The following is a 144,179-nucleotide window of genomic DNA, read 5'->3' as shown; positions in this document are numbered from 1 at the left end:
ACTCGTGGATTCATTGGTTGAAGGTGCATGCAGAAAGCTGTGGAGTATCTATAGATCTTGGATTCCCACATGTGGAAGTGCACTGGCATGGAGTGCATGGAATGAAGTGGTTGGACTTGCTACCTCTCTGTGCAACTTTGAAGATAGAGGAACATCCAGACATAATTGTAATTCATTGTGGAGGGAACAGTTTAGGACATGTGTCTGGAATTTCTTTGCAATTTGCAATGAAAGAAGGACTTCAGAAGATAATGGACATGTTTCCAAACTCTAAAATAATTTTTTCATGGTTTGCGCAGAGACAAGTGTGGCTTTGTTCTTTCTCATGTGGTCCACAAATGGAGAAAGCAAGGCATAATGTTAATAAGGCTGTTTGTGCCTTTCTAAGAGATTTTGGCATGTACTCTTTTAACAATAAAAATATTTTGTTTTGTAGTACATACATTTTTCGCAAAGATGGAGTCCATCTTACTTATGCTGGCAATCAGATTTTTCGGAGAAATCTACAAAATGCATTGCGACCTTTTTTAGAAATACAGCATTCGTTTTGAAGTACGTCTTACGTAGTTAAAATGTTTTACATTCAAACACCTCCCAAAGGCTCTTTTCAGAGCCACCACTTCCTGTTAGAGAAATATGCATTGGTTTCAAAAGGGTAGCAATGCAATTGTTTTTCTGTTCGCGGACCGTTCGCAGACTTTCACAAAATGGAAAAGGCTATGCTTTATGTATCTTCACTTCTATTTTTTAACTGTGAAAGGCGGCTCTGAAAAGAGCCTTATTTTTTTTTTGATTTTTGTTATTTTGTATTTTTTTTGTTCTTTTTTATACACGACACACTAGGAGAGGAGGGAAAGGAGGGTAAAGGGAGGGGGACACCAACCACAGGGATAAGAAAGGGCGAGCTGAGAGAGAAAGATGTAGAGTGGGTTTTATTTGGGTAGTGAGCAGGTCTTCTGGTGCTCTGAGACGATCGTCTCAAAAGCACTCCGAAGTCGTTCCCCCCTGCAGAGTACTGTGTCACAGTACACACATACAACTGTGACCCTCGAAAGGTAAGGGTCATCGGAATTCTGTATGGCCTGTGAGGCAGCTTGAGGAAGACGCTGCCCCACAGAGGTTTTCCTTGTGGTGACAGGATCAGGAACGGAGGATGAAGTAGAGGAAATCAACCTACTACGCTTCTCGCAAGGTACAACCTTGCGAATGGCCCCAGTGTGGAATGAGTGCAGGTGTCGCTTCATGGTAGTGGTCCCAAAGCTATACGAACCATGCTTCCCGCGACTGAGTACCATTTTGCACTCATTACAGGTGACACGGTTCGCATGAGACGTTTCCATGAACGTAAACAATCGCCACACCCAAGATTCACGCCGAGGGCGGGTAGTAGGGATTTCCTCTACCTCATTATCGTCATCCTCTTCTTCCTCCTCTGTATTCTCACTCCTGTTCCCCTCTTCAGGCCCTTGGGGAAATGGTGCTGGTGGAGGGGGTGGGGGTGGTGCTGAGGCAGATGTAGCACCATGTGGTAATAGTCGATCCATGGATGTCATAGGCTTACAGATGGAAATCTCAAAATCTGCAAAGTATGCAGCAAAATGCAGTGTGCTCTGTGGAATAGTCAAAAACACAATGAGAATGTGCTCTAGGGCGTGGTCTTATATCGGGGTGCTTGTGCGCGGGTCGCGGACATGCGCGCCGTCCGCAAGACAGATCGAATATCAAAAAAGGTTCAAAAAGTCACAAAAACCATGTGGAAAGTTAGGATTAGTATGTGGGATTTGTGGTATGGTGATCTTTTAATGAGAAATATTGTGGATTACTTGGAAATGTACTTTTAAACTGGTCGGGGACACAAACAGAGTCCGCATTTAGAGCACGAGATGAGCGTGGGCGCGGTCACATGATTGTTTTGTGAGCATGTTTGCTAAGGTAGCGGTCGTCCGCAGGACACCCAATGTACGGACATTGTTTTGCGCATGCGTGTTGATGTTCTGCGGACAGTGTTCGGGTCCTGAACTAATTAAAAGTGCGCCACATGTAAAACGAACAGTTACGGACAGCCGTTTGTTCTTAGCACAGTTTAATTTATTTGCTAACAATACGGACAGACATAGCGTTTCAAGCACACCTCCATTTTCGTTTATTTACGAACAATTCAGGACACCACGAGTGTTCTTAGAACAGTTTCTGTTTGCTATCGAACTCTACGAATAGGCATAGTGTTCTTAAGGACACCTCCATTTTCGTTTATTTACAAACATTTCAGGACACTACGAGTGTTCTTAGAACATTTTCAACTTGCATGAGAACATTACGGACAAATGTAGTGTCCTCAGGACAGTCACATTTTCGTTTCTTTACGAACATTTCCGAACAACCGCGGTGTCCGTGGACACCTAAATTGGTTTTATCACAAGGAACTGAAAGTAATTACAACACAATATAAGAAAAGTAACTTTATTTCATATATATATACAATTATGACTGGGAAGGTGGGGCAGAAACGAAAACAAAAACAGGAGAATTAGGGATTTCTAGATAACTGGGATCAGGTGAAGAAGGGAAGGAAAGCTCATCGAAATGCGTTGGTCCATAGACAGGGTTTGGGGTTAACTGCGTGGGATAGGGTGAGGGGGGACAAGTGCAGGTTGGACAATGGTGTGCTGTTGGGGGTTTCACATAATTTTCCACAAAGTTTTTCAAATCCATAACATTTTGCATAAGGTCGTCCATTTTTTGATTAATCTGCTGTAGAGTGATATCCTCTGATTGTTGTTGTAAGATGCTTGGAATTTTTGTATGGTCTGTAATAAAAAAAAATGTATATATTAAATGTATACAGAATAATATTTATTAATTGGTTTATATAGTAAAGTGTGTACCATTAGGTGGACTATTTTCTAACATTTCCTCTCATGGGAAATGCTCCTCTAGCCAGTCGAGAGTAGTACACATTTCTGTGAGAAAACAAAAAAGTAATATGTTTTTTTTTTCTAATATAGAAAGTTTATAAATATATGAGTAAAAAGAAGTGCACTTACTATGTCTGGTGAGATATGTAATCAGTAGTGTATACGTCTGGTCTTGCTGTTGGTTGTGGAGCGTCTGTGAGGTAATTATGGTGGAAGCCACTTTATCTTCTTTTGGTATATTCCATTTTAAAACATATTGTATTTACATGAATGGTTAGTGTGTTACATATATGGGTAACATTTTTTAAGTATTACTACATATACTTTGTATGTGTGCTGCTTTGTGAATTTGTTAAATGTTCCTATGTTATGATATAACTATTACACATACCTCCCCAGAGTTTTTAGGTGGTGGTACTGTTGTCCAAACATGTCTGCGGACCGTCAAATTCAGTAGAAAGGGTTCAGTATGTTCCATATTATATGTACATAAAGTCAAAGTTATTATTGTTAAGTTGTGCTACTAAAAAACTATGAAATTCAGTAAAAAAACTTTGTTAAATGGACGTTATGGTTAAGTTGCGCTACTAAAAACCTATGAAATTCAGTAAAAAAACTTTGTTAAAGGGACGTTATGGTTAAGTTGCGCTACTAAAAACCTATGAAATTCAGTGAAAAAACGTTGTTAAAGGGACGTTATGGTTCAAAGCAAAACCGAAAAACCCCTGAAATTCGGCAGTTATGGTAAGATAAGCAACCATAACTCGCGCCGCCACCGTGCACTGCTAACACTAACACCCAGGACATCAAAGATGACATCACAAATGTCATTGGTGACATCACTGATGACATCACATGTGCATTTACCTTTCATGAAAAGTCTGTACAAGGGATTCTTAGTGTAATGTTAATAAAAAAAGTGGCAAAGATTATTGGAATAAATATCAAGTGCTAATCAGTGCATTAAGCTATGCATTGATATAAATAGCATTCTGTTATTAACTTCAATCCAGTATACTAAGGTACTCATGTAGCATACATGATGGAGGTGCAATATTCATAAGCTTGCCATGTTGAATATTGAAATGATAACTGTTTTCATATTAGAGTTTTGCGTACAGTGAAGCTTGTGATAAGTAGGTAATAAAACCCACTTACTACATAATTGCATTATTATACACAAATCACAAAGAGAGAACACCACATACAAATATGAATATATACAAGGGAATTGAAGTAGGAAAAAGAAACAGCAATAGTAGCAGAAAGTGTTTATAACCTAACTGATTACCTTTATGCAGAGAAATGATTGCTCTGTTTCAAAGCTGTTACTTACCCTATCTATATATATCACATGGTGTGTCTGGACCCTAAGGAAAATAGTGTGAGTACAACATATAAAAATATGAGCATATACAGGGAAAGTACAGTAATAAAAAAACATCAAAAGTATCAGAAAGTGCTGATAAATCTACTGATAATTTTAATGCACAAAAAGGATTGCTGTCTTTCAAGGTTATGACTTCTCCTATGTATATGTTTCATATGATATGACTGGACCATAAGGGAATTATTCTAAGAACATACTTGAAGGATAAGTCTACGAATATAGTAATTTACAATTTTTAGTTCCTGACTGTTACTGAAGAAACTCATGTGGCCTAGATATGTCAGGAAAGGAAAAAAGGGGGAGTCAGACATGTGATGTCATCAGTGATGTCATCAATGACATTTGTGATGTCATCTTTGATGTCCTGGGTGTTAGTGTTAGCAGTGCACGGTGGCGGCGTGAGTTATGGTTGCTTATCTTACCATAACTGCCGAATTTCAGGGGTTTTTCGGTTTTACTTTGAACCATAACGTCCCTTTAAAAACATTTTTTTCACTGAATTTCATAGGTTTTTAGTAGCGCAACTTAACCATAACATCCCTTTAACAAAGTTTTTTTACTGAATATATATATATATATATATATATATAAATATATATATATATATATATAAATATATATATATATATATATATATATATATATATATATATATATATATATATTTTTTTTTTTTTTTTTTTTTTTTTGTACATTTTAGCTCCTGGGCTGTGGCCAGTGGAATGAAGCTCTTTGATATTGAAGTGGCTGGAATGCATGGTGAGGCCTTGTAAAAAAAAAAACAAAAAAAAAAACAGGGGGTTCCACAAGTGTAACACTTTGAGCAGTGACCCTAAATAAGAATGAATAGGAATAGCAAACCTTTTGTCTTTCTTCAATTTTATACAATAAGTGCTAGACTCTATTAAAGGGGTGAAAGTTCATGTTCTATCGCTTCCCACAATGTCACTTCGGGTTGGGGTCAAATGACATCACTTCCTGTGATTTCATCAGAGGTCGAGTGTCATGTGAGGTCACTTCCGCTACTTCTGGCATTTAGGTGAAATGACGTCCCTGGATGGCAAGTGAAAAATGCCATGCTAAATAAGAAAGTATATGCAGACTGGAACTACTAGTGTCCATATGCTTTTACTTTTCTTAATGTGGTATGGTATTTGTTACTTGGCATCAAGGGTAAAGAAAACATAAGCGTTGTTGCAAGGGTCGACTGGCCTAGCTTTAATGGACCCTAGTCTATCCACATAATAGCACTTATCATGTTTGCTGTACCCTTGATGTAAATTAACTCTGAATCAAGGGAAAAGCAAACAGGGTTACTGTTGTAATTTGGCTATACTGGCAAAGCACATAACAACACTAATAATGTTTCCTTAGCATTGGTGCACAGTGTATCACAGTGTAACTGTAATCCTTGATGTGCAGTTACTTTGCATCAATGGTAAAGCAAATATGAGCACACGGGATAACTGTTATAACATGATTAAACTGGCCCACATTTAAAATAGGCCAATCTAGCCACATCATAACGCTCCACTTATCATGGTTGCTTGACCCATGATGCACACTTACTGTGCATCAAGGGTAAAGCAATTGTGATAAGTGTTATCATGGGGTTGGATTGGCATACACTCAGTGTAGGCCAATCTATCCCCATAATAGCACTTCACCTATCATGTTTGCTTTACTCCTGATGCACAGTTACTGTGCATCATGGGTAAAGCAATCATGATAAGTACAATTATTTATTTTTGGCATTTGTAGATAGTGTTCTTAAACCTGGGGCAACTAGGCATGGTTATTATCATGTGGCTAGACTGTCTAGCCATGTAATTTAATAACATGTATCATGTTTGTTTTACCCTTGATGCACAATAACTGCCCATCAAGGATAAAACAATTATGAAAAGTATTATTAGGCGTCTAAATTGGCCTACATCAATGGTGCCAGTCTCCACATATGTTCCTACTTTTGCATGGATTGTTTTACTTCGCCTCATGGCAAAGTAAACGTAAGTGTTTTTATGTGGCTAGCCTGGACTATGATGTCAGTTTCCAGGTAGTGTCTTACAGTGGTGACTTTTTACTTGGCTTCAAGGGAAAAGCAAATGTGTGCCATGTTAAGAGTCTAGGCTAGCTTACAATGGTGGCCCCAGTCTGGCTATATATTCTTTGAGTGTCATGTCATTTCTGCACTCTGCATCACAAATATAAGCAAACATAAGTGTGATCACATGGTACACTGGCCTATGTTGGTATAGTCAGCCTCAATGTGCTTTCTTTGTTTCGCATGGCATTTTCTTACTGGCTGGTAGTCCATATATGGTAATACTGCCATATATTGAGGCAACTTGCTTTTACATGTATGACACAACCAGCATGAACATGTTTTCTATACTGGCATATGTGGTGGGCAAAATACATCATGCTAAATGCTTTGCAAAATGATCATGTGCACTGTGAGTGATGTGCATCTACTCATGGGTTTTTTCATGTGTGACCATACAAAACAGATTACAAACTGTGTAGCTTTTTACCCAAGTTCTCATAGAGCATACCGTAAAATTAACGATTTTAACCCATTATTTTACAAATGTTGTCTTGGGGATTCCCACCTTATTTGTGTTGGGCTCTCTCATTGTGTTAGGTCGCGCTTGCATATTATGTGCAGCGATTTACACCCCTCAAGTTCAAAAATTCACCAACTGCTACTGTCCAAGACAATGTTGCATATAGTGTCTTTGTGATTGACAACAGGTATCTCACCTGTGCTATTCCCAAATTTTGCGGTTCAAGTAGTACCTTTGAGATGTTCAGCACACACGCAGAGTGTGCTTTTTTGCCATTGCTGTATTACAGGATGTGCTTGGGTCATTCTCGACAGGCATGTTCACTGTCATATTACCTAATTCTCCGGTAAGTGCAGTGCCTGTAAGGGAATCAATATCCCAGTCTCTGGCACTGTGCTACACAGAGTGACCACATGATTCTCAGCAAGAATGCCTGAACACTGTGATAGTCAAGGGTCCAATGAAGGAAATCTGTAGTTGGTAAAATGTGTTTACACACAATAGATAAATGACTTTTTTCATCTACAGCAGTCAGCAGGGCTGTTCTTCCTTTCCCCTTGCCGTGCTTTCATTCCACCTGATGGGTCCTCATGCCAGTAAACACACAGGGGTAAGCCTACTTGGGCCCACACCACGTAAGTGCAACCATGTGCACATAAAGAAGGCTGCTGCCATTGACGGATGCAAAATACCTCATCTGTGAGCCTGGAGCCCTCCCTACAAACCAATTGGCTGTTTTACATCTTTATTGTCCAGACGAGGGAGCCGGCAAGGCAAAGCCGCCCCCAACTTCATAGAGTTGAATATTATTGGGAACTGGGATCTCTTCTGGAGACCCTGTACTGTTCCCACTCAGTGTAACCAATCCACATTCGGCCACTCCCTGGCCTAGGGGGAAGTCCTCCTATAAGAGGCCCACAATAATGATGGCCTCTTTCACGAGTCCAACATTAACTATGGCTTGCTTGGGTGAGCCCTTGCAAGCAAGATCCCACTTCTTATGGCGCAGCTCCTTACACACAAAATAACCTGTGGGTGGTGAGAATGCAGGTGTCACAGTGTTAGGGGTGCCTGCACTCTTCTTTTGGTGTAAACATTAGAACTAGTGTTTTGGGATTTCTCTTTGTTCGCAGACCTGACTTTGAATAGGATTGGGTTGGACCTTTGTCCTTCCCATCCTTGTTTACTCTTTTGTCTGCCGATTTCTCTTCTGGTGATGGGTGTGCGAGCCTGAGCCTTTTTCTCGACTTGAGTGCTCAAAAACTTGTTGGCAGCCTTTGCAAGCCTTCTAGGGTCTGTGATAGCCTCGTCCACAAGATGATGGTGTAGGTCAGCGTCACAATTTTTCAATGCATACTCACACACAATCAAATTGTACATCCCTTTAAATGTGTCAATTTTGTTACCAGCCACCCACCCACTCAGATATTTTAATAACAAGTATGTGATTGCTACAAATGTCTTCCCACTTTTCATTCCGAGATATCTGAAGCTCTTGAGATACTGTTCTGGGGTTTTCCACTACTTCCTGAGGAGGACTGCCTTCATGATCTCATAAACAGGCCTTTCCTCAGGAGTTAACTGAAGAATCGCATCAGTCCCTGGTGTCGGTAAGCGACTCATCAGGGCTGCACCCCACAGTACCTCATCCACCTCATGTAGTTGGAAACCCAGCTCGATCACTTCAAACCAATCAAATAGTATCTTTCCCCACTTCCTAAGCCTGTACTAAGTCTTTGGGGATGTGCTGTCAGGGCTTATCCCAGTCACTCTTGTTTGAGCCACTACTGCTGCTTTCACTAGCAGTGTATCTGTGGTCCTCCTTCTGCTGTTCAAACGCCAGATTGCCCAGCTCTATTGTGACCTTGTACTGCTTCTTCTGTTCCTCTAGTGCTAGTCTCCTCTTCTTGAGCAGGAACTTTCTAGCCACTACCTCATTAACAGATGGAACAATTACTGGGCCACTTAGAGACTGTGCTGAGGCCTGGCACCTACTGGGTCACGCCATAGCCCCTGTCCTCACTGACACTCTCAAGTGTTAGAAACCACACATGCCCCCCGGTGGGATGATTGGTGACAAACACTGCTCATGCAGTCGTCCTCATCATTTTCCCCCTCCGCAAGGTCTTATCCGTCCAGGTACACAGGGCCTACCCCATCCCCTGGGGTCTTCTCCCCAACCACCCTTGCTTCTACCCAAGCCTGGAGGCTGGTCAGCAACTCAGGTTTATTAAACTTGGTGCTGTGGGGAAGTCCCCTCTCTTGACATAAGACACATAGAACATACTTGGTCATGCCTTTTACAGTCCCTTTACATGTCAAGCTCCAGGACTGTTACTAATATCTAGCAGTGACTAACTTTGCCTGCAACAGTACTTTTATCGTTGGGTGACTAATCTGTGTGCAAGGCTCCAACTGATCCCACAGCTGCCACCAATGTAACAAATCAACCTCCGGGGCACCAGTTGTCCAGGGATGAATATCAGTTTCTAAATCATCAATCAGCCCCACAGCTCTAGTACACCAGAAGGGATCCAAACATATTGGAACACAAGTAAATTGTAAACCTCCTTGTCCAATTTTTGGTAATGAAGATGGAATGGCAGGCTTATCTCTGCAAGGTTGTGTATTGTTGGTTAGTTGCACCACAGCGAAAATACAATTATTACACAATGATAAAAGGTACTAGTCAATGTTGCATAAAAATATCTACTTTACTATTATTACAACAGACAGTTCTAGCACATTACAAAATACAACCCACCCTGTAAATGAACACAGAGGACAGACAGCTTCACAAAAAAAAGGAATATACTCTGGATACTGACAAGAGGCTAATCAGTAAAGCAATCAGTCTTAACTGTTCAAGGTTATTTGGTTTCAGCACCAAGGGAGCAAGGGGTCGTAAATGTCACTAGTGGCCTTCTGAGAAGGACCAGGGGGACAGAATCTCAATGTACATGGTGCTTGAGATGTTCTTGATGCTCAGCAGTGTTGAGTAGGGGAGACAGCTGAGGGTATCAGGTGGCAGGCAGTTCGTCAAGCGAGGCTAGATATATGGATGCGGGCTGGCCTACACAGTGGCTCAGGGTGAAGAATCATTTTCTCTGTGCTGGTTTCTGGATCTGGAATGCTGGCCGAGGCGTCTCGGATGGCTTTAGTGACTGCAGGGTGTCAACAGTCAGTGGTGCATCCTGTCGTGTTTTGAGAGCTCGACTGCCTCCAAAAGGTCCTTAAAAGATGGACGCTGGTTGATGCTTGTATGGCACTCCTAGCTTCTTCGCATAGCTCATGGCGTCCTTCAAGGCGGACGGCCCAAAGCTGAGGAGAGTGCTTGCAGGCAAAAGCCTTGTCCTTTGTTTAGATACTCTCTGGCACTTCTCACATAGGAAGCTTGTTAGCAGATCCAAGCAGGGCACACTGTGTGATGGCTGGTTACCAGTTCTGGAGCTGCTGGATGGGTCCTCTGAGTCTGTATCTCCCTCTGTTCTCAGGGAGATGTTATTGGGAGGAATCTTGCTTCACTCCTGGAAATCAGGGCCTTCCTTCACTGGCGGAAGCTATAAGGTAACCTGTACCTCCAGCCAGGGTCCAAATGAGTCCTTTTTCTTACTCCTTGCAAAGGTGTCAGATGATTTACTAAGTGAGGGGCTCAGACCTCTTTTAAAGCCAAATGAGCCCCAGTGATTGGTGCGGGTTAAGCCTATTTTATAGAACCAATTGGGGTTCCCACTAACAATTTTCTGTTATGCGTGTGGTCAGGACCAGAGTGCTTTGCAACAGGAAAGGTAAGAGGTGACAACATGTACTCCTAAGTCCAACCCATCTTCCTGTCTATTGTAGATCAAAGTGTCTCTCTAGTTAACTGAGCCCTATGTGGCTCTTGATCAAAGCGTAGGTCTACCTTGAAGATTGTGGTGAGACCAGACTTCTGTCGCCTTCAAGTGACATTATTCATCCCGCTGAAAGGGAGTTTGCCTACTGTAAATAGTTTCTCAGACATGACATTCACTGCCATTCGTACAGAGGAGTGTTAGGCAGAAACCTGTGCAGTTCCCTCTGGGACCACTGCAAAAGATTTAGGACTACACGTGTTTGGCAGTAAACCCACTTGGTAGCAGTCTGTACCACACAGATTCACTTGGTAGCTGTGGCTGAGCAGTGAGACTTCCCTCAAGAAAAGTTAGGCAGTATGTGGAGTATACAAGATAGGGCAATTTACACAGTAGAACAAGCAGACACGTAACAGAGCTTCGGTGTAAAGATGTATAATTATTTATTATAAAAACACATCTATGAAAAACACACTGGCAATAATATGGCAAAAAACTTCAATTACAATTACTATAAGTATATCGATCCCCTAACAATATTTCGACAAGTCTAGGTTCAACGGCACCACTTATTTGCAGACAGAGGTGAATGCTTTAACCTAGATGGCACTCTAATATTCGGGAGAGAAAAGGCAGGGTATAAAACCAACTCGGTACCAAAACTTTTATGAAGCAACTGCAAGGCAAGTAGGGCAGGGTCTACTGTAGATCACAAAGTTCAGAGGCCAGGCCCACTCGGAGAGAGGCAAGGCGAGATGTCCCAAAAAGTATCACAGTGGAAATGCACTTCGAGTCTTTGTAGCAAATTGTCACAGAAAGGTTGGACCAGTTTAGAACAAAAAGTTAAGAAGGTCTGGACGCGACCCAATGGAAAGGTAAGGATTTAAGACACCTCACACTAACCGTCACAAGGGAAGCCAGGCGGACACAGTGGGCCTCATTACGACTCAGGCGGTAAGGGGTTTACGCCGGCGTAAACAGCGCCGACCCTTACCGCCTGAGTACGAGGTCCCTTAGCGCCATGGCGGATTTAACACCTGCTTTTAGCAGGTGTTAAAATCCATGGCGCTAAGGGACCATGGAGTTAATTACGCCACCGTAATTTACGGTGGCGTAATTAACGCCTTCCCCACTCCCATTATGCCCTATGGGGCAAAAATGGGAATGGGGAAGGGTAAATGGGGATTGGGGACTTACCGCCCCGCCAAGGTCGCAATGGGGCGGTAAGTCCGCCAACCACCATGGCGTAAACATAGTTTACGCCATGGTGGTAAAGTCACGGCCCAGGCGGTAACTTACCGCCTGGGTCGTAATGAGGCCCAGTACCTTGTAAGTGAAGAGACAGCTCCGGCGGGGGCAGTTGTTACTGGTGGTGGATGCAAGTCGGGGCTTTGCCAAGAGATGAGATGGTCTCGTCGTCGATGGCAAGTTGCAGATTGTTGCACCACCAGGGAAGAGACCAGCCACAGAGTGCTCCGTCACAAGGCACCACCTTTTGGTCGCGGTACGGTCTAGTGGCTATCCGGTTGCCGGGGTGCTCAGCACGGGCAATTCGACCACTACGCCCTGGAAGCGAAGAAAAAGCAAAGGGACTGGTTGTTCCCACCAGTCAGGGGAAGAAGACTCTCCAGCAGGGAGTTCTCCTCTGTCGTTGGGAAGTGGTGAGTCGGTTCAGCAGGGCTCCACCGGAGGTGTCGTCATTGCAGGTCGGCTCAGCTTTACCCTTGTTGGATTCTTAGGTCCTGTGGCGACTTCTCAAGATCCAGTCCCAAAAGCCCTGCTTTTATGCAGAAAACCCCCATTCATTCAGCCTAGCTGTCAATCAAACCACGCTAAGTGGTGAGCGGGGTGGCTCACCGCTTGGGCCAATCACACCAGAGTGCGACTTGAGTTGGCAAGGCAACTCAGTCCAGGGTGCCTAAACCCCATCCCACACCCCCTTTGGTACCCAGACAGAATGGCACCACTTTGGAGGTCTTCTGTGTTGAAGCCCGCCAAAAGTGGAACAAAGGGCTCAACCTTTGGTTTAGGAGTCACAGAGACGAACACAGACGCCATTTTAAAAACCGAGTTCTGGCAGAAAATACCAACCGATAGATTTATTTAAGATAAATAAACCGGTGGTATGTTAGAGACTAACGTGAAAAGGTATTAGCCTCCAACAATGGGAAGAATCCCATAGGAATATATTCGGGGTCGAATATAAAAAGTAGTTTCCACTGCCACCAGCCAAAACTCGACGAGGGGGGACGGGACAGTGCCCCCTCGAACAACAGACCCAGGGGTAATCGAATTACCCCTACCAGTACGTCCACAATAGGATGGTTTGTACGGTTTCTGTTAGTAAATTTAGGTCTAGTAAAACCAATGGTGACTTTACATGCCCTGGGAGACAGTAGTCAGTCCCAGGGTATGGAGTCTATGGTGGGGGTCACCTAGGACACCCCAGTGTTATGGCACGGAGGGTGCTGGGTAACACACATAGCAAAACACATAAGGCCCTATGGAGTAACAGACCCCATAGCCCATCGAACACATTGACATTCAAAGGAATTACCACAAATCATGTCCAAGAGTAGGAGAAAAGAGTCTCACTCTTGGCAGGATGACAAAAACAAACTCCAGGAATCCAGCAAAGCTGCTGGGGGACTCACTAGGTTAGGGAATTCAGCCTAAACAGAGAATTCTCCCTAACAAGGAGTGGGAGCTAGCTTCAAGGTGACACATTGCATCTCAAAGAGGTGTTAGTTTTCCTGCACATTGTTAAGTTCTGTGATCAGGCCTATTTACAGGCCAGCTTCAATTAACTCACATCAATATGCACTGCCACCACACAGAACTTAGACAATAGAACAGGGCAGAATCATGGAGCCTTTGATATTTAATTAGGATGGATATAGGAGGAGGAAGGTGTTGCCCTTCTCCTCTGGATGTTTTCGTGCACCATTCGCTGTCACCTGTCAAATAAATGTGACAGGAAGGACTGCACCTGTAGGCTGTGTCCCCCAGCGTACACTGAACTATGTGTTTGTTGTGCAGTGATCATTAGAAAATGTGTGCGGAATATTCCCACACATTTTCGGAGCATGATCTCCCAACATTAATTTTCATTTTTTTTTAATCAAAAACCCAAGGCGAATGCCCACTCCCTGTGCTGGTTGTTGAATTCCTCACAGCCACAGTCCTGGTTTGCCTGAGGTAACTGTTCCATGTGAGGTTGAGGTTGGTGAGGTTTTCCATGTGTTTCCACTAGAAGTACATGGATTATATGAACGTGTGTTTGCTGGGTTTCCAGTCTGTGTGCGTAACTGGGGTGATGTGATTAATGTCAAATGGAATTGCCAGATGCTTCAGGCTGGTTTGGAGAGCTGTAAAAGAGGGAGAGTAAGGCCATGATATGGGTGAGGAGATTATCTTTCCTCTAATTAGAAACTTTTGTGTGCTGTCTGAGGTTCAGCATGTCTTGAAGGCAGTGGAGATCTTACCTCATTGACTTGGTTGCTAAATTGCCAGATATGTTCAAGTCGCTGAGGAAGATGTTGTTTGTGTGCGTGAGAAACATGGTAGTTACCAATTCTGTGAAATCTACAATGAAGGAGATGTTGGGCTAGGGTGGTCTGTAAATGAGGTGGAAAGTGACTATGTCACTTGGGGACAGTGGGAAGTGGTAGAACATGTTTTCAAATGAGCCAATTGTGGTGATATTCGGTTGATTCCGTGGCCCTGATGTCTTCTGAATGATGGTGAGGCCTTTGCCTATCCTGTTGGGACAGTTCTGTTGTAGATTTCTTTAGATGTTGTGGATGTGGATAACTAGGATGTGGGTGGAAGTGGATGTCATCCAGCTCTCAGTATGGTGTACAATTCATGTGTGGGGATCTGTTCAGAAATGTCTGCTGTGTGGTTGATTGCTGCACTGGCATTGGCAAGCATCCGTTTTCGTGTAGTGGTTGATGATGGTGTGCTGATGGGGGCTATGGTGGTGTGGATGAAGTCGTTGCAGTGCAGTGTCCATGAGGTTGCTGGTGGGCGGCATGGTTGGCACTTAGTGGTGGGGGTGAGCATACATAGGCTGTTGGGTGAGAGTGTTGAAACATATATTTGAAGAGGCTTTCCTGATGTTAGAGGAGCAACGTTTGTAGTTCTGGGTCCTTCTGGTCCAAACAGCTCCAAAAAGGAATTGGCCTTTTCTTCTTTGATGCGTTAGGCAGTTCCAGCTTCACATGTCGGCTTGTGTCTCATGTAGCATGCCCTCTAAGGTTGCTGTTGGCAGAGGGAGGAGCATGGCATTTTTGGCATGCAAACAGGGCCTGCCCGTTTTAGCACTCATAAATTACAGTGGCCCTCATTACGAGGTTGGCGGAATGGGTTTACCGGCACCGGTAATGGTGCCGGTGCCGGTAAACTCATTCTGCCCTATTATGAGATCTCCTCGCGGGACCCGCAAAGGGCGCCTGGTAAAACCAGGTGTCCTTACAAGGTCCTGCAAGGAGACCAGGGAGCTAACAACGGGCCCGTTAATAACGGGCCCGTTGTTAGCTCCTTCCCCATTCCCATTGAGCCCTATGGGGGCTCGAATGGGAATGGGAATGGACCGTGTTCGGGTTCCTTGAACGAGGAATTACCGGGTCCTCCAAGGTTGGGATGGCCCAGTAAGTCCTCATTTGAGGAACCCGGGCCCGGTATGCGGTAAGGAGGCAACCATGCCGCTAATTGCGGCATGGTTACCTCCAACCTCGTAATGAGGGCCAGTGTCTTGAAACTGGTTCCTTTCTGGTCAAGGTAGTGCTTGATACAAACATGTTCCTGTTTCATCTACCCCTGGCTTTGGTGTTGCAGGCTTTGGTGTTGCAGGAACTGCAGTTCATAGAATGTGCATTGGCAGATCTATGGAGAGTGAGATCAGTGACCAGCTGAGTGTGAGGCACGTTTTGCCTTTAATGGGGAGTGTGTCCCGAGAGTACAGCCTGGCTTCACTGCACACGTGAGTTACCAGGAGTATGTGGCCTCCTCTCCTGGGGACAGCTGAAAGTGTACTTGTGCTGTCTATGACCCTTCACTGTTGTCTGTAAGTGACTTTGCTGTTTATTGGGTAGCAGCAAGCAATTATATTTGTCTTAATTGAATTTGTGTTTGTGGCACACCTAATGCACTTTTGATAGGAACTCTTCACTTGAATTCAGGAAGTGGAATTGGCAGGTGGCTTTGTGAATGCCTCATTGTTTGTGGGCACATGGCCTTCCCTTGTCTTTTGCCACTTCATAGAAGATGCCCATGTAGGCATACAACCTTGGAAAGGAAGGTTACTCCCTGTTTCTGTAGGTATATGGTGAGCATTAATGTTCTCATGAAAATACAGGTTTTACCTTGAACCCGTACAGTAAGTATTTTTTAGTTTTTGGTTTTATTCGTGTTGTAGTCCTTAGGTTGAAAAAAAGTCATGATGTGGACTACACACCAGCATTTTTGAAGTGTATTTATTTATTTATTTATTGAGTGCTGACCTACCTTCGTTGAGCAACAGAGTGCTTTACAAGTCATGGGAGAAGTACACAGTGGGTGCAGCAGACATACATTGTTAGTGTGGGCCATGCTACAAATGTGTTTCTCAGCCGCACCACCTAGTGCGTAACTTGCCAAAGAGTGAGTGTGATGTGCCAATTGTCAAAAACATGAAGACATCACACTAAATACCCGTCCCAACTTTGCACAGCTGCCCCACTGAAATATTGCTCGAGTCTGTGCCCCCCAAACTCCAGACACACTGCACCTGCTTCAACATGAAGCTCTAAGCGGCACGACCACTTCCGTCCTAGGCTTTACGCCCAGAACATTGTGGCTGGAAGCAGCCCTTACATCCATTCCCTGAATCTTCGAGTCTTCCTCGGCTGAAATGTGTGACTGCTGCTCTTTCTTATTCTCAGCTGCTGACACTGCAAGTCCGATTTTATGAATATCGTTTAATAATTCAAAAAAGGAAGCTAAAAAAATGTTTACCGTGGAGGCTGGACAGGAAGTCGGTGGCTTCAGCAGATTCTGGACATTAGCGGAGTGCTGCCGGTGCGGGAAAGGGGAATCAATGTTTATATTACGCAGCCCTGGGCATTTTCAAGTCAAAATACGTGTTCAGGTTTCTTCCGCCAACTCATGATAGGCCGCTATTTCTTAGTAATACGGCACAAAAAAACACAGGGAATTAATTGGGCGGATACAGGGGAGGTAGCCTATTTTTTTAAGGCACTTCCTCAAGTTCAACTGAGCACCTTCCACAATTCGCGCCTGTAAATACACTGTGCAGTTTTGCCCTAGGTCAATCATCTGGCACATTGGTGTAATTAATTACCTTGATAGTCAAATAGTTGTGCTCTAGTTGCCTAATTATTTTGTCTTGCCATTTAATTTTGTGTCTCATCCTTTATTGTCCCCTTTCATAACAACAGCAACCATTAACACATATTAGCACCCTGGCAGGTGAAGTCAGCTAATCAGGTGGCTAGGAACACAGGCTTCAATTGGCGATGAAAGCCCACGTTCCATGCTGCTGACGGCCGGCCCCCCGCAGCCAACTTCCCCCAACCTCGGTCCCCTTTTTTAAAAAAGTTCCCACCGCCCTACTTACCTTATTTTGGCTGCGGCAAGTGCCGCCGCAGCCACTCCTTCCCCATGGCTCCCTCGGGCATTAGTCACCCACAGTCCCTTTCCATGGCGGCCATCTTAAGACAGTATTTTCAGTCATTGAAAGGACAGCACATGTTCAATGACTGAAAATACTTTTTTTAGCACCCTGGGTTACCGCTTTGGATGCCTGGGGTGCTAATAGACTTAGGCCGCCGTTCCAAATGCTGGAACAGGTGGTAACGGCCTGGAGCCCTCGTTTATGGCTCTCATGTCACTCGGCTGGTCACTTGCGCTGGTGGGCCATTACCCCCCTCTTCCAGCCCTTGGAACAGTGGCTTAATGCAACAACAAGCACTCTTTTTATCCACAGTGCTCACTGTAACACTGCAAGACCAAATTCTCTCTGTATTATTCTGATAATATCAATCTTCTAAAAATGACTACCTTAAAAAGCAGTAACTCTGCCCCTTTAAAGCCAAACAAGGGTCTTGATGTGACATTGTTCGCCAATAGTTAGCAGTGCAATTTAACCGCTGAAAATGTGCTGAGGCCGGAATCCAGTTCCAGTACAATAAAGGCCGAAGAAGGTGTAAGAACTGAAAGGAAAATTGACTTTATTCTAGAGATACAGGTTTAAGGAATGAGGTAAGTAGAAACCCACTGGTCCACCAATGCACTTGTCATCTAACTGTCCAACAGAGAATCATGGAACACTCATGTATCCCTCATCTAAAGATTCCAGTCACAAACACATATATGACATCAATGCCACACCATGAAAGCAGCACGCATGCATTAATTCAAGACAAGGCACCACACTGACTTATTTACCCAACAAGGAGAAAAAAGTAACACAATCAGATATTATTTAATACATGCAAACATCCAAACCATAACCACTTACTTGTTCAGCTTCTATCTGTAATACACAAACATCTGCATAACCACATACCACCATAGGGTGACAACCAAAGGACCAACAACAGGGAGGACATTCCCCAGCAACCAAATGTGCAAAGCACAAGGGGTCATGTTTCAAAACAATCACAGGCATAACCCACAAGCAACTGTTGATCTGTCAATGGCAACCAAACTCTGCACTCAAACACCTTTCTGGGACATACACCACAAATGTGACCACCCACCACGGTCACCAAAGTACACTTGTTTATTACCAACCAGGACCATACACCATGAACCTGATCACCCTTCAATTGCACTAAAACATGCCACTAAAACACTTTTAGGGACATACACCACACAGATATAATGTAGTAATTTGTTATCATTGCCTTTGAAAGCAAGCACTGTAGTACTCTACTGATCTAGAACTTTCTCTGCCTAAGCCAGCAAAAAATGTGCACGCCCTTGCACCACATGCTGCAGTAAAACCACCAAGCTAACATGCTGGAAGCCACCGTACACCAGGCAGCAACCAAAATGTCTCCAACCACATATAAGCTGCAAGAAGCGCACATAATTGTGCAAACCACAGCAACCAAACACCCCAAAACAACATTAAGCAACTGAACATGCCACAACCCAATGAGATGAGATGAAATACACAGTCTTGTATTTACAGCAGGGTGCTGTTTTGCACTCTGCAACAACCAAGCCTGCCAGAAAAACTGGCTGAAAGCAAACACACCACCAATGTTTGCATAACCCTACTAACACCTACAAAGAAAAGCACATGCCTCCACGCATTACTACTGTACCAGAGACAACACTGTCAGCTAACAACAATACAAAAGACAGGTACAAAAAATAGAAAAAACTCACCAGATCCCAGTATGAAAAGTACATAAAAGGCCAGGATATGCAACCATAAGACACAGATAAAGAACAACGAGCCAAGTACTCTATAATATGTAGCATGGCCAAACATTCAATTATCACAAAATTAGCGTAAGTTGAATACAATTTGGGCCTCATTACAACCTTGCCGGTCTGGAAACAACGGTGCTGGTAAACCTACCTGCACTGTTGTTTCTGGACCCGCAAAGTTGAAGTCTGCGGGTGGGTTGCCTTTCCACCCGCCAGGTCTGCCTTGGAGGGTGGAACGGCACCCACCCGCAGACTTTCATGGAAGCACAGGCACCGTTACTAACGGTCCCTGTGCTTCCATGGTCCCCATTCCCATTGTTTCTATGGGACTCAATTGGGAATGGGGACTAACAATAACTGCCACCTGACTTACCGGACCACAGGGGCTGTATGCCCGGTGTTTCCGGAAAGTCAGGCGGCGGTAAATCATCACGAGTCCGGCGGCAGCCTGACGATTTTACCGGAACAGCTACCGCCGGACTCGTAATGAGGCCCAATTTGTGTGCGAACCCACATGTAAATCAACCACTGTTAAGGACCTTTCATCCCACAACAGTATATAATGACCTGAAGCCACAACATAGCAGTATAGGAACATTGCCCTCAACCTATGTCAAAAACGGAAAACTTGCCAACGGTAGGAAACTTAAGCAATGTTGTAATTGTAATTGTAATGGGTTATTTATAGCGCACTTAATACCCAGAGGTTTCTAAGCGCGGACCCGAGGATTGACCCTGCATTGCTCAGCACATTGCCCCTAAGCCATGCTCCCGTTGTCTGGTGAGAGAACACAAAATACTGCATCTGAACGTTGCCCTACCGTTATGTGTCTAGGAGATTGATCTTGAACACGTAGAGTAACTTGGGCAAACAGCAAATGGTTCAGTAACCCACTCCCCTATGTGTGGACAGGTCTTCTTCTTAAACGTGCCCTCCTTTACCGAGAGATCCCCATGGTTTAAGAACAATTCTCTCATGATGCCATAGAGATTCCTGACAGATGACTGCTTCCACATTTATATACTTTCTCCACACCGGAGACCTCCAAGAGGCCTCACACTTCACCACATCACAGGCAGCAATCCGCTTCCATTGCAACAAGAAGTCCAAAGACTAGGGCAGCCATTTTTCAAAATCCTTAAACTCGTTTGGGATCTTCATAGCGTCATTCCTGCATTCCAGCGGTGACCTGGGTTATGTACTATTCACTGCGGACTTCCTAGGAAGCTAGCTCCCAATGTCCAGTGCTACACCCTTTGCTCTGTGCTATGTTTATTATATTGCTTCGAGCGCAAGCTGAGCTTGAGAGCGGTGGAACACTTTATGACGTATAGGTGACAACATTGGGCTTGGCATGTTATACTGTTGCAAGGTACTGTTAGTAGAGGGTGGGCATGATTTGTATTCGTCCAGCAGGTATTGTTGAAAGAACCACGTTTATAGTGTTTTAGGGAACTGGAGGATTGTGGGGGCATGTTGAGCCTCTGCCAGGACTGTATTTAGTTGTCTACATATATCAGGATTCCATCTCACCCCTGGAAATAACGTAGCTCTGTCGCCACAATGCCAGAGACCAGTGGCACATATGAAGTTCTTCTCAGGTATTTTCCCAGTGCAAGGTTTATCACCGAGGACACAGCCATGTTCACATGTTCAACCTTCTCCTGAAATATCTCTAAAATGCCACTCTGGAAACGCAGGCAGCGAGGATTTGGTAGCTCTGCTCTGAGATTAAATGAACTATCTCGTACTCTCAATTTGCTTTGCCAAGTCAGTTCTTTTTCATGCAGTAGGCATTAAATACCAATTTATTAGGGAATTCTAAAGCGCTACACTCGTCATGGCGAGAGTCTCAGAGTGATTGAGGAGGGATACACACACGTGGCTATGGTTCTAATAAAAGTTTCTAATCACCGCCTACTCTAATTTTTGTAAGAGGTGTGGCTAACACACAGCATTCCTCAGCCCTCTTTTTTTCATGAATGAAACAATGACTGAATCAGCTTATTTGTATATCATAAATAACTAAACACGATCTTGGTGCCACATGTGTATTCACATATACCATCATACCTATAGATTTCCTCTTCTGAAGCTGGAAGTGGTGTTGCCCCTGGCAAGGTTGGCAAAACTGAAAGTTGATGGCTGGAAGATTTTGAAATAATTATAATGGCGGGCATAACTCTAAGAAATCCTCCAGACCCTTGTTATTCAGCTTGTTATTCCTTTCCAGAGGGGGAAGGACCATATGATAATCAGGCTTGGTCTCACCTCAAAAACGGGGCAGTCCAGCCTAATCACATGTCATCGCACAAGATGGCGAGCAACCCCAGACATGTTTCAGCCACATTCAGTATTGTCAGAGAGGTGATGCCTGTGTTTCTAGGCACAACAGTCACGGACCCATATGTGCACATGCCCGTCCCACTTGGGGTGACATAATAATAATAATAATAATAATAATAATAATAATAATAATAATAATAATAATAATAATAATAATAATAATAATAATAATAATAATCCAGTAATGGACTAAAACAAGGTTGTGCGCTTGCTGCAATTCTATAAAAGCAAAGGTCTTGTCTCACCGAAATTGGGTCAATTATCTGTGCAATGGTGTGCTTATGCAGACGACTTCTTACTGTTTAACATTACAAAAATAGGACTGCAGCGATTGATTAATGCATTTATCGTGTTCATAAATGGTCTGAAATTGAAAATTAATGGATCAAAAACGGTAATAATAAACCTGGGGCAAAACAATAGAAAATCTGTAGGATACTCATGGAACTGTGATCGTATCAGAATTAAGCTGCAGAAATCATGGAAATATCTGTGATTTTTATTCTCAACCGTGCCATCTCAGAGCTTTATTAAAACCTCTTTGAAATTGAAGGACCTTGTTGTGGTTAAGCAGCTAAAAATGATTGAAAGAAAATATGGGAGATATTCCTTGTACACCTGCATTGGATTTCACAGCAAAAAAAGAATTCTGTGGCTTAGTTATGGCATAGAATGTATACCTGATTCATTAGTTCCTTACTTAAAGATCATTGAAGGCTTGATTTTGGAGAAAAGTCTTGTTTTTCATGCCCAAATGTATTCCATTTGAAATAATCCGATATGAGCTTGGGTTATCGTCACATCAAAGCTGTATGATATGGAAAAAACTGCCTTATTAAGGAAATGTCTTACGGGCAAAGAAAATCAGCTATACAGCTACCTACGAGATGATAAAATGGGACAATTTATGAAAAAAACTGAATGAAAGTGTTGAACTATCTTTTTCCGTCATGGGCTTAACAATACAAAATTTGCTGGATAAAACTTTGAAAGTGAAATCCTCCATAAAGGCTCTTGACTGAGTGGGTAATAAGGCTATTTTACTAAATTCAAACTTATAATCCCAGTATGTTTTGTTTTTGAAGTGGTTTCCGGAAACCTAAACCGTATATTCTAAAATATCCATCATGCTCAATTCAAAATTGTATAATGAGACTGAGATTTAATGTCCTAAATACACAGGAAATAAGACATATCCGTTACCCATTATTAGACGAATATAAATTCTGTATATATTGCCTTACTGATGGGGAAAAGGAAACATTATACCATTTAGTATTAAAGTGTCCTAAACTATTGCTAAAAATAATAGAATACGTGAACTAATTTGTAAGTGATATATCTTAGGTGAATTGAGATCTGTTGTGGTATAAAATGCTCCATGGGAAGTCAATGAAATTGAAAATAAGAACTATTGCCTTTTAAAGGAATGTTTGTGCTTTGGAATAGTATTTGGAAAGGTCTAATTTTAATATTGTCGTATGTGTTGGACTGTTGGATAATATATTAAGTTCCTACTTCTTGCTTGTTAATCATTTTTTTTGGTCTACATGGAATTTGTTTATATGTTGTAGATTGTTCCTTTTATTTATTTTTTTATGTGAACTATGTTAAATTTGTAATCATGAAAATTGTCAAACAAAAAATTGTTCTTTTACTTCAAATTGTTTTGTAAATGTTTATATAAACCAAAACAAATCGTAATAATAATAATAATAATAATAATAACAACAACAACAACTGAAGTAATATTGATATTAATGTTAATACTAGTACAAGTATTCATTTTTGTTATTAATATTAATTTTATTATTATTATTATTATTATTATTATTATTGAGTATGAACTTAGTTTTGGGAAGCAATGGAATGTTTTACACTCATAGGGCGAATAACGCTGTGAAGGAAGCAGAGAAACAGGAAGCAAGGATCTAACAACAGTGGAGGGAAGCAATTTTGCAGCTAGGGGAGAAACCAGTGGGAGCATAAGAAAAACGAAAGGTTGATCAATGGAAGGTTTTGCATTAGTCATAGCCTCTGGTATTGCTTTAGACATCCCTGTAGATCATTGTGAAAAGGCAACTCTATACAGCTCTGGAAACCATAAGAAAGCCCCCTTCAATTTTCCTGACCTGCCACACCTGCTCAGATTGCTGTGAAGTGGGTGTACTTCTCCATGTTTGATGCTGAACAAAACATCTTAATACTTAAGTAAACAAGTCTTGCACGGATTTGGCAGAGAGTTTCAGAGGATTGAGACTCGAGTCTGCAAGGATCAATCTCTGAATCTATTGCACCTGATCCTCCATCTTCTCAACACACAGAAGGGTGCGTGAAGAAGATATTTATGAAGCTGGACGTCCTTGATGAGAAAGCCACAGACATCTGAAGGGTGAGCACCGCTCCATCAGAAGTCAGTGCATTGTATTCAGTGCAGGAGGAGTGGTCCTATTATTGTAGGCCACTTTCAGCCATGGAAACTGACCAAAGGGTTGGGGCAACATTATGGACTTGACTGATTTCTCACAAGAATGACCGTATGCAACACACACCAGTGCAGTAGACTGAACAAGACGTAAGAGCCGCAGAGACAAGGGTCATTTTGCAGAATAGCTGAAGTGATAGGAGATTGCGGAACACATTTGTAATGCCTGTATAACAATGTCTCCTGTTTTATGTATGGCTAACTCTCAGTAATGTTTGCCCAAATTATAGAACGTGCATTTACTTTATTGTTCCCTGTGCAGCAATGTTTTTCAAAAATCTGTCAATTAATTATAACTTTTATAACCGCTCAATACCCGAGACCTGTCTCTGAGCTGCAGGGCTGGGATTGGAACCTGTGTTGCTCTGCGTTGTCTTACTTTCACGACAAACGAGTTGCCCCTGAGCTATCCACCCGACCCTGTTGTTGTGTGAAATGAGAAGCCATTGCAGGTTTGAATCCCATCATTGCATTTTGGGAAGGTCTAAAACAATACTCAGAAAAGCTCTTTAGTGGCATTAAAACCAGGATAGAATGTAGACCATGATGACTTCTGCACTAGGTTCTTCCCAGTTGTGGTGGGGTCCACTGCCCATTATTTTTCCATTGTAGCAACTCCTCGCTGAGCCTTTCCACCGTCTTCCCAGGTGGGCCTTCCTTCATAAAATATGGTTTTATTTGATTCGGGTGTTTAGAATGCACAACCAGGATAATACCACAAACTGAATGGCCTTGTGGTGTAGTATTATTGGAAGAGATGTAACTAACAATAATGGTTGTTAGTGCTTTCCTGGGAGTCACTCATCTCCAATGCATCAACGCCTCTAGCTTTAGACCTGGGGAACCCCAGAGCAGAAGGCTCTCTTGGGAAGGATGCGTGATAGGAGGGGGAGAGATACGGCAAGCAATTGCATGCAAGGCAGCAGGCCTTGAAGACAATATAGCTTTCGAGAAGGCAAGCAGCCAAAGTGCGGCGCAACAGGAAAATAGATCCTCTTTTCTTGAGCTCAATTAAAAAGCCTGACCACTGTATTTTAACCTGTCTGAGGCCTAGAATCTAGAATGATGGAACGCAGATTGAAGTGTTCATCCGCAAATCAATTGGTTTTGCCCCCAGTAAACAAAACACACCGTTTGACACTTTGGGCCTAATTCATTGAATTTTTAGCCCGGTGCAAAGTTACTTTGCTCTGGTACGAAGGTCTTTTCACTGCCAACAAACACCCGGAATTAGGAACATTTAACCAGGTGCAAACAGTAATTTTGGAGTGCAAATTGGCTTTGCCCAGTGCTAGAAGTTCCATGAATTGGGCCCTTTTACCTTTCGACTTGAGCTGAGATGGAAAGAGCTTTGGCAAGGGTGCTCTCTTCATCCAATCTCAATTTGTGGTGGTGTGAGGGCGTGGGTGTGTGTGCAAGGGTGCATGCAGGTTTCCGATGCAAATGGGAAACGGGGCCATGTGGTTTATCAAGGGGAAATGTCAGAACTAATTACAGTGTCAACACTTCCTAATTAAAACCCCAGGTGCCATTGATCAAAACCACAGATTGATTTCATTGAAACGAGAAATGATGAACGTATGCCAGCAAACATGAGCTGTGCATGTGTCACAGTCGTGCGGAACTTTCACCTAAGCAAACATCATGCGTAGTGGAGTCCGTCCTAAACTTTAATCGAGATAGCAAATGTCACAACGTGTGTTTTCTAATCTGGGCCAAAGCGATCTCTCTGAATGGAAATGGCATCACTGCCAGAAAAGGTTGTTCTGTAGTTCAGATCTCTTAAAATCACTGTAATCTGTACCTAGCCAAATATACTTCAGTAATCAATGGAAACATAAAAAACATGTAACCCTTTAACTGCCTAGGCTTTCCTGCTTTCTGATTCACATTTTGACTTAAACATATGTGAATTGCGGCAATATATTACACATAACGTGAGACTTACAAATCTAAAATCAACTGTCAGTGTACACTTCATGGAGAAGAAACACAATGTAGCCCCAATGAGATTTGTAATTCTTGAGCAGTTAGTTCCATCCGGAAAGGGGCGGTGATTTAAAAAACAGACTGGTATAGAGAGAGGGATTTTGGATAGATTGTCTCAATACAATGACCCCGCGAGATATGAATGCTGAGTGGGACCTGACAAGTTATCTATAGGCAGTTTTATTTTCGTGGATCTAGTATGGTACGCGAAAATGCCTTGTAGACCTGATGGAGTTATCACCATTGCTTTTTGATGTTATTTTTCATTGTGAGACAAGATCTACTGTATGTATGGCATCCAAGAAAAGCACGCAGAAATGAGTAGATTTTGAGCAGAAACTTAAGAGTCTGACAAAGTGCCCTTGGAATGCATATGATTGTGAATGGGATGGTACCTAGTGTAAATAATGATGGTTGAACCTTTGGGTGATATAATATGATAAGTCATTTCTTCACAAAGACATCAGATTGAGATTGTGAGTGGATCCTAATGTCCCAAGAGTTGATGACCATGGAGTCAGCCAGGGGTGTGCCCTGAGACTGGCGATCAGAGGTAGATAGATAGGATTAACTTGTATGCCACAGAAATGTGATTAGTGGCAGAATGCATGGCCTATAGAGTTGATGTAATTACTTCAAGTCATTACTTGTTGGAAGGCGGGGTGATGGATAATGTTGGTGAGCTACAATCTGTGGTTCACAGTGATTACCCTGTTACATAAAGGAGGATGAACATATTGCGATGGTTTTTAACTCATCCCTAAGAGAATTCCATGAGAGATATATACATGCGTGAGCCCTACTGAATAGCTATTTGGTGGTCTGGGAGTTAGTACATGCTAACATGCTACACACTTTTTAACTCATCCCCAAGAGGCTTCCTTGAGCGATATTCACATTGAGTCATACTGAATAGCTATTTTGTGGACACTACCTAAGGAGTGACTACATGGCCACCAATGTGGGAGCCTGTCCCCATACTGAGATTGGCTTTCTGGGGAGGCTTACACACTGCGGTACACAAGCACGGGCAATTCGACCACTACGCCCTGGAAGCGAAGAAAAAGCAAAGGGACTGGTTGTTCCCACCAGTCAGGGGAAGAAGACTCTCCAGCAGGGAGTTCTTCTCTGTCGTTGGGAAGTGGTGAGTCGGTTTAGCAGGGCTCCACCGGAGGTGTCGTCGTTGCAGGTCGGCTCAGCTTTACCCTCGTTGGATTCTTAGGTCCTGTGGCGACTTCTCAAGATCCAGTCCCAAAAGCCCTGCTTTTATGCAGAAAACCCCCATTCATTCAGCCTAGCTGTCAATCAAACCACGCTAAGTGGTGAGCGGGGTGGCTCACCGCTTGGGCCAATCACACCAGAGTGTGACTTGAGTTGGCAAGGCAACTCAGTCCAGGGTGCCTAAACCCCCTCCCACACCCCCTTTGGTACCCAGACAGAGTGGCACCACTTTGGAGGGCTTCTGTGTAGAAGCCCGCAAAAAATTGGAACAAAGGGCTCAACCTTTGGTTTAGGAGTCACAGAGACGAACACAGACGTCATTTTAAAAACCGAGTTCTGGCAGAAAATACCAACCGATAGATTTATTTAAGATAAATAAACCGGTGGTATGTTAGAGACTAACGTGAAAAGGTATTAGCCTCCAACAATGGGAAGAATCCCATAGGAATATATTCGGGGTCGAATATAAAAAGTAGTTTCCACTGCCACCAGCCAAAACTCGACGAGGGGGGACGGGACAGTGCCCCCTCGAACAACAAACCCAGGGGTAATCGAATTACCCCTACCAGTACGTCTACAATAGGATGGTTTGTACGGTTTCTGTTAGTAAATTTAGGTCTAGTAAAACCAATGGTGACTTTACATGCCCTGGGAGACAGTAGTCAGTCCCAGGGTATGGAGTCTATGGTGGGGGTCACCTAGGACACCCCAGTGTTATGGCACGGAGGGTGCTGGGTAACACACATAGCAAAACACATAAGGCCCTATGGAGTAACAGACCCCATAGCCCATCGAACACATTGACATTGAAAGGAATTACCACAAATCATGTCCAAGAGTGGGAGAAAAGAGTCTCACTCTTGGCAGGATGACAAAAACAAACTCCAGGAATCCAGCAAAGCTGCTGGGGGACTCACTAGGTTAGGAAATTCAGCCTAAACAGAGAATTCTCCCTAACAAGGAGTGGGAGCTAGAACAGGGCAGAATCATGGAGCCTTTGATATTTAATTAGGATGGACATAGGAGGAGGAAGGTGTTGCCCTTCTCCTCTGGATGTTTTCGTGCACCATTCGCTGTCACCTGTCAAATAAATGTGACAGGAAGGACTGCACCTGTAGGCTGTGTCCCCCAGCGTACACTGAACTATGTGTTTGTTGTGCAGCGATCATTAGAAAATGTGTGCGGAATATTCCCACACATTTTCGGAGCTTGATCTCCCAACATTAATTTTCATTTTTTTTTAATCAAAAAGCCCAGGCGAGTGCCCACTCCCTGTGCTGGTTGTTGAATTCCTCACAGCCACAGTCCTGGTTTGTCTGAGGTAACTGTTTCATGTGAGGTTGAGGTTGGTGAGGTTTTCCATGTGTTTCCACTAGAAGTACATGGATTATATGAACGTGTGTTTGCTGGGTTTCCAGTCTGTGTGCGTAACTGGGGTGATGTGATTAATGTCAAATGGAATTGCCAGATGCTTCAGGCTGGTTTGGAGAGCTGTAAAAGAGGGAGAGTAAGGCCATGATATGGGTGAGGAGATTATCTTTCCTCTAATTAGAAACTTTTGTGTGCTGTCTGAGGTTCAGTATGTCTTGAAGGCAGTGGAGATCTTACCTCATTGACTTGGTTGCTAAGTTGCCAGATATGTTGAAGTCGCTGAGGAAGATGTTGTTTGTGTGCGTGAGAAACATGGTGGTTACCAATTCTGTGAAATCTACAATGAAGGAGATGTTGGGCTAGGGTGGTCTGTAAATGAGGTGGAAAGTGACTATGTCACTTGGGGACAGTGGGAAGTGGTAGAAAATGTTTTCAAATGAGCCAATTGTGGTGATATTCGGTTGATTCCGTGGCCCTGATGTCTTCTGAATGATGGTGAGGCCTTTGCCTATCCTATTGGTCGGTTCTGTTGTAGATTTCTTTAGATGTTGTGGATGTGGATAACTAGGATGTGGGTGGAAGTGGATGTCATCCAGCTCTCAGTATGGTGTACAATTCATGTGTGGGGATCTGTTCAGAAATGTCTGCTGTGTGGTTGATTGCTGCACTGGCATTGGCAAGCATCCGTTTTCGTGTAGTGGTTGATGATGGTGTGCTGATGGCGGCTATGGTGGTGTGGATGAAGTAGTTGCAGTGCAGTGTCCATGAGGTTGCTGGTGGGCGGCATGGTTGGCACTTAGTGGTGGGGGTGAGCATACATAGGCTGTTGGGTGAGGGTGTTGAAACATATATTTGAAGAGGCTTTCCTGAAGTTAGAGGAGCAACGTTTGTAGTTCTGGGTCCTTCTGGTCCAAACAGCTCCAAAAAGGAATAGGCCTTTTCTTCTTTGATGCGTTAGGCAGTTCCAGCTTCACATGTCGGCATGTGTCTCATGTAGCATGCCCTCTAAGGTTGCTGTTGGCAGAGGGAGGAGCATGGCATTTTTGGCATGCAAACAGGGCCTGCCCGTTTTGGCACTCCTAAATTACAGTGGCCCTCTGTAAGTTACGAGGTTGGCGGAATGGGTTTACCGGCACCGGTAATGGTGCCCGTGCCGGTAAACTCATTCTGCCCTATTATGAGGTCTCCTCGCGGGACCCGCAAAGGGCGCCTGGTAAAACCAGGTGTCCTTACCAGGTCCTGCAAGGAGACCAGGGAGCTAACAACGGGCCCGTTAATAACGGGCCCGTTGTTAACTCCTTCCCCATTCCCATCGAGCCCTATGGGGGCTCGAATGGGAATGGGAATGGACCGTGTCCGGGTTCCTTGAACGAGGAATTACCGGGTCCTCCAAGGTTGGGATGGCCCAGTAAGTCCTCATTTGAGGAACCCGGGCCCGGTATGCGGTAAGGAGGCAACCATGCCACTAATTGCGGCATGGTTACCTCCAACCTCGTTATGAGGGCCAGTGTCTTGAAACTGGTTCCTTTCTGGTCAAGGTAGTGCTTGATACAAGCTTGTTCCTGTTTCATCTACCCCTGGCTTTGATGTTGCAGGCTTTGGTGTTGCAGGAACTGCAGTTCATAGAATGTGCATTGGCAGATCTATGGAGAGTGAGATCAGTGACCAGCTGAGTGTGAGGCACGTTTTGCCTTTAATGGGGAGTGTGTCCCGAGAGTACAGCCTGGCTTCACTGCACACGTGAGTTACCAGGAGTATGTGGCCTCCTCTCCTGGGGACAGCTGAAAGTGTACTTGTGCTGTCTATGACCCTTCACTGTTGTCTGTAAGTGACTTTGCTGTTTATTGGGTAGCAGCAAGCAATTATATTTGTCTTAATTGAATTTGTGTTTGTGGCACACCTAATGCACTTTTGATAGGAACTCTTCACTTGAATTCATGAAGTGGAATTGGCAGGTGGCTTTGTGAATGCCCCATTGTTTGTGGGCACATGGCCTTCCCTTGTCTTTTGCCACTTCATGGAAGATGCCCATGTAGGCATACAACCTTGGAAAGGAAGGTTACTCCCTGTTTCTGTAGGTATATGGTGAGCATTAATGTTCTCATGAAAATGCAGGTTTTACCTTGAACCCATACAGTAAGTATTTTTTAGTTTTTGGTTTTATTCGTGTTGTAGTCCTTAGGTTGAAATAAAGTCATGATGTGGACTACACACCAGCATTTTTGAAGTGTATTTATTTATTTATTTATTGAGTGCTGACCTACCTTCGTTGAGCAACACAGTGCTTTACAAGTCATGGGAGAAGTACACAGTGGGTGCAGCAGACATACATTGTTAGTGTGGGCCATGCTACAAATGTGTTTCTCAGCCGCACCACCTAGTGCGTAACTTGCCAAAGAGTGAGTGTGATGTGCCAATTGTCAAAAACTTGAAGACATCACACTAAATACCCGTCCCAACTTTGCACAGCTGCCCCACTGAAATATTGCTCGAGTCTGTGCCCCCAAACCCCAGACACACTGCACCTGCTTCAACATGAAGCTCTAAGCGGCGCAACCACTTCCGTCCTAGGCTTTACGCCCAGAACATTGTGACTGGAAGCAGCCCTTACATCCATTCCCTGAATCTTCGAGTCTTCCTCGGCTGAAATGTGTGACTGCTGCTCTTTCTTAGTCTCAGCTGCTGACACTGCAAGTCCGATTTTATGAATATCGTTTAATAATTCAAAAAAGGAAGCTAAAAAAATGTTTACCGTGGAGGCTGGACAGGAAGTCGGTGGCTTCAGCAGATTCTGGACATTAGCGGAGTGCTGCCAGTGCGGGAAAGGGGAATCAATGTTTATATTACGCAGTCCTGGGCATTTTCAAGTCAAAATACGTGTTCAGGTTTCTTCCGCCAACTCATGATAGGCCGCTATTTCTTAGTAATACGGCACAAAAAAACACAGGGAATTAATTGGGCGGATACAGGGGAGGTAGCCTATTTTTTTGAGGCACTTCCTCAAGTTCAACTGACCACCTTCCACAATTTGCGCCTGTGAATACACTGTGCAGTTTTGCCCTAGGTCAATCATCTGGCACATTGGTGTAATTAATTACCTTGCTAGTCAAATAGTTGTGCTCTAGTTGCCTAATTATTTTGTCTTGCCATTTAATTTTGTGTCTCATCCTTTATTGTCCCCTTTCATAACAACAGCAACCATTAACACATATTAGCACCCTGGCAGATGAAGTCAGCTAATCAGGTGGCTAGGAACACAGGCTTCAATTGGTGATGAAAGCCCACGTTCCATGCTGCTGACGGCCGGACCCCCCCAGCCAACTTCCCCCACCCTCGGTCCCCTTTTTTAAAAAAGTTCCCACCGCCCTACTTACCTTATTTTGGCTGCGGCAAGTGCCGCCGCAGCCACTCCTTCCCCATGGCTCCCTCGGGCATTAGTCACCCACCGTGCCTTTCCATGGCGGCCATCTTAAGACAGTATTTTCAGTCATTGAAAGGACAGCACATGTTCAATGACTGAAAATACTTTTTTTAGCACCCTGGGTTACCGCTTTGGATGCCTGGGGTGCTAATAGACTTAGGCCGCCGTTCCACATGCTGGAACAGGTGGTAACGGCCTGGAGCCCTCGTTTATGGCTCTCATGTCACTCGGCTGGTCACTTGCGCTGGTGGGCCATTACCCCCCTCTTCCAGCCTTCCAGCCCTTGGAACAGTGGCTTAATGCAACAACAAGCACTCTTTTTATCCACAGTGCTCACTGTAACACTGCAAGACCAAATTCTCTCTGTACTATTCTGATAATATCAATCTTCTAAAAATGACTACCTTAAAAAGCAGTAAGTCTGCCCCTTTAAAGCCAAACAAGGGTCTTGATGTGACATTGTTCGCCAATAGTTAGCAGGGCTGACAGTGCAATTTAACAGCTGAAAATGTGCTGAGGCCGGAATCCAGTTCCAGTACAATGAAGACCGAAGAAGGTGTAATAACTGAAAGGAAAATTGACTTTATTCTAGAGATACAGGTTTAAGGAATGAGGTAAGTAGAAACCCACTGGTCCACCAATGCACTTGTCATCTTACTGTCCAACAGAGAATCATGGAACACTCATGTATCCCTCATCTAAAGATTCCAGTCACAAACACATATATGACATCAATGCCACACCATGAAAGCAGCACGCATGCATTAATTCAAGACAAGACACCACACTGACTTATTTACCCAACAAGGAGAAAAAAAGTAACACAATCAGAGATTATTTAATACATGCAAACATCCAAACCATAACCACTTACTTGTTCAGCTTCTATCTGTAATACACAAACATCTGCATATCCACATACCACCATAGGGTGACAACCAAAGGACCAACAACAGGGAGGACATTCCCCAGCAACCAAATGTGCAAAGCACAAGGGGTCATGTTTCAAAACAATCACAGGCATAACCCACAAGCAACTGTTGATCTGTCAATGGCAACCAAACTCTGCACTCAAACACCTTTCTGGGACATACACCACAAATGTGACCACCCACCACGGTCACCAAAGTACACTTGTTTATTACCAACCAGGACCATACACCATGAACCTGATCACCCTTCAATTGCACTAAAACATGCAACTAAAACACTTTTTGGGACATACACCACACAGATATAATGTAGTAAGTTGTTATCATCGCCTTTGAAAGCAAGCACTGTAGTACTCTACTGATCTAGAACTTTCTCTGCCTAAGCCAGCAAAAAATGTGCACGCCCTTGCACCACATGCTGCAGTAAAACCACCAAGCTAACATGCTGGAAGCCACCGTACACCAGGCAGCAACCAAAATGTCTCCAACCACATATAAGCAGCAAGAAGCGCACATAATTGTGCAAACCACAGCAACCAAACACCCCAAAACAACATTAAGCAACTAAACATGCCGCAACCCAATGAGATGAGATGAAATAAACAGTCTTGTATTTACAGCAGGGTGCCGTTTTGCACTCTGCAACAACCAAGCCTGCCAGAAAAACTGGCTGAAAGCAAACACACCACCAATGTTTGCATAACCCTACTAACACCTACAAAGAAAAGCACATGCCTCCACGTATCACTACTGTACCAGAGACAACACTGTCAGCTAACAACAATACAAAAGACAGGTACAAAAAATAGAAAAAACTCACCAGATCCCAGTATGAAAAGTACATAAAAGGCCAGGATATGCAACCATAAGACACACAGATAAAGAACAACGAGCCAAGTACTCTATAATATGTAGCATGGCCAAACATTCAATTATCACAAAATTAGCGTAAGTTGAATACAATTTGGGCCTCATTACAACCTTACCGGTCTGGAAACAACGGTGCTGGTAAGCCTACCTGCACTGTTGTTTCCGGACCCACAAAGTTGAAGTCTGCGGGTGGGTTGCCTTTCCACCCGCCAGGTCTGCCCTGGAGGGTGGAACGGCACCCACCCGCAGACTTTCATGGAAGCACAGGCACCGTTACTAACGGTGCCTGTGCTTCCATGGTCCCCATTCCCATTGTGTCTATGGGACTCAATTGGGAATGGGGACTAACAATAACTGCCACCTGACCGCAGGGGCTGTATGCCCGGTGTTTCCGGAAAGTCAGGCGGCGGTAAATCATCACGAGTCCGGCGGCAGCCTGCCGATTTTACCGGAACAGCTACCGCCAGACTCGTAATGAGGCCCAATTTGTGTGCGACCCCACATGTAAATCAACCACTGTTAAGGACCTTTCATCCCACAACAGTATATAATGACCTGAAGCCACAACATAGCACTATAGGAACATTGGCCTCAACCTATGTCGAAAACGGAAAACTTCCCAACGGTAGAAAACTTAAGCAATGTTGTAATTGTAATTGTAATGGGTTATTTATAGCGCACTTAATACCCAGAGGTTTCTAAGCGCGGACCCGAGGATTGACCCTGTATTGCTCAGCACATTGCCCCTAAGCCATGCTCCCGTTGTCTGGTGAGAGAACACAAAATACTGCATCTGAACGTTGCCCTACCGTTATGTGTCTAGGAGATTGATCTTGAACACGTAGAGTAACTTGGGCAAACAGCAAATGGTTCAGTAACCCACTCCCCTATGTGTGGACAGGTCTTCTTCTTAAACGTGCCCTCCTTTACCGAGAGATCCCCATGGTTTAAGAACAATTCTCTCATGATGCCATAGAGATTCCTGACAGATGACTGCTTCCACATTTATATACTTTCTCCACACCGGAGACCTCCAAGAGGCCTCACACTTCACCACATCACAGGCAGCAATCCGCTTCCATTGCAACAAGAAGTCCAAAGACTAGGGCAGCCATTTTTCAAAATCCTTAAACTCGTTTGGGATCTTCATAGCGTCATTCCTGCATTCCAGCGGTGACCTGGGTTATGTACTATTCACTGCGGACTTCCTAGGAAGCTAGCTCCCAATGTCCAGTGCTACACCCTTTGCTCTGTGCTATGTTTATTATATTGCTTCGAGCGCAAGCTGAGCTTGAGAGCGGTGGAACACTTTATGACGTATAGGTGACAACATTGGGCTTGGCATGTTATACTGTTGCAAGGTACTGTTAGTAGAGGGTGGGCATGATTTGTATTCGTCCAGCAGGTATTGTTGAAAGAACCACGTTTCCGGAAACCTAAACCGTATATTCTAAAATATCCAGCATGCTCAATTCAAAATTGTATAATGAGACTGAGATTTAATGTCCTAAATACACAGGAAATAAGACATATCCGTTACCCATTATTAGACGAATATAAATTCTGTATATATTGCCTTACTGGTGGGGAAAAAGAAACATTATACCATTTAGTATTAAAGTGTCCTAAACTATTGCTAAAAATAATAGAATACGTGAACGAATTTGTAAGTGATATATCTTAGGTGAATTGAGATCTGTTGTGGTATAAAATGCTCCATGGGAAGTCAATGAAATTGAAAATAAGAACTATTGCCTTTTAAAGGAATGTTTGTGCTTTGGAATAGTATTTGGAAAGGTCTAATTTTAATATTGTCGTATGTGTTGGACTGTTGGATAATATATTAAGTTCCTACTTCTTGCTTGTTAATCATTTTTTTTGGTCTACATGGAATTTGTTTATATGTTGTAGATTGTTCCTTTTATTTATTTTTTTATGTGAACTATGTTAAATTTGTAATCATGAAAATTGTCAAACAAAAAATTGTTCTTTTACTTCAAATTGTTTTGTAAATGTTTATATAAACCAAAACAAATCGTAATAATAATAATAATAATAATAATAATAATAACAACAACAACAACGGAAGTAATATTGATATTAATGTTAATACTAATACAAGTATGCATTTTTGTTATCAATTTTAATTCTATTATTATTATTATTATTATTATTATTATTATTATTATTATTATTATTATTGAGTATGAACCTAGTTTTGGGAAGCAATGGAATGTTTTACACTCATAGGGCGAATAACGCTGTGAAGGAAGCAGAGAAACAGGAAGCAAGGATCTAACAACAGTGGAGGGAAGCAATTTTGCAGCTAGGGGAGAAACCAGTGGGAGCATAAGAAAAACAAAAGGTTGATCAATGGAAGGTTTTGCATTACTCATAACCTCTGGTATTGCTTTAGACATCCCCGTAGATCATTGTGAAAAGGCAACTCTATACAGCTCTGGAAACCATAAGAAAGCCCCCTTCAATTTTCCTGACCTGCCACACCTGCTCAGATTGCTGTGAAGTGGGTTTACTTCTCCATGTTCGATGCTGAACAAAACATCTTAATACTTAAGTAAACAAGTCTTGCACGGATGGGCAGAGAGTTTCAGAGGATTGAGCCTCAAGTCTGAAAGGATCAATCTCTGAATCTATTGCACCTGATCCTCCATCTTCTCAACACACAGAAGGGTGCGTGAAGAAGACATTTATGAAGCTGGACGTCCTTGATGAGAAAGCCATAGACATCTGAAGGGTGAGCACCGCTCCATCAGAAGTCAGTGCATTGTCTTCAGTGCAGGAGGAGTGGTCCTATTATTGTAGGCCACCTTTCAGCCATGGTAACTGACCAACTTATGGACTTGACTGATTTCTCACAAGAATGACCGTATGCAACACACACCAGTGCAGTAGACTGAACAAGACGTAAGAGCCGCAGAGACAAGGGTCATTTTGCAGAATAGCTGAAGTGATAGGAGATTTCGGAACACATTTGTAATGCCTGTATAACAATGTCTCCTGTTTTATGTATGGCTAACTCTCAGTAATGTTTGCCCAAATTATAGAACGTGCATTTACTTTATTGTTCCCTGTAAACGCACCCTGTGCAGCAATGTTTTTCAAAAATCTGTCAATTAATTATAACTTTTATAACCGCTCAATACCCGAGACCTGTCTCTGAGCTGCAGTGCTGGGATTGGAACCTGTGTTGCTCTGCGTTGTCTTACTTTCACGACAAACAAGTTGCCCCTGAGCTATCCACCCGACCCTGTTGTTGCGTGAAATGAGAAGCCATTGCAGGTTTGAATCCCATCATTGCTTTTTGGGAAGGTCTAGAAAAATACTCAGAAAAGCTCTTTAGTGGCATTAAAACCTGGATAGAATGTAGACACTGATGACTTCTGCACTAGGTTCTTCCAGTTGTGGTGGGGTCCACTGCCCATTATTTTTCCAATGTAGCAACTACTCGCTGAGCCTTTCCACCGTCTTCCCAGGTGGGCCTTCCTTCATAGAATATGGTTTTATTTGATTCGGGTGTTTAGAATGCACAACCAGGATAATACCACAAACTGAATGGCCTTGTGGTGTAGTATTATTGGAAGAGATGTAACTAACAATAATGGTTGTTAGTGCTTTCCTGGGAGTCACTCATCTCCAATGCATCAACGCCTCTAGCTTTAGACCTGGCGAACCCCAGAGCAGAAGGCTCTCTTGGGAAGGATGCGTGATAGGAGGGGGAGAGATACTGCATGCAATTGCATGCAAGGCAGCTGGCCTTGAAGACAATATAGCTTTCGAGAAGTCAAGCAGCCAAAGTGCGGCGCAACAGGAAAATAGATCCTCTTTTCTTGAGCTCAATTAAAAAGCCTGACCACTGTATTTTAATCTGTCTGAGGCCTAGAATCTAGAATGATGGAACGCAGATTGAAGTGTTCATCCGCAAATCAATTGGTTTTGCCCCCAGTAAACAAAACACACCGGTTGACACTTTGGGCCTAATTCATGGAATTTTTAGCCCGGTGCAAAGTTACTTTGCTCTGGTACGAAGGACTTTTCACTGCCAACAAACACCCGGAATTAGGACCATTTAACCAGGTGCAAACAGTAATTTTGCAGTGCAAATTGGCTTTGCCCAGTGCTAAAAGTTCCATGAATTGGGCCCTTTTACCTTTCGACTTGAGCTGAGATGGAAAGAGCTTTGGCAAGGGTGCTCTCTTCATCCAATCTCAATTTGTGGTGGTGTGAGGGCGTGGGTGTGTGTGCACAGGGTGCATGCAGGTTTCCGATGCAAATGGTAAACGGGGCCATGTGGTTTATCAAGGGGAAATGTCAGAACTAATTACAGTGTCAACACTTCCTAATTAAAACCCCAGGTGCCATTGATCAAAACCACAGATTGATTTCATTGAAACGAGAAATGATGAACGTATGCCAGCAAACATGAGCTGTGCATGTGTCACAGTCGTGCGGAACTTTCACCTAAGCAAACATCATGCGTAGTGGAGTCCGTCCTAAACTTTAATCGAGATAGCAAATGTCACAACGTGTGTTTTCTAATCTGGGCCAAAGCGATCTCTCTGAATGGAAATGGCATCACTGCCAGAAAAGGTTGTTCTGTAGTTCAGATCTCTTAAAATCACTGTAATCTGTACCGAGCCAAATATACTTCAGTAATCAATGGAAACATAAAAAACATGTAACCCTTTAACTGCCTAGGCTTTCCTGCTTTCTGATTCACATTTTGACTTAAACATATGTGAATTGCGGCAATATATTACACATAACGTGAGACTTACAAATCTAAAATCAACTGTCAGTGTACACTTCATGGAGAAGAAACACAATGTAGCCCCAATGAGATTTGTAATTCTTGAGCAGTTAGTTCCATCCGGAAAGGGGCGGTGATGTAAAAAACAGACTGGTATAGAGAGAGGGATTTTGGATAGATTGTCTCAATACAATGACCCCGCGAGATATGAATGCTGAGTGGGACCTGACAAGTTTTCTATAGGCAGTTTTATTTTCGTGGATCTAGTATGGTACGCGAAAATGCCTTGTAGACCTGATGGAGTTATCACCATTGCTTTTTGATGTTATTTTTCATTGTGAGACAAGATCTACTGTATGTATGGCATCCAAGAAAAGCACGCAGTAATGAGTAGATTTTGAGCAGAAACTTAAGAGTCTGACAAAGTGCCCTTGGAATGCATATGATTGTGAATGGGATGGTACCTAGTGTAAATAATGATGGTTGAACCTTTGGGTGATATAATATGATGTCATTTCTTCACAAAGACATCAGATTGAGATTGTGAGTGGATCCTAATGTCCCAACAGTTGATGACCATGGAGTCAGCCAGGGGTGTGCCCTGAGACTGGCGATCAGAGGTAGATAGATAGGATTAACTTGTATGCCACAGAAATGTGATTAGTGGCAGAATGCATGGCCTATAGAGTTGATGTAATTACTTCTAGTCATTACTTGTTGGAAGGCGGGGTGGTGGATAATGTTGGTGAGCTACAATCTGTGGTTCACAGTGATTACCCTGTTACATAAAGGAGGATGAACATATTGCAATGGTTTTTAACTCATCCCTAAGAGAATTCCACGAGCGATATATACATGCGTGAGCCCTACTGAATAGCTATTTGGTGGTCTGGGAGTTAGTACATGCTAACATGCTACACACTTTTTAACTCATCCCCAAGAGGCTTCCTTGAGCGATATTCACATTCAGTCATACTGAATAGCTATTTTGTGGACACTACCTAAGGAGTGACTACATGGCCACCAATGTGGGAGCCTGTCCCCATACTGAGATTGGCTTTCTGGGGAGGCTTACACACTTCGGTACACCATGTAAACATGATGATTTGGGATTAGAGTTAAAGTGGGCTACAAAACAATCTAGAAAATGTTTCAGAAGTAGAGTGTGGCAAAATCATGGAAGTACGGGTCTCATTATACATGATTAAAGTCATTAAAATATGGAAGTTAATGTATAACCTGATATACCACAGTATACCGTTATTCAACGAAGATCTGTCTACTCGAATCCTATTGTACTTGTGACTTTAGGGAACTGTTGTAGGTGTTTTGCAATGGATCGGTACCATTCAAAGATGGCTGCCGCTGCATACTCTTATAGCAGTGTTGGGATTCCGGTTCCTGTCGTGTGGTGGTACCGCAACGGCTCTCAAACAGAGCAGAGATGGAGCTTCTGACCAATTTGCCAGGCCGGTGCTCCATCTCTGCTATCGTAATAACAGGTAAACACCGAGTGTGGATAACTGTGAAGGAGTTTGAACTTGTTGGAATAAATTGATGAGCCTAATGAGGGTACTTTAATTTACAGGATTCACCTTGTGGCAGCAGAGTGGTGATTTAGGTCACAAATGTTTGAGGTTTTGGAAAATTGATGCAACCACTGATGTGTGCCTAATTACATAGAGATTGTTTTTACATTGATCTCCTTTATATTGTTCTTGTCTACAGTTCAGCGGCAACCTGCTCGCCTTGGAAACAAGACGACAGGAAGCAACACAGGTCTGATCCCAGGTCCGCGGTTAGACACCTCTGGGTATTAAGCGCGTTATAAATACGCAACTAAGAGACATATTCCTCTAACAATGCCTCGATGCCCCCGGGCTGTGTGAGCACTTTAAAAATTGTTTTTCGGTGTGGCCCGTGTTCCTCTTGGGGGCAGTGTGGAACGCCCATTTTTTGGCCCCAAGATTACATTTCTTGTGTGTTTTCTTCCACTTTGTCTAATTAAGTGTTAGGGGAAGGGTTCTCTGGGTCAAAGGTGATTTTAGGGGGATATCTAAAAAAATATATATATGTACATAAATAAAGAAATAAATATATGTATAATAATTTTCGGGTAATTCAAACAGGGGAATCATAAGAGTTAAATTAATATTTTTTGCAGTAGTATCTTATTTTATAGCCCAGTTTATGTTACTGGGCTTTCCATTTTCAAGGTGCAGTTTTCCTCGGGTAGGTACTGGCTCGGTGGCTTAGGTAGTTAGTGGAACGGCAAAGGGGCATATTTTAGTGCTCATAGATTACTCACTGCACTATGGCGGGCCAAGGAGCCAATGGGAAAGGTTTAGTGGATGCCAAAGCTCTGAGGGAGACCCTGGAGATTATTAGCAGGCCATCTAAGGCCCAACTGGAGAGGGCGTTGGTAGAGGTTACGGGAGTAGGGGAGGCAGGTGGGGTTAGGCCGCAGCGTAGAGCAGCGGCAGATGGGGCTCTCGCTGCAGTGGTGGCTTGTACCCCTGCGGCTGGTAGAGGGGAGGTATGGGAATCCAGGGGCAGAAAGAAGAGGAGTGAGATTGATAGGAGAGCGTCCAAGGGAGAAATGCATATGCATGTTGGTGGGGAGCCAGACATGGAGGGGCTAATAATGACCAAGGGGGGGGGGTCGAGATGTGAGGCGTGTCCAAAAAGAGGTAGGTCAAGGGGCGGTGGTGGTGATGGGGTGCAGATTGGGACTGGTGGACATAGAGGAAAAGAGGGTAAATACCTACAGATGAGTGCAGGTGGGAGAAGGAGAGAGAGGTCCCCATCAATTAGTGAGGTTAGGTAGGGGCGCAGAATAGCCCCCCAGCTAGGAGGATTTTGGGCGCAGGGCTCTGCGCAGCCCCCGCTGTTCCAGAGGATGAATATGGGGAGAGTTTAAGAATGGCCCCTCCTCGGGCAACGCGAGGACAGTCTAGAGGGCGCAGCACGGCCCCTAGCGATGAGGATTACAGGGTGGAGGAGAGCACACCTCGCCCGAGAGAAGAGGTTCAGGAAGGGGTTTCTGTGGCCCCGCCGAGAAGACGTCAAAGGAGTGGTGGGGCGGATGCCCCAGGTTCACAAGAAGAGGATCTACGCGACCCGAGCATGAGCTTGCATCAGAAATGGTATTTCAGGAGTAATGAAGTTGGGATTGAGGAATATGTGAGGCACTGGGAGGATGAAGACTATAGGGCGGTAAGGAGGGGGGGGAATGAGAAAAGGGGTTCTAGGTGGGATTATGGAAGATGAGAGCAAGGGGTTTGGGGGGCAAGAGGTTGGGGGAACAATTGGCTGGGTGAGACTGCTGACATGTTTTGTCCCTGCAGTAGGAGCCCAGTAAGAAAAGAGATGAGGAGTATCGGAGTGGAGGTCCGACCGCAGACAGGCGATGGCAGGTCGGAAAGAGGTGAGCAGGAAAGAGACTGGTCAACTGCATGGCAGAGGGGGGATACGAGAACGGGGGCAGGAAATGAAGGGTCTGGTCTGCAAGAGGCAAGGAGAGCGATACAGTACAGATGGGGTACAGGCTATTGGAGCCTTGGGGGGTGAAAAAGGAAATTGCTCGGTGGAGGTACAAACGGACAAAGTAGTTGAGCCATTGGTGCTCGAGGTACAGGTTTCAAAAGAACAAGAAGATGAAGTGAAGGGCAAAGAGGAAAAGCTACCTTACATGGGCATCACAAAACCGTTGGGGGCGCACTTGATGGCAGCGACTAAGGATAAGATTCAGGCAGGGGAATTTGTGGATGTGTTTAAGCTGCTTTATAGGGAAGTGAGATCCAAGGAAGGTTCTAAGGAAGAGGAGAGAGAGCGGGCCTAGCGCCCAAGAGTCCCAGTGACAATTGAAAATTGGACGTCGGCATTTATTATTTACACCAGTGTCTATTGTGAGAAATTTCCTGAGCGATGGTTGGCTCTGCTAAAATATATGGATGTGATCAGGAAGGCATTTACAAGTTTTGGGGGCTTTGCATGGGTGCGTTATGATGAAGAATTTAGAGCAAGAATGGCTGAGGACAGTCAGGCGGTTTGGGGGGAGATAGATATGGATTTCTGGTTGCAATGGGAGGCGCCAACGAGGCCAGCTCCAACGGTACAAACGGCAAGCGGCTTACCCGTGCCTTACTGGCCTTTTCTTGGTCATCCCGGAAGGGGTGGGGGTAGGAGGCAGGGGTCAGCGCTCAGCAGCATGTTGTGCTTTCAATAAAGAAGGCTGCACAAGGATGATGTGTAAATTTAAACACGAGTGCAGCAGGTGTGCGGGTCGGCATCCAATTACTTATTGTTTTCAGGCAGGGGACAGTGGGACAGGGCGAGAAGCGGGGCAAGGAGGTGGGGGGGGAGGACCGCATGCCAGTTAAACTGGGGGGTGCCGGTAGGTCGGGCTCAGTTTATCGGAAAAGGAGGGGGGGCACAAAGTATGATGAGAGGTTATGGGGGGCCATCCAAAGGGGGTAGGAGAGGGGTGAGGAGGAAAACGTTTAGGCAGGGCGGGGGAGGGCTGCAAGGGGGATGTAACTGTGAAAAGATTAAGGGGGTGGCGGCCATCATTTGGAGGGCACGGACAACGGTGGCAAAGCCCTCACGCTTGCCACACAACAAGGTGAGCAAGCTTTAGGGGGACGGGAGAGGGCTATTAGCGGCACAGAATAAATATGGAGAGAATGACGGAGGTTAAGAGGAAATTGCAACTTTGAGCGTGCGGTAGTAGCCCCGGTTCACAGGAGACAGGGCACAGGTTAGGGAGGAATTGAGTAGGCGCAGCACAGAAGGAACTTGGCTCATTTGAACTTGGGTGCAGCTGGGGGGATTGAAGGGAGGTGACTGCATGGATGGGGGTGCGGGAGCGCCCCTGGTGCAGCAGCGGGAAATGATGAGATGGGTCTGCATGGACGGGGTGCACTAGGGCCCCTGGTGCAGCTGTGAAATATGGGGTAACGGATGCAAGGTGCTGGAAGAGTAAGTTATATGGAGGGGACTGCATGGACGGGAACGCAGGTTTGGCCCCTGGTGGATTTTATCTGTAGGCATTACAGGTTCAGCCACTGATTACTTGGGGAACAATACCCATGATGGCCGGCAGAGGAACGACAGGACCCCAAGTGTGTGGTCACAGCCATTTAGTGAATGTTCAGTACACATGTCCATGTTGAAGTGGATTTCTGACCCTCAGACTGACTTAATGCCTGTCCCACTATGAACAGTAACTCATGGATCAGCTGGAACAGCCGCGTTTAAAAAGTAACATTGATTGGGAATTTCCCAGTGGCGATAGACTGTATTCATGAATTGATCAAAACTGGAATCTTTGACACAAGACTATGGGAAAAGGTCCACAAATATCATTACTAACTGGTTAACTGTGACCGAGTACACCCTGACAAAAAACTTGTGTACTCTATGTCCATGTTTAAATTCCTCTATTTCACTGACTTGATGGGTAAGGGTCATATCATGGAGGAAGATAAGCTGGGCTCAGCATCCAGAACAGTGATGACACAGCAGCAAGACTTTCGTGGGTAACAGAGCGTGTTGGAGTTGGTATGGTGATTGGCTGCAAGAAGGGCTGCAGTCCAGGAATTATGTGTTCATCCCAGTCATGTGCCTGGTACTGCATGGCATGGAACTGTCGAAGTTGTGGTACCCAAGTTGTACCCATAGGCTTTCTGATTCACAAGTTTCGTTGAGGTGGCAAAATGGTGTTGGTCTTGGTACTTGTCCAAAATAATCACCTTTTGAATTTTCATTGCGGGCAAAAATGAGTCCTACAGCACTCATCTAACTATGAAGGAGTTGGTTGTGTTAGACCTCTGTCTTCGTCCCATTGCCATTTTGCAGTTTGTTTTAGATTGTTTTAGAAGGACATTGTATACAGGTGGTAAAGCATATTTGTCTTCCCCTCATATATCTGTAACTGCGGCAATGTCCTCCTCCGTTGTCTTAATGTCTTCCAGAAACATGTGTTGCTGCTACCTGCACACACCTAGGGGATAATCTTTATCTAGCATATCACCATAATTATACTCAGATGTGCTGGATGTGGGTGGTGTTGGGGAACATCCATCTCCCGACATCTCCTTCTCTACATTGCGTGTTGTTTTACTGCACCATGGATTGTTTCCCCTGACTCATTAGTAGAGGCAGGCAATTGGCATCTATCCTCCTTCTGCCCACAAATAGAGGATTTAAATGCCACTTTCTCCCAATTCAGTACCTAAGCACGTACTACTATCCCCTGCACAACAACAGCAAGTGAATATGATATATTTGACTTCAATTTAACAGAAGCAATCCTGGTCTCACCCCTTCATACAGCAGCTTTTGTGGTGGATGTAAAAACAAGCCCTTTAGTCACATGACTGCCCCCTACCACCACATGCCATGGCTGGCTTTTCCAAATATTTTGGCATCAAGATAGTTATTCCTCATCCCATTGACTAGAAATGTCATTTGTATGTACATCACACAGGGTGGTTACTAGGACAATCTGCTTTCTAGTACTAGTAGCTAGTGCTTCTAGAGAACAGCACCTGTGTTTAACACACAGGTCAATCCAATGTATATACTCTGCTGCCCCAAATTATTGTAAGACATGTGTTTGCAGCTACTATTCTGTCTTGTAACAATACAGCACACTCAGTTACTGCTACTTATTGTACTTTCCTGCCTCTAACCAATACTATGATTTTTCTTTGCAAATAGTATTTTGTCTCATTAAAACCCTATACTAATAGCATTTGTCTCATCCACCACAAGCAGTTGGCACACCCCTCACAACCACTGAATGTATCCACTAGCTTCCAAATAAATGTAATATGTTTACTTTACAACTACTATTTTGTCTCATCAAAACAAGGTGGTGTACTAAATTAAAGCCACTGAATGCACTTTTCAGCTTCCTAACCATTCTAAGATATTCTGTTTGCACCTGCTATATTGCCTCATTAATAATCTAGGCAACTAGTATTTTCTCCCATCAATCGCAATGATTTGGTAAACCAAGGGCAGCCACTGAATGTACTGCCTTGCCTCCACATATCAGACCAGCTTATCTTTACAACTTCTGTTCTGTCTTGTCAGAACAAATATGACACTCATTTACAGCCAATCATTGTGCTCTCCTAGCTCCAAACAATGTTGGACTTTCTCAATATTCCATTGTCATTGAAATATTATGTGTATGCATGTCTGCATGGAAGGTGCTCACCAGTATTCGCTCCTCCACGTATAGTACTCAGTAACAGTAGCAGTAGTGGTCACACAAGATAGTTGATCCTTTTCAATGTTCCACCTCTCACTGCAAGAATTGCTATTTATAAGTCCTATTTGAAATTGCATCTCCCTGAACTCAGTCACGTTTTAATTGTCTACCCTTGACTCAACTAAATCATGTTTTTAAAATGGTGTGCGTGTTTCTCTCAACTCCACCCTTTGACTGTTCTAGCTCACCTCAACTAAAGATAATTCGATCATTTGCTCTTGCCTCAGTATTAAAGAATTATCCCAATATCGAACCGCATGTACTATTTTTCTCTAAACTTACTGAAATGTCCTGCCCGCAAAGCAGAATAGGCTGCAGGGAAACCCTACCCTAACGAAACATACACTGCTTTGATGATTCACAATGTGGTTAAACATGTTCACCTGGGCTTAATATCCACCTGAACGGAATTCTCACAATGACTAACCTATTCGATGTTCTGTTAACAACAGAGTAGGGCCCTCAGCAGCAACTGCAATTATACCATCTCATAACAGTATTTAAACAAATGTATTCCTTTTAACACATGGTTGTTATGAACAAAGTGCTTGAACGTTCTTACAGTTCATAAAATGTGTGCCATTTTGCATACCATTCCATGAAATTTGCAGGAGATAAGTTGATATATTTACATATTTCTTTTTGGCACCTATAAGCCAAGTCATACAGTAGTTATGGGTCCTTATGCAGGCAACCATCATCATTATGCAAATCCGCAATACAACGTGGCATCACAGCGCAAAGCAACATTCCGGAAAATGCGTCTCTATTGAAGTCGTTTTTGCCCTACAAAGAGAATCAGCAACAGCAGACTTCAAATGCATTTAATGTTCCGAGCAGACAGGGCAAAATCACATTACAGAGCTTCCTGTGAACCTGGTTTATGCGCCCTTTAACCTGGAAGAGCTATTTAAGGCGAACCGACTCTCATTCCGCCTCGGTGAATGGAGAATATTGGTTCAGTTGGCATCCACAGTAAGCAAACCTATATCCCTCCAAATAGGGGTTGAGTGCATGTAAACAAACCACTGTCATTGTGGGTCCACAAACAGTTACATCCCCCGCCACAATTGCAATCATGTTCAAACCAGCGCCCATCCCCACCAAACCCCTGCATGAAAAAAATAAATCAACTGGTCCCAAAGTGCATTTAACGTTATGAGCAGTATTTCTTTAGGAACACTTCCTGACACTTGCATAGTTACTCTGAACGTTCCTGTCTCTATCCTTTTATTATTCTGGATACAAGTTCTATAACCTCCAAGTAGCTTCCATTTATCATGCCTTACACATGCCAAAGGGCCTACATGCCTCACATCCCCTTCTCCTGGCAGGACTTGCACCTAGGAGAAGGTGGAAGGGTAACGTTCAGATGTGGGGGTCTTCCACCATTCTGCTCCAGTAATGCTTGGATGTGGTGTGCTGCCATTATGGGCTCCCCTGAGGTTAGCAGGATAACTGGTGATGGCAACACATTCTGACTGTATCACCCCTTTTTAAATATGCTCACTCAATCAATGTAATATATATCATTATGAGTGATGTACATTTGCCAGTGTAAACAAGTTTTCACAAGTTTCTGTTCTGATTTATGACATGAGCACAATGTCCCAGGCTGTGGGATATTGTATTGTGCATTTTCCTTTGCATGTTGTGGTAGTTTGCTGCATTGTGAAGGTATCCCACTTGAAAGCTCGGGCTTCATAAGAGTCTGTGTTTCTGTAAAATGCAAATTCCTGTACCCGGTATAATGGGTTCCTTAAAATTAATCCTATATAATTGGCCAGCCTGAAGTCCCTAGCCATGGGCGTGCAGGCTGCTGCAGGAACTGTCCTGGATTGTTTGAATAGTCAAAGGAATGGACATTATCCCTTCCTAGCGAGCATGTTTTTCTAGCTTGAGACATCTTCAGGAGTTCAAAGAGAAGCTAATAGCCCCAGAGCCCATTTTCATCAATTGTTGAAGATTATTAGTAGCACGATCTATGAATTCCCTTTCCGGGTGGATTATAGAACACAGGATAATTGGGGCCAACCCACAATCGAATAGCTCCCTATGTGATCCTAAAGAATAGTCTGAGAAAGTTGCCATTTGCCGAACTAGATTCTTACATGTTGTGAATAGAACTTGGGTGGTGTGAGGCTCACAATAGCTCATCTTTGGAGGCCCTGAAGGAAAATGACTGGGAGATGACAACCTTTGCCACACTCCTTGGAAGAGGCTGTGCCATGTTGAGAAAGCACAGGCCACCTCTGAATGAGAGGATTCTAGGAGGAGTGACCAATCAAGAAGCGCCAGAGGAAACCCATTCAACACCCCTGCCGTAATGAAGCAAGAGTGTGGGCAGAGGCGTTGCTAGGGGGAGGCTTAGGGGGCTATAGCCCTGGGTCTTTTGGTTGTAGCACCGAATAGAAGCTCAGGGGATAATACAACCAAAAGGCTAGCTAGACCCAGGTCCCGACAATCCCGACATTAGCGTAGCCCCGGATCTTTTCCAGACCTAGCAACTCTCATGGTGGTGAATGTTCTAGCAGGAAAGCAAAGAATGAGGTAACCAGGTGGGTGGACGCATCACCTACGGACGGGCTAGCTTTGATAACCGTCCCTGCCAAAAGTTTATTGTTTCAGAATGGAAATGGTGGACCACGCCAAGTAACATTCTTGAATTTGGAACTTGTAGGTATGATGACTTTGCCTTATCAGCTGGAGTCTCATGGACAGCTGGACTCTTTTTTCAGGAGCCCAGATAGACAGCCAGATCTAGAAAGGTCCAGCCGCCCGCTTGCCACGAGACTGATTACTAAGGGGGGTTATAGAAAAGCCCCCCACTTATCCATCACGCAGTGGGAAATAAATGGAATGGGGCTTGCCTTGCTGTGTAAGCCAGGGCCCCAACTGATAGTAAACCCAGGGACAGTAAACAGCCCCTAGAATACTATGAATTATTGGTCCAGAGCCAGTTCCTTGAAACACGACCAAATGAGCCGTGAACCATTGCAGGGCACTTTCCTCAATTACACATGTCAGGGGTAGACCCAGACAGAGCCCCACAGCCAGCTGATGGGAACCAGGAAAGCGCAGAGGCCCCTGCACCTGTCTACAGAAGGAGGGCATTCACTAGGGCTGATGAGATCTTTATTGTCTTGAAAGGAAGTAATGACTTAAGTAGTTGCAAGACCGACACAGTTCAGCAAGCACTGAGTGTAGCCCAGCCTCTGACTTGCCCTGCAGAGGAGATTTGTGTGCCATGCCAGAGACCTGGCCATTTTTAGTTTGGACTATCTGGTGGCACTGAAAGCATTATCTTTAGGCCACAACTATTGTCATTAGAATAAGAGATTTAACATAAAAACAACAAATATGGGCTTCGAACGAGGGTCTGTAATGTTTTTCCAGTGGTGATGACATTTGAGGAAGGAAACACAGTTGTTAGTTTATTGAATCCCTTCCATTCCCTGCCCCTAGCCATGCTAATATCTATGGCTAATCCCGCCCATTCCTGCCCATCTCTGGAACTCATTGAGCTCTTTGAGCTCTTCCATGGAGGCAGCCATCTTGGATGATTGTCTCTAAGGAAGCTCCCTGGTAACAAGCCGAAACTAGCGGCCCTCTATGAATAGGAAAGATATCATGCATCTTCCAAATAAATGGTACATTGAATCATGTGAGTATAAAATGTTTTAAAATAGCTAAAGTATAATACTTTTGAATGCAGTCAATATGTCTGTCCTTTCTGTGTTTCTTTTCCGTGTTTTTTTTCTTTTTATATATCTTGGGCTGTTGCTCGTCCTTTTTAAATCAGTGTTAATATGTATCAATGTCTTGCAACACACAATCGGCAATGTTGTGATACTTGTCATAAAGTGCTCTAACCCTTACAGGCTCAATGATTGCCTCTGTTAGCTGATAAAGGTCATGCAGATGCTTGCCCCGCATGGTCCTGCAATCCGACTGGTTGTGCTCGGATTCACACATAAATTGGCTGGCTCACCACGCCTCTATTTTTGTCCTTCAAAGCCTTCCCTTTCCATTGTTTTCCTTCCCCGCTGCTTTTAAACCAACTGTTAATTGTTCAAATAAGAAACTTTCAAAAAGACATGAAGCCCCACAGTGCTCACGTCAGAGAGGATCTCAGGGTCTTTAGCCCTGAGATCCTCTCCGACATGTGCATTATGTCTGTGTGTTTGTTGAATTTTGCTCGCATTCAGGATTTTTAGCTCCTTGCTGCCGGCATGAGCTGTGTTGCTGACAGCGCAAACTAGAAATCCGAAGTGCAAGCAAAACCTGCGAACACACAGAGGACAGTGCTCAAGTGAGCAATGCCCTCTATGTGTTCACAGGATTTTGCTCGCACTTCGGATTTCTAGCTCTCTGCTGCCGGCAGCGTGGTGCATCCTGGCAGTGGGGAGCTAGAATTCCAAAGTGTGAGCAAAATCCTGTGAACAAACAGAGGACAGTGCTCACAGATTTTGAGCACTGCTCTCTGTGTGTTTGCAGGATTCTTTGCACAAATCACATTATAAACTGAAATGACAAATATATCAATACTTATGTGAACCAAACATAGTATGCCAGTAACATTGTTAACCGTATTTGGAATGTAAGTATACAAGTTTATGAATGCAAAATGATGCCAGCCTGAAAACATCTTCTATGTGTTATACAGCTTTTCAGTCAAGTCATGACAACACACACAAACAAAACGGTGTAGCAATGCTATCTGTTAGTAAACATTATGAGCCTGATTTGAAGAAAAAAAGAAAATAAAATGGGAAAATCAATGTCAATGCCTCCAGAATAAAATAACTGCTTATAGGAGTGCCTTCTTACCACTTGGAAACTGTCAGTTAAACATTCCACCTGCTTGAGAAATGGTAAACAAGCATTTATGTTGATTCGGGGAAATTTTGACCTTGCTGGGTGGCCTCCCTTTTCTCAGCAAGCACGTCTGTCGGTAGGGCGGTTTTTCACCTGTTTTGAAGCGCAAAGAACACATAACAGAGATGCAAGCTGTGGCTGGAGAGTATTGTAGGTATGGTAGGGCAGGCCCCGAGACATGTTTGCAAGTTTCTCTTGATTTCCTGTATAATTAATAAGCCACCTCATTGATTGAAACATAATATGCTTAAATGTTCATCTTCCCCTCGCCACTCGTGAGCAAGGTGTGTTAACCCCGCCCAAACCCAGGTGACTCTGAGAACCAAATGAAGACATGAGATTGAACTCTTGTAGATTCTTCACCTGAAGACACAGAAGACTTGAACTCTTCTCCAATACCCTCCCTGGTACAGTAGAACATAATGCCAGTAAGAGCGTTGCTCAACTCCCGGAAAGTATTTATGAGTCTCTTGGCCATTCTGTGATGAAGCTAGACTGTATGCCAGTTACCTGCACCAACAAACTGCGGTGAGACTTGCGCATCTCCCAATGCCCACCTCCCAATCTTATTGGCTTGCTTGTGCAGCAGTGGTCTCTGGTGGAGCGCTTTCCTAGAAGGGACACTCTTAAAGCAAGCACTACATGCATTTTGTTTCTCCTTGACAGGAGAAGGATCTGAGGGTTGCTTTTGTTCAGGTCAGCAGGCATCGCTGGCCAATCTGGAGGCTTGCAAGCATTTTAGGCTCATGTCCAACCCACTTAAACCCAGGACAGGAATGCCCCACACTATCTCTGCACCTTTGCTGGTGTTCCAAGCCTGCAACACGATAGGTGGACATACATAGATGAAGGATGACCGTCCTTAGGAATTTTTAAATGCAGGTAGGCAGTGTGGAGGCAGAGGAAGTGAGGGACAGAGACAGGCTAGAGCCAAGGGAAACATGTTAGCTTTGCTAGCTTGGATAGATAGCTGGGTGGAGCTAATTCTGATGACTTAGCCTAGAATGCAATCTATTGGTCACATGTTTCAATCCCATTGGGGTGGATTCAAGATTTCATCCATCTGTGATTGATCAGAAGTAGGACAATCACATTTCAGGATATAATTTTTCATTTTAGTAGCGCAGAACTAAAACCTATGTTTTTTTCTTGCAGGCACAGTGGCACTCACTCTTTTGGTTGCTAGCTTACTTTGCAGTCAATCAGAGCCCAGAAATGATTACTTGAAATGTTGGGCACTTCGGTTTTGGTGCATTTTGTTGCATCTCTTCGGATTGTGTGAGTGCCGTATGTTGGAGACCATACAAAGCTTGTAGGTTTTAGGTTATTTGCCCACCCGATTGACCATGTGTATAAAGTGTTAGGCATTTTGCAGGCACTAGTATTAGATGCCCACAAAAGCTCAAACTGTTAGCATTTCCAATGCTTGTTTCACTTTTTTTCAACGTCTCTCTATGACTAACATTACTCCCTTTCGGAAACTATATGAACGGCATCCCATTGACTTCACAGGAACAACTGAGGCTACACTATCAATAAAAATGACACTGGTGAAAACCCTTTGGAACCATTCAAAAGCACTTCAGCGGTGCTACACTGACTCCTCCTGGCATTCCTCTAGAATGGCCCACTTATGGAGACCTGATTAAAGGACTAGGTGTCTGTCATTCATGCATGGATATGTACAGTCGTCCCCTGACACTTTTCGTTTGCTTATAATGTCCACAAGACAATGTTGTCACTTGCTAGGACTGCATAAGCAAGCTAGAAAAGAGGCTGCACATTCTGGGCAGGGTGTTCACAGAGAGGAAACTCCATGAGCAAAGGCACTTAGGAAGGCGATGTATAAACCACCTGTAAAAGATACATCTAGAGGCTGTAAGAGTGTCAGGCGCATGTCAGTGTGCATCGCTGATTCTCACATAGATACGGCATGGTCTGCCCCTGTGCAGGCCAGGCACAACTGACATTCAGATCCCCTTCCTCCATTGCTATTCCCTGAAAGAAAAGCATACACAAAGCATGAGCGTTTCTACCACTGCTTACATCGAGACAACATGAACAGGTGTGAAAATATCCCAAATGGATTTGCCAGTTCTTGGCCTGTCACTGCTGATGCACACCCAGAACCTTCGTGGGTAGAAGGTCTCCACCAGCATGCATGCCAATGCGTACGTGGGTGGTGCGTGCATGTCCACCCTTATCGATCCATGGGTGGGCTGTCTGTGGATCCCTTGTGCACTTGCCAGACCTTCCACTTGCACAGACGTCCCCATCAGGCACCATATTACAGAACATGTGTGTTTGTGCAAGTGTAATTAGCTCTAGGGTAAGAATAGCACTAGTGCAAAATACACATTTTTTCAACGTATTTTTTTGCATTAGGGTGGTGTTTGCCCCAATCTAAGTGCCAGATGAGGAAATGGATGTAAGAAACACAATGCTCTTGTTACATTGATTGCTTTTACTGTGCTTCTTTCAGTAACTTGTGAGGTAATGTTACACTTCAGGCTTCCCCGCGGGCATCCTTGCGGAATACAACTTCTTTACAGGCTCCTCTATGGTCCAGGTACAAGCTACCATGGCGTCTGTACAAACGTCAATGCACTCCAGGTCACCTGACACGTCTTGTACGTGGAAGATGTACAGCAAGCCACACCCCTCTCAGTCTATAAAACCACTGTCTTCCAAGGAGCTCGTTGCTGCTAATTAATGTTACCAGCTACACGTGATTTCGTCCATTTCCTCTTCGTGTCTGCCTACACAAATCCTTATCTGAACTCCTGGTTTTGACCTTTTGCCTGAAATTTGGATTGCCTTCGTCTCCTCCTTTATTCCTGTCGTGCTTGTTTGGTTGTTGGACTCGGAACGCTACTGGATACGGCTCTCTTCTGTGTCTTGCGGTTCTTTCCTGGTTGCCGCACTGCACATCAATTTGCTGTCTACTCTCCGGATCATCTCAACAGCTACTCAACTATACTCGTGAACCCAGGTACATACCTATTATCTTCCATGGATATTGTCTTCTGATGGATGCTGGGACATTGAGTGACTTTCCTGTGAGATTGCTCTTAGGTGCATATGAACGCTCTCCTGAACTGCACCAACCCGGCACTAGTGCGTCCCTTGTGCCGTTCGGGGTTACTTACCTGTACTAACTTCCCTGTTTGTTATTTTCTCCTGTCGTTGTCTGCAGTGCCCTGGACTCCTCTTACTCCATTATCTTTATTCAGGTCAGTTGTTATCAATTCTTTAGCTATAGTGGGAACCGATACTGATTTAGTTCAATTCCACTCATTTGTGTTATTCTTTGTAGATCATCCCGGGGAAACTCAACTCCACTCCAATATCTATCTAGGTAGTTGTCCAATCATTTCAACTGTTCTAATCACTTGTATAATATCAACACTGCCTAATATTTTGGTATTCTTTTGCAGCATTGGTATTGGCGGTGTGTGTTCTCCCCGCTCTTTTACTCAATTGACATCTCTGTCTGTTCTAACTAAAACAGCAGAGAGGTACATTGTGGAAAAGAGCCCCTCTTTGAGGAAGCCTGATTCTTATGCTCAGGGGAGCTGGGGTGGAAGGCTGAATTCGGAATCTTATATCACCAACATCTCCAAGGTCACTTTCTCTGCATCTTCGGCCTATTCGGAGTGGTGAGTAACAGAATTGCAGCCATAAAAATGTCCACAGAGGCCAGTGATGCTTTGAATCAAATCGTGCAAATGGTCACGGATCTACATACCAACTTGACCAATGCACAAGAAGCACTGTGCCAACGCATGGACGCCATTCAGTCTTTGGTTACCACACCAGCGTCACAGATGGCTGGTGCTGGAGCTACAGCATCAGGTTCAGGGTTTCCACCTCCACAGCAGGAACCAAACCCGATCATGCTTACAACCCAGTTCCCTCTAGCTCCTCCTGAACGCTTCCTAGGTTACCCTAAACAATACCGAACCTTCATTAATCAATGCAAATTGCATTTCCTGTGTCGCCCCGCCTCATTTCCCACATCTACAACCAAAGCGGCTTTTGTTTTGTCTCATTTGGGAGGCACTGCAGCCGCATGGGCTATCCCGTTGTTGGAATCTAATAGTCATGTTCTCTACAATTGTGATGCCCTTCTTGCTATGATGAGTAAAGTATTTGATACATGTTATACTACTCAAGCCACTGATCTGGAACTCTTAAAACATCGAAAAGGAAACAATTCTTTATTGGTTTATTTGGCATGATTCAATCAGCTGGCAGCAGAAACTGACTGGCCTGAAGAAAAGAAGATAGCTGTCTTCTATCAAGGCCTCTCAGATGAACTAAAGGACATCCTCTCCACTGTTCCTGTAGTTCCCGTGGCATTCGGGGAACTGCTAGACTTAGTCCTTCAGATTGATGCTCGTAAGTCCGAAAGACGGGGCGAAAAGAAAACAGCATTGTTCAGCACGGTTTCAGCAGAGGCCTCGTCCTCGTCATCTCCTGCGCCTGAACCTATATAGATTGGGATGGTTAGGGGACCGCTTACACCTGCTCTACGAGAATATCGTCGATCACACAATCTCTGCATGTATTGTGGGTCCTCTGATCACTTATTACCTGAGTGTACCAAAAAACCTAAAGGAAAGGCGGGAAACGCCAAATCCCGACAGTAGACAGAGTCCCTATGTCGGGAAACTCACCCTTGGACTCTACATTACAGAATCCGAGTCATTTAGTCCGCCTACCTGTTACATTTTCCTTAGATCATGGTGTTTCATTCCAGACAACAGCCGTGATAGATTCAGGTGCAACAGGTAATTAGGTTGATCAATGTTTTGCCGCCATGTCAAGAATACCACTGGTTCGCAAAACTATACCTGAAACAGTGAATGCAGTGGACGGTTCACTTCTTGTCTCAGGAATGGTAACTCACCAAACAGTTCCACTACATATGAGTACTGATGAAGGCCATACTGAAGACATATTATTTGATATCATTAAAGCACCAGTTTACAAAGTCATTCTGGGCATTCCATTGTTGAAACTTCATAATCCTGCCATCGACTGGTCGACATCTCAGATTCAGTTCCCTTCCAATATGTGAAATACTCGATGTACTACATTACTCTGTATTACCCATTATAGTCCAGTCAGGGCGCTAGTTTCACCTACGATGCATATCGGAGCTGTCTCTAAAAATGTTACCTCTGCGATACCTTCTCAATAATCAGATTACACAGATGTTTTTGACAAAGGGATGGCGGAGACTCTACCCCCACATAGAGCTTATGATTGCCCAATAGGCCTAATTCCGGGAGTAAAAATACCATCCGGCAGAGTGTACTCCCTCACTCTCAAAGAAGACGAAGTTCTTAAAGATTACATAGACAAGGCTTTGGCCATGGGATTCATTCGTCCTTCCAAATCACCAATTTCATCACCACTTTTCTTTGTCCCTAAGAAGGAAGGGGATCTACGTCTTTGTATTGATTATCGTGCTTTGAACGCAGCAACCATAAAAAAACAGTATCCTCTTCCTCTGATTTCTGTCCTTCTTGATCAATTGGGTTCTTCCAAAATATTCACTAAGCTTGATCTCAGAGGAGCTTACAATCTCGTCCGCATGAGAGAGGGGGACGAATGGAAGACCGCATTTAAAACATGTTATGGGCTATTTGAGTATCTTGTCATGCCTTTTGGGTTATGTAATGCCCCTGCCACCTTTCAAGCTTTCATGAACGATCTGTTTTACGACATTCTTGATCAATTTGTTGTTGTCTACCTGGATGACATTTTGATTTACTCTCAAAACCAGGAAGACCACGAAAAACATGTCAAGACAGTACTCCAACGTCTGAGGGAACATAGATTGTTTGTTAAAGCCGAAAAGTGCATATTTCATGCCTCAGAGGTAGAATTTTTGGGATATGACCTTACTAACAATGGAGTGCGCATGAGTCAATCCAAAATTAGTGTGATCCTGGAATGGCCTGTGCCCAATTCAGTCAAATCTTTACAATCATTCCTGGGATTTGCAAACTTTTATAGACGCTTCATCAATGGGTTTTCTGAAATATCTGCCCCACTTACCTCTCTGACAAGTGCCAAAGTATCATTTGTATGGTCTTCAGAAGCTCAGAGAGCCTTTGATCAATTAAAATCAGCCTTCACTTCTGCTCCTGTCCTCAAACATCCTGATCCCGAGCTTCCTTTTTTGTTGAAGCTGATGCTTCAGGTTATGCCCTTGGGGCGGTATTGTCTCAAACCTGTCCGCATTCGGGAGAGATTCATCCTGTTGCCTATTTCTCTCGTAAATTGACAGGTTACAAAAATAATTATTCCATCACAGAACGCAAACTTTTAGCCATCAGAGACGCATTGTTGGAATGGAGCATCATCTTTTGGGGGCCAAACCCCTTGTAACTGTATACTCGGATCACTGCAGTCTGTTAGCCTTCAAATCTATGAAATGTCTTACGGCTAGACAGACGCGGTGGCATTTATTCTTTTCACAATACCAATTTGTTATCACATACCGTCCTGCTAAAGCTCAAGTTCCGGCTGATACTCTCTCGCGCTTACATGCGGATGGTCAGTCTCAACAGGTCGAAGCTCTTCCTCTTCTACCAAACAAGGTTGTTTGTGGTTGTTCGGTTCAGCCCTCTTTGCGTTCAATCATCCTTGATTGGGTTTCAAAACATCCAAAAGAGATCACTGACCTCAATCTGGAAATCATTCAGGGTATGCCATTCATTCAAGGGCGCGTCTATATACCCTCCGGTCAAGCTAGAGATTTAGCGCTTCAGTGGTCTCACGATTCTTTGATTCCTTCACATCCAGGAAGTCAAAAAACTATTGAAGCCTTATGGCGTTGGGCTTGGTGGCCTTCCATGGTTCGTGATGTAAAGGATTACATTTTGACTTGTTCCATATGCACTCAGTGTAAAACTTCTAGAGCCAAACCAGTTGGGTTGTTACAACCTCTTCCTGTGCCGTACAAACCTTGGCAGATGCTGTCAATGGATTTCATTGTGGAACTTCCTGACGTTCAGGGCTATGACACTATTTGGGTAATCGTTGATTACTTCACTAAATATGCATTGTTCATACCTTGTTCTGGTTTGCCTGCAGCTCTAGAATTGGCGAAACTGTTCTTGACGAATGTGTTTCGTTTCTTTGGTCTACCCTCGGTTATTGTTTCCGATCGTGGCACACAATTTACGTCACGATTCTGGAAGGCTCTTACAGCTTCTCTGGGTATTGAGGACAGGTATTCCTCGGCTTACCATCCTCAAATGGATGGGCAGACCGAGAGAACTAATGCTACCATCGAACAGTATCTACGCTGTTTATGCCTTCAGTACCAACAGTCTTGGTTTACTTCTTTGCCTTATGCAGAATTTGCATACAACAACTCTATGCACACATCAACTGGAGTTTCTCCCTTTTTTGCCTTGCATGGTGGTCATCCTAGGGCACTTCCACTTGATCCGGTATTACCGGCCATTATTCCTGCAGCAAAAGATTGCACCAGAGATCTCGATAAGATTCATCGGGATGTACGCTGTCATTTACTCCTAGCTCAAGATCGTACCAAGAAGTATGCTGATGTGCATCGATCACCTGCTCCAGTTTATCGCAGTGGCATGAAGGTGTGGTTATCATCCCGCAATTTGCGAATTGCAGGCAAACGCTCGCTTCTGCCCAAATTTGTGGGACCCTATGTCATTACTGATGTCATCAATCCTGTGGCAGTTAAGCTTTCGCTGCCGCGATCATGGCGCATACAACCAGTCTTTCATGTCTCCTTGATCAAGCCTTTCATCCATGGGACCCGTCTGCCTACTCGTCCTTCGCCGATCTTGGTGTATGGTGAGGAGGAATATGAGGTCTCGCGTATCCTGGATTGCAGGGTGTCTAGGGGTACGCTGTTCTACCTCGTGGATTGGAAGGGGTATGGGCCTGAGGACCGTACTTGGGAGCCACTCTACAATTTGCATTGTCCGGTTCTTCTGAGGAGCTTCCATTCCGCCAGGGGGTTGCCGGAGTCTTTGGGGGAGGATCCTTGCGGAATACAACTTCTTTACAGGCTCCTCTATGGTCCAGGTACAAGCTAGCATGGCGTCTATACAAACGTCGACACACTCCAGGTCACCTGACACGTCTTGTACGTGGAAGACGTACAGCAAGCCACGCCCCTCTTATGTCTATTAAACCACCGTCTTCCAAGGGGCTCGTTGCTGCTAATTAACGTTACCAGCTACACGCGGTTTCGTCCGTTTCCTCTTCGTGTCTCCCTACATGAATCCTTATCTGAACTCCTGGTTTTGACCCTTTGCCTGAAATTTGGATTGCCTTTGTCTCCTCCTTTATTTCTGTCGTGCTTGTTTGGTTGTTGGACTCGGAACGCTCCTGGATACGGCTCTCTTCTGTGTCTTGCGGTTCTTTCCTGGTTGCCGCTCTGCACATCAATTTGCTGTCTACTATCCGGATCATCTCAACAGCTACTCAACTATACTCGTGAACCCAGGTACATACGTATTGTCTTCCATGGATATTGTCTTCTGTTGGATGCTGGGACATTGAGTGACTTTCCTGTGAAATTGCTCTTAAGTGCATATGAACGCTCCCCTGAACTGCACCAACCCGGCACTAGTGCGTCCCTCGTGCCGTTCGGGGCTACTTACCTGTACTAACTTCCCTGTTTGTTATTTTCTCCTGTCGTCTGCAGTACCCTGGACTCCTCTTACTCCATTATCTTTATTCAGGTCAGTTGTTGTCAATTCTACAGTTATAGTGGGAACCGATAAAGATTTAGTTCAATTCCACTCATTTGTGTTATTCTTTGTAGATCATCCAGGGGAAACTCAACTCCACTCCAATATCTATCTAGGTAGTTGTCCAATCATTTCAACTGTTCTAATCACTTGTATAATATCAACACTGTCTAATATTTTGGTATTCTTTTGCAGCATTGGTATTGGCGGTGTGTGTTCTCCCAGCTCTTTTACTCAATTGACATCTCTGTCTGTTCTAACTAAAACAGCAGAGAGGTACATTGTGGAAAAGAGCCCCTCTTTGAGGAAGCCTGAGTCTTATACTCAGGGGAGCTGGGATGGAAGGCTGAATTCGGAATCTTATATCACCAACATCTCCAAGGTCACTTTCTCTGCATCTTCGGCCTATTCGGAGTGGTGAGTAACAGGTAACAGGCAAGAGCAAGAACTACAGAGAGGAAGCAGTGAGCCAAACGAGCCGCACCACACTGCAACCCCAGGGAATTGTCAGATCCTGTGGGCAATCTTAGGTATATGATATGATATGATTGGTTATTTATAACACGCTTAATGCCCAGAGGTTTCTAAGCGTGGACCCGGGGATCGAACCTGTGTCACTCTGCATCATCTTATTTCCAAGGCGAGCATGTTGCCCTTGAGCTATCCTCCCTCGGTTTAAATTTATAAGTTTCATTCTGGGGGTAATGCGTGGAGTTTCCTCTCTGAACAGTTACTGAGACCTCCCCAAGGTTTTAGTAGGCACTGAATACGTTCACGTGCCATTGCCATGTAATTGGGAAATTATACATATTAATACATATGCAATAAAGGGAACCCAGTTGAACGCAGATCACAGAGTGTATTGCAGTGGTGTGCAACCTATGGCTCTCCAGATATTTTGCACTATAAATCCCATGATCCCACATCATTGAGTATTCTAGCTAGGGCTGATGGGAGTTTTATTGTATAACATGCTCTCTTTCAAACTACTCTTCTGAGCCAACATGGTGGCCGAGGGAGGAGTTTGTCAGTATCTAGTTTTCAACTGTTTGGGAGAAACATGACACGTTGAAAAGGTTTTCGTGTAAACTGATAATAGGAGAGACACCGTACAACAATCAGGCAAAGATGATGAGACACGCACACAGCAAGTATGTCTTGCTAACGCAGCAGGAGGCTCCCCAGATTAGGGAGTGTGTCATTTGACTAGAGGTCCTGCTGTTTGCACAGCACTCTGCCCAACCCATGCGGATCCACACAATTTAGTCCTTAGCGAGCTGTTCAGGACTAGTCCATGCTGAAAATGTGAATGAGTGCTGGGGTGTGGGGCGGCGGTGGAAGAGGAGGGGGCAGCCGTTTTTGGGAATGTTTCTGGTATGCTGAAAATCAGAAAGAAACTGCACAACAATCAGGCCAAAATGAAGAGAAAAAAAAACACAGAAAACGTCTTTCTAATGCTCAGATAGGGGCAGGGGTGGACTGGGAACCAAAAGACGCCCTGGAAATAATTTTCAAGGTTGCCCCATGTTGCACATTTTCAGCAATCACAACCCTTTTCCTATGAGAAAATGTGCAAATACCACACAAAAGAGACCCAGGATTTAGAGGCCTTCTGGGAAAACGTCCAGAGTTTCCTGTAGGCCCGTCCAGCCCTGGATAGAATCCTTTGCCAACTTCTCACTGCCTGACTTACCCGGTTTCCCACCATCTTGACCATACTCACCGATCCCAGATTTGTGTGCTACTCTTTTCGAGCCAAAATCGCAAACTAAGCACCCCAGTACATACTATTGGGAGAACTCGGAAAAAAGGAAAAAAGGTGTACTTGCACACCCCATACGCATTTGCGTAGCTGGTGGAAGGAAGTGGGGCTTTTTGGGTGAACAAGGCCTCGTGCAGTTTGGGATTCATAGTCCCCGCACCAGGGCATGCTATACCCAGGACACCACGTGACATTAGCATTAGGGCCTCCCAAATACTTTTTAAAATATCCAGGCACAACTCCGTTGGTAGCTTTTTTTGATGGTGAAGGCCAGCATTCTCCCTATCTTCGCATGAATAGTTGGGTGATGACTACTGAAATCTAAGCCTTCACTCAAGATGAATAAAACCCCTTGACACCATTTATAACTGTTGACATTATTTCCATAATGTCTCTCTGACATGCACGAACACGTGTTTGCACTTTCAGGCACGTCTCATTTTCTTTTCATTGTGCATAATCATACACCTTTTGCTTTACACATTTCTGTAAGGATTTGCATAGCTGTCAGGTTGCATCATGGCATATGTTTTACCCACCAGAGCTGAGGAGATATGTGGTCAAGTGCCTAAATTGCAGATTGGGCCCAAATCCCAGCTTCCCCAGCTTACTAAAGTGTTTGACCTTGGGCAACTCATGCTGTCTCAGTGCTCTTTACCTGCCAAAAAGTGCAAGGCCATTCAGTTTACAGTGTACCCTTATCGGAAAAACCTCAAGCTTAGTTTAACAGATATGCCACTCTATAAATATATGTTATTTTATCTTGCAAACTTTTTATACCACACCATATCACAGCGGTTGTATACTTAGTGCACAAAGGTTTGTCTAAAAGGTAGCGTAGTGTCCCGTAGACAGGGTTTAACAAGCCATAGTATGAGAGGTAAGGTGTGAATGGGAAGAGTAGCAGAAAGGAAAAGGGTGACAAATAGAAGATGACCAGGCCAAGGCCTAACCTAGTAGGTGAAATGTGGAGCAGCAGTGTCTGTGAAAGCATAAGTGCATGATGCAAAATCAAAGAAGTGTGGTTAGAAAGGTAAGAGTTTGTTCTAAGGTGTCTGTGGATAAGGTAGAAGTGAACTGAGGACAGGTTTTATCTAGAATATTATAAACTGTTGTGCATGGCTGTGTGATGGAGTAGCGGCTCATCACGAGTTGGGCTGCAGAATTAATGCATTTAAGGGCTGGCCCAATCACGAGTTGGGCACTAAAAGGGCTGTTTTACCGCCAGCTTTTTTCTGGTGGTGAAAATCCCTGTTTTTGGCGGTATTATCACCGGCTTTATTAGCACGCAGTATTAGCACCGAAAATACCCCATTGGATAGAATGGACCCAATGGGGAATGGGGATTTACCGCTAACGCCCAACCTGTGATCTGGCGGTAATACTGCCGGACCAGTGGGTGCTAAGGCTATTACAGTCTGGTGGTATTACAGCCATGATACAGCCCAACTCGTGATGAGGCCCAGATGTGCTCACGCGGTGCCCTGAAGTGTGGAGATGTTTGTCACCAGCGTAGTAATACCGAGAGTGCCAAGCCAAGAGGCCAGGAGCAGCCAAATCCAGAGTAGATGGTGTCATATATGAATGTGAACAGAAATATGGTGGAAGACGAGGATAGAAGGAAATCCGGCTTTCTGAATGCAGTGCAAGCCTTGGTACCCTCTTTGCACGAAAAGCTTAATGCATCATCTGACTTGTCAGCAAGAGAGAGAGGCAGCTAATTGAAATAATTAAATATATTTGTAAAATGTGAATTATTCACTCGAAGGCGTCTTGAAAATAGAAGAATGAGCAAGAAGTATGAACAGAAAGTTGCACAAAACAACAAAAACACATGGTGACACTGTCTGAAGGGGGCAACAAATGAGATTGAAGTGCTATTTTTGGAGTGCACGTTACATCGTGATGAAACTACAGCAACACCAGCTTCTTGAACAGGCATACTGTGCAGGTGACCACACTGCTTCTGCTGGATCTCCATATATTACTTCAGATGGACCTTCTACTGGGCTCCAACCACTTCAAGTCACACCACTGCCTCACAGGTGCTTGGAGATGTTCAATCTGCTTAAGTAACTTACAATTTGAGCAACTCTGTGTGGGTTTTTACGATCCATGCTAGTTTCACAGAGTGAGAAGAGGAACTTCACACGGGGGATAGATAAGTACTAGTTCATGCAGCGACACAAGCAACTTTATGCAGGTATTGTGCCATCCATGTTAGTTTCACGCAGTGAGATGTGTGATTCTTTTTATACCTGTGCTAGCTTAGCGCAGTAACATGAGAAACTTTGCACGGTTTTCCCTGATCCTTGCTAGTTTCACGCAGCAACACAAGAAACTTTGCGCAGGCATTTATTTTGACCTGTACTAGTTTTGCACATTGGCACAAAACTTTGCACAGGTATTTCAGTCCATGCTAGGTTTGTACACCAGTACGAAAAACTTCTAGTATGTTTCGATTCATACTAGGTTCGCTCAGCGGCAGGAGGGCATAAGAAGCTTCTTTCTGCTCTTTTTGATTCGTGCTAGGTTTCACGCAGCATCAAGTGCAACTTCAGGTGGCTCGTTTTGATTCAGGAGTGGTTTGCACAACAGCACATGAAACTTTGTGCATCAATTTCGGTTCCTGCAGAGGCACAGGAACATTTACGCCACTCTTTTCAATACACGGAGGGTGCCGACCGGTGGATTGGGGCGAAGAGGAATTAAATCAGAAAAATGCTTGCTTCCGTGGCTGGCGGAACGAAATTTAACAATTTTGCCCATCACTACACCCTATTAGTAACTTAATTGGCTTGTTAAGCGGTTAGACGGACAACATAAGTAGAGCAAAAAAGTTGGTGGGGGTCTGCATGATCAAAAATGCCCAGTGATGGCCAAGGTTTCGTAACCCTCACCATACCCAAGAACCCAGTTGTGACTCTTAAGGCAGGAAGCTGGATTTATTCCTCCATTCCTCATTTCAGAATCAACAGAAAATGATATTGCTGGGAAATGTAGTTCTTCCACAAGGGGAAGTGCAATTGCCCCTCCTTTTGGAGATGTAAGATCTATCTGAGCAAAAGATATACTGCAATTCTTTGGACAGGCTAATTCCATGATTCAGTTATCCCTGGGATTCCAAGTCTGCATTGAGAAGGCTTGCCTGATGGTCTGTCCTTATTCACTGCGTTCCTCTCACTCACACTCACGCTCATGCACCATCGGCATTCCCTATCTGTAGACCATGCACTCAGTTGCATGTTCCTATAATGGCTGTGGCAGGTTTCCCAACTCTCTTTTGTAAATATGATCCAGTCCAAAGCTGTCAAAACCTCTCTGTAGGTCCATGTTGTGTGAACACATCTTCATGGCATGATCAGATTAAAGATAAGCCTGGACCGTTTCTATGCTGATAACAGCACCAAGGATCCATTTGATCAGCGAACATCCATGATCCCACTAAGAAGACAATCATGAGTGTAAAAAAAAGGAATGAGAACGAGAGAGAAGTGGCAGAGAGCATTGAACTGGAGGTGAGAGATGGGGACAGAGGGGAAGAAAGAGAGTGATAGAGAGAAAGAGAGAGGGCGAGGGATAGAGAGAGAGGGGGCGAGGAAGAGAGAGAGATAGTAGATAGAGAGAAAGGGAGAAAGAGAGAGAGAGAGGGAGAGAGAGAGAGGAATAAAGTGTTGTTCGCTAATCATGCAAGGAAAACACTGAAGTGCTCCCCTGGTAGATATCTACCACAAACACAACCTGTTGCCCATGGCAGTCCTTTTTGCCAAGTCTGGCAATCCCTCGCCCTCGACCGAGCACCATTAGCAAATCTACTTTAAATGTGACCCTGCGGTTCTCACAACCATAGTCTCCAGAACAGTGGGCATCTCCCCAGCAGAGCACAGCGGCACACACACATTCTTCTCTATGATTCTGCATCATTCCCGAGGAGAGTCCAGGAACTGATATTCCTAAAAGAAGGGATTTCATGCGCACTCCCGCGCAAAATCCACGCAAAGCTATCAAGCCATCCACGCAAACATATATAGCAATCATTTGAATACAGGGATTCTATGTGTGGGTGATTTGCATAGTCAGCAATAATCCTGAAGATCTGATGTGCTTGGGACTCTGGGGGGCCGGATTAGAAACCCCAGTCTTAAAAGCTTCTTCTTTTCAGTTGAGCTAGTATCATAGCATGCATGTAGACCCATTTTAAACACCCAAGGATGTGCACATGACAACGAGGGCAAACCACACCATCAATAGAAGAACGTAGGAGGGGGCACCACCCTAAGGTATTCGTGCGTTACAAAGAATATACATTCGAATTACATACATGAATAGGGAACAGCACAGGAACCCAACAGACCCTATATGGCGCATACAGAACAGCAAATACAGACCAGGGCAAATTAGCCATGATACTGTGTGCTTACACTCCAGGTGCGATAAGAAACCACAGACACTCATCAGTTGTGTAAATCAACAGTGGTGTGTGGAGTGGAGGAAAGGCAGGAACCAGGATTGAAGTCACAAATGAAGCTCTATTTCATGCTCGGCGAGCCGTGGGTTGACGGCAGAATTGCAATAAACTGAATGTGTACACTGTGAAAGACAGATGCGCCCTGATGAAGGATGTTTAAACCCGAAATGCATTGACGACGGTGTCTGCTTTCCTCTGTCTTTCAGCGTATTTCAAAAATGTATCAGTGTAAAAGAAATGTTTTGATAAACCTCAATTTCTCATTGTACCTTCATTTACATGAGTGTCACTTGCGCTTGAATGATAGGCTCTCTTATTATCCAAGTACATGGTGCTTACTGTATGAACCTCTGAAGTGTGAGCGCCTGGGTGGCATGTCAGGAGTCAAACATAGCAACTGCTGCTCGCCATAAGCAATCTTAACAGAAGCCATGCAGAATGTACCTTGCACAACATATATGTATTTTGAAACATTAACAGGGTAATTCATAGAATTTCGCAGAAAAGTGTCGCAAGTGGCTGGCGCAGAGTGTCCGCGTGCGATTGTCTGCGCCAGGCGCGTGCGCCAAAACCGATTTCCGGCCACAGCGTATTCATGGATTTTAGGCTCCCAAACCAGCCGTGGCGCAGAGTATCGCAGCGATCCTGCAGCAGGTCCAGTAACGCCCCCAAGAACGCCCTCGTGCAAGGAAAAGCCATCAAAATCGCTAAATCATCGCAAAGGGCTGCGCTAACCCTGGACCAGTTCATAGGGCTGCCAAACAAGGAACGCAAAGCGGGTAACGTTCATATCAGCGGTACGCGGGAAATTTTACATGCAATTAGCCAGGGTACGTGTATGACAGGGGTACGCGTGAAATTAAACACGCGATTAGCCAGGGTACGTGTATTACAGGGGTACGTGGGAATTTTCACACGCAATTTGGCTGGGTACGTGTATGACAGGGGTACGCGTGAAGTTTTACACGCGATTAGCCAGGGTACGTGTATTACACAGGTGCGCGGGAATAATCACACGCGATTTGGCTGGGTACGTGTATTACAGGGGTGCGCAGGAATTATCACACGCGATTTGGCTGGGTACGTGTATTACAGGGGTGCGCGGGAATAATGAGACGCGATTAGGCTGGGTGGGTCCTCACAGGTGTACCCTGTACACCCTCCACGGCCCCTGCAGGCAGCCCACAAAACAGGGGACTACCCTGCACACCTGCTCATGTCTCCCACCCCTCCCACCCCCCAGCAGTGTGGGGCACCCTCCACCAGGCCCCCACCCATGTCTCCCACCACCCCCACCCCCCAGCCACCATGGGCAGCCCCCACCAGGCCCCCACTCATGTCTCCCACCCACCCCCACCCTCCAGCCACCATGGGCAGCCCCCACCAGGCCTCCACTCATGTCTCCCACCACCCCCACCCCCCACCCACCATGGGCAGACCCACCAGGCCCCCACTCATGTCTCCCACCCACCCCCACCCCCGCAGCCACCATGGTCAGCCCCCACCAGGCCCCCACTCATGTCTCCCACCCACCCCCCAGCCACCGTGGGCAGCCTCCACCAGGCCCCCACTCATGTCTCCCACCACCCCCACCTCCCCCAGCAGTGTGGGGCACCCTCCACCAGGCCCCCACCCATGTCTCCCACCACCCCCACCCCCCAGCCACCATGGGCAGCCTCCACCAGGCCCCCACTCATGTCTCCCACCACCCCCCCAGCATTGTGGGGCACAGCAGTGTGGGGCACCCTCCACCAGGCCCCCACCCATGTCTCCCACCACCCCCACCCCCCAGCCACCATGGGCAGCCTCCACCAGGCCCCCACTCATGTCTCCCACCACCCCCCCAGCATTGTGGGGCACCCTCCACCAGGCCCCCACCCATGTCTCCCACCACCCCCACCCCCCCAGTAGTGTGAGGCACCCTCCACCAGGCCCCCACTCATGTCTCCCACCACCCCCACCCCCCCAGCAGTGTGGGGCACCCTCCACCATGCCCCCACCCATGTCTCCCACCACCCCCACCCCCAGCCACCATGGGCAGCCCCCACCAGGTCCCCACTCATGTCTCCCACCCACCCCCACCCCCCAGCCACCATGGGCAGCCCCCACCAGGCCCCCACTCATGTCTCCCACCACCCCCACCCCCCAGCCACCATGGGCAGCCCCCACCAGGCCCCCACTCATGTCTCCCACCCACCCCCACCCCCCAGCCACCATGGGCAGCCCCCACCAGGCCCCCACTCATGTCTCCCACCCACCCCCACCCCCCAGCCACCATGGGCAGCCTCCACCAGGCACCCACTCATGTCTCCCACCACCCCACCCCCCCAGCAGTGTGGGGCACCCTCCACCAGGCCCCCACCCATGTCTCCCACCACCCCCACCCCCCAGCCACCATGGGCAGCCCCCACCAGGCCCCCACTCATGTCTCCCACCCACCCCCACCCCCCAGCCACCATGGGCAGCCCCCACCAGGCCCCCACTCATGTCTCCCACCAACCCCCACCCCCCAGCCACCATGGGCAGCCTCCACCAGGCACCCACTCATGTCTCCCACCACCCCCACCCCCCCAGCAGTGTGGGGCACCCTCCACCAGGCCCCCACCCATGTCTCCCACCACCCCCACCCCCCAGCCACCATGGGCAGCCCCCGCCAGGCCCCCACTCATGTCTCCCACCCACCCCCACCCCCCAGCCACCATGGGCAGCCCCCACCAGGCCCCCACTCATGTCTCCCACCACCCCCACCCCCCAGCCACCATGGGCAGATCCCACCAGGCCCCCACTCATGTCTCCCACCCAACCCCACCCCCCAGCCACCATGGGCAGCCCCCACCAGGCCCCCACTCATGTCTCCCACCACCCCCACCCCCCCAGTAGTGTGGGGCACCCTCCACCAGGCCCCCACCCATGTCTCCCACCACCCCCATCCCCCAGCCACCAAGGGCAGCCCCCACCAGGCCCCCACTCATGTCTCCCACCCACCCCCACCCCCCAGCCACCATGGGCAGCCCCCACCAGGCCCCCACTCATGTCTCCCACCACCCCCACCTCCCAGCCACCATGGGCAGCCCCCACCAGGCCCCCACACATGTCTCCCACCCACCGCCACCCCCCAGCCACCATGGGCAGCCCCCACCAGGCCCCCACTCATGTCTCCCACCCACCCCCACCCCCCAGCCACCATGGGCAGCCTCCACCAGGCCCCCACTCATGTCTCCCACCACCCCCACCCCCAGCAGTGTGGGGCACCCTCCACCAGGCCCCCACCCATGTCTCCCACCACCCCCACCCCCCAGCCACCATGGGCAGCCCCCACCAGGCCCCCACTCATGTCTCCCACCACCCCCACCCCTCCAGCAGTGTGGGGCACCCTCCACCAGGCCCCCACCCATGTCTCCCACCCACCCCCACCCCCCAGCCACCATGGGCAGCCTCCACCAGGCCCCCACTCATGTCTCCCACCCACCCCCACCCCCCAGCCACGCCACTATGGGCAGCCCCCACCAGGCCCCCACTCATGTCTCCCACCCACCCCCGCCCCCCAGCCACCATGGGCAGCCTCCACCAGGCCCCCACTCATGTCTCCCACCACCCCCACCCCCCCAGCAGTGTGGGGCACCCTCCACCAGGGACCCACCCATGTCTCCCACCACCCCCACCCCCCAGCCACCATGGGCAGCCCCCACCAGGCCCCCACTCATGTCTCCCACCCACCCCACCCACCAGCCACCATGGGCAGCCCCCACCAGGCCCCCACTCATGTCTCCCACCACCCCCACCCCCCAGCCACCATGGGCAGCCCCCACCAGGCCCCCACTCATGTCTCCCACCCACCCCCACCCCCCAGCCACCATGGGCAGCCCCCACCAGGCCCCCTCTCATGTCTCCCACCCACCCCCACCCCCCAGCCACCATGGGCAGCCCCCACCAGGCCCCCACTCATGTCTCCCACCACCCCCACCCCCCAGCAGTGTGGGGCACCCTCCACCAGGCCCCCACCCATGTCTCCCACCACCCCCACCCCCAGCCACCATGGGCAGCCCCACCAGGCCCCCACTCATGTCTCCCACCACCCCCACACCCCCCGAGCAGTGTGGGGCACCCTCCACCAGGCCCCCACCCATGTCGACCGATCACCACCACCGCCAAGCCACCATGGGCATTCTCCACCAGGCCCCCACTCATGTCCCCCTGCCCACAGGCCCTGACAATCCTCAAGCATGGGCCTCATGGCCAGCCACCACAGCCCAAAGACACAACCAAGTATTACATGCGCCCATGATACTACTCCAATGGAAACAATGTAAATCAACACATGTGTCTCACACACACACAATGGTTGCAAGTGAACCTGAAAACCCATATCATGACATGCATGAAAACAATGAGATGAAACCACACATTGAAGAATGAAAAAATCCAAATAATGTATTAATAACAACAGTAATGGCAATCAAAATTAAACAAAATACACAAGTAAAAAAAAAAAAAAAATAAGCTGGCTGTCCCTTTTCAAATTAAAATCAATAAATGATAATTCAAAAAAATGTCTTCCAAAGTTCAAGTACATAAAAAGGAAATGAAGGGAAAAAAGAAATAGAAAAACATTGCTCCATGGGAAAAAATATTCATAGTAAAAAAAATGTCCAAATCCAAAGTCCAACTATATACAAAGTATTCAGGGTCCATCATCCCAACAGAAGAAATGAAACCTACCAAAAAACCTATCTAAAATGGAACTATATACAAAAGGTGGAGCAGTGTCCGTCGACTCCAAATAAAAATAAACTATAAAGGAAACCTATCACTAAATAACTATCTACAATGGCGGCGGGCCAGTCCAGCGGCTCACTTAGTGGTGTTCCGGGCCAGGGCATCATCGAACTCCTCGTCTATGTCCCGGAGGCGGTCCTGTTCCATGGCCCCCAGGGTCCGCAGGGACACCGACATGTTCACCTCCAACTCCTTGCGGATTGCCTCGAGGCACTCGGCCCGCCTCAGGGCCCTCCGCATGGAGTTCTCCGCCCTGACCATCGTGAGCCGCGCCTCTTCCGCCCGCCGCCGCTCCGCATCTATGGCGTGGCCCAACCGCTGCCACTCGGAAGACACTTCCCGTCCAGGGTCCTCCTGCCCTCCGGCCGATGCCTGCCCCTCCGATGTTGAAGGCCCCGAGCTATCGTGGCTCCCACCTACAGCCTCCTGCTGCTGCAGCTGCTTCTGTCCATGTGCCCTGTCCGATGGTGCCTGCACATCCTCCTCCAGCTGGGGTGCAGTCGTTGATGTGGCCACCCCTGCTGGACGTCCGATTCCCGACTGTGGCAGGGATCTGTTGTCCACCAGCCTGGCCGCACGGTCGGAGGCAGCTCCACAGGGCACCCAGGTGACACATGGGTGGGAAGATGGCATGGAGGACGACTGGGGCATAGGGGGTTCCGTGGAGGAGGGGGTCGGAACAAGGTCCAGGAAACGGAGGAATCCAGCCCTCGTGAGCTGTCCCAGTGGGTCAACGCAGTCAACGAGCCATGCAAGAAGAAGTGCAGACTCATCATGAAAAGACTGCAGGTCAGCTCGCATGGCCTGTTGACGCAACGCCACCCCACCCTGGACAGGCTCAACCTGGTGCAGGATAGCCACATCCGCAGGGAGAGGAAGGCCAGGTGTTGTAAGCCAATCCCCTCCCTGAGAACGGGTCTGGAGGTAGGCATCCCCGCTGGTGCAAGATGATGCAGTGACAGGAGCAGGGACAGGATTGCACACAGGCACCTCCGCGGCGGCCTGTGCTGCCTCCTGTCCCAGATCCTGCACTGCACCACTAGCACCAGTGGAATCCCCACCTCCAGACCCCGCCTCTGTCGCTTGCACGGCCTCCTCCTCCTCCAAACCCCCCACCAACCTGGATGACTCTGTGCCATCTTCCTCCGTTGGGCCCTGTGGGGTCCCAGCTGCCCCTTCTGCTGCCGAGGAGTCCAACTCCAACCTCCACCTCTTGGACCTCCCCTCGGCAGCTGCAGCCTGGGACACGGCACCGGACCCCTCACTCCCCGACGAGATCAGAACCTGGGAGGGTATCTGGGCCTTGCGTCTCCGGCTGGTGGTGCAACCCCTGCCGCTGTGCTCCACAGCACCTTCTCCGCCCTCTTCATCAGTTGACGCTGCAGACAGGGAGAAAGAAAACACAGGCATCAGGGCACTGTCCAATGGACTCCTACACACATGACAGTCATACATGAGTGGCATTGGTAAACCTCAGACATGGCATCACAATCCCCAACACACATGTCATTTCAACTTGCACACATGAGCCATACCACAGGCATATTGCAACAGCCAGCACCATCCATTCACATACAACAGCATGAGCAGCCAAAGGTCATCCACACATCACATGCAACATAGGGAGTACACTACACATGCACACACACCACCAAACTTGCATGCAGGTGTACACCTCCGCCAACTGTCGCAGTGTTCCGATCGACATCCATGTCACACCTGACAATCATTCCTCCACATCCTGTGCCATGCAAGCCCACACACACAAGCACCATCCATGTGTCACACATGAGACCCCTCGCATGTGTCACCCTCACGGCCGTGTACACCCCCCCCCTACTTGCCCACATAAAAATACATGTTCAACCTGCACACTCCTGGCACACCACACACACAGCTTACAATCAGTATGCATGTACACTTACAGCTCGACTCCAGACGGGTCTGCCTCTCAAGGACCTGGACGTGGAGCGCTGGGGATATGCGTTCCAGGACCCTCATCTGATCTTCCGACAAGTGGCCCCGGCGCCCCTTAGCATCCGCTGCCTTCAGGAGGCGCCGGGCCTTGTTGATTGTCCTGGACCTGAAGTCCTCCCAGCGCTTCCTGACACGTTCGTAGTCGCGGACTGCCACCTCCTCCGCGTTGATGGCAGTCACGATGTCCATCCAGATCCGAGTCCATCCTTCCTTGTCGGCGCGCAACCTTCCAAAGAGGGCATCATACTGCCCCAGGACATGCTCCACCAGGACACCAACTTCGGTGGCAGTGAAGCTGGTGCCCCTCTGCCTCCTTGGCCGGGGGTTGCCACTGGTGCCAGATGTTGCAGTGCCCGACATGGCAACCCCAGAGGCAGGAGTGGGTGGGCAACTGGGTCCTGGGGCTGGGCTGTGGGGCGATGGAAAAGCAGTCGGGAGTCTTCGGTTCCAGCAGGGGTGGTCACAGCAACAGCACCCCTGGCTGATGTGCAGGCAGCAAATGGCAGGGCACGTGGGCAGCAGGCAGTCAGGCAGAAGCAGATGGCAGGTGGGAGCGTGCTCAGGGCTCTGGGGGGCAGTAATTCGGCCTTCTGGGCAGGATCGTGGTGTTCCGTGTGTGAACGCGTGGCCAGCTTGATACGGAGTGATTTTGCACGTGAAAATCCAGCACGTCTAAGTGTAATTCGAAGAAAGGCCCTTAGCGCGTAAGCGCGTCAGCACACATCTGTACATTCATTGGCCCAAAGGCCACCAGCGTATGCGCGTCTATGAAGTCACGTGCACGTTGAATATGGCACACGTTTGAAATGTTGCGTGTTAAAAAAATGAAAGACACGTCCGAGTGTCAAAGCGTGTAATTGGTGGAAATGGCCTTAGCGCGTACATGCGGAAGTGACAAAGCGTGTAATTGGTGGAAATGTCCTTAGCGCGTACACGCGGAAGTGACAAAGCGTGTAATTGGTGGAAATGGCCCTACACGCGGAAGTGACAAAGCGTGTAATTGGTGGAAATGGCCCTAGCGCGTACACGCGGAAGTGACGCTGGACGTGTGGGCCTTCATAAAAGGTACGTGTAGAACACCATTTCCTTGTACGTGCTTTTCGTGGAGAGCGAGTGGGTGAAATCTGTACTTCTTGTCATTTCACACGCGATTTACTTCACAGCGTTTCAAGTTCGTACTCCCTGTTACCTCTGACAGCTTTTTCTCTTTTTTCTCTTTTTCTGGTTTTCCTGGCCCTGTTCCCTCAAACAGCGTTCCGTTCTACTGTTGTCCTGTCTCCTCAGACAGCGTACAATTCTTCTTTTGGCGGGGGTGTTGCCAACGCTCTTTTTCCTGGCAGACGGTGAGTCACGCACGTATCTAACATCTGTGCTTACCCCGTTTGTAGCCTACCCCTTCAGAGGTCATTCTAGGCTGCGTGTGACACGCATACGTTCATTCTTGTGTTACTGGGTGCCACAGCGTAGTGCAGGTTTTCTTTTCCGCACACGTGGTCTAGGAGGGGTTGCGTGCACGTCATCTCCCTTTATTGGGCTTCCTGTGCGTTGCGTGACCCGTCATCTTTCCCCAGGGGTCACATTCAGCCTTGCTAGAGCACTAGGGTACAATTACCATCTGGTACCCAACCCCTTTGACCCCCAATTGCCCAGGACAATAGTTTACAGCCACTCCCATACGCACATTAACATCAGTGCCATGGTTGGGAGGCGAGGAATCCGTAAGGGTGGCAAAGGTGGACGAGCCACAAGTGGTGGCAGTGGTGGATCCGGTAGGGGACGTGGTCGTTACTTGCAGGGTGACCCTGTCCCCCCATGTGTGGAGGACCAGTCAAGGGCACCCATAATCCCCCACTGCCCCCCCCTGGTTGAGGCTGATGTGGCTGACACCATCCATGCTCAACCCTTGTTGGACTAGCCCATTGTGGCACCAGACCTGGCTGACTCCATGGCTGACTTCCAGGTCAGCAGGCCTATGACACGTGCGCCGGTGCACGTTGATGTCATCAGGCCACGTGGATCAGGGGCAGCAAGGTCATCTGCTGCCCCAAGTAGGCAGGGTGGAGAGGCTGCAGGGGCAGCTGTGGCTCCATCCACCCCAGCTCTCACACACCCAGCCAGGACAGTGTCGGTCCTAGTCCATCCTGCTGACATTCCCCCTGACACCATTACACTTGAGCCAATGCCTGCACCAACTCCCATGCTGAGTGTGCAATCCCACAGTCCTGATACAGAGTCCACCAGGGCTCCTGCCCCTAGTGTCCAGAGCGGCGTAGGACACTCAGGATCACCACTACCTTCCAAGCGGAAGAGGAAGAGTGCTCATCCGGCACAGGCTGATGCCCCAGACACGGCTACACAGTCCGGCCCGTCGAGGAAGCCCAGCTTCACGGATGCCGAACTGAATGCACTTGTCGAGTATGTGTCCGCACATGATAACGAGATGGTCATTGTTGCAGGATCCAAGACCACACCTGCACAACGCCAGGCACACTGGCAGACTGTTGCGGACATCGTAAGTGCCCTTGGAATCGTGAGGCGCACATCCAATGATTGCTATAAGCGCTGGAATTACCTAAAGCGCAGGGAAAAGAATAAGCTGGCCTCAAGTCATGCCGCAACTCTAGTGACTGGAGGTGGGTCTCCAGTAGAAGACATGGAACTCACTCCACATGAGTCAGTCGCTGGGACCTACGTCACGGAGGAACAGATCCAAGGCGTGGGAGATCTGCCTGATTATGAGGCATTGTCCGGTGAGTGCACATGCATGTGTGTGTCATCCATGTGCATGGTGTGTGTGTGAGGGCTTCTGTTTGTGTGCCAGGTGAGGGTGTGTGCACCTGAGTCTTTTGGGTCACCCATGTGCTTCATGCAATACATTCTGCGCAGCAGCATTTGGCCATAGCAGTATCCCTTCTGCCAACAGTAGACATCTAGCACAACAGCACTCCAGTTGCCTTTGAAGTGTCACCTTGCCACAACATTGTTGCTTATTTTTCTCTGTTCATTCAGGCAGATTGTTTGCATTCCACCACTTTTACTAGGCATTTCTCAGTCCTCTAGTCACATGTCTGACATGGCTTTGGTAAAGTGGAGTGACTTTGTTACCTGGATATCATTTGTTTAGACATGTCCCTGTGCAATCGGACCATTTTGGACTGGCAGCTCCAGGTGAAAAATCAGACCTGTTTGAATTAGAAAAGCTATTACATGAGGGAACTGGACTGAATGAATAAGTGCTGCCCTCCTCTCCATCTTCACTCAATAGCAATGGTACATGCCATCTGTGTGATGGCATGTGTATTTCACCTGGCAATCACAGGCCAATGTGTGATGCCACTGCCAGGCAGCATGCAGAAAATGTGTTCATCTTCCATCTTGGTGTCATCAGTGTGTGCCATTTGCCTGCCCTCCATACGCAGTGAGGGTGCATGCATGGGAGTGTTTTAGTCATGTGGGACATGTGTCAATCAAGTACTGGTTCTGTTGCTTCTCAGCCCTCATTGTGTGCCATGGTGCTAATGCCTGTTTCCATTTGTTTGCTTTTATGTCTTTGCAGGGGAAGACGCAACTGATACTGCTGGGGTTGTGGAGATGGTGCAGACCCAGGAGGGGTCCGAGGGCCGACCGACCACCAGTGAGGGACGTGGTGTGGTGGTGGGTGAGAACCCACAACTGCTGCAGGTCGTGCTCTCAAGGGGTGTCTCTGGCTGCACCTCCCCCGAGCTGTACTCAGGTGTTGATTCGGATGATGAGACCTACGTGCCGTCGCAGGTGAGTGTTCCTGGGAGGGATTCTGTTCTGTCCCACCCACCTGCACCAGGGTCAGAACCCTCAATGGGGATGTCAGTGTTGGCAGCTACGCCTTTGGTGGTTACGGATGCAGGGTCACACTCCGCGACATCTGATCCTGTTCCTGGGCCAGCAGATCAGAGGGGGAATGCAGTCCTGCAGCCTCAGGCAGTGCCGGCACAGCAAGGCGCAGTTCGCCTTGCCCCAGACAGGTGTGGTTCCCGCCGACGTGGTGGCCGTATGCCACCTGGCAATACCGCATGGGAGCAATCCATTTACGGTATGGCAACCCAACAGGCAGCATCATCAGAGATGATGGCTCAGGCCATGGATAGGGTGGCCACTTCCATTGTCCCCACCGAAAGGCTGATGGAGTGACTACAGCAGGGAACCGACTCCATCTGCCAGTCACACAGGGAGGACATGTTGGCGTCCAACAGGGACAGGCGGGCGGCACTGGCGACTCTGCAGGAAGCCATCTCCATAGAGTCCCAGGGCCACAGGGAAGCCCTGAGGCTGGAACTCCTTCACCTCAGGACGACTCTTGTTGAGCTTGAGGCTTCAACAAACCGAAGGACAGAACAGCAGCTGGAGCGTCTCACCCGTACGCTCTCAGCTGAGATGCAGGCAACTAGGGCGGAGGTCCGGGCATCCCGTGAGTTGTTGCATGGGACCTCCGCACACTCATCCTCCAGAACGAGACCTACCACACCCGCATGCTTGCAGCCATGGAGGAACAGACTAGAGCCTTGCGTGGGCTGCCTCCCATAGTGCCACCACCTCCGGATGCAGCTGCACAGGGTGATAATAGTGACAACAGTGATACTCCCACAATAGGGTAGCCGTGTGGGCCATGAGCCCATGGAGGTGTTTTTTTTTTCGCAAGATCCACACAGGTGGGTTTTGGTGTGCACCCTGTCCTCGGACCTCCTGGGTGGCCTCCCCAACCCCTCCGGGCCCATTAATGGCCATTTTTGATTTTGTATTTATTTATTTATTTTTTTATTTATTTTTTTATTTTTTTTGGGACAATGTGTTGCCTTGTGTGGCTCCCGTGGGCATACGCTGCATTGTGGCTGGGCACATGCAAGCTTGTCATGTATTTGGTTTAGATGCTTGGGTTTTTGTCACACACACCCCTCCTGCTTCCCGTTTCCATGCCGCCCAGCTTCTAGGTCCCGGCTTAGGGTGGACATTCCGTAAATGAAGCTGTCGTGGGTGGACCCGGGATAGTTGGCATATACTGAGGTGTTAATTCCCTTGGCATTACATACTACCTGCAAGTTGATGGAATGCCAGTGCTTGCGGTTCCTATAGATGTGCTCAGATGCCCTGGGGGGACGTAGAGCCACATGGGTGCAGTCGATGGCACCTAGCACTTTGGGGACTCGTGCCACACCGTAAAAATCCAGGGCGGCAGCATGCCTTTCTGCAGGTGTTCTGGGCAGGTATATGTGCCTGCGGACTGATGGGTGTGCAGTGATGATGTTCAAGACCTGGTGTAGGCAGCGTGACTGCGTGGCCTGTGACACCCCACCCACTATGGCACTTGTCCGCTGAAATGATCCAGTGGCTAAGAAGTGCAGTACATTGAGGACCTTCTCCAGGGGGCTGAGTGCTTGGGAGCACAGGGTGGGTGATGTGAGGTCATCCTCCCACTCACTCACCAGGTCCAGTATTATGTGAGGTGGAAACCTGTACCTCCCATACACCTGGTCATCAGGCATCCCGAAAAGGCTGGTTCTGGGTGTGAATATTCTGGCCCTGACTATCCTCCTCCTCCTCCTTTGGTAGCCCACGGCCACTGCTGATAGGAACGGTATTTTCATCCTGGCGTCTGAGCTTGTTAGTTTTTTGCGTGCAAATTTATGCGCCGCGGGTCGACGTATGCCTGCTTCCTACTGGCGTACGTGTTTCTTTGCGCGTGTTGTAGGCGAGCGTGTGAAACTTCCCGCGCACCCCTGAAATCCAGTACCCAGGCCAATAGCGTGTGGAAATTCCCGCGCACCCCGGAATACACGTGCGCTGATGTACTCGCGTGTGTAAGTGCCCGCGCACCCCTGAAATACACGTACATAGGCCAATCGCGTGTACGCGCACTTTTATCCAATTACACGCAATGACACTCTGACGTGCAGTCTTTCCACGTGTGCTCCGTCATCACGTGCTATGAGGGAAACACCCGTGCGGGTCATGTCACAGACGCGCTTACGCGCTGAGGGCCTTTGGTCCAATAGAATCGCGTATGCGTGCTGACGCGCTTACGCGCTAAGGGCCTTTCCTCGAATTTCACGCTGACGTGCAGGATTTTCACGTGCCAAATCACTCTGTATCAAGCTGGCCACGCGAAAACACACGGAAGACCACGCTCCTGCCCAGAAGGCCGAATTACTGCCCCCCAGTGCCCCGAGCAGCCTCCCACGTGCCATCTGCTGCTGCTGCCTGCCTGCCTGCCTGCCTGCTGCCACCGTGCCCTGCCATTTGGTGCCTGCACATCAGCCATCTGCAGGGGTCCAGTTGCTGTGTCCACCCCTGCTGGAACTGAAGACTCCCGACTGGGATAACATCGCTCCACAGCCCAGCCCCAGGACCCAGTTGCCCACCCACTCCTGCCTCTAGGGTTGCCATGTCGGGCACTTCCACATCTGGCACCAGTGGCAACCCCGGGCCAGAGGGGCAGAGGGGCACCAGCTTCACTGCCACCGAAGTTGGTGTCCTGGTGGAGCATGTCCTGGGGCAGTACGATGCCCTCTTTGGATCGTCCCGCACCAGCAAGGAAGGACGGGAGAGGATCTGGGCCGACTGTGTGGTTGCCATCAACGAGGAGGGGGTGGCAACCCGCGACGTCCAGAAGATCAAGAAGCGCTAGGAGGACTTGAGGTCCAGGACCCTCGTGAAGGCCCGGCGCCGCGTGGAGGGGGGCCGGGGCCGCATGAGTTCCATCCAGATGAGGGTCCTGGAACGCGTACGCCCAGCGCTCCACGCCCAGATCCTTGAGAGGGAGACCCGTCTGGAGTTGAGCGGTAAGTGGCCAAGCATTGCTGTGTGAGACAGGGTATGTTGCGTTGTGCTGGTTGTCTTATACTTGCCTGTATGTGTGACATAGGCCATGTATGCATGTATGTGTGCAGGGACATCATGGTAATGCATGTGCGACCAGTGATGTGTGAACCACATGGTTGTTGCATGACACCACAGCAACTGTACCCCAGCAGATGGAGGATGTGCCGGCATCATCAGGCAGGGCACGTGCACGACGGCGTCGGTGGATTCAATCAGCCTGGATGCCGTCGTGCTGGCAGAGGCAGTTGCGTCGGAGGCAGCAGCAGAGTCAACGTGGGAGGCATCATGGCTCGGGGCCATCAACATCGGAGGGGCAGGCATCGGCCGGAGGGCAGGAGGACCCAGGACAGGAAGTGTCTTCCGTGTGGCTGCGGTTGGGCCAGCAGATAGGTGCGGAGCGGCAGCGGGCGGAAGAGGCGCGGCTCACGATGGTCAGGGCGGAGAGCTCCAAGCGGAGGGCCCTGAGGCGGGCCGAGTGCCTCGAGGCAATCCGCAGGGGTTTGGAGGAGCAGATGGCGTCGTCCCTGCGGACCCTCGGGGCCATGGAACAGGACCGCCTCCGGGACATAGACGAGGAGTTTGATGATGCCCTGGCCCGGAACACCACGGAGTGAGCGGCTGGACTTGCCCACCGCCTTTGTATATAGTTCTTTAGTTTTAGGTTTCCTTTGTTTCTTCTTATGATTTGGAGTCGACGGACACTGTTCCACTTTTTGTATATAGTTGCATTTTAGTTAGGGTTTTTTGTAGATTTCCTTTGTTCAGTTGGGCTCATGGACGCTTGGATGTTTTGTACATAGTTCTTCATTGGATTGTTTTATTCTTTTTTTTTTATTTATTCACCATGGAGCAATGGTCTTTGCATTTATTTTTCTCTCTCGGATTGATTTTATTTTTAATGTGACTTTGGACAACATTTTTTTGGATTTGGATTTGTATTTTTGATTTTTTTGGACGGACATGCAGCTTATCTTTTTTTCATTGTCATTGTAGTTTGTTTCATTTCATTTGCATTCAATTTTTTTTAATACAATTTTGTTTTCATACTTCACTGTGTGGTATCATCTCATTGGTTTCATGCATGTCATGTTGGGTGTTTTCCCATTCAATTGCAACCATTGTGTTTGACGGACATGGGTTCATTTGCTTTATGAACATTGGGGGTGTAACATGTAATTTCCATTTCCATGTGGGTGAATGGGTTACTTGGTAGGGCCTTTTGGCTGTGGAGGCTGACTATAACGCACATGATTGGGGATTGTGAGGCTCTGGGTGCAGGGGGACATGAGTGGGGGCCTGGTGGTGCTGCCCCTGCAATGCTGGGGGGTGAGGGTGATAGGGGCCATAAGTGGGGGCCTGGTGGAGGGTGCCCCTGGATGCTGGGGGGTGGGGTGGTGGGAGACATGAGTGGGGGCCTGGTGGAGGGTGGCCCTGCACTGCTGGGGGGTGGGGGTGATAGGGGCCATGAGTGGGGGCCTGGTGGAGGGTGCCCCTGGATGCTGGGGGGTGGGGGTGCAGGGGGACATGAGTGGGGGCCTGGTGGAGGGTGCCCCTGGATGCTGGGGGGTGGGGGTGCAGGGGGACATGAGTGGGGGCCTTGTGGAGGGTGCCCCTGCACTGCTGGTGGGTGGGGGTGATAGGGGCCATGACTGGGGGCCTGGTGGAGCATGCCCCTGGATGCTGGGGGGTGGGGGTGCAAGGGGACATGAGTGGGGGCCTGTTGGAGGGTGCCCCTGCACTGCTGGGGGGTGGAGGTGGTGGGAGACATGAGTTGGACATGAGTGGGGGCCTGGTGGTGCGGCCCCTGCACTGCTGGGGGGTGGGGGTGATAGGGGCCATAAGTGGGGGCCTGGTGGAGGGTGCCCCTGGATGCTGGGGGGTGGGGGTGCAGGGGGACATGAGTGGGGGCCTGGTGGAGGGTGCCCCTGCACTGCTGGGGGTTGGGGGTGGTGGGAGACATGAGTGGGGGCCTGGTGGTGCTGCCCCTGGATGCTGGGGGTGGGGGTGCAGGGGGACATGAGTGGGTGCCTGGTGGAGGGTGCCCCTGCACTGCTGGGAGGTGGGGTGGTGGGAGACATGAGTGGGGGCCTGGTGGTGCTGCCCCTGCACTGCTGGGGGGTGGGGGTGATAAGGGCCATAAGTGGGGGCCTGGTGGAGGGTGCCCCTGGATGCTGGGGGGTGGGGGGGTGGGAGACATGAGTGGGGGCCTGGTGGTGCTGCCCCTGGATGCTGGGGGGGTGGGGGTGCAGGGGGACATGAGTGGGGGCCTGGTGGAGGGTGCCCTGGATGCTGGGGGGTGGGGGTGCAGGGGGACATGAGTGGGGGCCTGGTGGAGGGTGCCCCTGGATGCTGGGGGGTGGGGGTGCAGGGGGACATGGGTGGGGGCCTGGTGGAGGGTGCCCCTGGATGCTGGGGGGTGGGGGTGCAGGGTGACATGAGTGGGGGTCTGGTGGAGGGTGCCCCTGCACTGCTGGGGGGTGGGGGTGGTGGGAGACATGAGTGGGGGCCTGGTGGTGCTGCCCCTGCACTGCTGGGGGGTGGGGGTGATAGGGGCCATAAGTGGGGGCCTGGTGGAGGGTGCCCCTGGATGCTGGGGGGTGGGGGTGGTGGGAGACATGAGTGGGGGCCTGGTGGTGCTGCCCCTGCACTGCTGGGGGGTGGGGGTTATAGGGGCCATAAGTGGGGGCCTGGGTGGGGGCCTGGTGGAGGGTGCCCCACACTGCTGGGTGGGTGGGGGTGGTGGGAGACATGTGTGGGGGCCTGGTGGAGGCTGCCCATGGTGGCTGGGGAGTGGGGGTGGGTGGGAGACATGAGTGGGGGCCTGGTGGAGGGTCCCCCTGCACTGCTGGGGGGTGGGGGTGGTGGGAGACATGAGTTGGACATGAGTGGGGGCCTGGTGGTGCTGCCCCTGCACTGCTGGGGGGTGGGGGTGATAGGGGCCATGAGTGGGGGCCTGGTGGAGGGTGCCCCTGGATGCTGGGGGGTGGGGGTGCTTGGGGACATGAGTGGGGGCCTGGTGGAGGGTGCCCCTGCACTGCTGGGGGGGTGGGGGTGGTGGGACACATGAGTTGGACATGAGTGGGGGCCTGGTGGTGCTGCCCCTGCACTGCTGGGGGGTGGGGGTGATAGGGGCCATAAGTGGGGGCCTGGTTGAGGGTGCCCCTGGATGCTGGGGGGTGGGGGTGCAGGGGGACATGAGTGGGGGCCTGGTGGAGGGTGCCCCTGCACTGCTGGGGGGTGGGGGTGGTGGGAGACATGAGTGGGGGCCTGGTGGTGCTGCCCCTGCACTGCTGGGGGGTGGGGGTGATAGGGGCCATAAGTGGGGGCCTGGTGGAGGGTGCCCCTGGATGCTTGGGGGTGAGGGTGATAGGGGCCATAAGTGGGGGCCTGGTGGAGGGTGCCCCTGGATGCTGGGGGGTGGGGGTGGTGGGAGACATGAGTGGGGGCCTGGTGGAGGGTGCCCCTGCACTGCTGGGGGGTGGGGGTGGTGGGAGACATGAGTTGGACATGAGTGGGGGCCTGGTGGTGCTGCCCCTGCACTGCTGGGGGGTGGGGGTGATAGGGGCCATGAGTGGGGGCCTGGTGGAGGGTGCCCCTGGATGCTGGGGGGTGGGGGTGCAGGGGGACATGAGTGGGGGCCTGGTGGAGGGTGCCCCTGCACTGCTGGGTGGTGGGGGTGGTGGGACACATGAGTTGGACATGAGTGGGGGCCTGGTGGTGCTGCCCCTGCACTGCTGGGGGGTGGGGGTGATAGGGGCCATGAGTGGGGGCCTGGTGGAGGGTGCCCCTGGATGCTGGGGGGTGGGGGTGCAGGGGGACATGAGTGGGGGCCTGGTGGAGGGTGCCCCTGCACTGCTGGGGGGTGGGGGTGATAGGGGCCATGAGTGGGGGCCTGGTGGAGGGTGCCCCTGGATGCTGGGGGGTGGGGGTGATAGGGGCCATGAGTGGGGGCCTGGTGGAGGGTGCCCCTGGATGCTGGGGGTTGGGGGTGCTGGGTGACATGAGCAGGTGTGCAGGGTAGTCCCCTGTGGTGTCGGCTGCCTGCAGGGGCCGTGGAGGGTGTACATGGAATACCTGGGAGCACACAGCCAAATCGCGTGTGAGACTTCCCGCGCACCCCTGAGATCCACGTACCCAGCCAAATCGCGTGTGGAAATTCCCGTGCACGTACCCGGCCAAATCGCGTGTGGAACTTCCCGCGCACCCCTGAAATCCACGTACCCTGCCAAATCGTGTGTGAGACTTCCCGCGCACCCCTGAGATCCACGTACTGTAAGAGGATTCAATTCAACACTACAGCTAAGTCAATGCCTAGTATGGGATACTGAATGGAAACCCTTATTGATATATCTTTACGTCCAGTTCATGAGTTCTGGATGACTACCCCTATATAACACCCCTCTCTTGGAATCCCCTTGACCCCACTGAGCCAAGAAGTAGTTCTGTTTTGCAAGTTTAAAAGGTTTATTTGATAATTTAAACAATATATATATATATATATATATATCACTTTATAATAAATTAATAATTGAATATCACACTTAATCTGAGCAGTAATCAATAATGGATAGTCCGGCACTAGCACACTTCTTTATAATCAATGATGAGTGGTTATAGGATGGATAAGATAGCAACAATACTTTTATGGTTTCAAATGGATGCAATGTGGCATGAAATGCAGTACAGAAAATAACTTGATAGGATTTCAGCAAAAGACAATGTAATCACTTTCTTGGACAATTCACCCCCACTTAATGCAATGTAAGGAGATGAATAGATTGGGACTCAGTTCTTAGGAATGCAATCAAATAGAATTCAGTTCAATTCCCCCCAGCAGCTTATACAACAGATAGGAGTTTTGAAACACAGACCCAAGTGCTTTGAATATGGTGACAATGCAGTGAGAAATATGCTGAAAATGCTTTTTATTCCCTTCAGGAGGTTCAGGGTGAGTGGTATCGAGTTAATATTAGTCCAGGCTCACTCTAGCAATGATTCAGGGATGGTTCTTAAGAGGCAAACGAAATTTAGTAGTTCAGGCAAAAACAGCTATCTTTTTACAAGTAAAGAAATCGGGCCAAATCGCAAATCGTGGCAAAAATCATGGGTGCGAGAATCGTGATTACAGAGGAAGTCTAAGGAGTAGCAAGTCGGTTCTAAGCTTGTTGAAAAGCTGAGATTCTAAGCTTTCAGAGGAAAGTTAAACCAAGTCCCTAGCCCAAACGGTTCCAGAGATACGGACGATTAAATAAAGGTAGTTTTTCGGATTTGAAATTTTAAAAGTTCAAAGCGACAGGTTACAGCTTGCAGCTAGAAAATGACAGGTGACAGCTTTGCAAAAGACAGGTGACAGTTAGGAGGCAGTTCTGGTTAGATTAAAATAGATTGAATTATATTATTTTAACTAAGAGATTGGTTCCGCACAGTTCTGCTAGGTACTCACAATATGTTTTTGAATTAGGCCTCGCCACAGATCTGGTCAGGTTTTGGACTGGACTCCGGTTCTGGTCTCGGCACTTCACAGTGATCTGGGTCAGCTCTCTGGTTCTGCTAACAGCGGTCTGGGTCACTCTGGATCTCTGGCCTCTGGTTCTGGATACTGCTCTGCTTTCTCTGGGTACAGCACTGCTTCTGGATCTTTCTGCACAGCTTTCTCTGGACCCAGCGCTGATCTGCACGGCTCCTGGATGCTGCTACCGCTGTTAGGTTTGCTGGATGCTAAGGCCTACTGAGAAGAGTTCTCAGTTTGTGGGTTTAGGCTCTTGCTTTGAGTTCTGAATCAAGTTCTTTGGAGTTTTAAAGTCTAAGTGTTGAATCTGGTATCTTCTGGATGTTGTATGGTCCGGCAGAGCGCGTTGCAGCACATGGAATTGAATGTCCTCTCTAGCTTCTGGTGGCTCTTTTTATGTCTTTTGAAAGTGGGTGTGTGTGCAGCATCACTAGCCAGCCCCTCTTTCAACTTGTCATTGGCCCAATTCTCCCCTCTCCCATGATTGGGGAAGGAACTGTGAGTCAGAGTGATGCTGTAGGTTTTATGGGTCAGAGGATCCTCCCCTGGTCAGTTTGCCCACAAAGCTATATTTGATCAAAATACACATTTCTCAAATACATAGTGGTTTGTCATTGCATTTACATATTACCTATCACATGAGGTAGTCTCTGTCCCAAATCTGTTCTTCCTGAGGGCTTGCATTCAGGAACGGCAACATTTTGTGCTTTTTAGTGGGTTTTGCAACATCAGATTTTTCTCCAGATTTATGCACATGTACACGGCCTGTCCATACATACTCCAGTAAATTCCCATGTCTCTAGCTTAAACACAGAGTCTGTAGTATCCATAAATAGCGGGGTTTTGCCCTAGAACATCACACAAATTCCCAACGCGTCTTAAAATGTGCACAGAAAAATCACAATAATTATGGTATCATTTAAATAATTTTGACAAGTCCGCACTGTGAGTTATACATCTTCCTTAGAATCATATTCTGGCCAACAGGGGTGTGACTTTTCAGGTCACATGGTGTAGAAACCAGTGTATCCAGTTTCTGCCAAGCTCAGAGACCCTGCCCCTCCCAGCTTCTGCCAAGAGGAAGCTATTTTACGGCCACCCTAATAAACCATCTGCCTGGGCCCAGGACAGGCCTTTGTTCAACTCCCTGTAGCTGCTCCACCCCTAATCTAATCAGAGAGGTGAAAACTCCTTTTGGCAAGGGGAAGAGTGGCTGAGCAGGTTTTAACTCCTGTGGGGGTAGATGTCAGGCAGAATTCAGTTTCATTAAGCCAGGTTTCAGATAAAATGTCACTTTTTGTTCCCCAGTATAAGTCAAGACAATTTTTACATATGCAGCTAGAATGCTGATTCTAAGTTCAAAACTATGACATTTCAACAGTGATAAACTATGTGACACTCAAAGTAGGTCACTCAGTTAATTTAAACATTTTTGATTTTTGGTATTTTTAAATCCAGGTTCAGTTAGGCTGCTGCAGACCTGCAGAGCTCAGCCAGTCTTGTTATGAACATTGTTTTGGGGCTCTTCAACTTCCCAGATTTAGTATGCACACATACTTCATTCTGCCAGATGTCCGCTGGTGTTCAGTGAGATTTTTGGATGTTTTGCAATGTTTGAAAATAGGCATTTTGAGCTGGCATTCAGAGAAACAACAGGTGATTTTAAAGTGCGGTTTTTCCTTTGGCACACATTTCACTCATGGCACCCCGGCCCATCCTGCTCGTACTGGTGGGTGGCAAGTTAGGCAACCATTTTAGTGTGCACAAACTGCGTGGTTCTCCTAGATTCTGGCGCACATGTGGGCTTTTTGGCCATCTTGGATTTTCTAAGCCCACAGCACCAAATGTTGCAGCATGATAGCTCAAACGTGGGTCAGGACACCCAACAAAGCCCCCCCACGTGACTGCCCTTTGAATTTGAGTCGATGGGGTGTCGGGTGCACAAGGGTTTTGACCCACGCACCGGTCTGTCCGCATAATCTTCTTCCAATTCTGCAAATGGCACAGTTCAGCATCTTTTCCTCCATCCGGTACTGATCGATCGGTTCTCCTCGCCGGTCCTGATGGGAATATTGGGCGGTACCCTGGGCCCCTCGGATCATCCTCCCAGTCTCCGGATCGTCCTCCTTGGCCAGTCTCCAGGTTTTCTTTCTCCTAGGACGACAAAGGAAGAGCGGCAATACCTATTCATAGACATTTTTCCCCCACCATTGATATAGTGGGGTGGCATATAAATTTATAGTCAAAACATATGAACATGCACATTTCTTTTTGTATTCAAAAACGAAAACACCCACATTGAGAAACTCAGAATTTGATAGGCGATATGTAGGATATTTTAAGTTAGAACTGAATTAATCTGAGACAGTACCCTCTAGGATTCCAGAGGATTCCTCCAGTTGTTGCAGAGTGTGCCTGGGATGGCAACACTTCAACTGGTTAATGTGGACCTACTTGTCTTCCCCCTCTGCCAAACCGCCTTTGGGGATGCGGATCTTGTAGGCCACAGGTGAGATCTTGTCTATAATCTCAAAGGGTCCCTTCCATGTAGGCAAAAAATTTCGCTGTTTGGCCTGGTTCCTTTGGAAATTGTATAAATAGACCCGGTCCCCTACCTGATATTCCTTCCTGGAAGTTTTCAGGTCATAGTGGGTCTTCATACTCTCAGCTGATCTTTCTAGATTCCGCTGAGCATAGGCAAAAGCATGTTGAAGGTGTTTCCTTAAATTCTCCACATACTCATGAGTTGTGGAGGCATTTATTAGTGTCTGCTCTTGGGTCCTGTAGAGCAAATGCTGCGGAAGCACCATCTTGCGTCCAGTCATCAACTCGAATGGTGACATTTTGGTTGCAGATGAAGGGGTAGATCTGATGGCCATTAGGACCAGAGGTAATCGGATATCCCAACTTGGCCCAGAATCTGCCACAAACTTTTTTAATATGCTCACAATGGTTCGGTTGTATCTCTCCACTGCTCCAGAAGAAGCTGGCCTGTAAGCAATGTGTAGCTTCCTTTTAACCCCCAGTATCTCCCACATCTTTGTCATTACTTCACTGCTGAAGTGGCTACCCATGTCTGACTCAATCCTTTGAGGTAGACTGAAACAGGAAAAGATGTGGTTAATCATCAGGGCAGCTGCAGTTTCTGCCTTGCAATTTGGGGCTGGGAGACATTCCACCCACTTGGTAAACAAGCATGTAACGGTCAACATGTACTTGTTTCCTCTAGTCGAGCGAATCACAGGGCCTACAAAGTCGATTTGCAAATCTAACCATGGCAGTGTCATCCCCCTCTTTTGGAGGGGTGCACGGTGCGTGAGGGATGATGGCTGAAATTGTGCACACACAAGACACCCCTTCAAGTATTGGTCAAGGTACTGCCCCATGTGTGGCCAGTATGCAACCTCTCTTAAGATTTCCAGTGTTGTGTGAAACCCCCTATGACCGGCGGTGGCCGCATCATGGGCGTGACTTAACATCAGGCTTCAGAATGAGGTAGGAACCACCCACTGATCGTGGCCAGCTTTGGATTTCCTTACCAGCAAACCGTCTTGGATTCGGAACATTTTTGGACATTTCATCAACACTCTTAGGTCCTCTTTCCCAATGTAATCGGTATCCGTCAGGGGAAAGTTCTCAGGGTCCTCAAGGTGCTGGTAAAATTTACCAATTATTCAATCCCCCTTCTGAGCGGTAATCAAATCAGCATCAGGGGTCTCCTTACTCCATTGTGCAATTGAAAGGTCATTGTGAGCATTTGTCTGGGACCTAGTGATAGCAGTGACCTGGATTTCCCCCAACAGGGACTCAATCTCAATTAGATCCCCTTGGATGGCCCCGGTTTTGGCCAGCTGATCAGCTAAGTCATTTCCAGTTTTGTCTGGTCCCTCTACTTTGGAATGACCCTTGATCTTTTTCCAGTAGATGGTCATCCCATTCGATGTGACCAGATCATCAATGTTTTGGATCAACTTCGCATGTTTCAAGGGTTTGTTGTTAGCACATAACATGCCTCTGGTTTTCCAATTAACCAGGTGCTCCACGAACCCGTTCCATACATAATCAGAATCTGTGATTATGGCCAGTTCGTGGAGTTGATGCTGGACAGCAGTGAGGATGGCCTGATGCACAGCCATCAATTCTGCCACCTGACTACTTCGGGGACCAATTTTGTATCCCGCGGAGGGTTCTGGGAACTCCTTCACCCATGCATTCCCTACGCCAGCCACCAGTTCTTTCTCCCCGTCGTTGTCAACATGGTAAGAGCATCCATCCACATAGACAGTGGGCATTCCCTCACACTTGTCCTCTTCAAAGACTTTGTGTGGGGAATTAAGGTATGCCTCCGTGTTGTCCTTGATTTTTAGACTTTCGTCCTCGAGACAGTTTTCTCTGGCACAATCATGCAAGTCAGCCAGACCTTGCGCGAGGGGACTCTTCTTGTTTTGGCAATATCTGACCTCCACAGGAAAGCCTTGCATTGACAGAATCCAGGAAGTAATTCGGGAATTACTCACATTTCCGGCCCGGATTCTATCACTTTGGAGATATTGCAGAGGCTGGCGTGGAGTCTCCACTATGATGTGTTCCCCCTGGATAAACGGGCGGTAATTCTTCAATGCCCACACCGTTGCCAGGAGTGCCTTCTAACAATCGTTGAATTTTTCCTCCACAGAGGATAAAGTTTTGCTCGCATAGGAGATTACTTTATTGACCTTGTCATGCTTTTGGTATAATACCGCCGTCAAGGACGTATGAGAGAACCCTGTCTCCAGGAAGAACTCCTTGTTTCTGACAGGGTAAGCTAGGCAGGGCGCTTGTGAGAGGCTTCTTTTGAGTTGTCTTACTGCCTCGGCTTGTTCTGGACCCCATTCCCACTTGACCCCCCCCTTCAGGAGATGAATCAGGGGTCTGGTGATCTCTGCGTAGCCCTCAATGAACTTTCTGCTGTAATTAGTCAGTCCAAGGAGGCTCCTTAGTTCCCGCAGAGTTGTGGGGTCTTTCAGTTTTTGGAGTGCTTCCACCTTCTTTTCCTGGGGACAGAGACCCTGAGGAGTAATCTCATGCCCCAAGAAATTACCACGGGTTCTACACCACTGTGCTTTCTGAAAGGAAAGTTTTGCTCTGGCGGCCCTCAACTGCGTCAGAACATAACGGATCTCTGCTATGTGTTCCTCCACAGATGAACTTTTGATGAGGACATCATCTACATAAGCCAGGTTACCCCTTGCACCCAGGTCGGGCATAGCCTTGTGTAGGAAAATGTTGAATTCATTGCCGGAGTTGAGGTATCCAAAGGGAGTCCAGGTCCATGTGTACTGCTGGCCCCCGAAGGTAAAAGCCAGCTTGTATTGGTCCTCCCTACTGACAGGCACAGTCCAGTATCCATTGGTCAGGTCTATTGCAGTGAATACCAGTAACCCCTGGATCTGGGCCAGCCCTTGGTCAATGTAGGGCAGAGGCCATCGGGAAGTATGGACCCGTTTGTTGAGCTCCCTAAGGTCAGCACAGAGTCTCCACTGGCCGTTTGGCTTCAATATTCCCAGCACCGGATTATTGAAAGTGCTGTGGACTGGGTGGATTATTCCCCGGGACTCAAGGTTCTTAATTATTTCAGTAAGGGACTCCATGGATGCAAGAGGCAAGCGATATTGCTTCACAAACACTGGAGTCATTCCAGGGTCCGTGGGGATTGTTGTTGTGTGGATGTCGGTGCGACCACAGTCATATGAGTCTACCGCAAAGAGATCTTGGAAATCCAAGAAAACTTGTTTCAACGTTTGCTTCTGTTCCAGAGTCACACAGGCATCAGCTAGGTTGACTCTCTCTTCCACCATCTGCCTGAAGCCTAGAAAGACTTCTGGTTTGCTATTTCAGCGGCCTCCTCCAGCTGGGTGGAGAAGTCCCTGGTCAGAGTGCTGATTTGGACTGGAGGCTTCAGGTGGGAAAGGCAGCCCTCATGGACCTGGAAAATCACCTCATCCCTCCTGAAGTCACAAGTCACATCTTCCTTACCATAAGGGCAAGAAGTGTACACCAGGAAGTTCCCCCCATGCCGGGTAAAAATCCTGTCTGGTGTTGTATTGTCCTCACTGTCACTGTCAAAACAGTCCTTGGGGATTGGTCCTAACAGTTCATTTCCTAGATCAATGGAAAAATGTCGGTCATCAACCGCCATTCCAATAATGGTGCCTGCGGCTAGAGTAATACTCTTTAAGTCGCTTTTATCCACCTTTATTGGAATGGTGTCATGTTCTATGTTGACTAATGGAGTTGGGTTTACCCCCAACCCTTGCTGTTGGAGAGAAGCATTTAGATGTATATAAGCATCAGGGTTTTGCAAATATTGTCCTCTTTTAACTTTCACTTCCAGGGAGAATTGTCGGGTCCTTTCTGTGATGGTGACCTCCTCTTTGATCTGAATTTCAACTGTATAAGGGAGCAATTGAGCTGAACTGAATGCTTTTTCTGGATCATCAAAGCCCATGGGATTATCCGCTAATCGGGACCAAGCTTTGAAGTTTATTAGGTCCAAACTAATGGCAAAGCGATTGAGAATGTCACTGCCTAAGTAAAAGGCGGCAGAGACATCTCGCACGACCCAACAATTATGGACTATGCTCTTGTTGCCAATGGAGATTTTGAGCATACACCTGCTTGGCAGGAGCTGTTTGGAATTAGATGCGTCCAGGTCCATTTCCCATTTGTCTATCAGTTTGTATGTGGGAATGGCTGGATCTTTTGGGAGTTGGCGGAACATGGCTTCGCTGATGAAGCTCTTACCGTTGTTCACACACACTCGAGCGAGAACAGAGTCCTTCCCATCATTTAACTGGACAGGGATGAACAACTGCTCTCCAATTTGCTGAATATCAGCCAGGCTCTGAGCTGATTTCACATCTTTCTGGACTATAGGAGTGGGAGTTTCTGATTGTGGATTAGTAAAGAATTTCAGGCTGTTTCCTTCCAGTGTGGAATACCACCTTAAACTGGAAGGAAGGTTGATTTTCAGAAATAGATAGGACCCCCCATCACCAGTCTGTTGTCCTACTGCTATTACTGTCACGTCTGGAATTTGTTTGTTCTGGAAGTGAAATTCTACTTGGTCAGATTTTTGTTCAACCATGTGGCAGGTGCCGTTTAAACTAACATGGTTGACACTCTGTTTTAATTTTATTGGTCGGCTAGTCTGGGTCCAGAGGACCTTGTTTACACAATCTATTAGGGGTGACAACCTTCTCAGGAGGTCATTCCCTAGTAAACAAGGGGTGCCCTCTGAAGTCACTACTATGACCGGGTGTTTCACCTTGTGTCGCCCAATCTTAATGTCCAAGTCTGCAGTCCCCTCAACGGGAATTTCCTTCCCGTCAAAGTTCTGCAGTTGTCCAGGAAGAGAGGTGAGAGGAATTTGCTAATTCTCCCCCCTTCCTGCGTTTAGTTCCTCAAAGGCCCTTTTGGACAGAAGGGTAGCTTGGGATTCAGTGTCCACCAGTGCCAAAATTGTACCCTGCCCCTGTACCTGTACCGGGGCATAGTATCTTCCCTCATTCTCCTCAAGGGGGCACAGATAATGCACATTTTTGGACAACTGGTGAGCTAACTTTCTGGTTTTGGACATTGCTAGCGAAGAGATTTGGGCAGAATTCTGTGGAGAACCTTGGGAATCTGAAAGAAAAAGTTGGCAACTGGAGATCAGAGCCATTGTGGGTTCCCCTGGTTCTGGTTCTGGGCCGCCCCCCCCTTCTTGGAGGCAGTCACCAGGATGGGTTTGAACCAGGGGATTTCGGTATTGTGGGTTCTGGGATGAGATGATGGGCGGCGGTAGCTCAGTCTCCATATCTCCCCAGTCTGAGTTGACATCCCTTGGGACCCATTTTTCCTTGGGAGGAGTTCCCCCATCTCTGAAGGAGAGGATCCTTTTCCCAGGATCTTCTGAGGATCCCTCTCCCTCAAATTGGAAGACCTGAACCTCCTCCACAAAGTGGGTCTGTTTGGGTCATTTGTTTCTCCTACCTCCTCTCTGCTTCTTGGGTGGCAGACTTTCAGGGGTAGGAGATTTTGTTTCCGGTTCCTGGTTTTCCAGGGGCTGTTTACAAGTTGGGAAGGAAGCTTCCTCCAAGGCTTTACACCCCCTTCCCCTTGTGCCTCCTCCTTGGGAACCGGTGTGTTATCGGGGTGCTGCCCCCGTCATTGTTCTGGAGCACCAGGTCCAGAGTTTGGGGCATTCTGCGGTGGCATGCTCATCTGAGGGTTCTGTTGAGCCCTCAGTATGTGACCCAGATCTCGTGCCATATTTTGGACCTGGCGCTCAAGTTGTGAAACCCGCTCAGGCTGATACAGAGCTCTATTTTCTCCCCTGGGCTGATCCCGGGAAGGGTAGCTATCCCTTCTCTGGTAGTACCCCTGGTTGGGAAGATTTTGGTACCCCTCCACCCTTGGCCTCCCCTCTCCCGGATTAGGTTGTCTGGGCTCAGGGAATTGGGGAAAGAAGGATGGATGATTTTGGGGCTGGAAATTGGGCGGATACCTGGGGAAAAAGTTCTGCCCAGGATTTGGAGAATTTCTGCCCTCCTGTGGGAAGTTGGGAGGGAAGTTCCCTGGGTTAGGTGCTTGGCCAGATCCCCCCCCTTGGGCTGGAGGAGTCCACACATAACCCAGGATTGGTCGGTTTCCCTTGTAGCGGGGACTTACATAGTCAGGGGAGCGGGGGACCCCATTTGTGGGACTACCTCCTCGACTCCCTGTCTGTGACTGGCCCAAGGGCCTTCTGGGCTGTGAATTATTAGGTGCAGGTAGGTTTTTAGGCCCCCCCATCTCCAAATCCAAAACGGGGGTGACCTTTACCTCTGCCACCTTGGCAGCAGCAGGGGTGCTGTTGGTTTTGGGATTTTTCTGGGTATTGCTTTTATTTTCTATGGGCTTCTGCACCTCATAGATCCGGGTAGCCTGTTCAATGACCCAGTCTAAAGATCTTTTCTCATGAAAATCTCTCACGAGCTGGGTCATTATATATTTGGGCAAGGCATGGAAACATGTATTGACAAATTCTCTGCTGTCTGTGCGCACCCTTCTGGTGGTCTGCGCAAAGGCACGTTTCAGTTCTTGCACGAATTCTTGTGGGGCCTGATCCTCCCCACATTGCAAATTGTAGGCTGCCTTGCGAGCCTCTTGAGGATTTCTGTGAACAGAAAATGTTTCAAGATGGCCGCCATATAGGTGGACCATCTTAAATGATTTTGGTCCTCCAGCCCCGCAAAGAAACTGGAGTATTCTGGTGAGAAGGTCCACTTTACATATTGAATACAGCTTTGGCTGTCCTTCAAATGGAAAGTCTCCATCATTTGCTCGTAAAGCTCCAAGTGTTCCCAAACAGAATACTTGGCGTTCTTGTGATAAGGCGTGATGACACTCCTTATTGCCTTTATTTGCTTCAATGGGTCCTTAAGCAAGGCCCTTTTTGCCTTATTGGCCTTTTTGGTTTGGGTAACCCTGGTCCATTCATCCTCTGACTCAGAGGCACTGCTCCCAGAGGTTCCTGTCTGATCTTCCAGGTTTTCCCGGATTCTGCGAGCCTGGGATTGGCTGGCAGAATGTGGGGACCTGGTCTCCTGTTTCCTGCTCCGTTCAGAGGAGTCTTCAGATTCCTCCTTGCTGCCAGGATTTGATGGGTACCCCCCCCCCCCACTGACCTAACTGGGCAGAGGTTTTCAGGATGCCCTTAATGGGCCTACTCTCCTGGGGTTCCCCACTAAATTGCACTGTGCTTGGGTGCCCATACCCGGATGCCCGCCCATCCATTCCTGGGTGGTACTGGCCTATGAGCCCCATGCTTCTGACTGGATAGTAATCTGCCATCCCTGTGGCCCGGTGCTCATGTGCGCCAGGGGACATGGGGGTGGCAGAGTCCAGGGACTGAGAGAGATAAAGGCCTCTGGTACTAGGGCTCCTGAGGTTATGCTCAGGAGTTTCCCTATCCCAGCGAACCTGGTCTCTATCCGCCCCTGCTCCCTGTTGCAATGCAAGAGCCTGCACCTTCAGTTCCTCAGTTAAGGCCTTACTAGACTCTATCAGTCTCTCCTGCATCGCTACCTGCTGTTGGAGCCTATCATTGTGCTGGCAGAGAGCCTCATTCTCTCTCTCTGTTTCCTGATTGGTCCTGGAGCACTGGGCCAGTCTTTGCTGCAGGAGGGTTACCTCCTGAGTCCCCTCCCTACTGGCCTGCTCCTGTCTTGCCAGAGCCTCCTCCATCCTCCTGGTGTGCTCTAGCAAGTCCTGGTGTTCTTTTTGGAGGTCACCCAGTCCCTGGTGGGCCAGGTGATTTTCTTCCATTTTTCTTCTTAAGTGGCAGACTTCCTGGCCTAAGGTGTCCCTTTCCTGACCAAGAGCTTGAATTTGTGACGCCAGGTCGTCCCTTTTCCTTTGGAAGGCACCAGCTTTCTGGCGCTCCTGATCAAACTCTGCCTGGGTATCCAGGTCTTTCAGGATCAGTTTATTGCTCTCCTCTTTCTCTCTGTCTAGTTGGATTTGCAGGGTGGCTACCTGCTCTGTGCATGCCCTGTTGAAATTGATCTGTTGCTCCAGCTTTTTCTGGCTCTGCAGTAGGGAGTTCAAACTGTCTTGGCGTTCCTTCTGCAAAGCCAGAATTCTGGTATCCTGGTCTGTCTTTTCCTGTTGCAGTATATCCATGTCCTCTTTTATTTTAATGATATACTGCCTACTATCATTTTCTGACTCCTGGCTCCCCTGCAGCCTCTGCTCAGAAGAGACCAGGTCAGATTGGACCTTCTCTAACGCCATCTGTCGCTTATTCGCCAGATCTTGGCTTTCAGTACATTTATCCTGCATGTCTCCCATATATAGGTACAGGTATGCCGCTGTCCTAACCATCTTGTCTTGTTCATCCTTAGCTTTAGGAGCCATGTATAGTTCATTCAGGGCCACATGTAAGGGACCCTGATCTCTCCATATATCTGACCCTGTTTCAGTGACCTGTTGCGTGATGGCCTGCAACCAGACCATGCGGTCCTGGTGAGTCCACTCACCTCTCACAAATAACTTATGTAAGAAGTGCTCTCTGGCTATTTTCATGTCTACTAAGGTCGTCATTCTAGAGATTGGTCTCTGTCCTGACTTACAGAAGTTTGTATTTTATTTTTGCAAAACAAACCTTTTCCTTAGAGCGTTCCTTTGAGGAGTGCTTTACAGCGTAACACAGCATGGTGATCCGACCGGATATGTGTATCTGGTCAGCTGGCACGCTGTATTAATCTGCACAAGTGATAGATCTAACCCAAACGATCCCGGACGAGCCCCCAATTTGTAAGAGGATTCAATTCAACACTACAGCTAAGTCAATGCCTAGTCTGGGATACTGAATGGAAACACTTATTGATATATCTTTACGTCCAGTTCATGAGTTCTGGATGACTACCTCTATATATCACCCCTCTCTTGGAATCCCCCTGACCCCACTGAGCCAAGAAGTAGTTCTGTTTTGCAAGTTTAAAAGGTTTATTTGATAATTTAAACAATATATATATATATATATATATCACACTTTATAATAAATTAATAATTGAATATCACACTTAATCTGAGCAGTAATCAATAATGGATAGTCCGGCACTAGCACACTTCTTTATAATCAATGATGAGTGGTTATAGGATGGATAAGATAGCAACAATACTTTTATGGTTTCAAATGGATGCAATGTGGAATGAAATGCAGTACAGAAAATAACTTGATAGGATTTCAGCAAAAGACAATGTAATCACTTTCTTGGACAAGTCACCCCCCCTTAATGCAATGTAAGGAGATGAATAGAATGGGACTCAGTTCTTAGGAATGCAATCAAATAGAATTCAGTTCAATTCCCCCCCAGCAGCTTATACAACAGATAGGAGTTTTGAAACACAGACCCAAGTGCTTTGAATATGGTGACAATGCAGTGAGAAATATGCTGAAAATGCTTTTAATTCCCTTCAGGAGGTTCAGGGTGAGTGGTATCGAGTTAATATTAGTCCAGGCTCAATCTAGCAATGATTCAGGGATGGTTCTTAAGAGGCAAACGAAATTTAGTAGTTCAGGCAAAAACAGCTATCTTTTTACAAGTAAAGAAATCGGGCCAAATCGCAAATCGCGGCAAAATGTGCGGGTGCGAGAATCGTGATTATGGAGAAAGTATAAGGAGTAGCAAGAAAAGCTGAGATTCTAAGCTTTCAGAGGAAAGTTAAACCAAGTTCCTAGCCCAAACGGTTCCAGAGATACGGACGATTAAATAAAGGTAGTTTTTCGGATTTGAAATTTTAAAAGTTCAAAGCGACAGGTTACAGCTTGCAGCTAGAAAATGACAGATGACAGCTTTGCAAATGACAGGTGACAGGTAGGAGGCAGTTCTGGTTAGATTAAAATAGATTGAATTATATTATTTTAACTAAGAGATTGGTTCTGCACAGTTCTGCTAGGTACTCACAATATATTTTTGAATTAGGCCTCGCCACGGATCTGGTCAGGTTTTGGACTGAACTCCGGTTCTGGTCTCGGCACTTCACAGCGGTCTGGGTCACTCTGGATCTCTGGCCTCTGGTTTGGATACTGCTCTGCTTTCTCTGGGTACAGCACTGCTTCTGGATCTTTCTGCACAGCTTTCTCTGGACCCAGCGCTGATCTGCACGGCTCCTGGATGCTGCTACCGCTGTTAGGTTTGCTGGATGCTGAGGCCTACTGAGAAGAGTTCTCAGTTTGTGGGCTTAGGCCCTTGCTTTGAGTTCTGAATCAAGTTCTTTGGAGTTTTAAAGTCTAAGTGTTGAATCTGGTATCTTCTGGATGTTGTATGGTCCGGCAGAGCGCGTTGCAGCAAATGGAATTGAATGTCCTCTCTAGCTTCCAGTGGCTCTTTTTATGTCTTTTGAAAGTGGGTGTGTGTGCAGCATCACTAGCCAGCCCCTCTTTCAACTTGTCATTGGCCCAATTCTCCCCTCTCCCATGATTGGGGAAGGAACTGTGAGTCAGAGTGATGCTGTAGGTTTTATGGGTCAGAGGATCCTCCCCTGGTCAGTTTGCCCACAAATCTATATTTGATCAAAATACACATTTCTCAAATACATAGTGGTTTGTCATTGCATGTACATATTACCTATCACATGAGGTAGTCTCTGTCCCAAATCTGCTCTTCCTGAGGGCTTGCATTCAGAAACTGCAACATTTTGTGCTTTTTAGTGGGTTTTGCAACATCAGATTTTTCTCCAGATTTATGCACATGTACACGGCCTGTCCATACATACTCCAGTAAATTCCCATGTCTCTAGCTTAAACACAGATTCTGTAGTATCCATAAATAGCGGGGTTTTGCCCCAGAACATCACACAAATTCCCAACGCGTCTTAAAATGTGCACAGAAAAATCACAAGAATTATGGTATCATTTAAATAATTTTGACAAGTCCGCACTGTGAGTTATACATCTTTCTTAGAATCATATTCTGGCCAACAGGGGTGTGTCTTTTCAGGTCACATGGTGTAGAAACCAGTTTATCTAGTTTCTGCCACGCTCAGAGACCCTGCCCCTCCCAGCTTCTGCCAAGAGGAAGCTATTTTACGGCCACCCTAATAAACCATCTGCCTGGGCCCAGGACAGGCCTTTGTTCAACTCCCTGTAGCTGCTCCACCCCTAATCTAATCAGAGAGGTGACAACTCCTTTTGGCAAGGGGAAGAGTGGCTGAGCAGGTTTTAACTCCTGTGGGGGTATATGTCAGGCAGAATTCAGTTTCATTAAGCCAGGTTTCAGATAAAATGTCACTTTTTGTTCCCCAGTTTAAGTCAAGACAATTTTTACATATGCAGCTAGAATGCTGATTCTAAGTTCAAAACTATGACATTTCAACAGTGACAAACTATGTGACACTCAAAGTAGGTCACTCAGTTAATTTAACCATTTTTGATTTTTGGTAGTTTTAAATCCAGTTTCAGTTAGGCTGCTGCAGACCTGCAGAGCTCAGCCAGTCTTGTTATGAACATTGTTTTGGGGCTCTTCAACTTCCCAGATTTAGTATGCACACATACTTAATTCTGCCAGATGTCCGCTGGTGTTCAGTGAGATTTTTGGATGTTTTGCAATGTTTGAAAATAGGCATTTTGAGCTGGCATTCAGAGAAGCAACAGGTGATTTTAAAGTGCCGTTTTTCCTTTGGCACACATTTCACTCATGGCACCCCGGCCCATCCTGCTCGTACTGGTGGGTGGCAAGTTAGGCAACCATTTTAGTGTGCACAAACTGCGTGGTTCTCCTAGATCCTGGCGCACATGTGGGCTTTTTGGCCATCTTGGATTTTCTAAGCCCACAGCACCAAATGTTGCAGCATGATAGCTCAAACGTGGGTCAGGACACCCAACAGTATCCAGCCAAATCGCGTGTGGAAATTCCCGCGCACGTACCCGGCCAAATCGCGTGTGGAACTTCCCGCGCACCCCTGAAATCCACGTACCCTGCCAAATCGCGTGTGAGACTTCCCGCGCACCCCTGAGATCCACGTATCCAGCCAAATCGCGTGTGGAAATTCCCACGCACGTACCCGGCCAAATCGTGTGTGGAACTTCCCGCGCACCCCTGAAATCCACATACCCTGCCAAATCGCGTGTGAGACTTCCCGCGCACCCTTGAGATCCACGTACCCAGCCAAATCGCATGTGGAAATTCCCACGCACGTACCCGGCCAAATCGCGTGTGGAACTTCCCACGCACCCCTGAAATCCACGTACCCTGCCAAATCGTGTGTGAAAGTTCCCGCTCACCCCGGAATACATGCACATGTTATTTTTCAGTCAGCGGGTGTCCGTGTTTGTGGGTAGCCCTTTGCACGTCATTTGTCCTGGAGGACCACAGTATAGGACATTCATCATGGCTGTATATAGGTGCTATTTGTTGGCGCACCTTTTGGCGCACATTTATTACAGGCGCAGAGACGCTACCGCCTGCTTTCTTGTGGCGGTCGTGTTTGTGCCTGTGCGCTGGTTTGACCGTGCGCTTTTCTGCCCTATTCGATTCCATGAATACGTGTTGTAGGCGAGCGTGTGGGCGTTCCGCGCACTTGCACCCTGTACTTCCCCCGTGACTCCCACATTTTGGCAAGTTGTTCCCCATTCCGAGTGTTACGCCCCGTGTTCCGCCTACTTTTGTTGTGTGCGCCGCGCTATGTGCGATTTTCTCTGTGGCCTGTGCGATTTTCACTGTGACCTGGCGCACGCCGTTAGATGGCCTGTGCGCCAACGTGCGCCGCGCACTTTTTTAGTGCACATCCGATGGTTTTCTCGCGCACGGCCTTCCATGAATCGATGTGCGCTGCTTTTTGTGCGATTTTCGCACTTGCACTGCGATTTTCGCTATTCCACTGCGAATCGCACGTTTTTGGCCACTTGCGCCGCGCTAATTATTCCATGAATCGGCCTGTAAATAGTTGTTGAAAATCAAATTTGGAAAGCAAGAAGAAACTGTTTATAGTGGTGGTAAACCACAGAAGGCAATGACGTTTTTCTTGGGGGGTCCCCATTTCCAGAAGTGAAAATGCTGCAGAGATGAACATATTATCATCAGGGTGGACAGAGACTGTCGCATTCTAGGGGAGACGAGGGCAGGGTCAGTTTGGGTCATGCATTTGTCTTGTGCACCAATGAAAAAGTGTCCCACAGTTTAATTGTATTTATTTATTTAATTATTTATTTAGTCAAATGAGCCTAATACCATACCAGAGTTTGGTTTCTAAGCACGGATTCATGATTCGAAAATCTGTTGCTCTGCGTGGTCTTGCTTCCGACACCAGCGCATTGCCCCTGTGCTATCCTCTGTGAATTGGACATGACAATTCATTCCTTTGTGACAGACCATTTGAATAGTAACCAAGGAGGAGTTTTTTAAATAAAATGTGGTGCAAATTTGTGCATTTTAAAGAATGTTTATTCAGTAACACGGTTCAAAACTACTAGCCACATGATGAAGTAACTTACCAAACTCGCCACATTGCCAAAAAAGTGTCTCACTTTGACCCAAAAAACGGGCCCAGAGTAGCATTTTGCAATTTTGGTTCAGTTATTGCACCGATTTCCCTTGTAGAGCAGCAGCTGAATGCCTCTGCAGGAAATACCGCCCCCCTGCCTCTGATGTTAGAAATTGGAGACTGCGCCATTTTTGACACCAGCAGTTGTGCCAATGCCGCAGCGAGTATTTAAGAAAAGGTATCCACTGAGAAAACCCTATTGAATGTATCCCCGGAGAGATGACAATCTGTGGGAGGAACTCCCTGAAGGAAACTGAAAGAGAAGATAGTGACATCACAAGTGACGAGCATGACACACTGAGAATACTGGCTGAAGAGAATGCATGGATCTTACAGAACTGATGACAAAGTTAAGAATTGAGTAAAACTTTCATATGCAGAAAAGAAGATTGCACATATGCGAATTGCTACATAAATGCAACCTTTCAATGATTTTGCAGACACTGAAATGCAAATAGACTAAGTGATCATAGAAGATGGCTATACGTAGTGAATAGACCGCATGCAAAGATGCAGAACCCGTATGCCCTATAAGTGAGGTAGCGCTATATGGGATGCATGTGGATGCAGATTTTACTCTTACGCCAATAATAAAAGCCGACTCATGAAGTTGTCAAAAGATAACTGTTTTAATTGCAGTTATCTAAAACAGGGAGTACAATGGCCATCAACGGATGTTCGCTCAAATCTCTCTCGAGAATTCTCAAAGCATTTCATAAAAAAAAGACATTTATATAGTAATAATTTGTCATACTACGTGGAAAAATGAGAAAACCTACTTGGGGTTATGACAAGCTTAAAAGGACACTCTAGGTATACTTTCTATGGAGGACAGGATTATGACTGGGTCTCTAAGGTTTGGTGGACTGCTATGCCCACCCCTAGTGCAAGTCATCTTCGCCGTCATGAAATACATGATCTTTCATTGGATTTCAAACTATAGGGCTCTTTGCTATGTTGCCCTCTACGATTGGTTGGCACACTTGCACCCTTTTGGAATATTCCACTCGCTAGCAGCACGCAAGCTGGTACCCCAGGTGCTGGTGGGTTGGACTTGACCTTGCCTCCCCACCCAATTAGCCCAACATCCATCATCACTCCTGCTGTCTGCCATTCGAGTTGCTTTGAACTCGGCCTTGCAAAGTATCACTGTGCCTGAGAATGGAATGGAGTGTGAGCATGGTCTTATCTTCAAGTCTCGGTGTAGCTTGCCCAAAGTCTATTTTCTTCTAGACCATGTGACCGGAGACCGTGTTTGAGCTCTTTCCTTTCTATTTAACAATATTAAATGAGTAAAACCTGGCACTTCTAGTGTTTTTTCCATTGCACCTTAAAAGGAGCTCTCCTCGCTTCGCATGTTCATTGTATCTTCTCAAATAGATAACCAGTTTCTTGGCTGCCCCAACCCTTGACACTGGGTCAGACAACCTTTATTGAATCTCCCCTCATCGTCAGCTGTTTTCTTCTACTTTGCCACACTTTCAGCCCTTCTGTTCATGGGGTCCTACTTTGCTAAAACACGTTTTGGTACATCCAGATTCTATACACATGTATAGATATTGGTGGCACTGCCTGCAGACTATTCACTATATATAGCCAGCCTTATGATTACCTAGTCTACTTGTGTTTCAACATCTGTAAAACAATAAATGGCTTGCATTTGTTTCAGTGCCCTCTGCACGTACAAACTTCATTCCACACACAAAATGTTGCTCAATCCTTCATTTTGCCATTAGATTCAATAATGTCTATATACTCTATTCGTTGACATCTCTTCTGGGTGTGTCATTTATGCTTCATGTGACATCACCAGTCTTCTCCTTCATGCATCTTCACACTTCTTCCTGAACCTCCTTTAAAAGACTGTCATTTCTCCACTGGTACATCATACAGGGCTTTCTCAATGGATACCTTGTTTCGAGGATTCTTCGCAGTATAAGGACCATTATTGGCATTGTGCATTTTGCAATTTCTGGTTTCCAATATATAGGCAAAATGGGGGTGGGACCTCCGGTAGAGGCACTTGGCTCCTCCTCTACACCACGATTGTTTAAAAGTTGGACATTGGTGTTATGAATTTTAGTAAGCTGAAACCCATGGAGAGGAAAGGTTGAGAATTGTGTTGCAACTAAAATATACTGAGATTGTGGAAGGGCCTGGCAAGGCTGTCTGGCCTGGCATCAAAGCAGCAGTAGCCAAGGTCAGTAATCTATTTTTGAAAGCAATGAACGTTAGAAGAATGAATCATCACTTATCGAGGTGGAAAGAAAGAACACCAAGAGTGCCAGGTTTTATTAATTTAAGACATTTAATAAACCAGAATCATGTGGGGTCATTCCGAGTTGGGCGGTAAGGCGTTAACGGCACCGGTAAGGAAGCCAGTGCCGGTAACCCCTCACCACCCTATTCCGAGGTTCCCTAACGGGACCTGCTCAGAACGTCTGGTCAGACCAGACGTCCTTAGCGGGTCCCATTAGGGGACCAGGGAGCAAATAATGGGCCCGCTATTTGCAGGCCCGTTATTAGAGCCTTCCCCATTCCCATTGAGCCCTATGGTGGTTGAATGGGAATGGGGATTGGTTTTCAGAATGGGGACTTTCCGGGGTCCTCCCAAGGTTGGAATGACCCGGAAAGTTCCCATTATGTCTACCCGGATCCGGGTTTGGAGGCAGCGAGGGTGCTAATAGCACCATGGCTACCTCAAACTCGGAATGACCCCCATGGTCTCCTGTTACGTGAGCTGAGGATGGGCATAGAGTTGAACTTAGGGTCCTAGAACAACAATAGTGAAAGACTGTACTCCCATATATTCCCACAGACAAGGATACTTTGCAAGGCCAAGCTCAAAGACAATCTGCATGGCAGAAGGCATGGGTGATGAGAGATTTTGGGCTAATTGGATGAGCAGGCAAAATCATGTTCACCTTCTGGTACCTGGATATGAGCTTACGTGCTGCTAAGTGAACCGAATGTTCCAGACATGACACGAGTGTACCAACCAATTGTAGAGGGCTGTATAATGAACAGCCTTATAGTTTAAGAACCAATGATATACTGTGTTCTTAACAGTGTTCAAGATTACATGTTTTAGAGGTAGGCATAAGTTGTCCACCTGACTGTAGACAGCCAATCACAATGCAGTCCTTATAGAAAGTATACTTAGATGTTCCTCTTGAAACTATTACAATCCCTCGTAGGTTTTTCTTATTTTCCACGTAGTATGACGTCACTGCTCATGTATTTTTGGAATATAAGGATGTTTTTATGGGAAATTTGTGGAGAACTGAGGGAAGGTCCGTTGATGTCTGTTGTAACTTCCCTGGTTTAGAGAATTGTTAGTAAAACAGCAACCTTTGCCATCTTCCAGAGTTGGTTTGATTATTTGCATTCAGAATTGTTCTGTGAACCTCATCCATTGCATGCACTATACAAAGAACCATAAATTCACGTGGTAGCAGTGCGGATGGTTGGAAAAGATCCAAACAGTCTTTCGGAAAAAGATCGAGTATCCTCCGCCATTAGCCGGAAGATTGAACAGTTTCTGTGAAGAGCGGCCATTAGAAATAAACTTGCAAGAAGAACCGAGACGGTGGGCAGGTTCCCCTTTGATGAAATCCCTGCCAGGTTTCCACAGGCGCTCTGCCGATATAAGGCGAAGTGGTCAGATTGGAGGAGGATTCGATACCGATGGCCTAGAGTCGATTAAAGAACACATGATGAGTAGACGAAGGAGAACAACAAATGAAGGGGATGGGATTGAGATCATTTTTAAGTAACAGAAAATATTGTGAGAAGAAAAGGTAGCTCCTAGTAGTCCTGACTCAAGGGAGTTTCAGAAGGAGATATTTCAAATCCCAACAGGGGTAGAGCAGAAACATATAACGCGTAAACAGGTTTACGTAAAGTGACGTTTCAAACTCTGCAAAGGGTATAAAGTAAAGGCGAGAGAGAAAAAGGTGATCACAGTTTTTATTAATGTGTAATGTCGACTAGTCTGTATGTTGTTTGTTGAGTAAAAATATCGAAGAGCGATAGAAGTTGTGAAGTAATTGAAAATGTTGAGGGGCAAAAGTGATTGAGCATAGCGAAGTGATTGGTATCAATTAAAAGGTAGAGATAGCTAATCAAGAAAAAAGAGGCTTGCACAGCGATTGATGGTCCATGCTGATATTTGTTGTTTTAAAGGTGTTGAAAATGTGGTGATTTAAGCAAAAGTATAAAGGTTATTTCAAAAATCTGGTAAGTATTGACAGTCAATTGACACTTGTCATTATGGGAGATACTCCATTGATGCACTTATGTAAAACATTACCAAAGCATATGCCCAAGCTAAAACAGTATAGTGCGGAATGGGTGAAAGCCACGGCACATAAAATGTTCATGCCATGGCCACAAGGGGATCATTGTCAAAAGAGGTATTGCAACACATGACCACATACTTACACGTTGCATGCTGCGTAACAGTTAAGAAATTAGGCAAAAGATTAGCGATTATAGAGCTCTGGAAAATGTACCAGGAAGAAACGTAAGACCCTCCACCTGAGGAGTTGATGCATAGTCAGCGAAATGAGGAAGGTATTGAGCCTTCAGCTCCCCTTACCTCACCCGAAGTAAAAGGTGCTAGCATGGAAGAAATTTGGTTGTACCCTTTAAAGGAGTTGAAAGCGGCGACGGGTTATAGTAATACGATATACGAACCCCCAGTTTACAATATTGACGATAGTCCAGAGGAGAACAAGAGAAAAGAAGAGATCTATAAGTTCATAAAAGACAAAGAATAAAGGAGTGAGCAGTTGAAATTGTTGACAGAAATAGACAGGGAAATTGAGAGATGGAAAGGAAAGAAGGATAAAGCTGATGAGATAGCACTTGTGCAGAACTAATGAATGGGGAGGACAGATCTTACTTAAAATAGATAGGAAGAGTATCAAGGAAGTTAGGAAAAGAGAGGACAAGGACGAACAAGACAGAAAGGATAAAGAAGGAGAGAAGAGATTGAGAGAAGATGAGATGAAGAGGAAGAGCAGAGAGCAACGAGACCAGACATATCAGTAGGATCAAGAAAGAAAAGAAGAATAGGAAGAAGGACAAAGAAAGTATGACAATACACAGAGAGTGATAGATGATGGAGATAGGAAAGGAAGAAAGAAGAGGAACAAGTGCAAAGAATAAGGAACAAAAGATTACAGAGAGAGGGGATGAATGGAGCCAAGAGGATGAAAGAATTAGAAGGGATGCAAGAAAGTGAAGAGAGATAGACAAAGAAATGGAACAAAAAAGGAGGCAACAGGGTCTTGATACCAGTCTCAATCGTAAAGAACCAGTAGGGCCAAGCCCAGAAATACAATGGGATAGAACAGAAGAGTTCCTTTCGATAAAGGAAGCAATGCCAGGTGCACCTAGAGTTGCGTTAGAGGTAGAAAGATTTGATGCGGAAATCATCGGAGAAAGGATCGATAGGGTCTATCAACAGTTAAGACGAAATAGCGAGTATGAATCTCGATGGAAAAATGATCAATCCCTAATGCCTTGATCATAAAGAAAAGAGGGAAGCCTGTTCAGTAATGAGAGTTGCGCATTGTCTTTAAGTAGATTCAATCTGGATAAGAGTGAAGGGGATGATAGTCACACTAGTTGGGGACACGACATGTCAGATGAGGAAAGAGAGTCTACCCTCGAGGTTGGAGGAAGGAGCATGTGTGCCACTGAAGGAAGCATGCAAATGGATGAAGAAGTGAGATGGTTTGATCTGGAACAACCTAAGGATAGGACACCAGATCCCATAGCATATCCTGAGCATCCCTGAGGATGATCGTACAGTGAGGAGGGATAGTTGCCACCGTATGTGAGCAGGTTAAGGTTGTTACCCACAAGGAGGCAGACAGGGATGATTGTCCCTTCCAGGGATAGACTAATAGAAGCATCCAACTGCGGGGCAGGGTTTTTACACAGTTTCTCTTATTGGAAAAAGGGGGAGCAAGACCACAGTATATTCCATGGCCGCAGATAGACAAGGATCATTTAAGGTGTAAGCTGCCAAGTTTGACTTCGGGCACTGGGAAATGGATATACAAATTAGAGAAAATTACAGGAGGAAACATGTTGGCCATAAGGTACATACAAGTTTTCTTGGCAGCTATTTTTTGGGAGATAGCTGACGACATATGGAGAAGAGTGGGGTATTCAATTGTGACCGCACAGAAGACAGCGCATGATGGGGCACTGTTTAATTATTTTAGAACCATGTTTGGAGATTGCTCATGGTACACTATCCTGACACATCAGATATTGGTGCATTCATGACATGCAAGATGAAGGAAGATGAAGACCCTATTGCTTACATTCAGGATATTCAGGAGAAATGGCAACTTAACCTTGTGAGCCATGGGAAAAGACAGTGGCATTATTTTAGCACATTTTATGTCAGGAGTTGCCTGAGCCAGTACAGAGACAGATAAAGAAACAAGTGGCTATGGAAGCGAAGCCTTGGGATGAGATACAGTTTACAATAGTACATCATTGTTGGTTATTACAAGAGAAAAATAAGAAGAAAGATGAGAATAGGACAATTGAGGATGTCAAGTTTTTTCAGAAAAAACGATCAACATTTGCTATAGAAGGGGCGGTATTGACAAGCGGAGAAGGATGGGGAATGCACAAAGCAGTGGGTCCATTGCATGCCAGCAATTTGCACCCAATAGACCAAGGTGGATATTGGTTTGAGCCACGAGGCAGAGGTATAGGCTATAGAGGAAAAGGAGGATTTCATAATAATCAAGGTGGGTTTCAAGGCACACAGAATGAGAACCGGAGTACTCAAGGAAAGGAGGGATTGTCATACGGGCACCCCCCAGTATATTGGACTTGTGGGATGACAGGGCACATTGCAGACATATGTGGGAGCAAAGGGAATGTACAGAATGGCCAATTTTCAAGATGGGGACAGCTTATCCTCCACCAGATAGTACACAGACTAGAGAAGATTTCACCCACCATCAGACATTGGGCATCATTACGAGGTATGCGATAAGGGGTTAACGGCGCCGGTAAAGGTGCCAGAGCCGTCAACCTCTTTCAGCCCCATTACGAGGTCTGCTCGCGGGAAGCCACTAAGGATGCCTGGTTTTACCAGGCATCCTTAGTGGGTCCTGCGAACAGAACACGATGCTAGCAACGGACCCGTTATTAACAGGCCCGTTGTTAGCATCCTCCTCGTTCCTATTCAGCCCTATGGGGGCTCGATTGGGAATGGGGATGTACCAGGTCCCAGTTCCTTGAATGAGGAATTACCAGGCCCTCCAAGGTCGGTGCGGCCCGGTAATTCCTCATTCAAGGAACCCAGACCCGGTACCCGGTAAGGGGGTAGCCATGCCGCTAAAAGCGAAATGGCTACCTCCTTCCTCGTAATGAGGCCCATTGTAACAGAAACAAGCGCCGCAAGTGCAGCAGGTGCAAAAGCAAGAACAAGTGCAAGTGATTCCACAGCAAGGGCAGGCGCAACATGCCCCCATGCAGCCACAGCAGTATGCAAATAAAGGACAAGTACTGACACCCAGGATAGGAGGTGTCACTGTGGTAGGAGGGAATCCTAGGGACGGGGATGAGCCTGTACCCACAATAGGACAGCTCACAGGGTGATTTGATGTGTTCAGAGCTATCTGTGACACCAGATCCCCAAGAGGAACAAAGGGTTGATATGAAGATAGGAGGCACATCTTTTTCTTTTCTAGTAGACACTGAAGCTACTCGTTCATGCATACGAGATGGAACATATCCAATGTCAGGAATTGCCATGAATGCTCACGGGTTCTCTGGAGCTACGAGTTGAGTTCCTTTTACTAGTGAATTACCAGTCTCTGTAGGAGAGTGTATCATGTCTGTTCCTTTGTTATATTCATGACAGACACTGGTTAACATTTTGGGAAGAGATTTAATGAAAAAACTTTAATTCACTGATCAAGGGATAGCGTGTTCCACTCCAGGAATACTCTATTTGAACATAGGAGAATGTATACCAGCATTTACAGGGCAAGTGGCTCTGTGAGGCGTTCCAGTAGATCCAGAAATGTTTCTATATGGAGTGATCATTCTACTGACATGGCTACCTGGCTTGGTAGTAAAAATTGTGAGGATACCTGACGAGTTCCTGTTTAGACCATGAATACCTTTGGACAAAGAGGGGCGCAGACTACCCCTATAGAATTGGCAGCATCCAAGGTACGAAAGGCTATGGCAATGATTGAAGGAGTAGATGATGAGGGTACAACATGGAGAACAGTAACAGCTCTCAAGGAAGGGTATATATTGTCTGACATTACTCATGATGACATGTTCAGGGAAGACCAAACTGATGATGAAGTGTTGTTCTTCATGAACATTACATACTGGATAAGGATAGAAGAGAGGGAAGTTCGACAGCGAATGGCGATAATGCAGCATTGTCCAGCATTTTTTCAGGAAGACTTGGAGAAGGTGCCAAGTGTCCTTTGGACCACAGGCCATTATGACATAGGTTTATTGAAGGGAATAGAGGATGTTAAAATAAAGCTTAAGCCAGAAGCGATTTTACCTTGAGCAAAACAGTACACCATGTCTCGAGAAGCTGATTAAGGTATATTCTAGACCAAGGTTGTCCAACATACGGCCCGCGGGCCACAATGCGGCCCTGCAAGCCATTTCATGTGGCCCGCGAGGCTGTACAGACAACATTGAACAAATAAAGAAATACACCGAGCCGTGGTGGAGGACTGTTACTGCCTCTGGTGCCCCATAAAAGGGGGGGGGCACCAGAGGCAGTAACAGGGCACGGCCCGGTTTATTTATTTATTTGTTCAATGTTTGTCGGGTCCGTGGACCCAATTAATTTATTTATTTCTGCAATGTTGGGCGGACCCAACATTGCAGAAATCAATAAATTAATCGGGTCCACGGACCCGGCAAACATTGAACAAATAAATAAATAAACCAGGCCATGGCAGAGGACTGTTACTGCCTCTGCCAAGGCCCGGTTTATTTATTTATTTGTTCAATGTTTGTCGGGTCCGTGGACCCGATTAATTTATTTATTTCTGCATAAATAAATTAATCGGGTCCACGGACCCGACAAACATTGAACAAATAAATAAATAAACCGGGCCGTGGTCTGTAACTGCCTCTGGTGCCCCCAGCACCAGAGGCAGTTACAGACCATGGCCCAGTTTCAGGGGCGCAGAGTATGTGGGTGCTCCGGCCCCCCAGGCCAGAGAGAAGAGACGCAGTATGGATGGTCCTTTGTTCCATCCATACTGTGTCTCTCTCTGGCGGCCCGGGTAAAAGCCGGGTAAAAAACAATGTTTAAAAATTGTGGGACGGATGCAAAGCAAGATGCTCTTGTTTTGCATCTGTCCCTCAATTTCTAAAAATCGTTTTGGGTTGGGTGTATTTGTACATCTGTGCACCCCTCTTGGCAAGAGGGGTGCACGGATGTAGAGGTACACCCAACCCAAAACGATTTTTAGAAATGGAGGCACAGATGCAAAGCAAGTCTGTCCCTCAATTTCTAAAAATCATTTTGGGTTGGATGTATTTGTACATCTGTGCACCCCGCTTGGCAAGAGGGGTGCACAGATGTAGAAGTACACCTAACCCAAAACGATTTTTAGAAATGGAGGCACAGATGCAAAGCAAGTCTGTCCCCCAATTTCTAAAAAATCGTTTTGGGTTGGGTGTATTTGTACATCTGTGCACCCCGCTTGGCAAGAGGGGTGCACGGATGTAGAAGTACACCCAACCCAAAACGATTTTTAGAAATGGAGGCACAGATGCAAAGCAAGTCTGTCCCTCAATTTCTAAAAATCGTTTTGGGTTGGATGTATTTGTACATCTGTGCACCCCGCTTGGCAAGAGGGGTGCACGGATGTAGAAGTAACCCAACCCAAAACGATTTTTAGAAATGGAGGCACAGATGCAAAGCAAGTCTGTCCCCCAATTTCTAAAAAATCATTTTGGGTTGGGTGTATTTGTACATCTGTGCACCCCTCTTGGCAAGAAGGGTGCACGGATGTAGAGGTACACCCAACCCAAAACGATTTTTAGAAATGGAGGCACAGATGCAAAGCAAGTCTGTCCCTCAATTTCTAAAAATCGTTTTGGGTTGGGTGTATTTGTACATCTGTGCACCCCTCTGTGCACCCCTCTTGGTAAGAGGGGTGCATAGATGTAGAGGTATAATGTACCCAGCGGGATCGAACCTGTGTTGCTCCTGAGCTATCCTCCAGAGACTCCGAAGAGCTGAAGTACATTTAATGATACAGAACCAGAACTATTGAGCAATTCTAACATCATCTTCATCATCATCAGAATAAATCAACACTTTTGTGGTTATACAAGAGCTAATATATTTAAAGGGATGGAATTACTCCGAATGTAGCAGCACTATTCAATAACCCAAAGTGCTTAAGCATAGTTAATGTGAAAATGTGACTCGTCTCACCATTGGGGCAGTACTGCCTTGGACAGAGTTTCACAGTGAAGAAGTGAGCAAGTGATCCGGGGTATGCAGCCCACACACACGCATGGCATTCCCATGCACCCACTTGCGCAAATTGCACCAAATTAGTGAGATTGTGCTCCAAGGCACATGCACAGTCTTTGCTCTGAGGTTTGACACACTCACAGGATGGGATGGCATTTCGTTCTCCTATCCTAGTTGTGTTGCTCTGCCTTTTGAGGGCTACTACAACCTGGATGATTATAGAAGGGTGGAGTAGGGGCAGTATTGGCCTACTGGGATGCAACTGGAAGGCTTGAACCTCCTTCTTACTTGCCTTTAGTATATGCAATACATGCTAGCCAATGTTTCCACTGTTCTGCACCCCCCCGTCCCCCTCGCACCAAGATGGCGACTACGTGCAAATGCGGTCATATAAGTGCTGGTTATGTCACTTCCTATATTTGGGCACCACCCGGGAAATTCATAAGTCGGCTCCCCTGCCCGATTTATTTATTTGTTCAATGTTTGTCGGGTCCGTGGACACGATTAATTAATTGATTTCTGCAATGTTGGGTCCGACCAATAAACCGGGCCGTGGCAGAGGACGTTTACTGCCTCAGGTGCCCCCTGGAATTGGATTATGCTTCTTTCATTACCACAGAAGTATTGAATGTGTATTACAGAGATAAGATGGCATATGTATTGGGCACACTGCACATGCTCAGGCAGCATCAATCATGCTTTGTAGAGGACAATGCTGGCCTAAATTGGTAACAGCCAGCATAGACATGTTGCTACAGAGGCATATTTTGGGCACAACCAGCATGTCAATGTGTTACATCAGTGACAGTGCTGCCTTACACTGTGGACACATTGATCATTAAAATGTGTTGTGTTCTACAATGTTCTTGTCTGCTGTTAGTGACATGGAATGTACATGTTCCCCTTTAGAACTGATTGTAAACGTATGGCTTTTGGGTCACTTTTCCTGCTGTAAAATGCACAATTTCTGCCCCATATTTGGAAAAAAAATCTTGGGGGGGGAGACCCCCCCAAACCCTCGCTATATTGTTATAGCTCCCTCACTACGCTCAGTCGCCCCCACTATTTTCGAGAAATATCAACACATACACACTGGAAGAAATCACAAGAAACTAACCTTTCATCACTGCCCCCGACACCAAAAGCTATCTTTGGGACTGCATGGCTATGCCTTTGATGCTATTGTGTGAAAGGTCACACACCATCGCTTTTGAATATACTGCTTTGGGTCAGGGTGTTCACTTTTGGCTCGCCGGCCCTCCGGGTGACAAAAAGTGAATGCTTCGGCCCCACATTCAAAAAGGTTGGACAAGCCTGTTCTAGACTGATGAGACAAGGAATTCTGGTGCCATCGGAATTGTTGGGTAATACTGTGGTGTATCTGATTAAGAAAACTAAAAGAGGGTCATGGAGATGTATACAAGATATGAGACCAATTAACCAGATCGTAGATGCAGAATTTCCTTTAGTTCCTAATCCGGCAAAAATTCTATGTAGTATTCCGGTGGAAACGCAATATTTTATGGTGATTGATTTGAAGAATTACTTTTTCTCAATCCTGTTGCACAAAGAATCACAAGACTTGACATCATTTTCGTTCCGTCAACTCAACTGAGTTTCCCCATTGATCTTTAATAGAGTCCTACCGATAGATTGAGGTAACATTGATCTTAAGAGTGCAGTGATACAATATGTAGATGGCATTCTAATGTGTAGCACCACAGAAGATGAGTGTAGACACAATTCTGTTCAGTTGAGGACTCTTCTAGAAGACAAGAAATATAATGTAGACATGGAGAAATTGCAATATTGTCAAGAAGAGGTGTTATACTAGGTCAATTGATTTCACAGGAAGGAAAGTAAGTGATGCCTGAAAGAGCTAAGGTGATTATGAAAATGTCAAAACCAAACACAGTGAAACAGATGTAAAGGTTCTTGTGGTTATGCAACTATGTCAGAGACTCGGTGTTTGACTATAGTAAGTATACAAGACCACTTCTGAAAGCTTTAAAGAAAGCACAGGTGGAAAATGTAAAAATAGAATGGACTGAAGAAATGGAGGAAGGGTTTGAGTAACTGAAAAAAGCAATTTGTACAGCCCCTGTTTTGGGAATTCCCAATTATGCTGAAGAATTTTATTTGTTTTCACACACCTATGGGACAGTCATGACAGCAAGGCTTACGCAAAGAACTGCATTGGGGTACAAACCTTTCACATATTACAGTGGGATTTTAGACCCATTTATGAGAGGCCATTTTTCTTGCGAAACGTCATTGGCTGCTGCCGCGTTCGTGATTGAACAATCTACAAGTGTTGTAATGGGCTTCTCTATGACATTTTTCATGGAGCATGGTCTGTTTGCTATTTTAGCAAAACCCAAAAGTCACATTGACATCTCAAAGAGCTTCAGCATATGAGGTAATGTTTTTGAACCCAACAAATACAATTCTAAGATGTAAAATAGTGAATCTGATCACGTTTATAGCTGAGCCAATAGAAGAAGGCAATCATGTGCATGACTGTGCTAATTATGTTGAATATTTTAATGATATACCCCACATGAAGGAAAATGCTTTAGCAGTTGGGGAAATTGTCTTTATTTATGGTTCTTTGATAATTGATCAGACTGGTTGGAAAAGTCATTCAGGGGCCGCAGTAGTGATGCATAAATGTAATGGATAATTTGAAGTTGTAGCAAGTGTAAGGCTACCATTTTACTTTTCAGCACAAGCAGCAAAATTAGTAGCACTCATTGTCACGCTCGAGAAGCACGAAGGACAGGAAGTGACAGTGTACAGTGACTCCACCTATGTGACGTCAACCATGCATGCAGGGTTAGCGTGTTGAAAAAGGAGGGGCTACCTCTGTGTAGATGGCACCCCAGTTCAGCATGCATCCTTAGTGGATAGGCTTATTAAGGCACTACAACTCCCAGTAGCCTTAGCAGTCATTAATTGCGCAGCGCACACTAAGCGAAAAGATTTTGGGAGTAATTCATAGAATTTCGCACACAAGTGGCGCACCCAGCTGGCGCACAGTGTGCACGTGCAAATGTCTGCGCCAGCCGCGTGCGCTAAAATCCATTTCCGTGCACATCGTATTCATGGATTTTAGCCTCCCAAACTAGCCGTGGCGCAGAGTGGTGCAGCAAACCCTGCAGAAGCGCCAGTTACGCCCCCAAGAATGCCCCTAGCGCAAGGAAAAGCCATCAAAATCCCCAATCCAGCGCAAAGGGCTGTGCTAACCCTGGACCAGTTTACAGGGCTGCCAAACAGCAAACGCCAAGCGGGGAAGGGGTATTACTGGGGTTCGCGTGAAGTTTCACATGTGATAGGCCCTGTGCGAGTGGGGTACGTGGATAACTGGGTTTCACATGAAATCTCACACGGGATTTGAGCAGGGTACGTGTATTTCAGGGGTATGCAGGAAGTTTCACACACGATTGGCCCTGTGCGAGTGGGGTACATGGATAACTGGGGTACGCGTGAAGTCTCCAATGCGATTTGAGCAGGGTACGTGTATTTCGGGGGAGCGTGGGAAGTTTCACACGCGATTGGCCCTGTGTGAGTGGGGTACGTGGATAACTGGGGTGCACGGGAAGTCTCACCCGCAATTTGAGCAGGGTACGTTTATTTTGGGGGTGCGTGGGAAGTTTCACACGCGATTGGCACTGTGCGAGTGGGGTATGTGGATAACTGGGGTGAGCAGGAAGTCTCACACGTGATTTGAGCAGGGTACGTGTATCTCGGGGGTGCGCAGGAAGTTTCACACGCGATTGGCCCTGTGCAAGTGGGATACATGGATAAATGGGGTGCGCGGGAAGTCTCACACGCGATTTGAGCAGGGTACGTGTATTTCGGGGGTGCGCGGGAAGTTTCACACGCAATTGGCCCTGTGCGAGTGGTGTACGTGGATAACTGGGGTGCGCGGGAAGTCTCACACGCGATTTGAGCAGGGTATGTGTATTTTGGAGGTGCGCGGGAAGTTTCACACGTGATTGGCCCTGTGCGAGTGGGGTACGTGGATAACTGCGGTGCGTGGGAAGTCTCACACGCGATTTGAGCAGGGTACGTGTATTTCGGGGGTGCGCAGGAAGTTTCAAACGCGATGGGGCCTGTGCAAGTGGGGTACGTGTATTCCTGGGGTGCGCGGGATGTTGCACAGGCAACTTGAGCAGGGTACGTGTATTTCGGGGGTGCACGGGAAGTTTCACACGTGATTGGCTCTGTGCGAGTGGGGTACGTGGATAACTGGGGCGTGCGGGAAGTCTCCCACGCGATTTGAGCAGGGTATGTGTATTTCGGGGGTGCGCAGGAAGTTTCCCATGCGATTGGCCCTGTGCGAGTGGGGTACGTGGATAACTGGGGTGCGCGGGAAATCTCACACGCAATTTGAGCAGGGTACGTGTATTTTAGGGGTGCGCAGGAAGTTTCACAAGCGATTGGGCCTCTGCGAGTGGGGTATGTGTATTCCTGGGGTGCGCGGGAAATTTCACACGCGATTTGAGCAGGGTACGTGTATTTCGGGGGTATGCGGGAAGTTTCATACGCGATTGGCCCCGTGCGAGTGGGGTACGTGTATCCCTGGGGTGCGCGGGAAGTTTCACACGCTATTTTGCTGTCAGAGTGGTGTACTGAATTTCGGGGGTGCGCGGGGAGTCCTACATGTGAATTGGCAGTGTGGGTCCTCCCAGGTGTTCCCTCTATACCCCCCACAGCCCCTGCAGGCAGCCCACATCACAGGGGACTACCCTGCACCCCTGGTCATGTCCCGCAGGCAGCCCATCTACCATGGGCATGCCCCCCAGCCAAGCCACATGTCAGCTTGCACTACTGATCACCCACTCATGTCCCCCTGTACCCCCACCCCCTAGCAGTCAGGGGCACCTGCCAGCAGGCCCCCACTCATGTCCCATTCATGTCCCTTTGCACCTCCACCCCCAGCAGTCAGGGGCACCTGCCAGCAGACCCCCACTCATGTCCCCCTGCTCCCCCATCCCCCAGCAGTGCGGGGCACCTGCCATCAGGCCCCCACTCATGTACCACTCATGTCCCCCTGCACCCCCACCCCCCAGCAGTCAGGGGCACCTGCCAGCAGGCCCCCACTCATGTCCCACTCATGTCCCTTTGCACCCCCACCCCCCAGCAGTCAGGGGCACCTGCCAGCAGGCCCCCACTCGTGTCCCTTTGCACCCCCACCCCCCAGCAGTCAGGGGCACCTGCCAGCAGGCCCCCACTCATGTCCCTTTGCACCCCCACCCCCCAGCAGTCAGGGGCACCTGCCAGCAGGCCCCCACTCATGTCCCCCTGAACCCCCACCCCCCAGCAGTCAGGGGCACCTGCCAGCAGGCCCCCACTCATGTCCCACTGATGTCCCTTTGCACCCCCACCCCCCAGCAGTCAGGGGCACCTGCCAGCAGGCCCCCACTCATATCCCACTCTTGTCCCCCTGCACCACCACCCCCCAGCTGTCAGGGGCACCTGTCAGCAGGCCCCCACCCATGTCCCACTCATGTGCCCCCTACACGAAATAAAGATGCACAGTCATGGCCCACTTCTACACCAAAAAATACCACATCACGCCTCCCCATTCTTGAGACGCAATGATTTCCCAATCCACCCCACACTGACATGCCTATCTCAAGACACAAACCAAAACTCAACTATGTACATCAAGACATGTCCATCACACACATACACTGGTTGGCATTGCTTGTGTAAACCCACAATTTCACATGCATCAACCCAATCAGCAAATCCCACACATGGAAATAAAATATGAAAATGTATTATGTACATAAATAAATAAAGGAAATGAAAGCATACCAAATTATCAAACATGAAATGAAAAGCATGTGAAAAAGATGAGTGAATGAAAATGATATGCAATGCAAACAAATTTGAAAGAAAAACAGGCCAAACTCTCCCTCCACCAACGCAAATCCAAAAAAAGGTTAAAAAAAGATATCCATTGTTTCATGTTCATAATGATAAATAAAAATGCAAAATCAATCCATAGTCCATTGTCCTGAAAAAAAAAACATTACTCCATGTCCATAATGAAAAAAAAATCCAAATTAATCCATGATGTAACTATATACAATCCATTGTCCAAAATAAAAATCCATTAATCCATGTGCAAAAATCCCAATAATAAATCAATCCATTGTCCAACGATGTAAAGGGTCCATGAGCCCAACTAAACAAATGAAACCTACCTAAGAAACTATCTAAAAATATAACTATGTACAAATGTGTGTGGAATTGTCCATTGACCACAAATAAAAGGAAAACGAAAAGGAAACCTAACTCTAAAAACTATTTACAATGGCAGCGGGCTAGTCCGATGGCTCACTTTTGGATGTCCCGGGCCAGGGCATCATCGAACTCCTGCTCAATGTCCGGGAGGCGGTCCTCTTCCATGGCCCCCGAGGGTTCGCAGGGACGATGACATGTTCTCCTCCAACTCCCTGCGAAATGCCTCGAGGCACTTGGCCCGCCTCAGGGCCCTCCACGTGGAGTTCTCCGCCCTGACCATCGTGAGCGGTGCCTCTTTTGCCCACTGCCGCTCCGCATCTATAGCATGGCCTAACCGCTGCCACATGGAAGACTCTTCCAGTCCTGGGTCCTCCTGCCCTCTGGCCGATGCCTGCCTCTCCGATGACAAAGGCCTGAGCCATCATGGCTCCCACCTTGTTGCTGCTGCTGCTGTGCCTGCTGCCTGCACATCCTCCTCCGGCTGGGGTGCAGTTGTTGATGTGGCCACCCCTGCTGGACGTCCAATTCCCAGATGTGGCAGGGATGTGTCGTCCACCAGCCTGGCCGCAGGGTCAGAGGCAGCTCCACAGTTTACCCAGGTGATACATGGGTGGGAAGATGGCATGGAGGACAACTGGTGCATAGGGGGTTCAGTTGAGGAGGGGGTCGTAACAAGGTCCAGCAAACGGAGCAATTGGGCCCTGGTGACCTGTCCCAGTAGGTCAATGCGGTCAACGAGCCATTCGAGATGACGTGCAGTCTCCTCATGAAAAGACTGCAAGTCACCTCACATGGCCCGTTGATGCAACGCCACCCCACCCAGGACAGGCTCAACCTGGTCCCGGATAGCCACGTCTGCAGGGAGAGGAAGGCCAGTTGTTGTAAGTGGATCCCCTCAACCTGGTCCCGGATAGCCACGTCCGCAGGGAGAGGAAGGCCAGTTGTTGTAAGCGGATCCCCTCCCTGAAAACGGGTCTGGACATAGGCATTCCTGCTGTTGCGGGATGATGCAGTCACAGGATCGGGGACAGGATTACACACAGGCACCTCCGTGCTGGCCTGTGCTGCCTCCTGTCCCTGCCCCTGCACTGCACCACTAGCACCAGTGGAATCCCGACCTCCAGACCCCATGTCTGTCCCTTGCACGGCCTCCTCCTCCACCAAACCCCCACCAACCTGGATGACTCTGTGCCATCTTCCTCCGTTGGACCCTGTGGGGTCTCAGATGCCCCTTCTGCTGCCGAGGAGTCCAACTCTGACCTCCGCCTGTTGGACCTTCCCTCGGCAGCTGCAGCCTGGGACGCAGCACCGGACTCCTCACTCCCCGACAAGATGACAACCCGGGAGGGGAGCCGGGCCTTGTGTCTCCAACTGGCGGGATGATCCCTGCCGCTGTGCTCCACAGCACCCTCTCCGCCCTCTTCTTCAGTTGACGCTGCAGACAGGGAGATATAGAACACAGCCATCAGGGAACTGTACAATGGACTGATACACACATGACAGTTGCACATGAGTGGCATTGTTTAACTACAGACACAGCATCACACTCCACAAAACACATCATTTTAACTCACACACATGAACATTTCAACAACAATATTGCACCAGGCAGCACCATCCATACACATACAACAGCATGAACAGCCAAAGGTGAGCCTGACATTACATGAAACACAAGGACTGCACTAGACATGCACACACTCCACCACACTTACATGCATGTCTATATCTCCTCCAACTGTTGCAGTGATGAGATCACCATACATGTCACATCTGCCATTCATCCTTCTACATATCAGTGTCACGTGCATCCATGTAGGCAGATGGAGCAACTAAAGCAGGCAACAGACTCCATTTGCCAATCACACAGGGAAGACATGTTGGCATCCAACAGGGACCGATGGGCGGCACTGGAGACTCTACGCCAATCGATATCCGTAGAGTTCCAGGCCCACAGGGAAGCCCTGAGAGTAGAACTCCATCACCTCAAAGAGACTCTTGTTGACCTTGAGGCTTCCACTAACTTGAGGACAGAACAGCAGCTGGAGCGGCTCACACGTTCGCTCTCAGCTGAGTTGCAGGCAACTCGGGAGGAGATCCGGCCATCACGTCAGGTGCTGCATGGGGATCTCCACACTATAATCCTCCAGAACGAGACCTTCCACACTCGCATGCTTGCTGCCATGGAGGACTATACCAGGGCTTTGCGTTGGCTGCCTCCCATAGCACCACCACCTCCTGATGCAGCGGCAGAGGGTGATGAGAGCGACAGCAGCAGTTCTCCCACAATGGCATAGCCGTGCAGGCCATGAGCCCATGGAGGTGTTTTTTTTCCCAACATCCACACAGGTGGCTGTTGGTGCGCACCCTGTCCTCGGACCTCGTGGGTGGCCTCCCCCACCCCCCTGGCCCCCACATGGCCATTTTTGATTTTCGATTTTTGATTTTTTTTTTACAGTGTGTTGCCTTGTGTGGCTCCCGTGGGCATCCACTGTATTCCGGCTGGGCACATGCAGGCTTTTCCTGAATTTGGGTTAGATGCTTGGGTTCGTGAGACACACACCCCTCCTGCTTCTCGTTTCCATGGGCTTGCAAAGGGTGTACCCAAGTGACAGTGAATTACACAGTGACGTTTGACTACCATGAGCTGTGTGGGCAGTCTGTAGTCAATACTGTGTAGTATGTTCAAATAGGTATAAACAGTCCCTATAATAACATCCTACTCTACTGACAGGGATATCAATATGTATAATACAATAAAGAGTAAGATAACACGTCTTGTTTTACTTACATCCAACCCCCTTTACACAGGAACTCTATAAGGTTTTCCGGCATCACTAGTCCTGAAAAAATGGACCGTCTGCTATGATTGATTAAAAAATGTGTATAACAAATTTTTATTCAAATAATTCGAACTGAATTTAAACATAAAACACTACCCTCACCTGTGTTAGGGGGTTGGATGTAAGTAAAACAAGACGTGTTATCTTACTCTTTATTGTATTATACATGTCAATACTGTGTATACATTCCTAGTGGATATTGTTGTTGTATTGTACACTGCATGGTGTATTGATATGTGCTTGTGCATCCATGTCTTCCTCCTAATTTGCAGGTTCATTCCTCATGTCTTCACAAGGCCGTCTACTTTGGAGATGGAGTTCATGTTGTAAGCAGTGCACTTACACATTTGCGTGGCAGCAACACTGTGCAGTTGGAAGGGGTCGATGTGCTGGCATAATCAGGTTGTAAGACTACCACTACTTTAACTTAGTACTGTCATGTTTTTGCTATGTTTGAGGTTGTCTAGCTGCATTGTATTGGTGGTAAGTATTTGGTCATGTGTATTGTTAGTTCTACATTGCTGGGAGCATATTGTGTGTGGCCAGTTTCCATAAGGGACACTGTACTTTGTGACACTTGTGTCAGGTTTTGGGGATTGCTTTGTTTGCTCTCACAAAGCATGACATGCCATGGTGTGTTGGGTGGCGGTGCTGGGGAGGGGTTGGGTGACATGGCACTGTTGTCATGTTGTATTTTGCAAGGGGGTAATGAATTTAGCAGCATAGAAGTGTGTCTTTTGATGACACAGCATTGGTGGTTTTTGTGTAGGTAGGGATGCACACAATGTAACACTTCCAGGTGACCAATCTCAGGCTGGTATGGTTGTGACAGTTGACTGTCCCTTATGTCATCATCATTGTTTGTCAGCTGGTATGTGCCAGGGCTGTGTGCACTCCACAGGGGTGTGATTTTAGGTGAAGTAATTAGCCACCAGCTACGTACGGGCTGTCTCACCCGTGCCCTTTCCCCTCCCATGCGCAGCGGCTGTGCATGTGGTTGGGGATGTGGGGGCACCACCATGTCCACCGGCAGGCCCCGGCGTGTTGCAACGTTGTGCAGGACACATGCTGCCACTATGATCCTGCACACTACTGGGGGAACGTATAACAGCTGCCCACCAGAACGGTCAAGGGAGCGAAAGTGTGACTTGAGCACTCCGAATGTGTGCTCCACTATGCCCCGGGTTGCAATGTGGGCTGTGTTGTATCTTACCTCGGGTGGCGTGGTGGGGTTCCGAATTGGCATCATCATGTGGGTGCTCAGAGGGTAGGCACTGTCCCCTGGGGAGGTGGTGATGGGTATCATTAGTGGGGTTGTGACATTACTCAGTATCTGACATGCATGCATGTGCTGTGGCATTTATACTCACCGAGGAGCCATGTATCGCCATGCCGCCCAGCTTCTAGGTCCCGGTTTAGGGTTGACATTCTGTCAATAAAACTGTCGTGGGTGGACCCTGGATAGTTGGCATATACTGAGGTGATGATTCCCTTGGCATCACATACTACCTGCACGTTGATGGAATGCCAGTGCTTGCGGTTTCTATAGATGTGCTCTAATGCCCTGGGGGGACATAGAGCCACATGGGTGCAATCAATGGCACCTAGGACTTTGGGGAATTGTGCCACCCCGTAGAAATCCTGGACGGCAGCCTGCCTTTCTGCAGGTGTTCTGGGCAGGTATGTGTGCCTGCGGACTGATGGGCGTGCAGTCATGATGGCCAAGACCTGGTCTAGGCAGCGTGACTGTGTGGCATGTGACACCCCCCCACTATAGCACTTGTCCGCTGAAATGATCCAGTAGCCGAGAAGTGCAGTACATAGAGGACCTTCTGCAGGGAGCTGAGTGCTTGGGAGCACAGGGTGGGTGATGTGAGGTCATCCTCCCACTCACTCACCAGGTCGAGTATTATGTGAGGTGGAAACCTGTACCTCCCATACACCTGGTCATCAGGCATCCCAAAAAGGCTGGTTCTAGGTGTGAAAATTCTGGGCCTGACTATCCTCCTCCTCCTCCTGCGGTATCCCACGACCACTGCTGCTAGGAACGGTATATTCATCCTGGCGTCTGAGCTTGTTTGTTGTTTGCGTGCACTTTTATGCTGCGCGTGTACACGTATGCCTGCTTCCTGCTGGCGTACGTGTTTCCGGATTAGCGCGTTTTTTTTGGCGCACGCGTTAGCCCAATTCGATTCCATGAATACGTGTTTTGAACGTGCGTGTGGGCGTTCCGTGCTTTTGCCTCCTGTACTTCCCCCGTGACGCCCACATTTTCACGCGTTGTTCCCCATCCCGCGTGTCATGCCCCCTGTTCCACCTACTTTTGTTGTGTGCGCCGCGCTATGTGGGATGTTGCTGTACGCATAGCGCACGCTGTTTGGAGACGTGTGCGCCAGCGTGCACCACGCAGAATTTTGGCGCACATCCTGGGATTTACACGCGAATGGACTTCCATGAATCGCTGTGGGCGGGTTTTGCTGCGATTTTCGCACTGGCACTGCGATTCGCACGCTTTCACACGCTTGCGCTGAAAATTTCAGCGCACATTAATTCCATGGATCGGCCTGTTTATCTCTTGCAGGAACGAAGCTGCAGATGAAGAAGCCCAAAGGGTTGCATATTCTCAGACATTTCGAGTTTTGATACTGAGAATGGCAAAGAAAAAGTAGTCACAACCATGTTAGTGCAAGAAGGGTTTAATACATTATCGATAACCCAACTAATCTAGATTCAAGGGAGTGCATCGCAGGAAGAGCAGGTATTGTGGGTGTTCTTTATCCCCCACAGAAGCATTATGGTGACAAGACAGCACTGGAAAGCCGGTGATGCCAGTAGCGTTATTGAAGGTTGCTCTTGAACAGCTGCATTATCCTGCGCATGTAACTAGGGAAAGTCTTGCTGCTACAATTGCGGAAGACTGGTTCATTCTGAATTTGTTGGAACGTATTGTATTATTTATGATAAATAGCATCATGTGTCAAAAGTGTATTGCTGGGCACACACAGAGAAAAATTAGAGGAGTGATATGTCGACCGAATGGTCCATTTCAACATTTACACATCAACTATTTTGATATGCTGCAGGTGTGCAATGGATACAGGTATATATTAGTGGTGGTGTATCCCTTTTCTAGGTGGATCAAGGCAGGTCTGTGTACACACTCTGATGCCACTTGTGCAGCAAAGTTTTTATTTTATTTATTTATTTTATGTTTGTTTTGATATTTATATAGCGCACAAAGCCCAGAGGCATCTAGGCGCTTTAACTTAAGAATATGGTTACAGTAAGTGCTTAAAGCAAACAAGTTACAATATTTATAGACCAGGCATACATTGGACCTGGATAGTGCAAAAAATACATACTTGGAAAAGCTTGCCTCTTGTTGAGGGGAGCTAAATCAGGCGTACATATGAGAGACATAATATGTACGTTTAATCCATACATGGGAAAGCTTGCCTCTTGTTGCAGGGAACTACATCAGGAGTACGTATGAGGGACATGATAGGTACATTTCACACAGGTGTGAAAGTCAAGCAATGGGCAAATATATGGTGCCTACCCCATGTTGCAGGCCAGCAGCAGCACACAGATGCGAAAGTCCAGCATTGGGCAAATATATGGTGCCTATCCCATGTTGCAAGGTGACAGCAGCACACAGATGCAAATGTCAAAATAGAGTGCAAATACATGGAGCCTACCCCATGTTGCAGGGCGGAAGCAGCACACAGATGCGAGAGTCAAACAATCGGCAAATACATGGTGCCTACCCCATGTTGCAGAGTGGCAGCAACACACAGATATGAAAGTCCAGCAATGGGTAAATATATAGTGCCTGCACCATGTTGCAGGGTGGCAGCAGCACACAGATGTGATAGTCCAGCAATGGGCAAATACAAGGTGCCTACCCCATGTTGCAGGGCGGCAGCAGCACACAGATGCGATAGTCCATCAATGGGCAAACACATGGTGCCTACCCCATAGGGCGGCAGCAGCACATAGATGTGAGAGTCAAAAAATGGGCAAATACATGGTGCCTACCTCATTTTGCAGGGCGGCAGCAGCACACAGATGTGCGAGTCAAGCAATGGGCAAATACATGGTGCCTACCCCATGTTGCAGGGAGGATGCAGCATGCAAATGCAAAAATGAATTGGGGCACTATCGGGCTTGGAAGAATGGGATGCAGAGAGGGGGAGGGGGATATCAAGGGCAAGAAAAGGGGTGGAGGCACACACAGCATCACAGGTGACCAAGTGGGGCGATGGGGTGCACACACTGCACCACGGGTGACAAGGGGGGGCACACAGCATCAGGGGTGACCAAGGGGGTAGTGGAGGGCACACAGCACACACAGCATCACAGGTGACCAAGGGGGGAGTAGGGGGCACACACAGCATCAAGGGTGACAAAAGGGGTCTGAGGGGCACACATAGCATCACAGGCGACCGAGGGGTGGATATTACACACAGCATCACGAGGGACCGGGGGGGGTTGGGGCACACACAGTATGGCGGGTGACAAGGGAGATGTGGGGGGCTCACACATTATCACAGGCCACTGGGGGGGGTGTGGGGGCACACACAGCATCACAGGCGACCAGGGGGGAGTCTCACACAGCATCACGGGCGACAAAGAGGGCATGGGGGCACACACAGAATCACAGGCAACAATGGGGGGGTGGGGGCACACACAGCATCACGGGTGACCAATGGGTTCTGGGGGGCACACAAAGCATCACGGGCGACACTTTTAGTGTGCAAAGTCTTCCCGAGATGGGGTGTGTGTGGAGTGCTGAGATCTGACAATGGGCCACATTTTGTTAATGATCTATTTGAACATATAGGGCTTCTATTGAACATTAAACATACATTTTCTTCTACTTACCACCCACAAGTGAACAGAATAAGTGAGAGACTCAACACCCTCCTTAAAGGATTTCCAAGATTAAAATTACTTTGAAGAAGGGGTGGCTATATTGCTTACTTCTTACCTTACATGCCCTTCGGAATCAGTCAGGATCAGATGATCACCAAACACCTCATAAACTAGTGACAGGGCTGCGTATTAGAACACCCTCTATACCTCCATCTAGGAGTAGAAGTGTTGTCCAGAGTGTAGCTAAAACTTTAGGTGATGAAATGCAGGATTATTTGACATGTATGACATCTAGCATCTCTCGCATTTCTGATCAAGTGAAGCACAAGAGGGGTTTGTCTCAGAACACAGAAGAAGGCAATTCAACAACCAACCCAATTCAATTACTATTGGCACCAAAGTTATATGTTGGAGACCTAGTCCTAATTAAGAATTTTACTAGAAGGTGGCATGGCACGTTTTAATGGTCCCTTTTGCACTGAGAATATAACTCCTTCAGATGTGAAAGTCCAAGGGAGATGAGCTTGGCTTCACCTAGGGGATGTAAAGGCCTACAAAGGTGAGATCCACCCTCCCACCATTGCCGATCCAGAAGCAAGACAAGAAGAAGAATTTCAGTGTGTGCAGACTCGATCAATGCCGAAGAAGAAGGATGATAACACAAACATAGTTTAACAGGAAGACCCTAATTAAAGACGGCCTCCCGATTTTTAACATCAGCAGGAGCTGGCCACCACGAACTGTAAGGCCGTCCTAGCCTGGATATGCCGCCAAGAAAGCAAACTGGAAGAGCTGCAATGCTCAAAAATCGACCTGATCACAAATCCTCAAAGAGTCAGTGGAAAACTAAAGATCCAAGACTGGATCAATACCATCGACAAAGCTGCTGCCATCAAGCTTTTAAAGCATCTCCCTCCCACGCACAACAAGTTGAAATCTCCTATGGCGTACTGTCTAAAATTTCCGGATAAAAAACTGCGATTGACATTTCTAAGAGCTCGATTCAAACCTGCTCCACACTAGAGAAATTCTAGGGATAAGAAGTGTATCCACTAACACCATCTGCAGACTATCAATAGCCCGGATTGCATCGAGACAATCCGCTACCTCCTGCTTAATTGCCCCTCTTTGAATCAAGCAAGCTCAGCTTTTTTAACCCCATTATGGCACGACTCGATCCTGATTGAAGAAAATACATGGTGGTGCCATTTGATTTCTAGCGAAAAATCTCGCTGGGCGGTCGCCACGGCTAAAATAATTGAAGAGGCCTTTGTCAAAATCAACGCTGTGAGACTGAAACCCTCACCTGAACCTCACGACCCCTGATAGGCTCGAGCTACTCTAGGCTCTCTACTGCCACCTCATGAGTCTCCATGGATACTCGGTCTAGCAAAGCGGCTCTTCTCCCTACTGGCGGACCTCGAGTGACTCTTCACGCCACACAGGTCTCGACTCTACCTAAGGAATGAAAATGATCCTGCCTTGCAAACAAAAAAAAAATATATACATTTGGGTGAAACGAACTTTGATTTATCTAACCGACATCTTCTTGTAAAAATCATTTATCTTTTTGATTATGTACAAGTATAATAAAAATTTTAAAAAAATATAGATTTATCATGGACTTAAATTGAAATGGACACTCCTTATAGATATTTTAGCAGTGAGTGAAAAGCCTGCCAGAGAATTTCAGTAGGCTGACAATGAACTTTAGAAATACACATTGAAGTATCAGACTCATGCCTAAACGTCAGTTCCTGATTAGAAATTGGAAACGAGATCTTTATCCAGATTCATTTTGTGTAGAATACTTGTTCTAAGCAGTTAACCATATGGTGCTTACCAATAGTGATGTTCATAGACTTTTGATCTTCACATTTTCTTACAGGATCCTAAAAATGGCCGTGATAAGGAGGCTCCTTATTGCCATTATCGAGAAGATTTTCAAGTTACATGTACAAAAGAGTTTTGATGATTGTTTTAAAAATGCTTAAAGAGAAAAGTGGCATGGTTCAAGGTGAAGAACAAGTTCAACGAGTAGTAGGATGGTGCAAAAGATGGATGCCTATGTTCTTATGCATAATATATGCTTGCATGATTGTTCTCTTTGTCTTTCTCTTCCTCATCTTTCACACCCTCTATAATGTTGGTACTTCTACTGAGGGAGAGGTCCCTATGGCTCTGCCCACTATGAAATCTACTTTTGATTGTCTTCATGAGTATTACACAACCTTTGGGAGACACAGGAGAAATGCTGAGGAAGATAGTAAGGGGATAAATGCCTAACTAGATAATGCATCACATTTGGGGAATAACATGCGGTATCAGCGCATGAGAAAGGTGGGAGAAAGAACATCTAAGTAGAGTTGCTATGTCTGCTATCTAATACCCTATGCCATGAATACAGTGCACACTTTCATTGCCAGAGAAGTTCCAGAACACAGTGCCAGGTACCTTAGCCATCTTGCAGCATGCATGACCAGAGGATAATTTCAAGGAAGTTGGCCCACTTTGCGATGGAGATTGAAATGGTTTTTCCTTACCAGGATGACTATATTAAGACTACACAGATGGAGAAGGAACCTGCATGGAAGAGCAAGATGCTTGTGTATTCTGCAACAGGTTAGGATTAGGTGGTCATTGAAGAAGCAAAGAAAATGAAGTGTCCTGCTGTGACAGAAATAGCTGGTTTGCCTGGATGTTGTTAGCGAAGTCAAGTCTCAGTTTATGGGTGAGTGAAATCCAAGAAGGGATGGGAAGAAGGGCTGATGTCCTGTGCAGCTCATCTACTGAAGCCAGAGTATGTACAAGAGGTACAGAGAGTAAATGATGGGTGTTTGAAGTTGTAGGCTAAGCATGCCAAACTGCTGACATGGGTAGAAGATGAATCAGATCCCATAACTGTAATCCCGTTGGCTAATGTGACATTGTGCTTCCGAAGATATGGAAAGAAGGATGTGGGAGACAACAAGAACTGTATAATTACAGTTGATGTTTCCAAGATGGGAGCAGGGGCAGTCGTCCTGACGGATCGACATTGGGCTTGTGTGTCTAGAGCCTACATGAAGTTGCCCAAGTATTGGGGAGGAACGTGTTCCTTGGTGCTCATTCATGTTCCAGCATTAGTGATTCCTCAGAGTGACCTGAACATTGGAGAATTTCCAAAATAAGATGCCCATTTGAGAAGAAGAAGATCGTTTGAGTTTCTCAATTGGACCAGAAGAGAGAATTATTTCTCAGCTAAATCAATAGAAGCATGTGATGCCATTTCTTATGAGCACAGGTTGTTCAGCAAGGCTCCTTCAATCTTCACGACTATCTTTATGCCTGGTATCCAACTGATGGCCAATGTCAACTCGTTGCAGATCACAAAATGGGAGCTACTGCAGATGATCAATACCACCATAAAGGGATTCAATGCTATCAAAGAAGTACTGAGGGTCATACGACTGATGACCCTGTAAAATAGATATGTCCTTGACCTTAACAAACCTTAATAACAAGATGGAAGACGAGACTGAGGACATTACGGATGACAATTGGTGTGCCTCCATATTGTTGTGGATTCCACAGTGGTTGGCAAACAAACATATTTAAGGTCCTTGGAGAAATAATATTCATGGTGATGTTTGGATTCTGTGTGATCAGGATAATAATTGCACAATGTAAGAAGACAGCAAAGAAGGCTGTAGGAATTAAGATCATGATTGATGTCGAATCAGGATTAGGACCCAAGGAATTGATGGATAAAGATGTCAGAAAATACATAGAGGACATCATTGTAGCACCTGAAAGAACGAAGCTCCTGTATCCCAAGAATCACAAGAAGTACGTGATACAATGGATTTATTGTAATCCGAATGGACATTGCAACTATATGACTTGGAGTTTGGACAAACATGTTAAATAAGCCGGCACCCTGAGTGGGGGTGATGAAGATTTGGACACCGAAAAAGCACTTCTTCAAAAGAAAATATCAAGATGTGGAAACCATTGAAGAGGTGGTCGAGGACTCAACCAGAGGGGAAAATGTAGAGGAACAGCTACATGCCTCTGCAGGAAATCCCGCCCCCCTGCCTGCTATATGTTGTAAATCGGAGACTGCACCATGTTTGACACCCGCAGTTGTGCCAATACCACAGCAGGTATTTGAGAAAAGGTATCCAATGAGAAAACCCTATCGAATGTATCCCCATAGAGATGACAATCTGAGGGAGGAACATCTTCTGATGTCACTTGTGGGTGGGGTCAAATTACATGACTTCCTGTGATGTCATAAGGGAGTTCAAGGGCAGTGTGATGTCACATCCACTACCCCAGTCATTTTGGTGAAATGACGTCCCTGCTGGTGCTACTGACACGTCCCACCGAAATTCAAATTGCGCCAAATGTGAGTGCAGCATACCTCATAGCCATATGAACAGGCATAGTGAAACATTTATTTAATTAAACACCATCCCATTTCAGTTTTACAGACATGGTTACGAACTAAGTTGCAGATTCGTTCATGTTATTCAATCTATAAAATCGATTGTAAATCATTGTGCAATGCATGTGTATACACCAGACACAACAAAACCACCTCCGCACCAACCCATCACAAGAGGAAATTTAGCTTCACTGCCACTCAAGCAGGACACAACCTCCACGTGTTTGAGGATAGGGACTCCCTCCTTGCTCAGTCATCATATATATATATTTCGAGGTAATTGTGTGGTCGGTCCATTTCCAAACTTAATGATGATCCACGTCCTCATTCTGCGCTCATTACCATGCCATGCTCACTTGTCATGCTTGAACAGATAGGTATATACCTGGCAATTGTCAGGGATGCAGACGATGGATTATCTTTGCACAGAGGAGGAACAAAGACAATTCATGGGTAAATCTGAATAGGAGCCAAAGTGGGTGGTCTGGCTTTGGTCTAAGAGCCAACAACGAGCCGGGGTGCCAAAAGAATGGCTGAGTGAATCTTGGATTGGAATATTGTGTAAATCTAGGAACTGACAGGTCTGTTGACCCATCATGATGTTCTGCCCCCCCCCCGTCCAATCAACCCTCCTCAGAAAACGTAATCAATGAGTACTTGGTAACCTTCCTCTTGACCACAAAGAGCACAAGAGCACAGATCCCATAGCTTTAGTCCTGTCCTTCGACCAGAAACAAGCAAATACTGCCTTTTAGGCAGAGGGCTGCCACACCTCGCACCAAACACGAGAAAAGTGAGCTTTTTAGTCAATGGTGCTTTGTACTCTAGACCGTCTAGATCGATATCTACAATGGAATAAGAGAAAAAGCAAGTCCTGAAGAAAAAGATTAATACTAGTAGAAATAAAATTCCAGGCCTGATTGGAGATATCACTGGACATGAAGCTGCATAGTTGAGCTTCTAGGAGTATTTAACTCTGAGGACTTGCCATGTGGATGGTCTGTGTGGTTACAGACACCGCTTGCATGAGGAAGGGCATTGCATTTGGCAAGGCTAGAGTGAGAGATAGGGAGAGATTGATAGAATGTGTTCGAGGGAAAGAGAGAAAAAAAGAGAGAAAGAAAGAAAGAAAGAAAGAAAGAAAGAAAGAAAGAAAGAAAGAAAGAAAGAAAGAAAGAAAGAAAGAAAGAAAGAAAGAAAGAAAGAGGCAGGAGAGATTGGAAGAGACGTTCTCTATGAGTGGAAGCCCTCTGAGGGCATGGGCAATGCAGGGTGACATGCTGAAGTTCCTCTTGGTTATCTATTTGTTTTCTCTCTGGTGTTCCTCACTGCCTGTCACCACTGACACTACTCCCCTTCCTCTATTCTCTGCATGGCAGGAGCTCTCCCTCAACCCACTCCAATAAGTGACTTACGCAGACCATTTTAATCTTTGTGTACCTCCAATCAGTCGATTCCTATTTCTAGAGTCCTGTCACCCTATTCAGACACTGCACACTATGTCCAAGCAAACACACGTTTTTTTTTTGTTGCAACACCTCCTGGGCAGCACGCTTCAGAGGGAAAGCCTTGTGGCGCGTTAATGATAGTTGGTGGATCCAAACTCGTGTCGAGCTCAAGCCAGCCACTGGGACCTGGCCAGACCACCTCCATTCCTATGACAGATGTGTGGAGGGACAGAGAGGACTTGTGAGGGATCCAAACACAGGGACGGTGAGTGTGCGCTCGCTGGGCTTTTTTTGATGTTTTTTTAGGAAATGGAATGGTGAGAGATCAACCTCTGAAAATGTGTGGGGCTAATCCTCACACATTGGACCTCATTACGTCCCAGGCGGAAAACCATGGTGCTAATAGCACCATGGTCCATGCCGGTAATTTACTGACTCCGCCATGGAGAAAGGGGGAATTACCACCCCATTACCAGGTTGGCGGGGCGGTAATTCCCGCTTCCTCCATGGCCCTTCCCCATTCCCATTTTTGCCCCATAGGGCTCAATGGGAATGGGGAAGGCGCTAAGTACGGTACCGCAAATTGTGGTACCGTACTTAGCACCAAGGTCCCTTTGCGGTCTCTACTTTAACGGCTGGTGTAGACCAGCCGCTAAGGTCGGGTCCCGCAAAGGGACCTCGTAATCAGGTGCTAATGGGTTAACGGCACCGCAGCCTTTTACAGCGCCGTTAACCCATTAGCACCAGGGTCGTAATGAGGCCCATTATCTAATGCTTGCCGCACAACAAACACATAGGCCCTCATTACGATACTGGCGATAAACCATGGCGCTATTAGCACCATTGTTGGTGCCGGTATCGTAACAAGTCCGCCAATGTTCAATGGGGATTTACCACCACATTCCAAGGTTGGCGGGGCGGTAATTCTCCATTGAACATTGGCCCTTCCGCATTCCCATTTTAGCCCCATAGGGCTCAATAGGACTGGGGAAGGCGCTAAGTACGATACCGCAAATTGCGGTACCGTACTTAGCACCAAGGTCCCTTTGCGGGTCCCTACTTTAACAGCTGGTCTAGACCAGCCGTTCAGGTTGGGTCCCGCAAAGGGACCTCGTAGTAAGGCGCTAAAGGGTAAACGGCGCCGCAGCCTTTTACGGCGCTGTTAACCAATTAGCGCCAGGGTCGTAATGAGACCCATAGTCCAATGTACTCTAGGGGACACAGCCTACAGACGCAGTCATCCCTGTCACATTTATTTGAGAGGTGACAGCGACGGGTGCACAAAAACATCCAGAGGAGAAGGTCAACACCTTCCTCCTCTCATGGCCAGTCTAATTAAATACCAAAGGCTGCCTGAATCCACCCTGTTCTATTGTCTAAGTTCTGTGTGGTGGCGGCGCATACTGATGAGAGTTAATTGAAGCAGGACTGCAAATAGACCTGTTCACAGAATTTAATAATGGGCAGGAAAAATAACACCTCTTTGATATGCAATGTGTCACTTTGAAGCTAGCTCCGGCCCTTCTGACATGAAATCTCATGTCTGGGACCGATGTTTAAAGTAGGCAAACTCCTTTCAGAGGGACGAAGTATGTGATTTGAGAGAGACAGATGTCTGTTCTCACCACAAACTTCAAGGGAGACCTGTGCTTTGATCAAGAGCCACAGACGGCTCAATTAACCACGGAGACACTTCGATCTACAACAGACAGGAAGATGGGTGGAACTTAGGAGTCCATGTTGTCACTTCTTACCTTTCCTGTAGCAAAGCACTCTGGTCCTGACCTCATTTAGAACAGAAGATTGTTGGTGGGGATCCTGGATTCGTTCCTTAAGGTAGGCTTAGCTTGCACCAATCACTGGAGCCCATTTGGCTTTAAAAGAGGGCTGAGCCCCTCACTTATCAGATCATCTGAAGGCTTCACCAGAAGCAGGAAAGAAGAACTCAGCATTGGACCCTGGCTGAAGGTACAGTCTACCTCATAGCTTCTGCCAGTGAAGGAAGGCCAGAACTTCCAAGAGGGAAGCAAAATGCCTCCCCTACACATCTCCCAGGGAACAGAGGGAGATACAGGACTCAGAGGACCCATCCAGCAGCTCCAGAACCAGTACCTAGTCAGCACACAGCGTGTTCTGCTAGGTTCTGCCAGCAAATATCCTAGGTGGGAATTGCCAGAGAGTCTCTGAACAAAGGACAAGGCCATTGCCTGCAAACACTCTCCTCAGCTTTGGCCTTTCTGCCTTGAAAGGATGCCACAGCCTAGCAAAGAAGCTAGGAGGAGTGCTACACAAGCCTCAACCAGTGTCCATCTTTTAAGGACATTTTTAAGGCTGTCGAGCCCTCGAACCGTGACAGACTGCACCACTGACTGTTATCATGTTGCAGTCACTAAGGTCATTTGAGATGGCTCAACCAGCATTCTAGATCCGCCAACTAGCACAGAGACAAAGATTCTTGACCCGAGTCGCCATGTAGGCCAGCCTGCAGCCGTGCATCTTTCCTTGCTTACCAAATGGCCTGCCACCTGATACCCGCAGCTGTCTACCGTCTTGAACTCTGTCACAGGAGCTGCAAAGCGTCCTGTAACAGGCTCAATGCTGTCGAACATAAAGATCATCTCAAGCACCAGTTATATTGTCGTTCTGTCCCCCTGGCCCTTCGCCCAAGACCCATTGTGCCATTTATGACCCCTTGCTCCTTTGGTGCTGAAACCAAATAAATTTGAACAGTTAGGACTGATTGCTTTACTGACTACCCTCCTGTCAGTATTCAGAGTGCATACCTTTCCTTCGTGAAACACTGCCTGTCTGCTCTGTTCCTTTACAGTGTGGGTTGTATTTTGTAGTGTGTTAGAACTGTCTGTTGTAATAATAATAAAGTAGATATTTTTATACAGCCTTGACTGGACAGTTTTTATTTAATAATGGGGTATAATTGTATTTTCGCTGTGTTGCAACTAACCAACGATCCACAACCTTGCGGAGATAAGCCTGGCCTTCCGTCCACATTACCTTAATTGGAGTAGAAGGTTTATAATTGACTTGTGTTCCAATCTGTTCAGATCCCTTCTGGTGTACTAGAGGTGTGGGGCTAATTGATGGTTTAGAAACCAATATTCATCCCTGGACCAGTGGTGCCCTGGAAGTTGATTTGTCATATTGGAGGCAAGTGGTCGGATAAGTTTGAGCCTTGCACACAGATTAGTCACCCAATGACAAAAGTATTGTTGCAGGCAATGTTTAGTCACTGCTAGGTATTAGTAATAATCATGGATCTTGACATGGAGACTGTACAGGGCATGAGCAAGGGTGTCCTGCGTGTCTTATGTCAAGAGAGGGGTCTTCCCAACAGCACCAAGGTTAATAAACCTGAGTTGCTGAGCAGCCTCCAAGCTTAGGTAGAAGCGAGGGTGGTTGGGGAGAACACTCCAGGGGATGGGCTAGGCCCTGTGTACCCGAATGGACAAGACCTTCTGGAGGGAAAAATGACAAGGACCGCCACATGAGCAGTGTTTCTCGCCAATCATCCCGCCGGGGGGCAAGTGTGGTTTCTCAACACTCCAGAGTGTCAGTGAGGACTAGGGATAGTGTGGCATCCTGCAGGTCCAAGGCCTCAGCATAGTCTCTAAATTGCCCAGTAATTGTTCTGGCTGTTAATGAAGTAGAGACTAGAAAGCTCCTGTTCAAGGAGCGGAGGCTAGCGCTAGAGGAACAGAAATAGTGGGACAAGGTCACCATAGAGCTGTTCAAACCGGCACTTGAAGAGCAGAAGGAGACCAACAGATCCGCCTCTAGCGAAAGCAACAATAGTGGCTCAAACAAGAGTGCCCGGGATAAGCCTCAATGGCACATCCCCTAAGACTTAGTACAGGCTTATGAAGCGGGGAAGGATATTTTTGACTGGTTTGACGCGCTCGAGCTGGCTTTCCAGCTACAGGAGGTAGATGAGGTACTGTTGGGTGCAGTCCTGATGAGTCGCTTATCAACACCAACAATTCTGATGCAATTCTTCAGTTAACTCCTGAGGAAAGGCCTGTTTATGAGAGCACGAAGGAAGCCCTCCTCAGTAAGTTCTGTAAAACCCCAGAACAGTATCTCAAGAGCTTCAGAGAGCTCGGAAAGAAAAGTGGACAGACATTTGAAGCGTTCACACACTTGTCGTTGAAAAAGCTTATCGGGTGGGTGACTGGTAACAAAGTTGACACATTTAAAGGGAAGTAAAATTTGATTGCGTGTGAGCATGTATTGAAAAATTGTGAGGATGACCTACAGCAGCATCTCGTGAACAAGACTATCACAGACCCTAGGCAGTTTGCAAGGGCTGCCGACAGGTTTGTGAGTACTTAAGTCCAGAAAAGGCTCAGGCGAGCACACCCAAACCAGAAGAGAAATCGGCAGACAAAAAGTAAACAAGGATAGGAAGAACAAAGGTCCAACCTAATCCTATTCAAAGTCAGATCCCCAAAAGAACAAAGGGAAATAACTCCAGTTCAGCCGTGCTCACCGAAAAGAAGATGCAGGCACCCCTAACACTGGGACACCTGCGTTCTCACCACCCACAGGTTGTTTTGTGTGTAAGGAGCTGGGCGAGAGGAAAGGGGATCCTGCTGGCAAGGGCTTACACAAGCAAGCCATAGTAAATGTTGGGCTCGTGGAAGAAGCCATCATTAGTGTGGGCCTCTCAGAGGAGGATTTCCCACTATTCCAGGGAGTGGCAGAATGTGGATTGATTACACTGAATGAGAACATTACTCTGTCTCCAAAAGAGATCCCAGTTCCTAATAGTACTCAACTCTATCTAGAACATGTGTATATCAATGGCACAAAACTCCTTCAGTCCGAGACACCGCGGCTACCATCACTGCTGTCACCCGGCAGTGGGTACAGCCATGCCAGTATATTGATGGACTTGTTTGTAGCGTAAGTGGTTTTGATGGAAAGAGTAAGTGCTCCTTGGAGACAGGGACGTCATTTCACCAAAATGCCAGGTGTAGCAGCAGAAGTGAGATCACATGACCCTTGACATCTGATGACATCACAGGAAGTGATGTCATTTGACCCCACCCCAAAGTGACATCACAGGAAGCAATGGAACATGACCTTTCACCCCTTGACAAAACATGAAGTGGCATCAAATAACATTGTTCCCAAGAACACTATGGAAAGTATGGTTACAATATCACTGTAATGTGATATGCATTTCATACAAGAATGGATCACCAAATGGATCATTAATATCAGTGTGTATAGGACCATATTACTAAATTATTGTGAATGCAAGCAGATGTCCAAGGCCAAATGATAATGATATGTTAATATATAGCACTTACGCTTCAGCACTTTATATACATACAATGTACATAAAATGTACATACAATATCACCCAACCTGTGTTGCTACTCATTTATCAACCTCAGAAGGATGAAAGGCTGAGTTGGCCTTGCCGGAATTCAAACCTGCAGATCACACACACAATGCAGGAGCAAGCACTCAACCCCATGAGCTATCTTACTAGCTATAGCTAACTTACCGGCTATAGTAAAATGAGCAATTACATGTCTGAAGGTTCTCAAAGTCAGAAAGCAAATTACACTCTATAATGGATACCATTAAACTGGTAACTGAGATTTAAAAGCAGGCCAGTTCATCTGCAGATCTGGTGCAAAGTTGAACACATGTCAAGTCTGTGTGGATCTACTGTTCTGGCTTCAAATGTTGGCAAAATACATACCATTGGGAGGGTTCATAACTGTGCATTAAAGAATTTAGAGTAGCACAGGGAAATCAGCGCAATCACACAGCATCCCGTACTATGGGCACTTGTTACCTTCTACATGCAAACAAACATCATCGACAGCATGACATGGAGATAGCAAAGATAGACACATTACAGCAAATCATTAATTGTGGCACAATGAAATCAAGGGTCACATTGTGTGCCAAGGTTAAACATTTCTACACAGTACGCACACTTTTAGGCACAAGGATTTTGTCAAGTGACCGAGGACACCAATAAGAATGTCTTATGATGATCATAACAGAGACAATGGCAGAACAAAACATGCTATAATTGCAACTTGCACAAAGCAAAATACATTGTCCAAAATGGATGCTTATTCTACTCAAAATGTTTTTGGAGGTTTTTGTCTGCACTGTGAATTTGTGTTTTTTAAGAACAGACTAAATCAGTGAGTCACCCCCTGAAGTTTGCCTAAAATAAACCTTTAATGAGTCTAGCAATTATTGTATAGAATTCCAGAAAGACAAATTATTTTTTATTCCTATTCTTCCTTATTTGGGGTCACTGCTCAAAGTGTTACACTTGTGGAACCCCTGTCTGTTTAAGAAACCTGAATAAGAAAGCCAGCCACTCTAGAAACAAAGAGCCACATGGGACTGGCCACACCCCGGGAGCTTCAATTTGTAAAAAAATAAAAGAAAATAAAAATATGTTTTTATAATTAGGGATAGCAAGGGAGACCACAAGAAGCAAGGGAGACCTCAGGGGTAGCAAGGGAGACCTCAGGGGTCACAGGTATGACCCCTGGCAACACCCAAATGACGTCCCTGCTTGGCAATAGTTGAGTTCAGCTGGCGAGGTGAAACGACCCAGCGCTGTGTAGCGGTGGAAGACTCAATCCATGTCCCATATTTGTTGGATAATGATCTTCCTGATCCTGAAATTGTCGCAGCGCCTACCCGAACGTGGGCCAAAGAGATTGCCAGATTGAACACTCTTAGAGCTTTATGTCCTGAAGTGCTTCCAGAGGGCTTGTTGGAATGACCGGTGTGGCTGGTAGCCCCTAGTCCAGTTCCACAGACTACTGAGTCGCCTACTCCTGCGGGAGAGGGGCTACTAGCCACTGAGGACCCTAATTTGGTAGCAGGGTACTCAGTGACGTCAGAGTTCCCTGACGCAGCACCGGAACCTGAGGTGGAGGACCAGGTGCGTGCAGTTCTGATGGGCCTGTCCAAGCTGGATGAGTTTGCATGAGCTGGGGGCTCAGGTCAGACTGACTTCTTCACAGCCCAGAAAGATTGTCTCATTCTGGCGGGTCTGCGGAAGCAGGCGGAGGAGCAGGCTAAGGGCAAGGCCCCTGGACTGTTCAAAGTGTACTGGGAGGATGGACTCCTTTAGAGTGAGCCAAAAGACTCTGAGGGAGAGGGCAACAGAAGGTTGGTGATTCCCCAATGCCACAGAAAGTTCCTTTTGAATTTGGCTCAACAAATATCTTTAGTGTGTCACTTGGGAGTGAAGACATCAGACCAGTTGTCTGCGCACATTTACTGGCCACAGTTCGGGGTAAAGGTAAAGGAATTTGTCCGGTCCTGCCCGGCTTGTCAAGCTTCTGGCTTGTCAGGCGGTGCAACAAAGGCCCTGCTTAATTTCACTACCCACGGTTGGGCATCCTTTCGAGAGAATAGCAATGGATATTGTGGGTCCTTTGGATCCTCAAACCAGCTCAGGGAACAGATATATCTTGGTGGTGGTAGACCATGCCACAAGATACCCTGAAGTTGTCCCTCTGAGGTGCATCAAAGCCCCCTTGTTTGTGAAGTCTCTGATTGGGGTGTTCCCCGTGTTGGATTTCACAAGGAAGTTGTTTCTGACAGGGGATAACACTTCATATCAGCGTATATGAAGGCTTTATTGGAAGTTTGCAGAGTCACCTACCTGTTCTCTACATCCTTCCATCCACAAACCAATGGGCTTGTTGGGCAGTTCAACAAGACCCTGAAAGGCATTTGAGGTGGCTTGGAAGAGCACCTGAGGAGAAAATGGGATATTCTCCTACCATGCCTTCTGTTCACCGACAGGGAAGTGCACAAAATGTAGTAGGGTTTAGCCCCTTTCAGCTGCTGTTTGGACACCCTGTATGAGGTCCCCGCAGTCTAGTGAAAGAGGTATGGGAAAACAAACCCTCATCCCCTACACAAGATGTGGTGGACTATGTACTGGCCTTCAGTCTAGAATAGCAAAATACATGGAACAGTCAACAAAGAACCTAAAGGCTAGTCAGGAGCTGATGAAGAACTGGCACAACTGTAAGTCCACAGTGACAGTCTATTCTCCAGGCCAGTGGGTGATTATCATGGAGCATGTCAAACCCAGTGCCCTTCAGGACAAGTGGGCTGGCCTTATTGTGTGCTGGGAAAGGTAAGTGAGGTGAATTATCTCATTGACATGAAACAACCTAAACAGATGAGCAGGGTCTTTCACGTCAACTGGCTAAAACCCCATTATAGCCGGGATGTCTTGGTCATGGCATTAGTGACAGATGGAGAGACTGAGGAGGAGACCGATCCCCTCCCAGACCTCTTGCACACTGAAGCCAAAGATAGGTCAGTTGAAGGTGTCAACCTTGCAACAGACCTGTCAGGACAGCAACTGAAAGTCTGTTGGCATTTACTGGGATTGTTTGCAGGTCTCTTTTCTCTGAATCCAGCTCACACAGATTGGTGCACCCATGATGTGGACACTGGAGGCAGTAAGCCGGTGAAGAGTAGGATCCAGCAGATGTCTGATAAGGTCAGGGACACAATGAAGGACGTTTTCAAGATGCTGTCCCTTGGAGTGATAGAGCCATCCCACAACCCCTCGTTATCCCAGTAGTACTGGTTCCTAAAAAGACCAGTGGTGGGAAGACTGAAGTTAGCTTTTGTGTGGACTACAGGGGACTCAGTTCTGTCACAAAGATAGATGCTCACCCCATTACTCGGGCAGATGAGCTCATTGACAAGCTCAGCGCTACCAAGTACATAATTACCTTTGACCTCACAGTGGAGTATTGGCAGGTCGGCTTGACAGATGGAGTGAGAGAGAGGTCAGCATTCTCAACCCGGGAAGAACATTATCAGTTCACTGTGATGCCCTTCGGATTGAAGAATGCCCGTGCCACCTTTCAGCAGATGGTTAATCAGGTATTTGTCTGGTCTGGAAAACCTCAGTGTCGCCTATTTAGATGACATTGCTGTCTTAAGTCAGACCTCAGAGGATCACGTATTCCACCTGAAGCAAGTGCTTCAGGTGCTGCAGAATGCAGCTCTGACTATCAAGGAGTGCAGGGTACCATGGCTTACCTAGGCCGACTGGTCAGTAGAGGGAATAAACTGCATCTCGAAGTCACAAGCTGCGAAGTTGTGGGACATCCTCACCACACAGATACAGATGAGAGCCTGGGTACTACTGGTCATTCATCAGAGGGTATGGGACCACTGCCATGCCCCTGAATGATGTAACTTCTAAGAAGATGCTGAAGAAGGTAACTTGGAGCACCACCTGTTGAACCTCCTTTAAGGAGTTAAAGGGTGGATTGTGCAGGGCCCCAGTTCCGAAAGTGCCAGACTATGGTCAGGAGTTCATTATCCAGACAGGTGCCTGTGATTTTCGGATTGGAGCATTGTTAGCGCAGCTGAACTCTAAAGGGATAGAGCAACCTGTTACCTAAATTAGCAGATGGTTGACAAAAAAGGAAAGGAACTGTGCTGTCATAGAAAAAGAGGCGTACCCGGTTGTTTGGGCCGTAACAAAGCTGACACTCTACATCTTTGGGTCTCACTTTACGATCCAGACCAACCACCGGCCTCTGTGATGGTTAATGGCCATGCAAATGGAGAACGCTAAGCTTTTGCGTTGGGCCATAACCGTATAGGGATTCGATATGAACTTTCAGCACAAGCCATGCTCCCAGCATGGAAATGCAGATGGCTTCAGCCAGTACTTTCGCCTTGATGACAAACCAGACCCTCAGTAGGGTGGTGGTTCACATGTTGAGGCTGGGGGGGCATGCGTGGGATTCAATCATCCGCACAGGGAGTGTGCACTCCCCTGGGCTTTTTTTGATGATTTTTCAGGAAATGGAATGATGGGAGATCAACCTCTGAAAATGTGTAAGCCTAATCTGCACACATGTTCTGATGCTCGCTGCACGACAAATACATAGTCCAATGTACTCTGGGTGATACAGCCTACAGATGCAGTTCTCCCTGTTACATTAATTTGACAGGTGACAGCGAGGGGTGCAAGAAAACATCCAAAGGAGAAGGGCAACACTTTCCTCCTCCCATGGACAGCCTAATTAAATATCAAAGGCTCTCTGGATTAATTGAAGCAGGCCTGCAAATAGGCCTTATCACAGAACTTGATACTGGGCAGGAAAACTAGCACCTCTTTGATATACAATATGCCACCTTGAAGCTAGCTCCCACCACTTTGTACGGAGGGCAGTGAATGTCATGTCTGGGACACATGTTTACAGTAGGAAAACTCCCTTTCATTTGGTCGAGGTATGTAATTTCAGGGAAACATAAGTCTGTTCTCACCACAAACATCAAGGGAGACCTGCGCTTTGATCAAGAGCCACAGGGGGATCAGTTAAGCAGACAATACACTTTAATCTACAACACACAGGAAGATGGGTGGGACTGAGGAGTACATGTTGTCACCCCTTACCTTTCCTGTTGCAAAGTTCTGTGGTCTTGACCTCACACATAACAGAAGATTGTTGGTTGGGAACCCATTCAGCCTCGCTTGCCGAACTGCCTGCCGCCTGATACCAGCAGCTGTCTCCCGTCTTGAACTCTGTCGCAGGAGCTGTAAAGCGTACTGGAACTGATTCGACGCTGTCGAGAATCAAGATCATCTCAGGCAACAGGTACATTGTGGTTCTGTCCCTCTGGTCCCTAGTGACATTTATGACCACTTGCTCCTTTGGTGCTGAAACCAAATAACCTTGAACATTTAAGACTGATTGCTTTACCGACTACCTTCCTGTCAGTATCCAGAGTGCATTGTTTTCCTTTGTTGTGAAACTGTCTGTCCTCTGTGTTCCTTTACAGTGTGGGTTGTTTTGTGTAGTGGGTTAGAACTATCTGTTGTAATAATAATAAAGTACATATATTTATTCAACCTTGACTGCACAGTTAGTTTTATCATTGGGGAATAATTGTATTTTCGCTGTGTTGCAAATAACCAACTATCCACGACCCTGCGGAGATCCTGGAATTCCGTCCACGTTACCAACATTGGAAATGGAGGTTTTTAATTGAATTGTGTTCCAATCTGCTCGGATCCCTTCTGGTGTACTAGAGGTGTGGGGCTGATTTATGGTTTAGAAACTGATATTCATCCCTGGACCACTGTTGCCCCGGAGGTTAATTCGTCACAGGACTTGAACACAGAGAGCTGATGAGGACATGCTGTTGGGGCAGTGAGGGGGTTGTAGAGCATCTCCTATTGCCCCTAATGATAGAAGTGCTACATGTCCAACCTCTCCTCTTCCATGCACTCACTCAGAGCGTAAAGCTGATAACTGAGCAGTGATGGAATAAATCATGAATTCGGTCTTCCGTTCATCCAACTCAACCATGCATACTGTATCTAGAGCCGGGCGATCCATACGTCTGCAGGAATCTAAGATTCTGAACACTGAATCCCAGGTAGTACTCCTGCATCCTGCTGCGAGGAGACCCCACTACTACTCCCCCACATGAACAAGGAGCGTGGGCAGGCTGTGTTTTAGCAGCCTGCTCCCCTTCCCCGGGTTATTGAGGACTGCTTTCTTCCAGCAGAATGCAATTTATAAACAAACAAAAAAAGCTAATGCGGCCCAAGAGATTTACAACTCTGCTTTATTTAAAAAAAACGAGTGAAAAAAACGAAAAGAGCACATTCGCTTTCAGCAGCACTTGCGCTGCTTCACGCCTGGCTCAGAGATTCGAATGCAAAACACAGCAAATCAGCCCTGGGAATAAGTGGGAAGACGGGCCTGGACCCAGGAGAACTCTACGCCCCCACAAGCCTTTCCTAGAAAAGGGGGAGAATGCAAGAGAAGGTGCAGAGTAACACTTCATCTGCGATGCTTCCGACACCCTGTGCAGGGGCCTGCCATACAATTAATCGGCTTCACAAAATGAATAGGCCCTGGGCACATACAGCACGCAGGAACTGTGATAGTCCTCACAATGTAATGAGTTAATGAGGTACCTTCTTGTCCACTGAAGTCAGATGAAATGTGCACACATTGTAGTTAATGTGGGAGATGCTATCTCACATCTATCACACTACCCATCTGTGATGAATAAAGTTCAGGGCGGATCCATATCATTTCATTGCGGGATGTTTTTTTTTTTTCGCTGGGTTTTTTACAGCAGATTTTTTAATTAAAAACTCATCAGATTTTTTATTTTTTTATTTTTGGTGTTCCCCCCCCAATCTCCATCCCCTTAATTTTTTGCTATTCTCGAACACCCACACCCCATACATATATATTTGCCTAACCCCCCTAAAAATGAGATTTTTTGGTACAAAAATCACTGTGAAAACCCCCCACGAAAAAATATCCTGCAATGAAACGACGTCGTACCCTTCTGGGGAACTAGTTGTCCAGGGGTGAATATCGGTTTTGAAACCCTCAATCAACCCCGTACCTCTAATACACCAGAAGGGATCAGAACAGATTGGAAACACAAGCACATTATAATCCCCCTTGTCCAATTTTGGTAACGTGTATGGAACAGCAGGCATATCTCCAAAAGGTTGTCGATCGTTGGTTAGTTGCAATACAGCGAAAATACAATTATTATCCAATGATAAAAGGGACTTTCCAGTCAAGGTATTATCAAAAAGATTTACTTTATTTATATCACAACAGGCAGTTCTAACAACACTATGAAATACCACCCACCCTGAATGGAATGCAGAGAACAGACAGTTTCAAAGAAGGAAAAGGATGCACCCAGGATACCGACAGGAGTGTAAGTCGGTATGGTTAATAAACACAACAGTTTAAGTTTTTTTTGGCAAGTTAGCAATTGGGTCTTAAAATGTCTCTAAAGGTCTTCTGGGAAGGACAAAGGGGACAGAACCATGATATACATTATGCTGTAAGTGTTCCTGGTGCTTGACATAGGGCCTCATTCCGAGATTGGAGGTAGCCATGGCGCTATT

This window comes from Ambystoma mexicanum, chromosome 10 (genome assembly GCF_040938575.1).
Source record: "Ambystoma mexicanum isolate Mex_15411 chromosome 10, UKY_AmexF1_1, whole genome shotgun sequence".
Lineage (NCBI taxonomy): Eukaryota > Metazoa > Chordata > Amphibia > Caudata > Ambystomatidae > Ambystoma > Ambystoma mexicanum.
The sequence above is the reverse complement of the archived record's forward strand: the minus strand, read 5'-3'. Positions refer to the sequence as shown.